The sequence below is a fragment of the Blastomyces gilchristii genome, assembly GCF_000003855.2.
Source record: "Blastomyces gilchristii SLH14081 genomic scaffold supercont1.5, whole genome shotgun sequence".
In the NCBI taxonomy this organism is placed as follows: Eukaryota; Fungi; Ascomycota; class Eurotiomycetes; order Onygenales; family Ajellomycetaceae; genus Blastomyces; species Blastomyces gilchristii.
This window is the reverse complement of record NW_003101678.1, coordinates 3158484-3282554: the sequence shown is the minus strand read 5'-3', so window position 1 is coordinate 3282554 and position 124071 is coordinate 3158484. Positions and strand designations below refer to the sequence as shown.

The window sequence follows — 124071 nt, the reverse complement described above, 5'->3', positions numbered from 1 at the left end:
AGAATATATAGTAGTGTATATCCTAGCAGTTTCTATCTCATTCTTCTGCAGCAGTTAATGCAAAAAAAAGATTTTAGAAATAGTTTTTTACTTCTCTTGAAAAAGTAAGGTATTTTTCTCTGAGTTTTATATAATATTCTTACAAAGAATTAAAAACAGAGTTGTTTTCTATCATAATTTCATATTCTTTTAAGTAAGAATTACTTTTTCAGTGACTGAAGAGCTTTTATTAATACTTAATTCTTTTTTACACTCTTTATTAACTGATTTGAGTTGCACACTTGTTGTGTGAGAAGAATTGAATAATTTAGAATAAAATTGAATAGTTTTAATCAATTTCTCTGCAAAAAATTGATTTATTTTTTGTCAGTTTTTCTCTTAAAAACTGTCATATCATCTGATTTACTATTAATTAATATCATACTTTTTCTCACTGTATCTCAAGAAAGAGATTATAAAGATTTTATTGATTTATCTTAAAAATCAATTTTAGTTTATTAGATTCTCTTCAAAAATCTAATCTAGTTACTGAACTAGTGTGAAAAAAATCAGGTGTTTTATATACAAAAGTCTGTTATTCTTCTTTTGAAATAGTCTGATCAACTTTTCAATTGAAAACAGATTTAGAAATCTTTTAATTGAAACAGTCTGATCAACTTTTCAATTTAAAAGAGTTCAATAAATATCTCAATTGAATTAGTCTGATCAACTTTTCATTGAGTAAGAATAATGAGTTCAAAAGTACACTCAGTTGACATGAAAAAGAATGCTTTCTCAAATACTATTCCTGAGATTGAAATTCTGAAGAGAAGAAAGAAAGAAGAAATAGAGAAATAACAAGTTCTTGAAATACAGGAACTTGAAAAAGCAAGTAAAATTCTTGAAAAGCAGTGTCTGAGTGAGATGAATGAAGAAGTTCTGTTAATTCTTCATACTCAGGCTAGACAACTACAGAAAGTGATCAAGTTCAAACTTGGAATTTCAAACACAGTTCAAAAAACTTTGAAAATTCCTAATATAATCACTGACTCTTCAGTTTACTCTTCTTTCTTTTCTACTTCTTCTTCTTCTTCTTCTTTAAATCAGAAGAAAATATATACTCAAGCAGCTGAATCTGCTATCTCTAAACCTGCTGTCTCTAAATCTGCTATCTCAAAACCTGCTCAAAATTCTGAGAAAACTGAGAAGAATACTGCTCATACTTCTAGTGATAGAAGAGTGAAGAAAAAAATGTAAAAAGAGAAAAATCTTCAAATCTCCAGAAATAGAAGACTTATTCTCAAAGTCTCAAATCAGGACATATTGCAGAGAAATAAGCTAAACTCAAACCTCATTTTCAGAATTAGAAATGAAATCAATCAGCAGTTCTTTTCTCAGTTAATGACTGATATTGAAGTTCAAAAACCAGTTATAGCTTCAATTGAGTTATTCTTCTTTGAAAACTTCATCATTCTGATCACAATGCCTGAATTCAGTGCAGAATTCCTTATTCAGAATGAGAATCTCTGAAAATCAGTAGTAGAATCTTTGTTAAACACAATAATTCTATCTGAGAGAGATGAAAAGTAAGACAAATTCATTCTTCATGACATTCCAGTTGAAATTTTTGACTGTGAAGAAGAAATACTACTTCTCAAAAATGAATTAGAAGAATACAACTTCATTCAACTGAGAAAAGAGCCTGTATGACTAAATTCAATTGAGTTCAGACAAAGCAGAAGAAATGCCTCTGTTCTAGTATATACAAAGATAATTGAACAGTCAAAGATCTCTGAAGTAAGAGTAGCAGATTTGAAAATAAGAGTTTATGAATACAAAGACTCAAGAATGAATCTCAAAGCTCAAACACAGTGTTCAAACTGTCAAAGATATGAACACTTTACAATCTCCTGTTTCAGAGACTTAAAATGTGCATTCTATGCCAGAGATCACAAAACTAGTGAGCATAAATATGAAACATGCTTAAAAAGAGATGAAATATGTCAACACACTCTACTTAAATGCTCTAATTGCAAAGAAAAACATACATCTAGCTCAAAAGAATGTATGTTTGCTTCAAGAACTCAAAAGAACTGAAGAAAAGATGAAGCTCAAAGTAAATCTAGAACTGAAGAGAATAGTCAAGTCAGTAAACTCACAACTGCAAGCTCAAAAAGAAGAAACTCTCAATTATCTAAATCTTCAAACTCTAATTCTTCAGCTAAATGTAAACAGAATTTGAATCCTCAAACTTCTGTTAAGATTAGAGAATTGAGAAATGACTCTGATAATAAACTAGATATAATGCAAGCAGTTGAGATTTCTACTTTTCAGAACAGTTATAATCTACTATCTAATAATAGTGATTAGATTCTACTCTACTCTCTTTTAGTATGAATATATAACAAAAACAACAAAAAAAGTTTAAAAACTCTTCAAAAATCACATTTATTCAAAATAATGTGAATAGAAACTTAAATTGTACTTATTCTTGTCTTCAAATTGTATTTGAATAAAAAGTTGATTTTATACTGCTTCAGAAGCCGAATTTTGATACTGAGCAAAAATATGTCATTTCTCATTCAAGCTACTACTACTTTTTATCTCAAAAGTCTGAGATAAAGTCAAGAGTAGTGATCTATGAAAGAAAGAGATTAAGATATCAATTTAATCTAAGATTTGATATCATGTCTGACCCTGATATTCTGGTGAGTGATATTATAGATAAAGAGAATGAGTTTGACACTATACAGCTCATAAATATCTATAATGAAAAGTCATTGAAGAAAAATAATAATATCTGAATAATTAATAGAGGATTTCTGAACATAACTTCATCAAGAAACTCTATAATTGTAGAAGATTTCAATGCATATCATCTCTGATGAAATTCAGAATGTAAAAGAGCAGTAAGAGCTGATAACCTGATTGAATGAACCTTTGAGCATTCAATAGATTTAGTTAACAAGTCTGATCAACAAACATTCTTTAGAAAAGATATAAAACAGAAATCTATTATAGATCTAATCTTCATGTCATAAAATCTAATAGAAAAAAGACTTATAAACTGATTTATTAATTCAAATGAGACATCAGAATCAGGTCATGAGATTATTCAATTTGATATTGAACTGAGTGAGGAATAAATGAGTGAAAATCCTCTTCTCTCTAATCAGTTTAACTTTGAAAAAGCTGACTGAAAGGCAGTTGAAGAAAGTATAAAACTGTTAAAATCTGAAAGACAGAGTGAGCTGTATTGAAACCCTGGTCAAGATATCTCAAATGAAATGCTTGAGAATAGAGTGAAGCTCATTACATCTATTATTCTAGTAAGTGTTAAAGATAATATTTCAAAGAGAAAGTCTTCTGAGTATTCAAAATCTTGATGAAATGAGAATATCACATCTAAAAGGAAACAATTGGCTACTGCTAGAAGAGATTGAAAGAATGATATAATTTCTGATAAAGAGTTTAAAGCTGTCAGAAATGAATATTTTTCAGATATTAAAAAAGCTAAAACAGACTGCTGGAATAAATTTCTTGAAGAAGCACAAGAAAAAGAAGTTTTTAAAGCTTTTAACTATACTAAAACAAGAAGTGTAGCAAAACTTCCAACCTTAGAATATAAGTTTCAGAATGAATCATATACAGCAAACTCTTTTGAGAAAAAATGTCAAGCTTTTATAAGAACTCTCTTTCAAAACTCATCAGATTCAGATTCAGAGGAAGAGAATATGTCATGTCTCAACTATATTGATGAAAATGACTGGGAATGGCCTGATCTTACTCAAGATGAACTAGAGTCAGCTATCTTCTCAAGTTCAGTTAAGACTGCTGCAGGGCCTGATTCAATTAATCACTTGATTATTCAAAATATATACTCCTACTTAAAGAATGAATATTTTGAGCTCTTTTTCAATCTCTTGAAAAATGAATATCATTCTGAATACTGGAGAGAAGTCACTGAAGTGATTCTTGCAAAACCTAATAGAAAAACTTCAATTCCTAAGTCATATAGAGTAATATCTCTATTGAACTGTCTAGGAAAGGTTTTAGAAAAGATAATAGCTACTCAACTATCTTTTATAAGCTCTATAAGTGATTCTCTTTTATTCAGTGAATAAATGAGAGATAGAAAACAGTGTTCTACAATTGACACTGTTCTCTCAGTTGTTCATGATATTCAAATAGCAAAGCATGAGAGTCTGGTCTCAACTGCAGTTTTTATTGATATAAAAGAAGCATTTGATCATGTTTCAAAGTCAAAGTTAATTCAGACATTGAAGATATTAAAACTGTCACTTTCTCTAATAAAATGAGTTAACTGTTTTATATCTAAAAGAATTATATAACTCTTCTTTGATAGAATGAAACAAGACAAGACTGAGATAAAAATAGAAGTATCACAGAGATCTTCAATCTCACTCATTTTATTTGCAATATACACTGCATATCTATTCAAAAATAGAAATATGAGAATAGTGTGATCTCTGAGTTATATGAATGATATTGATCTAATCTACAGCTCAAAAACTATCAAAGAGAATTTGAAAGTGATTGAAGAAGCTGCAAAGAAAATCTTTGTTAGAGCAGATATCAATCAAATTCAATTTAATATGAATAAAACTGAGTTAATTCATTTCTTTTCTAGATTCAATGAGAAAGAACTATCTCTAACTCTTTTAAATAGAGAGATTAAACCCAGTGTAAATGTCAAATGATTAGAAGTATGGTTAAACTCCAAGTTGAATTTTAAATATCATATTTAACAAAGAACTGTCAAGACAGAAAGACTATTGAATAACATAATCAGACTATCAAATACAGAGAGAGGTTTATCCTTCCAGGCTATGAGACAGTTATATATAGCCTGTATTACATCAGTAGCTGATTATGAAGTTCAAGTTTGATGAAATAATCAAGGGAATTTCACTGAACTCTTTCAAAGTCTGCAAAACAGAGTCTTGAGAAGAATTCTGAGAGCATTCAAATCATCTTCTATTAAAGCAATGGAAATTGAAGCTTCAATTCCTTCTTCTGCTATTAGATTTGAAAAGGCCTGTATGAACTATGCTCTGAGAGTTGTAAAGATGAGCTCAAATCATATAATCAGAGAAAGAGTCTCTTCTTCATTTCCATCAATTAACTCTGGAAATGAACTGGATTGAAATAGATTTCTTGATTGAAATGAAAATAATTCTTCAAAGAAAATGCCTTCTCAACTGTACAGACTATGCTCTCTGATTAAAAATCAATTCTCTTCTTTAAATGTTGAAAAAGTTGATCATGAGAAGTTATCTCTCTGAAGAGAAAAGCTTGAATCTCTTATAGACTTATAAATAAGTGAACTATCAAAAGAGAAAGAATATGAACAGCATTTGAAGAGAATCTCTACAATCAATATAAAAGACTCTATTCTGATTTATTCAGATGACTCAAAAAATGAGAATTTGAATAGATTAGGCGCAGGCATTGCTTATACTGAAGATAATATCAATTTTATCTCAGATTTCTGAAATCTAGGCTGTGAATCTGAAGTCTTTGATGCTGAACTATTTGCAATAGTGAAAGCTTTCAAACTCATTGAAATAAAATCTCATAAAAGAGGAAATTGTTTGAAAGAGACATGGATATTCTCTGATAGTCAAGCTGCTTTAAAAAGACTTAGAAATAGTCAGATTCATAATGATCAAATGAATCTTGAACTGATCTTAAACTCTGTTTTAAAAATTCAAAAGAGAAGAACATCAAAGCTGATAATTCATCTGCACTGGGTTCCTGCTCATATGAATATTCATGGCAATGAATTGGCTGATTCAGCTGTAAAAAAGGGTGCAGAATTAAGCAGATCTATTCAAAAAATTATATCCTGGTCTTTTATAAAGAGAAAAATAAAAGAATCTTGTTTAGACAAGTAGAATGAAAGCTGGCAGAAACAAAAGAAGAGTATACATTATTCAAGATTTGAAACAAAACCCAAGTGGAAATCTTGTTCAATTAAATGTAAAAAGAAAATATTCTCATCTATAATACAGCTGAAACTAGGACATGGCTATTTCAAATCTTATATACAAAGATTTGATGATAGATTTGACTCAATAGAATGCTCATTCTGCAATACAAATGAGAATCCTGAGTATATTGTAATACACTGTGCATTATACAATAGTCTCAGAGCCAGATTGAAAGAGAAGTATGATCTAAATCAATTAAATATGAGATTCTTATTCTCAACTGAGACAGGAATTAAATACTTAATAGACTTTCTATCAGAAACTCAAGCAGCTACAAGAAAATGGCTAAATTCAGAATTATCTGAATATGAAGAGGAGGAAATCAACCAGATATAGTCTGTTAAAACAGCTATATACTATCTTTTAATAATTTGTTTTGTTACAGTCTTTCTTTACTTTATCTTTTCCTTTCAATTCCTTTTTATCTATCTATTTAATGTGTCTATCTTTAAGACTGTGTTCTCTTTTCCTTTGTCATGATATTGTCAAATGGTTTCAAAGTATCAGAAGATGTTAAAACACTGCAATTTGTAAATGGTTTTTGTATTCTGAGCTGGAATTTTCTGATTTTGCATATCTGAAATTGATGAATGTATAATAGTTAACTTTACAGATATAGGAAAAACCCTAAGAACTAAAAATTCTCAGATAGATATTATAGTCTCTAACTGCATACATCTATAATTGAAGAATAATAATAATAATAATAATAAGACAGGAATTAAATACTTAATAAACTTTCTATCAGAAACTCAAGCAGCTACAAGAAAATGACTAAATTCAGAAATATCTGAATATGAAGAGAAGGAAATCAATCAGATATAGTCTATTAAAACAGCTATATAGTATCTTTTAATAATTTATTTTGTTACAGTCTCTCTTTACTTTATCTTTTTCTTTCAATTTCTTTCTATCTATCTATTTAATGTGTCTATCTTTAAGACTGTGTTCTCTTTTCTTTTGTCATAATATTGTCAAATGATTTCAAAGTATCAGAAGATGTTAAAATACTGCAATTTGTAAACAGTTTTTGTATTCTGAGCTTGAATTTTCTGATTTTGCATATCTGAAATTGGTGAATGTATAATAGTTAACTTTACAGATATAGGAAAAACCCTAAGAACTAAAAATTCTCAGATAGATATTATAGTCTCTAACTGCATTCATCTATAATTGAAGAATAATAATAATAATAATAACAATAACTGAGAATGATCTGAACTTATATAAGATGAATTAGAGTCAGCTATCTTCTCAAATTCAATTAAAACTGCTGCAGAGCCTGATTCAATCAATTACTTAATTATTTAAAACATATATTTCTACTTGAAGAATGAATATTTTGAGCTCTTTTTTAATCTCTTAAAAAATGATTATTATTCTGAATACTGAAGAGAAGCTACTGAAGTAATCCTTGTAAAATCTAATAAAAAAGCTTTAATTTCTAAGTTATATAGACTAATATCTCTGTTAAACTGTTTAAGAAAGATTCTAGAAAAGATAATAGCTACTAGATTCTCTTTTATAAGCTCTATTAGTGATTCTCTTCTATTTAATGAATAAATAGAAGATAGAAAACAATGTTCTGCGATTGACACTGTTCTTTTAATTATTCATGATATTCAAGTAGCAAAGCATTAAGATCTGATCTTAACTGTAGTTTTTATTAATATAAAAGATGCATTTGATCATGTTTCAAAGTCAAAGATCATTCAGACTTTGAAGATATTAAAACTATCACTTTCTCTAATAAAATGAGTTAATTATTTTATGTTTAAAAGAATCATACAACTATTTTTTGATGAAATACAATAAGATAAGACTGAGATAAAAATAGAAGTACTGTAAGAATCTTCAATCTCACTTATTTTATTTGTAATATACACTGCATATCTATTCAAGAATAGAGATATGAAAATAGTGAGATTTTCAACTTATATGAATAATATTGTTCTAGTCTACAGTTCAAAAACAATTAAAGAGAATTTAGAAGTAATTGAAAAAGCAGTAAAGAAAATCTTTGTTAGAGCTAGACTGACCGTGTGACCGTGTCTGAGACCAGAACCAGATTTTTTGATAGTCTCATTATCAATTTGACTGATTTCATTACATGGTTTTAACATTAGATAGTAGTCTCATACTGTCTCAGTGAGACTTACTGTCTACTCTTATCACATTTTTCAAATAAGATCATGATTTTCACTTCTCAATTGAAATTATTTTTATTGCTTTAAATGACTATAAATCTCATTTGAGTGTTATCAAAAAGTGCTACTTTTTAAAAAATTAAAAATAGTCTAAAAAAAACCTTAAAATGTCTAAAAATAGTAACTTTATGTCAAGAATGAGACTAAATGAAATCAAATAAGATAACTTTCTTATTTTTTTCAAGTCATAATGTAAGAAATCCCGCTTCTTACAGATTCTTTATCTCTATTCCTATCTCTCATGTAATCAATAGAGTTAGCAGCCCTTGACTACACATAACTATATAGACTGAAGTTCACAAATACTATTCATAACTCAGCTTAAATACTATTTTACATTTAACTTCTATATTTTATCTTTCTATCATGAATACTTCTAGTAGTTAACAGTATATATCATATCAAGCTGTAAACATCCAGATTATTATCTGTGAGCACTTATTCTTACATTTCAAGCTCTGTCAGTCAGCAGCTGTCTGTTATAACTAAAAGAACTAGAAACTTACATGCTCTAATCTCTGTAAACTCTACTGCAGACACTCAGAAGCAGTCATCTGAATCATGAATAATCTTTATAAAAGAAGTTTCAGAGAATTCATCAATCACTTACAGAACATCATTCTCTGCATCTGTGACAGAGAAACTCTTCAAATTCACAAATGAATTAATCTCAGTGAAGAATATTCTTGAGCATCTTTCACAGAATTAAGCTATTTTTCTATAAGAAATACTTACTATCTATAAACACTCTTAAACTGAGTCTCTAGACATGATCTTCAGAGACATCTATAAATCAAAAAGAAACTTTCTTAAGCTGTAACTACTTAAGGTCACTTACTGAATCACAATTTATAAAAGCTTTTATAAGTTTGTATTTGAAATTGACTCACAAGCTCAGCTGTGTAATATAAAGAATGAAGAAGCTGTTATCTATGTAATGACAGATCTCTACTACACTGAAGTCAAGAACTGGCTAAATTATCTAGAGAATAATTACAAGAGATTCTACTGATCTATTCTCAAGATCTATCTAAAGAATAAGTTGAGAGACTCTGTAAGCTGAACAGAGAACATCTGAGCTACAATCACTAATATTAGAAAAAGAGATGAGAAATCTGACAAAGATTACTCACAGTACTTTATAAAATTATGATATAAATTGAAATCTGTGAAAACAGAGCTCTGAAACAAGACCTGAATAATAATATTTATAAAGAGACTGAATAAAGACATGCAGAACAAGCTTATTGAGTAAGACTCTAAGCTCTTAACTCTGAAGAAACTGATAACTCTCATTCATTACTTATAGATCACTGTGAGAGTTACAGACTTATAAAGAGTGAATCACTGACCAGCTCTGCAAGAGTCAGAACAACAGAGAACAGATTTATTAAGAAAAGATGATAAGATATAGAGAGATTTATATCTGACTACTGAGCAGAGAGAGAGAGCTTCACAAGCTCTTATAAACAGAGTATATAATAGAAATATTAAGAAAAAGAGTCTCTGCTTTATCTATTCTAAATCAGAACATCTTCATGCAAACTGTTCAGACAAATCAAAATAGAAATTTGAGAAGTGATGAACAGAGTCAGTAACAGTCTTCTTGAGAGTCTTGAAGCTAACACCTGAATCTGTTACTCTCTCAATGAAAATACATGCTCATGAGAAGAGACTGCACTGCAGTGCTGCTGTCTCACCAGTATAAGAAGCATTGAGAAACTCAGAATCTCAGGTCACTGTAGTGTCTCTAAAGCTCACAGAGTGAATGAGCTGAATAATGAAAACTGAAAACCTGCTCTTGCAATAAGCAGGATGCGAGAACTCAGACCTGAGAACTGAGAGACTTATGAGAGTTATTTTTGAATTGCAACATCTCTTCAGAATCTGCAGAAGATTTGTGAAAACTATGATTATCACTAGACTGATCATGTGACCGTGTCTGAAACCAGGACTAGATTTTTTGATAGTCTCATTACCAATTCGACTGATTCTATTACATGGTTTTAACATTAGATAGTAGTCTTATACTGTCTCAGTGAGACTTACTGTCTACTCTTATCACATTTTTCAAATGAGATCATGATTTTCACTTCTTAATTTAAATTATTTTTATTGCTTTAAATGACTTTAAATCTTATTTGAGTATTATCAAAAAGTGTTACTTTTTAAAAAATTAAAAATAGTTTAAAAAAAACCTTAAAATGTCTAAAAATAGTAACTTTATGCCAAGAATGAGACTAAATGAGATCAAATGAAATCACTTTCTCATTTTTTTCAAGTCATGGCTTCATTTTAAGATCTGATATATAGTCACTTTGCATGTTTTTTTAATGACTAGTCCAGCGGGATTCACGCTAAGAAATGTATGAGACCAGACCAAATGAAATCAAATGTGAAATTCATGGTCCCGGCGGCCAGTCTAATTATCACAGATATTACAGATGACATTTACTTGAGACTTGCATGACTTCAAAGACACAATTCACACATGACTGTTTATAAGTCAGGTTTATACTTTCAATCAGTGTTGACAGACTCACTTACAGAGATAGAATCAGTTAATGCTGCAGAGTTGATTAGAGAAGACCAGCTTATCTATACAATAACTTTGTAAATGTCTGAGAACTTTGCAGTCATGAAAACTGAGCTTTAGATATCAGAGAAATACTGAGACCTTGCAGAGATGTTCAGCTCAGTAAAGGCAGCTGAGCTCTCATCTCATTATAAGAAGAATCTGATAATAGATTTAATAGAAGAACAGAAACTCTTCTGAGAATCAATCTATAAGCTCTCTCATCATAAGACAGAGGTCTTGCAGACTTATATAAAGAAGAATCTGAAGAATGACTTTATTCAATCTTCACAGGTCTTCACAGAAGCCTCTGTGATATTTATGAAAAAGAAGAATAAAAATCTCAGATTGTATGTAAACTATTTCAATCTGAACTTCAAGACTACAAAGAGTCACTATTCTCTGTCTCTAATTGAGAATGTGATCAACTATCTCACAGAAGCTGTTATATTCACACAACTGAATATAATTAATACATATACATGACTGTGAATATGATCTGGAGATGAATGAAAGACTGTCTTTAGAACTGTACTGAGATTATTTAAATATCTAGTAATGTCTTTTGATTTGACTAATGCCTCTACAGCATTTCAGTCTTTCATTAATAAAACACTTTATACATATCTAAATATCTTCATAGTAATATATCTAAATGATGTGATAATATACTCTATGAAGAAGAAAGAACACACTGAGCATGTGTGAACTATGTTGAAAATCTTAGATGAGACAGAACTGTATATTAAGCTTATAAAGTATAACTTCAGTGTCTGTCAGATTAATTTCCTAGAATATGTAATCACTGTAAATAATATTCAGATGAAATCTTTGCAGATTGAGACTATTCTATCATGATCAGAGTTAACTAGTATTTATAAGATTCAGATCTTTCTGAGCTTTGTGAATTTCTATAGACAGTTTATCTTTGCATTTATGAGAATCTTCTTGACTCTTACAGACATGCTGAAGAGTGAAAACAAGAAGAAGTTATTCTATGAATGAAGAATGAAAAGATTATTGAGAAGAAAGAGCTGTAAGAACTTTCTTATCTCAGAAGCTTATAAGATCTTTCTAAGATTAAAACAGACATTCATAGATATAGTGATACTATTTCACTTTGATCTCTTACTCTTAATCAGATTGAAGACAGATGTCTTCTTCTTTATAATTTCAGAAATAGTCTTATAACTACAGTTAAATGAGAACTGAGTTTCAGTGATCTTTTTCTTATAGAAGATGCAACTGACAGAGATCAACTATAATATTCATCATCAGAAGCTTCTTATAATAGTGAAATTCTTCTATCACTGATATCACTACTTTGAGAACCTTGTGACAGTGATTACTACTAGAACTGATTATAATAGCTTATAACAGTTTACTTTAATCAAGATACTCTCACAATAGCAAATCTGCTGAGCTCAGAGACTGAGTGAATTCTGATTCAAGATAGAGTATATTAAGAAAACTAAGAACTCAGCAGATGAACTCTCTTACAGGCCTGACTAAATCAAGACCAGAATGACAGACACAGAGAAGATAGAGAAGATAGAAAAGCTTTATAAAATACTTGAACTGAGTATTATAAAGAGATTGACTGAAGAGTCTCTCAATTCTCTATAAGAGAAGAAGAGAAAGAGAGAGAAGAAGTCTATATAACTACTCTCTATAATACTGAATGTCAACACTCTGAGAATCTTTATAAGAATTCTTGAAGAGAGTATCTATAATCTGAAGAATTTATGAACTTTAAGAAGCACTGTGAAAGATCTGATGTAAGAAGAAACAGAGTATAAGTCTTTATAAGATCTTCTATTCAGATTATCTGAACTATAACTGAAGAATGAATATACTCAGTATATTTAGAAACTGCTCATAACAGAGATCAATCCTGCAGAAATAAAGAATTGAAAAGACTTAAATAGTCTCTTATAAAGAGAGAACTGAATTTATGTACTTATAAATGAGTTTCTATATATAGAACTTATTAAAAGATATTATGACTCTTCTCTAGTGAGTTATTTTACAGATACTAGAACTCATGAGTTACTTATAAGAAAATAATTCTGACTGAAGATGTAAGAACTTGTGAAGAAGATAGTGAATTCTTATGCTATTTATCAGAATTCGCGGGTAGTGTGATTCAGATTATATAAAGAACTCACTTCTCTACTCATTCTATAGAAATCTTGAGAATAGCTAGAAATAAATACTCTTATAAGTCTCTCTGAAAGCAAGAATATATATAATACCTGTTTTAACAGTGTACTGATAATAGTAAATCACTTTATCAAGATAACACACTTTATATTCATCTGTAAGAACTTAAAGTTAAAGAATTTAACTCATATCTTTATCTGCAATGTGATTCAGTTGTATAAATTATCTATGAATATTATCTTAGATAGAGAATTAATCTTTATAGAAGAGTTATGATCTAATCTGATAATTATACTGAAGATCTTATAAGATCTAAGCATGACTTTTCATCAATAGATAGATGATCAGATAGAATATCTGATGAGTATATTAAAACAGTATCTGCAGTGCTTTGTTAATTACAATCAGAATAACTAAGTGTATTGATTATCACTTATAGAGTTTATATATAATAACTTAAAGTATGTTAGCATAGATAAAACTCTCTTTAAGATGCTCACTGAGACTTATCTGTAAATAATCTTAATGAATCTGTGAGAGTATACTATAGAGTGTGATAATATCTGTGAACAGGCTGAGAGAATTCAGAATATTTAGAAGAAAGTCTGTGAATTCTTGAGAAAGACTCAAGAGTATCAGAAGAGATACTATAACTTTAAGTATATTATAAAGAGTATTAAGAAAGATGATAGAGTCTGACTGAGTCTAGAAAATATCATTATATAGAGATCTAGTAAGAAGCTGAATCTCTTATAGACAGAGTCTTATAAGATTACAAAGAAAGTTAGTTTACAGTTCTATAGATTGAAACTGTTATCTGAGTTGTAGATATACAATATTTTTCATATCTCTTTACTTTATGAATATAAGAAATTCTCAGAAGAGAACTCTGTAACTCATCACTCTATTCACAAAGCACTAGAGAGTGAAAGAGAATATTAAATTAAAGAAATTATTAACTCAGAGAAGTGAGATTGTAAGCTCTGATTCAAGATTCAGTGATAAGAGTATTCTAATAAGATGAATAAGTTCACTTGAAAATTATCTGAGTAGATAAGATATCTGTGAAAGCTGAGATATAACTTTCATACTGTGAATTCTGATAAGTTAAAATAATACAGTCTTCACTAAGAATCTGATTATAATAAAGATATTAACACTTTCATTTACAAACTTTAGTCATAAGATAAGAATTTTCTACTGAGATGAACAGTCTGCAGTGTATGCAAAGAGAAGAAGAAATCATATTCTTATTAAAGCTAAAAAATAAAGAAAACAAAAACAGAGCTGTGAATACAATTTAGAGACTAATAAAGAAAAAACAAAGAAAACTCACATTTATATTCTTAATATCTGTAATATTTAATTCTTATGTAACTATTAATTCTCTTCTTCAAAGAAGTAGAGAGTATTATATCTATAATATAGATAATTGTTATATTTGATATAAAGACTGTCAGAAATGCACAGACTTCAGAGAAGTCAGATATCAGAGTGTGTACAGTTGTGACAGAACCTTGAGAGCTGATTATCTGTGTATGTAATCAGATACTTCTTATAAAGCTGTGTTCACTCTCTCAGTTATGCTGAAGTATTCAGCCTGAAAATAATTGAGATGTGAAGAGAAGACTCATCTGTCTTGATCAACTCTTATCACAAATTTATGACATTTACATTGCCTTGATTATCTGAATTTTACAGGTACTCAGAGACTCATCTCTTATTGACAATGAGATTGTGAAAATGCACTGCAGTATCAGAACAATTGATAGAGAATCTAGACATATTTACATATATCTGATCAGAGATCATGTAAGTAGAAAGAGAATAATCATAGATCTGTAAGACTGCAGAAGACACTGGCAGTATCAGAAGCTTTGTAGAAACTGTTAGCTGAAGTCTATAAGAAATTACTTACAGAGAGATTTACAGCAAAGAGTGAGACTACACTGCTTGAAGTCAGAAACTGATCTGAAAGAGATATGAGATTGACTGCTGATCTGAAGATCAGATGCAGTGATAAGACTGAGAGAAATGAAGACACTGTTATATGCAGTAATATCTCTACTTCATCAGCTGATAAAAAGTGATTAGAGAAGTTACAGAAATACTCACAAGAAGCTTAGCAGCAATCAGACATTATTTATAAAGATATTAAAATTAAAAAAAATTTTATTCTTGAGATGTTCTTGAATAAATATATGAATATTATTAGAAATACTCTCTCTCTGTTATCTGAGTGAAAACACTTGACAGATGAATAAGAATACTCACAGTTTATAAAAATAAGAGCTATTATAGAAAAAGAGAAAAGAAGATGAGATTTCACAGATAGATCTGAAATATTTATACTACTTTAGAGAGATTTATTTACACTGTGAATGATTCTGTGAAACAGTTAGATTACTCTGATAAATAAAGAGTGATTATGAATTACAGGCCTGAATCTTTCTATATAACTATAAAGAGTGATTACAGACTGTAAATATCTTAATTCTACAATTCTACAGAGTTGATGAAAGAATGAAAAATTCCTCATAATTCTACAGTATCAAAGAATGATAATTCATGAGAATGAGTGAAAGATTAACTTATGAATACTTCTCTTTGATAAGAGTGATCTCATAGAAAGTGATTTATCTGCAGAATGAATCTGTGTGATGATCACACAAGAACCTTGTAGAAAAATGATTGAAGATCAACTGAAATTCGCCCCGGTGGCCGAATAGTTAATGCAGCCACCTGGTAGCGCCTTGGCATGGGAAACCAAGACGCGTGGGTTCGAAACCCGCAGGGGATACATTAAATCTGAAACTCAAGCACCTCAGATTTCTAATAAATACAGAGATGTACAAATCACTTCAATGAATCACTCTATGTTTCTGAACTGAGAAGTTATTATTGCATGTATCTAATTGTCACTTCTTTGTATTTTTCTATGTTCTTGTTATCTTGATGTGATCTTAATATCTGTATTTCCTTCTATATAATCAACACTTGACCTGTATTTAACATCACGCAAGAACTCATCATAAGCTCCGCTTGTATATGAGTATAATGAAAGAATAATAATAATAATAATAATAATCAACTGAAATTCTTCAGATTGAAAGATGTGAAATAAATCTGTGTGATAATCACATAAGAATCTTATAGAAATAATTAAGAGTCAATCAGAACTCTTCTATATAAAAGATGTGAGATAAATCTGTATAATAGTCAGAGAAAGATCTGCAGATTACAAAGAATCTCATAGAATAAGAAACTAAATGACAGACTCTTTTCTCTTTATAATAACAAGAGATTTTTTCTCACTGAGGTTTTTTTTATATAGATGTGAAGAATTTTTAGTGAGTATCAATACAGTGCTGAGCCTGATTCTATGAAATCACTCAGTGAAAGACTTTGTGAATGAAGTCTTAGAGAGAAAAGAGTATGTAAGAAATTCTGCTTCTCACAGATTCTTTATCTCTATTTTTATCTCTTATGTAATTAATAGAGTTAGCAGCTCTTGACTACACACAACTATATAGACTAAAGTTCATGAATACTATTCATAACTCAGCTTAAATACTATTATACATTAAATCTCTATATTTTATCTTTCTACTGTAAATACTTCTAGTAGTTAACAGTACATATCACGCCAAGCTGCAAACACCTGAATAATCGCCTGCGAGTACTTATTCTTACACATGATTTCATTTTAAGATCTGATATATAGTCACTTTGCATGTTTTTTTAATGACTAGTCTCAGCGGGATTCACATCAAGAAATGTATGAGACCAGATTAGATAAAATCAAATGTGAAATTCATGGTCTCAGCGGCCAGTCTAGTTAGAGCAGATATCAATCAAATTCAATTTAATATGAATAAAACTGAGTTAATTCATTTCTTTTCTAAATTCAATGAGAAAAAACTATGTGTAACTCTTTTGAATAAAGAGATTAAACCTAGTTTGAATATTACATAATTAGAAGTATGATTAAACTTCAAGTTGAATTTTAAATATTATATTCAACAAAGAACTATCAAGACAGAAAGACTATTAAATAGCATAATCAGACTATCAAATACAGAGAGAGATCTATTCTTTCAGACTAGAAGACAGTTATATATAGTCTGTATCATCTCAGTAGCTGATTATGAAGTTCAAGTTTAATACAATAATTAAGAAAATTTCACTGAACTCTTTTAAAGTCTGTAAAACAGAGTTTTGAGACAAATTCTGAAAGTATTTAAATCATCTTCTATTAAAGTAATGAAAATTGAAGCTTCAATCTCTCTCTCTACTATTAGATTTGAAAAGACCTGTATAAACTATACTCTGAGAGTTATAAAAATAAGCTTAAATTATATAATTAGACAAAGAGTCTCTTCTTTATTTTCATTAATTAACTCAGAAAACAAACTGAATTGAAATAGATTTCTTGATTGAAATGAAAATCTTATTTAATTAAATGTAAAAAGAAAATATTCTTATCTATAATTCAGCTGAAACTAGAACATAATTATTTCAAATTTTATATACAAAGATTTAATAATAGATTTGATTTAATAGAATACTCATTCTGCAATATAAATGAAAATTCTGAGTATATTATAATACACTGTATATTATACAATAGTCTCAGAGCACAATTAAAAGAGAAGTATAATCTAAATGAATTAAATATAAGATTCTTATTCTCAACTGAGACAGAAATTAAATACTTAATAGACTTTCTATCAGAAACTCAAGCAGCTATGAGACAATGACTGAATTCAGAAATATATGAATATGAAGAGAAGAATATTAATCAGGTATAGTCTGTTAAAACAGCTATATACTATCTTTTAATAATATTATTTTATTATAGTCTCTCTTTACTTTACTTTTTCTTTTCTATTCTTTTCTATCTACTTATTTAATATGTCTATCTTTAAGGCTTTATTCTTTTTTCCTTTATCATGATATTTTTAAATGATTTTAAAGTATCAGAAGGTGTTAAAATACTGTAATTTATAAAGAGTTTTTATATTCTGAGCTGGAATTTTCTGATTTTATATATCTGAAATTGATAAATGTATAATAGTTAACTCTATAGATATTAGAAAAACTCTGAGAACTAAAAGTTCTCAGATAAATATCATAGTCTCTGACTGTATACATCTATATTTGAAGAAGAATAATAATAATAATAATAATAATTCTCATCTGTCTTACTAGTAAATTAATTACATGAAAATTCATTAAGTAAATGATTATAACACTGAGTATTATAGAAACAGAGTATATATCTATCTCTGAGAGTCTCAAAGCTATAATCTGACTGTGTGAACTACTTATGAAGCGTGAATTTCTATTTCTCAATTTTATAGTTTCTCTATACATTGATAATAACAGAGTAATTACTGTGATAAACAGTGAAAAAAATTATCTGTAATGTATATTATTTTAATATCAAATATCATCACATCTGTGATACTGCAGCTGCAGATGTTATTAAAATCATATAAATAGATATTATTAGCATAGCTGTGAACACTCTAATAAAAGCTCTAATAGTTGAAGTTTATGAAGATACTCTGAATAATATAGAGATTCAAATATCTATAGTTAGAAAAGGTTTGAAGATGTTCTAATAAATACAGAGTCTTATCAGCTTACTATCTCTACAGTAGTTTATTCATTCATTTTACTGTTTGTTTATTTTCTTATTCTTCAAATTCTTATTAGTTCTTCACAAAATCTCTGATGAAAAACACTACTATTTTTATATAAAATATTTCTTCTCTAGTTATAGAATCACTTTACTGAGTTGTAAATGTCTACTTAGTGAAGCAGTGATCAAGAGAGATGTCAGATTCTCTTTACAGACTGACTACTTTTATCTAAGAAAGATATTTACTAATTACTTGATAAATACCTATCATATATAAAAAGCCGTATAATAGATAGATCTTGATAATTAACTAACTACTACATTATATCATCTTCATTAATACTGAAATTATTCTTGAATTTAATAATAAAGTAAGTATTTATATAATTTATACTGAATTGATTATTAACTGATTTTCAATCAATTATTAATTGCTTAAATATACAGATTGAATTTATTTTTATTACTATAATTAATTAATAATTAATTTAACATCAATTCAAAATTAATTTAAAATTAATTTAAAATTAATTATTAAATATTTTTATCTTAATATATTTTAAAATTCTGTAAAACATCTCTTTATATTTTATATAAATTTATCTGTTCATTTAATCAATTATATATCAGCTATACATACTTTGATTAATTGATGAGCTAAGTGAATGAAAGATTGAAAGTCAATTATCAACTGATTATTACTGTATTATCTTGAAGAATAATGTTGTTATGTTATATATGTAATCTATCTACGCGAGTTACACTAAATGAATAGGTTGAGATGACACGTGACTAGAGTAGATGTAGTAATCGCCCCGGTGGCTGAATGGTTAATGCGGCCACCCGGTAGCGCCTTGGCGTGGGAAACCAAGGCACGTGGGTTCGAAACCCACAGGGGATACATTAAATCCGGAACTCAAGCACCTCAGGTTTCTAATAAATACAGAGGTGTACAAATTGCTTCAATGAATCACTCTATGTTCCTGGGCTGGGAAGTTATTATCACATGTATCTAATTGTCACTTCTTTGTATTTTTCTATGTTGTTGTTATCTTGGCGTGATCTCAACATCTGTATTTCCTCCTGTATAATCAACACTTAACCTGTATTTAACATCATACAAGGACTCATCATAAGCTCCGCTTGTATATAAGTATAATGAAAGAATAATAATAATAATAATAAGATATAGTAATCATCAACACTCTTTCTTACTATACTGTGATCTATAAGCTATTATCTGAGACGTCTCTCATTCTCAAATCTTTTAAAAACATAATAATAATTAATTATATCACTCAGATTCTGATTTTCTTATTAGAAAAGACATTTATACACTAATAACTGTAAAAATCAAGAAATATATATAAAATTCATTGATTTACTGTATTATTATTATCATTCAATTCTTTCTTCTTCTTAATTTTCTGAATGTCAATTCTTTTGATAAAATCTTCAAATGCAGGCTTCATCAGTAACTTGATGAGATTATCAGCTATATTCACTGTAGAATCAACATTATTATTATTATTCTTCAATTATAAATGTATGCAGTCAGAGACTATAACATCTATCTAAGAACTTTTAGTTCTCAGAGTTTTTCCTATATCTGTAAAATTAACTATTATATATTCACCAATTTCAGATATGTAAAATCAGAAAATTTCAGCTCAGAGTATAAAAACTGTTTATAAATTGCAGTATTTTAACATCTTCTAATGCTTTGAAATGATTTGACAATATCATGACAAAAGAAAAGAGAACACAGTCTTAAAGATAGACATATTAAATAGATAAATACAAAGAAATTAAAAGAAAAAGATAAAGTAAAGAGAGACTGTAACAAAATAAATTATTAAAAGATACTATATAGCTATTTTAATAGACTATATCTGATTGATTTTCTTCTCTTCATATTCAGATATTTCTGAATTTAGTCATTTTCTTATAGCTGCTTAAGTTTCTGATAGAAAGTTTATTAAGTATTTAATTCCTGTCTCAGTTGAGAATAAGAATCTCATATTTAATTGATTTAGATTATACTTCTCTTTCAATCTGACTCTGAGACTATTGTATAATACACAGTGCATTACAATATACTCAGAATTCTTATTTATATTGCAGAATGAGCATTCTATTGAATTAAATCTATCATCAAATCTTTGTATATAAGATTTGAAATAGTCATATTTCAGTTTTAGCTGTATTATAGATGAGAATATTTTCTTTTTACATTTAATTAAACAAGATTTTTACTTGAGTTTTGTTTTAAATCTTGAATAATGTATACTCTTCTTTTATTTCTATCAGCTTTCATTTCACTTATCTAAACAAGATTCTTTTATTTTTCTCTTTATAAAAGATCAGAATATAATTTTTTAAATAGATCTGCTTAATTCTGAATTCTTTTTTACAGCTGAATCAGTTAATTCATTATCATGAATATTCATATGAGTAGAAACTTAGTGCAGATGAATTATCAGCTTTAATATTCTTCTCTTTTAAATTTTCAAAACAGAGTTTAAGATCAGTTCAAGATTCATTTGATCATTATGAATCTGACTATTTCTAAGTCTTTTTAAAGCAGATTAACTATCAGAGAATATTCATGTCTCTTTTAAACTATTTCCTCTTTTATAAGATTTTATTTCAATGAGTTTGAAAGCTTTCACTATTATAAATAGTTCAGCATCAAAGACTTCAGATTCACAGTCTAAATTTCAGAAATCTGAGATAAAATTGATATTATCTTCAGTATAAGCAATGTCTGTGTCTAATCTATTTAAATTCTCATTTTTAAAGTCATCTGAATAAATCAAAATACAATCTTTTATATTGATTGTAGAAATTCTCTTCAAATGCTGTTCATATTCTTTCTTCTTAAATAGTTCACTTATTTATAAGTCTATAAGAGATTCAAGCTGTTCTCTTCAGAGAGATATCTTCTCATGATCAACTTTTTCAATATTTAAAAAAGAAAATTGATTTTTAATCAGTGAGTATAGTCTGTACAGTTGAGAAGATATTTTCTTTAAAGAATTATTTTCATTTCAATCAAGAAATCTGTTTCAATTCAGTTCATTTTCAGAGTTAATTAATAAAAATGAAGAAGAGACTCTTTCTCTGATTATATAATTTAAGCTCATCTTTATAACTCTCAGAGTATTGTTCATACAGGTCTTTTCAAATCTAATAGCAGAAGAAAGAATTGAAGCTTCAATTTTCATTGCTTTAATAGTAGATGATTTAAATGCTCTCAGAATTCTTCTCAAAACTCTGTTTTACTCACTTTGAAAGAGTTCAGTGAAATTCTCTTGATTATTTCATCAAACTTGAACTTCATAATGAGCTACTGAGATAATACAGACTATATATAACTATCTCATAGTCTGGAAGAATAGACCTCTCTCTGTATTTGATAGTCTGATTATATTATTTAATAGTCTTTCTGCCTTGACAGTTCTTTATTGAATATGATATTTGAAATTCAACTTAGAGTTTAATCATACTTCTAATTATTTGATATTTACACTGAGTTTAATCTCTCTATTTAAAAGAGTTAGAGATAGTTATTTCTTATTGAATCTAGAAAAGAAATGAATTAACTCAGTTTTATTCATATTAAATTGAATTTGATTAATATCTGCTCTAACAAAGATTTTCTTTACAGATTTTTCAATCACTTTCAAATTCTCTTTGATAGTTTTTGAGCTGTAGACTAGACTAATATCATTTACATAACTCAGAGATTATACTATTCTTATATTTCTATTTTTGAATAGATATACAGTGTATATTGCAAATGAAATGAGTGAGATTGAAGATTCTTACAGTACTTCTATTTTTATCTCAGTCTTGTCTTATTTCATTTTATCAAAGAAAAGTTATATGATTCTTTTAGATATAAAACAGCTAACTCATTTTATTAGAGAAAGTGACAGTTTTAATATCTTCAAAGTCTGAATTATCTTTGACTTTGAAACATGATCAAATGCTTCTTTTATATTAATAAAAACTGCACTTGAGACCAGATCTTCATGCTTTGCTATTTGAATATTATGAATAACTGAGAGAACAGTGTCAATTGCAGAACACTGTTTTCTATCTCTCATTTATTCACTGAATAAAAGAGAATTACTGATAGAGCTTATAAAAGATAGTTAAGTAGCTATTATCATTTCTAAAACCTTTTCTAGACAGTTCAATAGAGATATTACTCTATATGACTTAAGAATTGAAGTTTTTCTATTAGATTTTATAAGAATCACTTCAGTGGTTCCTCTCCAGCATTCAGAATGATATTCATTTTTCAAGAGATTGAAAAAGAGCTCAAAATATTCATTCTTCAAGTAGAAGTATGTATTTTAAATAATTAAGTGATTAATTGAATCAGGCTCTGCAGCAGTTTTAACTGAACTTGAGAAGATAGCTGACTCTAATTCATCTTATGTAAGATCAGGCCATTCTCAGTCATTTTCATCAATATAGTTGAGAAGTGATATATTCTCTTTCTCTGAATCTGAATCTGATAAGTTTTGAAAGAGAGTTCTTATAAAAAGCTTAATATTTTTTCTTAAAAGAGTTTGCTGTATATAATTCATTCTGAAACTTATATTCTAAGACTGGAAGTTTTACTACACTTCTTGTTTTAGTATAGTTAAAAGCTTTAAAAACTTTCTTTTCTTATACTTCTTTAAGAAATTTATTTCAGCAGTCTGTTTTAACTCTTTTAATATCTGAAAAATATTCATTTCTGATAGTTTTGAACTCTTTATTAGAAATTATATTATTCTTTTAATCTCTTCTAACAGTAGCTAATTATTTTCTTTTAAATATGATATTCTTATTCTATCAAGATTTTAAATACTTAGAAGACTTTCTCTTTGAAATATTATCTTTAACACTTATTAGAATAATAGATGTAATGAGCTTCACTCTATTCTCAAATATTTCATTTGAGATATCTTGATCAGAATTTCAATATAGCTCACTCTGTCTTTCAGATTTTAACAGTTTTATACTTTCTTCAACTGCCTTTCAATCAGCTTTTTCAAAGTTAAACTGATTAGAGAGAAGAGAGTTTTCACTCATTTATTCTTCACTCAGTTTAATATTAAATTGAATAATCTCATGATCTGATTCTGATGTCTTATTTAAATCAATAAATCAGTTTACAAGTCTTTTTTTCATTAGATTTTATGATATGAAGATTAGATCTATAATAGATTTCTGTTTCATGTCTTTTCTAAAGAATGTTTGTTAATCAGACTTATTAACTCAATCTATTGAATACTCAAAGATGTATTTAATTACATTATCAGCTCTTACTACTCTTTTGCATTCTGAATTTAATCAGAGATGATATGTATTGAAATCTTCTACAATTATAGAGTTTCTTAATAAAGTTATGTTCAGAAACTCACTATTAATTATTCAGATATTGTTATTTTTCTTCAATGACTTTTTATTATAGATATTTATAAGCTGTATAGTATCAAACTTATTCTCTTTATCTATAATATTACTCACCAAAATATCAGAGTCAGATATAATATCAAATCTTAGATTAAATTGATATCTTGATCTCTTTCTTTCATAGATCACTACTCTTGACTTTATCTCAGACTTTTGAAATAGAAAGTAGTAGTAGCTTGAATGAGAAATGATATATTTTTACTCAGTATTAAAATTCAGTTTCTGAAGCAGTATAAAATCAACTTTTTATTCAAATATAATTTGAAGATAAGAATAAATGCAAGTTGAGTTTCTATTCATATTATTTTAAATAAATGTGATTTTTGCAGAGTTTTTAAACTTTTTTTATTATTTTTATTGTATATTCATACTAAAAGAGAGTAGAGTAGAATCTAATCACTATCATCAGATAGTAGATTATAACTATTCTGAAAAGTAAAAATCTCAACTGCTTGTATTATATCTAGTTTATTATCAGAGTTATTTCTCAATTCTCTAATCTTAACAGAAGTTTGAGAGTTCAAATTCTATTTACATTTAGCTGAAGAATTGAAGTTTGAAGATTTAAATAGTTAAGAGTTTCTTCTTTTTAAGCTTGCAGTTGTGAGTTTACTGACTTGATTATTCTCTTCAGTTCTAGATTTGCTTTGTGCTTCATCTTTTCTTCAGTTCTTTTAAGTTCTTGAAGTAAATATACATTCTTTTGAGCTAGATGCATATTTTTCTTTACAATTAGAGTATTTAAGCAGAGTGTGTTGACATATTTCATCTCTTTTTGAGTATATTTCATATTTATACTCATCAGTTTTGTGATCTCTGGCACAGAATGCACATTTTGAGTCTCTAAAATAAGAGATTACAAAGTGTTCATATCTTTGATAGTTTGAATACTGTGTTTAAGCTTTGAGATTCATTCTTGAGTCTTTGTATTTATAAACTCTTATTTTCAAATCTGCTACTCTTACTTCAGAGATCTTTGACTGTTCAAGTGTCTTTGTATATACTAGAATAGAGGCATTTCTTCTGCTTTATCTGAACTCAATTGAATTTAGTTATATAGTCTCTTTTCTCAGTTGAATAGTATTATATTCTTCTAATTTATTTTTAAGAAGTAGCATTTCTTCTTCACAGTCAAAAATATCAACTGAAATATCATGAAGAATGAATTTATCTTACTTTTCATTTCTCTCAGATAGAATTATTGTATTTAATACAGATTCTACTGCTTATTTTCAGAGATTCTCATTCTGAATAAGAAATTCTGCACTGAATTCAGGCATTGTAGTCAGAATAATAAAGTTTTCAAAGAAGAATGACTCAATTAAAGCTATAACTGATTTTTGAACTTTAATATCAGTCATTAACTGAGAAAAGAACTGCTGATTAATTTCATTTCTAATTCTTAAAATGAGATTTGAGTTTAGCTTGTTTCTTTGTAAGATATTCTGATTTAAGACTTTGAGAATAAGTCTTCTATTTCTGGAGATTTGAAAGGTTTTCTCTTTTTATATTTCTTTCTCTACTTTTCTATAAATAGAAGTATGAGCAGCAATCTTCTCAGTTTTCTCAGAATTTTGAGCAGATTTTGAGATAGCAGGTTTAGAGATAGTAGATTCAGCTGCTTGAGCATATGTTTTCTTCTGATTTAAAGAAGAAGAAGAAGTAGAAAAAGAAGAAGAGCAAAATAAAGAGTCAGTAATTATACTAGGAATTTTCAATGTGTTTTGAACTGTGTTTGAAATTTCAAGTTTGAACTTGATCATCTTCTGTAGTTGTCTAGTCTGAGTATGAAGAATTAACAGAACTTCTTCATTCATCTCACTCAGACACTGCTTTTCAAGAATCTTACTTACTTTTTCAAGTTTCTGTATTTCAAGAACTTGTTATTTCTTTATTTCTTCTTTCTTTCTTCTCTTTAGAATTTCAATCTCAGGAATAGCATTTGAGAAAGCATCTTTTTTCACATTAACTGAGAATATTTTTGAACTCATTGTTCTCACTCACTGAAAAGTTGATCAGACTGTTTCAATTGAGATATTTATTGAACTCTTTTAAAAAATTGATCAGACTATTTCAATTAAGAGATTTCTAAGTCTATTTTCAATTGAAAAGTTGATCAGACTATTTCAAAAGAAGAATAAAAGACTTTTATATATAAAACATCTGATTTTTTTCACACTAGTTCAGTAACTAGGTTTGATTTTTGAAGAGAATCTAATAAACTAAAATCAATTTTTAAGATAACTCAATGAAATCTTTACAATCTCTTTCTTAAGATATAGTGAGAAAAAGTATGATATCAATTAATAATAAATCAGATGATATGACAGTTTTTGAGATAAAAACTGATAAAAAATAAATTAATTTTTTGCAGAGAAATTGATTAAAACTATTTAATTTTATTCTAAATCATTCAATTCTTCTCACACAATAAGTGAGCAACTCAAATCAGTTAATAAAGAGTGTATAAAAGAATTAAGTATTAATAAAAGCTCTTCAGTCACTGAAAAAGTAATTCTTACTTAAAAGAATATGAAATTATGACAGAAAATAACTTTGTTTTTAATTCTTTGTAAGAATATTATATAAAACTCAGAGAAAAACATCTTACTTTTTCAAGAGAAGTAAAAAACTATTTCTAAGATCTTTTTTTTTTGCATTAGCTGCTGCAGAAGAATGAGATAGAAACTGCTAAAATATATACTACTGTATATTCTCTATCAAGACTTTCTCTCTTCAGAGTCTTGATATTATAGAGAATATAAGTCTGTTTCTATATAATAATATAAATATTGTCAGTGAAATGTAGAGAAACTGGTTATTTATATCTCAAAATAGAAGACTTTGTCAATGATTATATTAATATAGAATTAATTCTTAAATTCAATAGAAATCTAGTATTTCTGTTCTTAATTTCTTACAGAATCTATTGAATATTGAGATATTAAAACTAGATTTAATATATCTCACTGTGCAGAGATCAAAGACTCAGTCAGATCTTGAAGTATACTGAATTTATAGTTGTTGATGTGCTGTTGACTTGTTCTGTTAACTTGTTATTCACTGATTATGTATTAAATACTGTTACTGAGGTATCTTTTTGTATTATTCTGCCAGAGATGAGCCAGATTGAGAGGAGTGATATGAGAGTAAGACTTGGTGTTGATGTCTAGATACACTGACAACAGACAGAGTATTCACAGAGATTGCACTTCAGAAGTGTTCATTGATTATGTGTGTGACGGGCTGCGCCTGATTAATTATATAGACTATTCTGTTACACTTCACAGATTTCTACCGCTCCGATTCTCAGTTGCTGATCCTCAGCTGAAAACCTACAGAGTTTCTATTCTTCCACTCTAAAGCTCTATCATGTATGAAAACCCCTATTCTTTCACCCCGAAGTTCCACTGCATACATCACCATGTATGTGTATAAATATTCACTTCAATTACTGATTCTCACACTTTCTCTTTCTTTCCTTCTCTAATGTTTTTCTCTTTGTTATATAAGATCTATATATTATATCAATCTATTCAGTGTAGGCCTCTTACACTAGAAAAACATTCATTGTCTTCTTATTAGAACTGATTATTTATCAAGAAGATATCTAAATGTGTAATGATATATAAGAAATAGAGAAACAGTCAATCAGTTAAGCAGACACTGAGTTCTCAGATAGAAGCTTACTTGTCAGTTGCTCTGACTCTGTAACAAGATTGTATGAAGAGAACAAGATCTTATAAAGAGAATATCAGTGAAAGACCTGAGAGTTCTGATACTACAGATATATAAGATATTCATATAATTACACTTCTTTCAATTTCACAGATATCACACATTCAATAATTAATATAATCATGTCTAACAATAGTATGAAAGAACTCTTAAACATGAGTATAGATGCAGTGTCACAGTGACTCTGAGTAATATTGAAATTACAATAATAATAAATAGCTGATATGCATGCAACTCAATAACATTAATATAATGAAATTTAATAATTATCTTAACAAGAACTCTCTGCACAGACAATTTTAATACTGACAGAATCAAATATAAAAGCACTGAAAGAATGCTTAGATACTTTCATATATTTCAATACTTTCAATCTCACTCTCTACTCATCATGAAGGATAGAAATGCTTATGAAACTGAGTGTAGATAAAGATGCTATCAGTTCACTAAATAATCAAGATTGATATATCAATAAATGATTGAAGAATCATACAAAACAGAAGTTTCATTCATGAATAAAAGTATATGAATCAGCATTATGAATATCTGATAATATCATCAAATATCTTGATATTCTGTTCTAAGACACTGTTATACAATAGAAAGCATTAGATTGATTACAGAGTGTCTGACAGAGAAACACTTCTCTCACAACATTCATTTCTAACTTCAATATTAAAATCTTGAAAGTGAGTGATCAATCTTGAGAGAATTGAGTGAAGATTAGTATACTTAAGAAGATACTAACTTTTAAACTCTTATAGACTCTTATAAGTATAAACAAAGACTCAACTTATGAAGACTTCTGCACACAGCTCTGAACATTGAATAATCATCTTATCAAGCTCAAGAGTATATAGAACAGTGATAGAAGATATTACACTTATACACCTGCACTGAGAAATAACTCAGTCACTCACACATCTGTATTAAGAAATAACAATAATAATGCAGATGCTATGAACTGAGTAGACTTAAATATCTATATATAAACAAGAGTCTCTGTTATTTGAACAGGCTTTCAAGTCTCTGAGATCACTTCTGAAGAAGTCACTGATTAATATCAATAAGAAGTGTATATCAACTGTAATTAATCAGAGTACATTGCTTTCTACTGTCAATTAATCTACATATCTTCTCATTCAAAGAATGGATCAGTGCCTGTCTGCATCAATCATGTTACATTAGAGAAGAATTCAGCTGATAACTATGAGAATATCTCAATGAAACAGGGAAAAGATTAGCTTCTGTTCAAATTTGCAAGCAGAAGCTTGAAGAGATCAGACAATGATAATTTAAAGAGAAAGTGACAATGAATGTGATTCTTGTATCTACTGTGATAGATAACATGTATAATATAAAAGCTATGATAGACAGTGATCTATGCTATTACACAATGATTAAATCTTCAATTATAAGATATTATAATCTTCAGTATATCTTCTTATCAAGACTCTGACTTCTCATAGAATTTAATGATTTAAAAGATATTCATACTCATTACATAATGAAACTAAACATAGATGTTGAAGAATATCAATATGAAGATGTCTATGTATACAAAGTTGAGAATCTTGACTATGATCTCATGCTAGAACTTGTCTGACTATCTGAATAAGACATCTTGTTAAATACTTAAAACAGGAGCTTAATATTCTCTAATAATAATAGGATTTACAAAGATAATATTCACAAGACTATGAATCTTACACAGATCTCTGTCAACACTTATGAAATACTCTGAAAAAGAAGTCATTATCAAAACTACTGACAGAGTCACTGACAAAGTCACTGATAGTAGAACTATGTATTAATCTATTCTGTCAGTCTAATCAATATTAAGAAAGCTCTAGAAAAGTTATTCTATACTACAATAACAGATTCTCATATAAAACTCTCTTAATAATATTATGAATATCTAGATGTCTTCTGATAAGATAATATTATAAATCTACTTCTCTTATCAGACTCAGATGTGAATCATAGTATCAAGTTAGAAAAGAAGAATAATAAGAATATTAAATCACTATGAGACTCTCTTTATAATATATTCTGAGATGAACTTCTTCTTCTTCAGAAGACATTTAATAATCTGTTGAATAAGAAATTCATATATATTAGTAACTCTTTCACTGCAGCTTCTATTCTCTTTGCAAAGAAATCAGATGAAAAACTCTGATTCTATGTAAACTATCAAGAACTGAACAGATTGATAAAGAAAGATCATTATCTTTTATCTGTTATCAATGAAATTCTAGCATGTATCAGATAAGCTCAATAGTTTACAAAGTTAGATATCATTACTGTGTTTTATAAGATTCATATCACTGAAGAAGATGAATAACTTACAGTATTCTGAACATATTATAATCTCTTTAAATGAGTAGTTACACTCTTTGAACTGATTAATACTCTCAGTATATTTCAGAAGTATATTAACTAGATACTCTGAGATTTTCTTGATAAGTTTGTATCTGTATATCTAGATGACATTCTCATCTTCACTGATGAATTTAGAAAAGAATATCAAGAATATATGTAGAAGATATTATAATAATTATCAGAGATAGAACTATCAATAGATATTAACAAGTGTGATTTCAAAGTCAAGAGTACAAAATATCTAGACTTTATCATAGAAGCTGATAAGAGAATTCAAATGAATTCTGAGAAGGTCTCTGCTATTGTTAAGTGAGAGACTTCATGTACTGTGAAAGATGTATAAAGCTTCATTGAATTCACTAACTTCTATCAGTGATTTATATAAAACTTCTCAGATATTATAAGAATACTTACAGAACTCATTAAGAAAGACTCAGTATTTCAATGATCAGTAGACACTGAAGCTGTATTTATATAAATAAAGAAGATATTTATTAATATCTCTCTGCTGATAATATTCAATTCTGATTATAAGATAGTTATTAAAGCTGATTTCTCTGACTATATCACAGAAGAAGCTATATTGTAATATAATAATAAAGATGTCTTATAATCATGCATCTTCATATCTAAGAAACTGAGTTCTGTTGAATACAACTATGAGATCTATGATAAGAAACTTCTCACAATCATACACTGTCTAGAAGAATGAGACTTCAAACTCTAAAGTATCTCTGAATTTAAGATAATCACAGATTATAAGAATCTCAAGTACTTTATAACTATCTGTAAACTCACTGAATGACAGATATAATAAACTAAGTTCTTAAGTCACTTTCATTTTACAATACACTACTGTTCTGACAGTCAGAACTTGATGACAGATGATCTCTCACAATAAGAGCAAGATATGTCATTAATGTAACAGATACTCACTGAATAAATCAAGAGTACTAACTCTTAAATCTGAAGATACTAGTTAATTAAGATGAAACAGCTTATGACACTATACATACTTCTCTGATTAGAACTGTCACTGATATCTCAACTTCTTCTGAACTTATATTAGATGAACTATGACATACAGCAGCTTAAACTGATGAACTTCTTCAAGCACTCACTGAAGCAGTATGATAAGAAGTATCTTAATTTCTTTCAGAACTATGTATAAGAACTAACATCTTAGAATATTCAATTGATCATAATAACACTCTATAATTTCATGAATAATGCTGAGTTCTTCACTCTGAACTCTTATACATCTGAATAATACAAGAGATGCATGACTTTTATATGACTGATTATTCAGGTTATAAATAACTATATTAAATGATCTCTTGAGAGTTCTACTGATCTGAGATATTAAACAGCATCTGATGTTTCATCTGAAACTGTAATCATTATTTCTTCATCATCTCATAAAAGAACTGTAGAAAAAACCTGCTGAAACTGCTCAAAGTTTCTGATAGAATCTGATAAGATGTGATAATTGACTTTACTGTTGATCTCTCTGAGAGTAAGAATTATAGAAACATTCTGATCATTATAAACTGATTGAGTTAGAATGTAATATTAAAATCTTGTAATAAGATAAATACTGAATAAGTCACTGAAGCTTTTCTAAGAAGCTCATTCTATTGAATGTATAGATTATCAAGATCTATAGTATTAGATCAGAGCTGTTAATTCATAAGTACTCTCTAAATAAGAATCTATCAAGTTCTTAAGATTATATACTATTTATTAACTATCTATCACTCTGAGATCAATGATACATCAGAATGAATAATTCAGACTGTAAAGAATTATCTTTATAAGTTCTGTAATTATTTATAAGATAATTGATATGATCTTCTTCTACATGTCAAAGTTGTTATTAATAACTGAGATACTGTTTTAACAGATATAAGCTCATTCTTTCTTATATATAGATATCACATGAAAGTACTGAATCTTCTAGAGATTATACATTTCATATCAAATCTCTGCAGTCTGATTCAGATCACTGATAATATAGTAATAAAACTCTGAGATATCTGTGATTAAGCAGAAGTCTTCATAACAAGTATTAAACAGAATTAAGAAGATTAAATTAATATTCACTGAGATCTCACTGAGTAATATAAGATAGAAGATCTAGTATAATTGAATCTTAAGAATATATAAATTATATACTCATCTTACACACTGAATTACTGCTATACAAAGTATAAAGTGATAGAAGTTCTAGACAGTTATAACTACTGTCTTGATACATTATCAGAGATTTATAATATCTTTTATACAAGCTTGCTTTACTGCACTATCACTGATCTGTCTCTTCTCAACTGACTTCTAACTGACAGTTATCAGAGATCATAAAAGAAGATAACAAACTTGAATAAGAGATTGAAAATATTCTTAATAAGAGATTTCACAGCTGTAGCTGATAATATCTTGTGAAATAAGTCAGTTATAATCATCTGATCTGAACTCTGAGTTCTGTGTTATCTGAGACTGCAGCTCTTGACTGATGAAAGCTATATATAATTAAGAAAGAGAGAGAGATTAATGTGACAGACTGCATCTAATTAATTATATAAACTATTCTATTACACTTCACAGATTTCTATCACTCTGATTCTCAGTCAGTAATTCTCAGCTGAAAATCTACAGAATTTCTATTCTTTCACTCTGAAGCTTTACTATATATGAAAATCTCTATTCTTTCACTCTGAAGTTTCACTGCATACATCACTGCATATGCATATAAATATTCACTTCAATCATCAATTCTCACACTTTCTCTTTCTTTTCTTCTCTAACATTTTTCTCTTTATTATATAAGACCTATATATTATACCGATCTATTCGGCGTAGGCCTCTTACAATGTGCTTGATATTATTGCCAAGGTATTTTTTTGTATTTTTCTGCCGGGGATGGGCCAGATTGGGAAGGGCGGTACAAGGGTGGGACTTGGTATTGATGTTTTAAAACATCAAAGATGGACAGGGTTTTTGCAGAGATCACTTCTCAGATATCTCTACAATTACAGATTGAGAATCTTTCAAAATCAAGAAGATTGACACATATGACTAGGTCTCTTCACCTTACAATTTGTATGGCAATTTGGCCCGGGATTGTGGTGTGGTAGAGGAGAACAGGGGATAATCCCACACAGGAGTTTTGAACAATATCTGGTTCACATTTGGCTGGATAACTCCACCACCACACGGGGTATGCAGTCAGCGATAGGGTCAAAATGCTTGTATGATTGAGGGCTTTTCAATGAATCTATCAGCGGGTTCTTATTCGAAAAATCTAGCGAGTTCGTGGTGAAGCGGTGTGTTTGAGAAATCTATTTTAATTCAGTAGAATCAACATGTTTCATCATAATTTTCTCTTTTTTAATCAAATCACAGAGAATATGATATCTGATCTCAATGTGATGCAATCTTCATGTTAAGAATTCTCTCTTTGCTAGATTGATTGCTCTCTTATTATCAACTTATAGATGTAAGTATATTTTTACTTTTTCATCATTTATTAATTCAGTGTTATATAATATATCATTCAATCAGATTATCTCACAAGCTGTCTCACTAGCTTTAATATACTCAGCTTTCATAATTAATTTGATAATAGATATCTGTCTCTGCAACTGCTATAAGATCAGTGACCTGTTAATCAATATAACATAGTCAGTAGTCAATTTGTATTAAAGATTCACTCTCACTCAGTCTGAATTGCAGTATGTCACAGAACTCAGATCATCTTCTATCTTCTTCTTGTATAATATGCCATGATTCTTCATCTTCTTGACATAATATAGAACATGTCTCAACACTACTCAACATATCTTATACAGATATAAGTTAAAATATGAGAGATAGTTAATCACAAACACCAGATCTGACCAGCTGCTTAAGATCAAATATTGCAATAATTTCAATTCTTGATAATATCTCATAGCTGTAAAGTCATTATTCAATCTCTCTCTCTCATCAGATGAGAATTTCAGTTATATACCAGCTGCTATCAGAGTGTCAGCTAAATTTATCTTATTCATACTGAAATCTTCAAGAATCTTCTCAATATAACAGCTCTGTATAATCACTAGATCATCATTTCTCTAACATTTAATCTTTATTTCAAGATATGACTTAATCTCTTTAACATTCTTTATCTCAAATCTCTTTGTGATCTTTCTTAATACTCAGTCTAATTGCTGTTCTTGGCCCCGGTGGCCGAATGGTTAATGCGGCCACCTGGTAGCGCCTTGGCGTGGGAAACCAAGGCGTGTGGGTTCAAAACCCGCAGGGGATACATTAAATCCAGAACTCAAGCACCTCAGGTTTCTAATAAATACAGAGGTGTACAAATCGCTCCAATGAATCGCTCTATGTTCCTGGGATGAGAAGTTATTATCGCATGTATTTAATTGTCACTTCTTTGTATTTCCTATGTTCTTGTTATCTTGATGTGGTCTCAACACCTGTATTTCCTCCTGTATAATCAACACTTGGCCTGTATTTAACATCACGCAAGGACTCATCATAAGCTCCGCTTGCATATGAGTATAATAAAAGAATAATAATAATAATAATAATTACTGTTCTTGAGATTCTGTCATCTGATAATCATTAATATACAATGTCAGATAGATCTTATAAACAGAGTGATATAGAAATCTACTATCATAAGATAATATCTTAAATCTCAATGTAGTTAGATGCTTTATTATGAGAAAATACTATATTCTTACAGCTTGTTTCATTTTATATAGACTCTGACAGAGTAATCTTATCAAGCTCTCTCTACTGTGTTTAACATCTGTGAGTAGTTGCATATAGATTATCTTATTCTGAGATAATATATTATTTAAAAATATAAATATATAGTCAGTTAATTTAATCTTTCATTCTCTAGTAGTTAATATAGTAAATAGATTATATAATGTAGACTCTGATATCACTGCAGTATACAATCTTATATAATGAATATTCTGCTATTATAAGAACTCTCTAATCACTCAGTGAACTCTAAAATAAATGATTTCTCTCTTATTATTGAATTTCTGATTATATACTCATTTATCTGTAAGAATATTCATTTTCAGAGTCTTTTTAATAATAATATATATCTTCTTCTATTCAAATATCTTAATCTTCTTTTTCATTATCTTATGTTAATAGTCTCAGTCTGAGCTTCTCTTGACTTCTACTAGTGTAGTTAATCAGTCTGTTAGAATACTTAGAACAGAATTATTCTTATTAACAGAATCTTCAGACTCTTCATTCATAACAAGCTGTGTCTCATTATTTAGAAGATAGATTGAATTAATTACATTCTCTAAGTTCTTATTAATAATTATCTTTAAAACATCTGATTTATTCTTTATAAGTCTTCTTAGAAGACAGTGTTATCATCTCTCTCTGACATTCAGAATATTCAATTTATTAGATAATTCATTGAATTCTCTCACTGTATTTACAGATGTATTTACACTCATATTAAGAGCTTCATTAAATATGATATCTTATGCAATCTCAAGACAATGTACAATAGAATCTCATATATAATATTAATATAATTTTTAGTATTCAATCAGCTGTTATTTCTTACTATCAGTTCTATCTGTGAGTTTATTTAACACTTTTAAATCCTTCTTATAGATCTTACACTCTCATCTCTGTATTCAATGAATAGAAGATTGCATCTCAGTTCATGCTTTAAAATATGTAAATGATGTTTCTTTCTTACATTTAAATATCTTTATTAATATTGAGAATATATTAATCATTATAATCACAGCTTATACTACTTCATCTCAAAGTTCTCTTTCTAATTCACTATTAAATAGTAGGCTTTATATCTTTTCTATAATTATTCAATTCATGTGTTTCACTGAGTTATTTAATTATAATATATCAGATATAGTCATTTCATACATTATTTCTTTACTCTGATAGTAGGTCTTAAGTTCTTGACTTTTAAACTCTTCTTTATCATCTCAGTGTAGAATTTTAACTTGATATTATGTAATTATTTTAATATCTGTAATGAAGTTTATTAATCTTATAGTAGATTCTCTCTTTCTTATTATAAGAATTACTCATCTATAACAGATTGTATTATCTATTATATTTAATCAGTAGCTTACACTCTCTCTAGTGAGAGTGTTATTCTCATTGAAAAGTGTTTTTTCATTCTCTGTCAGATTGATGAAGAATCTCATTACTAGCTTAACAGCTTATGTCATAGATATAAAGATTGAATATATTATTTTTATCTGAACACAGACTTTGTAAAATGATAAAGCTTATTAACTAATAATTCTCATCTCTAGATATGAATCTGCTATTATTTTTACAATATTCACAGAATTTAAATGTTCTAGCTTTTAATATTATTATATCATTGTAAATTCTATAATCTTTGTATCATTTCTGTCAGATAGTATCAATATTGTATCCTCTTTTATCTATAATATATTCACAGATTTAAAGTTATTATTAAGTATAGTAAACTGAATCAAGTCTCTGTATATAATCAGTCTTTTCATCTCATAGATATTATTCTCATTTAATCTTGCTGTAAATGAGAATATGCAGTCAGAAGATATAATTAACATAGTATAATTATTCTTATATATCAACTGCTTATAGATATAACTCTGATATATATACTTACTTATACTCATAAGATTCACTTTTAACTTCAGAACATAGTAGACATTATTTAATAGTATATTTACTTCTTTCACTAAAATCTTTGTATCTTCTATAGCTGTAGCAGAGATTATCATTTCATCTGTTATTTTTAATATCACTTTCATCTTCTGAGATTTTATTATAACAAGATCTCTGTGAGATGTAACATGAGCACTCAATTCAGAGTCTAGAATTCAGATATCTTTTTCTATCTGATTACTTATATAGATCTTTTCTTTAATACAAAATACTTACTTTATAATATTATAAACAGAAGTAGTATCTATATTCTTCACATTCTTGTCTTTATTCTTATTTCTATTGATGTTGAAATTCAAATTTGAAGAATGTTTCTCAGAGTATTTCTTTCAACAGTTAGTCTGAATATGATTAACTTTTTAATAATAATAGTATATCTTCACATTATTATCTCTATATTCAGATTTAAATTCAATATTCTTATTCTTGTCTTTCTCTTTATTCTTGTCTTTCTTATTCTTGTCTTGTATGTTATTGATAGAATTTCTATATATATCAGTACTTATCTCATTGATAGCAGAGAGCTGTAAAAGAATATTACAGTACAGACTTATAAAATCATTCTCTAAGAATTAAGTATTATCTTTATCAATTTAATTCATTTAATTTCTTATAAATAAGACTCAATCTCTGTTAACTTCTATAAGCAGTCTGTTAAAAAACATGATATCTGAAATCTTATATTCTAGATGAATATAATCAGTTCTTGTAATAATCAGATATTTAATAAAAGTATAATCTAAGTCTTTTAACTTAGTAGTCATGCTAATTAGCTTCTTAAATAGATAGATTCTATAAATAATAGATCTCTCAGAAAAGTTATTCTCTATAATAGTTTATAGAGTATAAGTAAATAACTTGAATTTCTTAAGTATAGTGAAATAAGTCTTAATCTATAGAGTAATTACAGATTATATATAATTATATAATTAAAGATTATATTCTTTTCAAAAATATTATATATTTATAATAGTATTCTTATTAAGATTATTATCTTTAAGAATATTATTAATTTCAGACTACTTTATAATTAGAAGAATTTTCTCTCTTTATATTAAGTAGTTAATAAATCTAGTAAAAACTATTAATCTTTTAATAAGTCTTACTTAACTTCTAAATTCTTCAAGAACTTTTATTATAATAGATATCTTCTCTTTTCACTGAAAATATTCTGTCAGATTTATTTTTATTTTATCACTTATAAAAGTCTTATCTTTATTAATTTTCATTCACTTAATCTTATACTGAAGTCTTATAATTTCAAGTCTTATATAAGTTTTCTTACTTACTAAGCTATTGTTATTTCAGTTATTTAAGCTCTCTATATTATCTGATATCTCACTGATATCTTTAACTAAGTCTTTATATTTATTAAACTTATTAAACTATTTCTCTGTAATGATTTTATTCAGCTTAAATATCTCAGAAACTGTCTTCTGATTTATTATTAATATTAATAGTAATCTATGATTTTATGTTTACTACTCTGATATTTTCTCATTTCTTCATCTTAAAGATATATATTCTTTTATTAAGTCAGACATCTTCTCAGATCTTAGATTAATTATGAGTTCAATTAATTAATAAATTATCTAGACATGCTTATAATAACATATGAAGATATCAATTTAGCACATTATTGTAGTTATTCATTGTTTGTGAAGGGCTTTATAATCTCTTGAAGAATAATGTTGTTGTGTTATGTGTGTAATCTATCTACGCGAGTTACACTAAATGAATAGGTTGGGGTGGCACGTGACTAGGGTAGGTGTAGTAATCACCAACATATTGTGTGAGGTCGGGGTCATGATTATGTAATGAGGTCAAGTGGCGCACTTAGCGAGGTCAAGTTTTCTGTATACACGCCCTGTGCTGTCTCAACATCATCTTGATATTCAGCGACATGTGTTATGATTGGTGACACATGACACGGGTGGTGTAATCACTGTAAATTAACCCTACCTTCTTCCCGTAAGGTATATTCACAAGTCATGTGACTCCAAGTTGATGTGATAAACTCACTGACCGATCAGAATGGGTCTTAGGTATGCAATTGAAAATATGGCAAGCCACACTACATTTTAAGTTTTTTATGTATTAATTAACGGAAAAGCAATTCCCAAGCTATTTCATATACTCCGTATAAATCAGTTGGTTGGTGTGAGTAGTAATTCGGCGATGTGATGTATAAGGAATGTATTTCTGCCTACGCAGCGTAAAGAAATTCGCTGGCGTTGCCCTGAGAATTCTGGTCCACCCTTTCCATGAGGCCATGCCTGGATCTTTGTAGCCGCTGGGGATTCACCAAAGAGAAGAGGCAAAGACGACGGTGTTTCGGCTTAGTGGGGGGGCAATTGGGTTAATAATGGGGCTCACCGCGATCCAATTCTAATTTGCCTTCAACGAACTACGGACCAGTTTTGAAAAGTAGTGGTTGTTGCCCTGCGAGGCTGCGAGCCCTGGAAACTGGCGGGTGACATATACTTTAAATGTGCACATTTGTATACTGGTAGACATCAGTCGTTTCTGGTTCCTCGAGCTGTCATTACACATCTCATGGGTTGTGGGAGAAAGTTTACTCCGTAGACGGACGGGATTGGAATATTAGTATTTTTGCTTAGAAAAAAAAAAAAAGCCTCATCGAATCACCTGCTACGGAGTACAGAGTACGGAGTACAGGCCAGCATGGCTGGCTTATGATGACGACTAACTCAAGATAATAGTGATGTAACTACCTTCCAGGTGCCCACCCACCAGCGCCAGTCTTTGAGTATTTTTTATGGGAGTGAAAAAAAAGAGACTGGCTCTCGGGCCCGAAAGTATCGGACCCAAACTTTTCAAAAAAAAATAAAATAAAATAAAGAAAACAAAAGGGCAAGCAAGCGAGTCAAAAAGAAAGGGTGACGAAAAAAGAGAACAGAAGACTCGTCATTGCGTGTTCTTGCCGGCAACAATCACCAATCAATGAAATCATCCGCCCAGGACTGGGCTGGTGACGGGTGACTTGTGAGTAAGACAAACCGAGACGCCAAACAGGGGGCAACCCCAATTTTTCGCTAGCCGGCGCGGCCGCGGCAAGCCTTTCCAGGGAACTGCGAAGTCTGATTCGCCGAACGCCCGTCTCCGGCGCGCTCTGATCTTCAACCTTCCTTTGCATAACATAACTCCCGCTCCACTGTTCCAGCCATCGCAATTGATAATTAAATAATACGACCACAGTTCATGCATGACCACTGAACAACACGCGTTGGGCCAAGGAGCTAACAAGTAGTTGCAGGCTGGGTACGGAGTACCATTGCATTAACAGGGGTTCCAACTGGCAAGTTGGCAAAAAGACTCAAGGTTGGATCCGCTCTGCCTTGCCTCCCAGATTCGAATCCAGATCCAGGGTTGGCTGGCAAGCCTTCTGGTTCTTTGTGTTTCTGTGTCTGCGAACTAGCTAGGTTCCGTGTGACGGCAAGAAGGAAGAGGAGGAGAGGGAGGGGGGGTTAGGGTTATGGGGGGGGACGAGAGAAAGGAGCGTGGGCGGGCACAGCGCCCAACCTGCATGCCTATATATTCTCCTGGACCCTCCCCTCCCTCTCTTGTCCAAATTTTTCTTGACTCTTCCTTCTTCCAGATCATCTATCATACTTAATAATATTTGCTCATCTTTTCGAAGAATATTTCTTCTGCCTCTCGTTTTTCAAAGGTCGCTCTAATCCATTTATTTATTTGGCCATAATTCCGACAACACAAACACAAACACACAAAGAAACTTGATTTCAAAATTTCAAAAATGCATCTCTCCGTTGTCGCCATTGCCGTTTCGGCTCTCGTCGTCTCCGTCCAGGCTGGAGTTGTAAGTACTCTTTTTTTTTGAGATGCCACAACAGTGCAAAGGGGTTCCGTGAAAAGCAGCAAGAAAGCTAACAACTTCTCTCTACACTGTAGCCTGCCGGATATCCCTCTCAGGAGCTTTCGTATTCCGCTGGACCTTCTCACCCTTCGGAGTCCTACCCACCGGAGCCCTCTTACCCGGCTGAGACCAAATACCCCGAGCCTACCAGCTCCGAGTATCCTACTTTAAGCTACCCGGCTAAGACCAAATACCCCGAGCCTACCAAGTCCGAGTATCCTACTTCAAGCTACCCGGCTGAAACCAAACACCCCGAGCCTATCAAGTCCGAGTATCCTACTGGAAGCGATGTTCCCACTTACCCCACTGGCGCTCCCCCATCCAGCGCCCTACCCACTGGCACTGGTGGCTACCCTTCAGTCCCATCCTTCCCCCCGGTTGAGGGCGCTGGATTCTCTGTCAGCGTTCCCTTCGGACTCGGTCTTGCTGCAGCTCTCTTCGCTGCTCTTCTGTAAATGGAGAACCTAATAAATAATGAGGAGTCTGCGTGCACGAAATCCATACCTTAATATTTCTTGTTCCCAGTTAAGCCGGCCTATTTGACAACCGGGTGGAAAAACTGACAGTCCTGTCTTTTTGTATTGGGCTTAGTTGGCGAACCTACTTTTTTAATTTCTACTTTTACGTTTACGTCTGTATAGCAAACACTTGGGAAGGAGAACAGGCCAGGGAATCCGGAAAGGCAATTCCTTAGCCGGGACAAGGCAGCGCAACAAATCAATGACTGTTTTTCCTTTCCTTACCACACTACAGTGTTAATTTTTAATTACATCCTGGTATCCATCAGGCGTTCTGTTGAGTTGGCCATGGTATTCGTTTTCATTTGGTGATTTCCTAAGTACGACTGACGTTTTTTTTTTTTTTTTCCTGATAGACTTGGTTTGTTATTAGTGTAAAATCAGACATGTTCACGATTCAACTCCTTACAATAATAACTTCGCTCTCAGAATATTAGCAGCGGTAGCCTCTGTTCGGCAAGTGGTTTCTAGACTTGGTAAATTTCTGTGAACCAGAGAAAGCGGTCAAAAGTACCACAGCATGCAGGAACAACAACTCGTTCAACGCCACCTGGTTAGCAATACGGAGTACAATAATAGCTATCCACTCTCCTCACCCAATCCTTCTCACTGAACGCGGTCTCATCAATCTGCAGATACTTTCTGCCACTATCCCAATCAGGGCTTGCCAGGTCACGAGTTGTTTTACCTGCGCCATGCCATATCGGGCCTAGCGTATCTCTCTCCCTTCTCTCAGCCGCATCGCTCCTCTCTTTTATCAGCGTCAAAACATCGCAGACCAAGGCTAACAGCCATAGAGTTGGGATTGATTATTTATGCTTATATTTTTTATTTTTTTTATTTTGTAATTCCTGGACACTTCATTTCCATCTGCTCTCCTCACCCACCTTGTCACAGTATGGTGCCCGCGTTCCTCAACCCTTCTCATATGAACTCTGCTATCTATAGGTAGCTTTTCTACGTAGTCGTGTTTACACTGGATAAATATAGGCTTATATAGAGCGCATTCAGCATGGTGAGTTCGCTCAACCAACAAACCCAGCCCATTGCTATATCACTCATAATCCCACATCAAAACAACAAAGCACTCGAAAAATAACGCATCTACAGGCCTCCAGCTTTCGAAGGCTGGCATCAGACCATGCCTCTCTCCATAGAGGCGGCCTACCACCCCACTACCTCTTCCCGCCTTCGAGCACTTCTTCATCATTTTCAGACGACCTCACTCAGCTCACCGTCCTGCTTACGGGGCCGCAGGGGACTCCCTACTCTCAGGGTCTTTGGCAATTACATCTGCGCATCCCTGAGGATTATCCCAAGAACCCTCCCAAAGTGGCATTTAAGACGCGCATATGGCATCCAAATGTCGATGAGTCAACCGGCGCGGTCTGTGTAGATACTCTAAAGAGAGATTGGGAGGCGAAGCTGACGTTGAGGGATGTTTTGATTGTATGTTTTTTTAACCCTCCACCTGCCGTTTCCTTTTTTTATATTTTTGTAGAAAAACGCGTTTGGGGAAACACATACCTTCTTCTGCACCGATCTGCTCACTCACAATTTATACCCCCACCGCAGACGATATCCTGTCTCCTGATACACCCCAATCCGGATTCCGCATTGAATTCTGCAGCTGGCAGCCTCCTCAGAGACGATTATGAAGCTTTCGCGCGTCAGGCAAAGCTGATGACCTCCATCCATGCGCCAATACCCAAGGACATTAAAGATGCTGTCATGGAGGCTAAGAGGAGGGGAGATGAAAGTGGCATAGTTATTACGGAAGACGAAGATCGCCTAGCAGCAGCAATCGGTTCACGCAAAACGGCCAGCACCTCGTCCGTGTCGACCGTGATCATGAAGAAGCCTGTTACACAGCGGAAACAAAGCAGCCTGCGGACAGAAAAGCTAGATATCAGGGTTAAACAGACTTGTCAGCATGGTTTACTGTCGTCATTGCAGTCGTCATCGTCGCCCTTCATGCAAGATCAACAACAACAACCTCACGAAGATGAATCAGATAACGAAGATACCGGGAGCCCGTCCAAGGAAAATGACCCTTCGCTATCACTTTCACTGGTAGCCATAAGCCCTTGTAGTTCGCGGAAAGGTGTCCTGGGGAAACGTCCACTTGCCGTCCTCGCGAGCCCGAGTGAACCTGAGTTTGTTCTGGTAAATTCCGGCGCCGCCGCCGATGATGATGATGATGATGATATGAACAACGCCCATTCCCGTTCAAATTCCAACGACGACGGCTTGACCCCTTCAGAGCGGAATATCGCGGCAAACGCCCTTGCGAGGGAACAACAAGAACAGCAGCAGCAGCAGATTCGGACACAGCAGCTGGAACTGCCACCCCGGAAGTCTCTCAAACTCTCAGTACTGAGTAGAGGTGTCAACGCTTCCGGTCGGATACGGGAGGATTACCGGGACCCAGTTTCGACCCTTGCGCATAACAACAACAGCAACAAAGAATCTCGTGGCAACGGCGGCAAGCAGGTTGACAGGGCCGGTTCTAGTCAAAGCTCAATACTTAGCCTGTCACCACCATCACCAACACCAACACCGCAACCACTCCTACAACCGCCGAACGAGAAACCCAGCGACGACGGCAAGGAGAATGAAGCATCTACGGCATCCACTATTATCATTCCTACCGCTGCTAGTACAACAACAACAACTACTACTACTCCTACTACTACTACTACTACTACTACCACCGCAAATAACAAATCACAGCAGCAAAATCAGAAGCAAAAGTTCCCCCCACCGCCACCGCCATTTCCATCGTCGATATCCGTACCCAAATCGTCGAATACGAATGGCAACAACAAAAGCAATAATAATATTAATAATATTAATAATAATATAACGGCACGGAGGGTTTCCTCCGCGCCCGCCAAAGCGAAGCCGCGGGTCGGGTTGAGGCGGTTGTAAAGGAGTTGTCAACAGCTTGTAGGCTGCAATTAATATTGTACGTGTACATGTACACATTCCAGCTCTGCCCAGACATGCAACATATATATGCAAAGGGACCCCTCCCACTCCTACCACCTCTATCACCACCAGCAAGCATCACGAGGCACGCGCCGACTCATTGTATTCATTGTATTTGGCTTTATTCTCGTTTCTGTCGGATTCTTTGGTTTTTTTTTTTTTTTTTTTTTTTTTTGCTCTTTTTGGCGGGGCGTCTGTCTGTCTAGTCTACCTTTGGTATTTGTTCTTCAAGGGAAGAGTGCCTCTTCTTTTGGGGAGTAAGTGGGTTGGGTCTCTTTCTCTTCTCTTGTCTTTTTGAGGCCGAGGCTGATGATTCTACTTTTTTGCGGATTAAGTGGTTATGTACTGTAGTTATGATACACATGATTATGATAGAAAACATGAATTGAATGAATGAATGCCAGCTCAATCTTTCTTGCAACCTGATGAGCTCTAACAAGTGAGTGTTATTATCGGGAGTGTCTCAAACACGGTCCAGAGAGAGCTTTATATAAATATAATCTATCTTTGATTAGTAGCACAACTTGTGCAAAGAGAATAATTTTAAAAATTAGAAAATAAAAATGTAAATATAAAACCAGCTCCTAACCTAGAAAAAGGAAGCACAAACGCTAAACTAAAAATGCAAGACACTGAAAACAGATAAGAGCATAACTTATAAGTCCTTCTTTTCTCAACTCATCTCAATCTGATATCCCTTTCACTTCCATTCGTTTCCCTCTTCAAACAACAAACTGTTCCGTTGCCTTCAGAGAGCATATGCTGGAACCAATCAATACAATCTTGTAAAAAGCAACAACCTCTTTCCCCTGTTTCAATCAATCTAGAAAAAGGGGACGTGATCCGAAAATAAACAATTTTTCTTCCTTTCTTTCTTCCCTTCTCGCCTGTGCTTTCCATTCCATAGCCACAACAGGCTAGAACCGCTGACATGAATATTTTTTTTAAAGCTCGTTTCAATACGATAAAAAATGAAAATGACCAGTCCAATATGATGCCTAGTAGCGGGGTGGATATTGAGGCACAATGACAACATAGACAGGTGAGAGTCCCTGTAATAGTCTAACGATCGAGTCGGGTAGGGTCCGATGGAAATGAATGTATAATCAAATGCTGACTAGGAACTAGAAAGGGGCGCGGGCAAGGAGTAACCGAACTGATAAGTCGCTAGAATCAATATATATATATATATATTCTTTTCCTTCTTCAATAACTGTGCTTCGACAAAGGAGTGACACTTCGCCACAGCGATAGGAGAGTGTCGGAATAAATGCATGGGAAGAGATGCATAAAAAATAGACGCGCACGACACGAATAGATAATCGATTTCGGAAGTAACAATAACAATGAGCTAAATAAGGATAGAATAAGTGGATGAGCGGATTGTAAAAAAATATAGTTTTATCGAACGTATCCTTAATTGTGTTGCCAATTTAAAGAGCGTACGGGTTTACGGAGCGAATAGTGAGACACCTATGCATTCGAGTTAGCAAGACAAATTTTTTTTTTATTTTTATTTAAGGGCCTGTATTGAAAACTTACGGTGGACTCTTGGTCAGATCTGTCTTCAGAATGATTGGCACCCTAGTCATCTCAGTGACATCCTGAATATATTCACCATCCTCCTCCCGCAGCTTGAAAAGCTTGAGATACTTTTCTTTATTGGTCAATTTGGTTTCGGGAGCTTCAACAGTGCTACTTGCGATCTTCGGATCTGAACGAGTGCGATGAGGGGTCTGCTGGACGTGGCCATTCCTTGTAGGAGATGGAGGCATGCTTTGAGTAGACCGATCCACTGGGGAGTTAAGCGAGACGCCTGCAGCCATCTCCGTGGCCTCGGAAATATCGTCGTCTTCATCCTCATCGTCGTCAAAGAGAGCGTCAACATCATCAGTTGAGATTGTACCGGTGTCCGTTTGTTTCCGCTGAGCTTCCTCTCGCTCGCGAGCTCGTTCCCTTGCAGCCTCCGCTTCACGAGCGGCGGCGGCAGCATTGGCAGCACGTGTACTCTGGGCAGCTTTGGGGCGCTCATCCTCAGGAATGTAAGCGGATGACGGGACACCTTTCTCCCAGTATAGCTCGAGAACCCGCTCCCCCTTACGGAACTCGGCCTTCTTTAATGGCAACTGATCACAGTGGACACGTTTCTCAAAGCCATATTCTGGAATGAGGACATCGAAAGCAGATTCGTAAACGCAGAGGACAATACCCTCGCTGATCAGGTCACCTCCAATCTCACTTCGTTTCTTGTCCATAACGCGGCAGGATTCGATGTGAACACTTTGCTCCTGAGCAGTCTGAGCAGAATCCTTCTTATTATTACATTGTTCAGCGGTTTTGGTAAGAATTTCGACGTCATCCGTACATTCAACATTGGAGAGTACTGCTTCTAGTTGTCGATGGACGATAATATCTGCGTAGCGCCTAGAGGGGTTGGTGAAGTGAGTGTATACAGGCAAGTTAAGAACGTAGTGCTGTCGCTGATCCTCTGTCACATTTCCTGCAACGTAATACTTCGCACGCTGCATCGCCTTCAGAAGCAGTGTTTCCATTCCCTGCGGAGATAATAGTTGTTAGCAGCTGAGATTTTCCCTGAGAGGATATATATATAAATATATCTGGGTATGTATGCATTAGGCTAAGAATTTTCAGATCATACCTTGCGAATATCAACGTCTTCTATTTGGAAGAGACTGGTCTGGAGTGTACCGCTACTAGTAGGATCGATGTCATAACCCAGTCTCGTCATCCGGTCAACGAAAGTCTTCAGCCGTCGGAAGTTAGGTGGTGCCTGGCGGCGAAGGAATGCTTTGTCCGGAAGAGCAGACAGGAGTTTCTTTGCGACAAAGGAATTCGCCTTGTGGCTTAATTCCTCAATGAGTTCGTGGGCCGGTGTGGTGTCGAAAATGTTCTGTTCGACTGGGACATTTTCATCGTCAAGCTGGTAGAGGAGTCGCAGAGCTGGTATATTGGAGGACCGATTGCCAGATCTCGCTCTTCTAAATTTAATGGCAATATCCTGAATATTGTCCCGCATTAGTTAGTAAAGGAAGTTTTGTCAGTCGGGTAACCCATATTTAACACTCACGTGTAAAGTCTTGATATCCTCCACAGTAGCCCCGTGGAGTTCAACATCAAAATTTCCGCTAAGGACGGCATCCACCTCGTCGTACGTGAGTTTCCCTGAACTCTTGATTACCCCCTTTCCAATCCACGGTTCTCCTTCCACGGAGCCGGTGGCGGAATTCACTTGGAAGACGACACTGACGGTTAATCTTTCTTCGCCAGGCAAAAGCGAACATATTTCAGTCGCCAAGCGAGGCGGGATCATGTTAACCACACGATTCATAAGGTATACTCCAGTACCACGCTTCTTAGCCTCTCTATCAACGAGCGAGTTACTCTTGATAAAATGAGCGACGTCTGCCACATGGATGCCAACTTCCACCTTCCCATCAGAGAGTGATTTGACGTGGATGGCGTCGTCCAATTCCTTGTAGCCGTTGGGATCGATAGTGAAAGTGGTTTCATCCCGGAAGTCCCTCCTATTAGCCAGCAAGGCTTCGCCTTCGTCCTTTACGGACCATTTCTCGAAGCCAACATTCTTCAACACAGCTTCAGAGAACTCATCAGAGGCGAAGTTGTTGTCTCTGAGTAAGGCATCCGTCTCCACCTTTAAGTTGCCCATGGCACCAAGTTGTTCAACGAGTGTTCCAAATGGATGAAGAGATGTGATGGGCCACCTCTTAATGCACGCAACAAATATGTTATTGGCGTAGTCAGCATGCTTTTCAACAAAGTCGCGGGGAGCTTGTTCGGTTGGAATCGCGATTAAAGGAACACGTTTGTCAGTGGGTTTGAACCACACAATCTTCGGCTTCTCCTGTTGACGGTCATGGTGATGACGAGAATGACCGCCCTCTCTTGCCTGTCGCTCTGCTTCCTGTTTCTCTTTGGTAGCCTGGCTGGAGGGCCGAAGAAGGCCGAGAGAGCCGGCAAACATCTGGCCAGCAACACGTTCGATCACAGCGACAACATGACCAGCATAGAGTGGCTTATGTTCATCGCTAATTTCATCTTCCTCCACGAGAAGGAGGCTCTGACCTTCAACTTCGACGTCATCATTCTTTTTCTGAGTGGGCCTTTGGCGGAGGCTGCCTCGTCGTCGAATACTTCCATCGGGCGCAATTTGTCCAGCATCGCCATTGGTAATAGAGTCAGATCGAGCGTTCTTATCCATCCCGGCGGTGCTACCGCTCCTGGTTTCCGTGATATCCTTGCGTTTTTTCTTCTCCTCCTTCTCTCGCTTCTGGCTCCATACTTCATCAACATCCAGCAGCTCAACAGCAACAAGATCACCCTCAAGGGCACGGTTTCTATCCTTGCTTCCACAAATGAAAATATCTGCATCAAGGTCAGGCGTAGTAACGTAAGCGTCGGATCTATTTTTCTTGTTGACTCTCAAAACACCGGCCACCAGTTGACCGTCGTTCAACAGAGCAGGCAGTGATGCCTGGGGCAAGTATGGGGTAAAAAGTGTTTTACGCTGTTGCTGCTGTTGCTGCTGCTGTTGCTGAGCAGACAGCTGGGGGGCAACATGCTGAGGTGTGGCTTGCAGACCTAGATTTTGAACATTCAGCTGACCGCTTGCTTGCATCGCTTGAAGCTGGGCAATTTGAAGAGGATTTAGATGCTGACCAGCAAACATTTGCGGGGGTGCCATGACAACTTGTCCCTGAGGGAGCTGGATGAGCTGGGGTTGACCTGTATACTGGAAGGAACCAAGTGATCCGACCGACTGGTTCACGGACCCACGTGTGCGATGACCTGGTTGAAAGTTGGCTCCACCTTGCTGTTGGCCAAAGCTTCCCATGGGAGCTCGTTGCTGGTCCTGCCCTTGATTCTGGTTTGTATTCTGTTGACGCCAGTTGCTATCGAAGTTTCGGGAGCCTGATCGACCATGCGATGGCTGGCTGGAGCGTCGAGAAGAATCCGGTGCTGGAGATCCCTCACTTGATTGTGGGAACTGGAACCCGCCAGCACCTCTGCCACCCGAAGTTCCACCACTGCGGCCGCTGCCCATGGCCAAGGACTGACTACGCGTATGGGGACCAGATCGAATGTTTCCAGCCCGTTGAACACCTAATCCTTGGGGAGGTTGAGGGGAGGACGAGGCAGGCTGGGAAGGCTTTTCAGTGGGAGAACCTTCACCTTGGTTGGACGTGCTAGAAGCACCCGAGGCACCTGGAATTGGGAATTGGAATCCAGATGTAGTCCTTTTTTGCTGGGCGAGTTCAGCTGCTTTTCTCGCTTCGGGGAGAGCCAGTGAATGACGGCGCTGATGGCCACCTCCAGGAGGAGCACCCCCACGACCACGAGATGGCTGGCCATTCTCACGATTCTGATTAGACGAACCCTGGCCCTGGCCTTGGCCTTGACCTTGACCTTGACCAAGGTTATAATCGTAATTAGAACCGGCTGCACCCGAAGAAGGCGCAGGTGGGGGTCCCATGCCAACGTTTGGAAGTGCAGACTGGTTACGCCGGTGGGAGGGCTGATTTTGGGTATTTAAGGGTACGCCCATATGTTGTGGCTGCTGTTGTTGAGATTGGGGAAACTGAAAATTATTATGGGTAACACCAGGAAGCCCCTGAGTTTGCATGGTTGGCGAGTAGGCAGCCACATGTTGGAGAGACTGTTGCGGTTGCAAAAGCCCCATGTTGACGTATTGCTGATGGGTGGCAGCAATTTGCTGCTGCTGCTGTTGGAGTAGTTCAATCTGTTGTTGTAAAGCTAGTTGTTCCACTGTGTATACACATAAGCAAATGAACATAGGGTCACTATCAGGAGAGAGGAAAAGATAAAATAAATCACAAAAAACATCTGAGACGTACTCATTAGGGAGTAAGCTCTGAGGGCTTCTCCGATGGGCAATGTGCAGGCGTCTACCGGCAGGGCCGGGGATGGACTGGCCTTGCTGATCCATGGTTGAGATTGATAAAGCACAAGGGCTTTAGATTATGTCGTACAGAATATTATATAGGAGTTAACTTCCGCGAGCGTGGGTGCTACGATGCGTCGGCAAGAAAAAGAATCGATGTGGATAAAGGGAGGCTAAACCACGGCTAATGACCAGAACTTGGGCTGCTAGCCAATGCTTAACGAGGCTTGGTGTGCAGCTTTTGAGGCGACGTGGCTGATCCAAGCTCCAGACGCAAAAGCAAGTCAGTTGAGGACAGAGGAATAAGATTGGGCCAATATTTTATAGCAGAGGAATGAGGAGGGGAATGAGATGAGATGGGAGGAGGAGAGAACAAATGGAGCTACAGGAGAACGTTTAGGGGAGAGATTGTGGTGGGGCGGGGAGTTAGCGTATTTTTCCGCAAGTTCACTTACAGAGAATATCAACTCAAGCGATGGAACGAAGCTTTTTGAGCAATGAGTATTTCGAAGCTGGCCCACCTGTAGACCAAAGGTTCACTAGAGGGAAGAGACAGTCTCGAAAATATGATAAATGGATAGGAGCAGGGTGGGGTGGCAAAAAAGTATTGCAGTTGTAGAAGTGGAAGTATCTCGTCTCTGTGGATAAAAAGGAGAGGCTCGAGAACCCAGCAGCGTAGTTGGGGAAATGTTTTTTAAACCAAATTATTATTTGTTGCTCTTGTTATTGTTATTGTTGTTTCTTGTGATTGTTTGTGTTTCCAGATTATAATTTTGTTTTTATTTATCGATTTCCAATCAGCCGAGAGGAGGAAGGAGGGGACGAGCACCTGGTGGCTAGAAGGAGAGACCGAGGAGAAGGGCGAATGGAGGCGTCAAGAAGACGACGAGAATGACGGCCGGGGAGACGGCGAGATGGTGATTACGCCGGCAGACCTAGGAGAGGTTGCTGCAGACAAGCAACGATAGGCGGAGAGGTATAGTTGAAAAGTTGCTCGAAGTTGACTGGAATTCGATGTAGAGAGGAATAACCCAAGGCCAGGAGCTGCAGAAACGAATTGACAACGGGCTGAGATTAGCAGATGACGGCTGGATTTGGATGCTACACAAGAAGAAGACGAGGCCAAGAGAAGGTACCAGTGGCGTCTTAATGGAAGAGTGAGGCAGAGAAACAACGGAGCAGCAATACACCAGCTTAAGAGGTGTGTGGGGAGGGGATAGATTTGGAGGGAGAGTTGCTGCTGGAGTTTCACCAGACAAACAAACAGAAGGAGAGGAGGACTAGAAGCCACAGCCCGGATAGCGGGGGATGGAGGGAGCGAAGGGAGACGAGGAAACAGCAGAAAGGAGCGGTGATAAAAATTATCTAGAGGATGAGGGAGGGACAGAGGGGGGGGGAGACGAGAAGCAGGAATGGCAGAGGAGAAGGAGAGGTTGAGGATATAGACGAGCAGAAGTAGAAGCAGAAGCAGAAGTAGAAGCAGAAGAAGCAGAAGAAGCAGAAGACGCAGAAGACGCAGAAGACGCAGAAGACGCAGAGTGAGACGGGGTGAAATGATGGCGGAGACCAGACGATGGGGCGAACGGACAGGGAAGAAGCCAGCCAACAGGGAAGTGACAGCAGCAGCACGCAGCCAAATAATGGCCCAAATGGTTGGCACTAGCCGGCAGACTAGCCGCCTGCAGACACAAACCAGCGAGCAAAAAGGAGGGGGGATAAATGAAAGCAAAAAAGCAGCCACACAATCCACAGTCCCAGCGCTAATTGGAGTGCGGATGCTTTTCACCAATGGTTTGGCGGGGTCAAGGAGCTAGACTGGGTCTGTCTTCTCTCCGGGTGTAGACGAGTACTCTGTATATGCAGATATGCAGAGGAGAGCGGGCAATAGGTAGGAAGCTTAAGCCTCAACCTTCTCATATATAAAATTTCCCACGACTCACCTGCTCTGGTATCGCTTATGCAAATATCACCCTAGTAGTCTGAGATGGGCGTTGAGGTATTCGTTTGTAGATCTTCCGTTGCCTCGTCCTTGATCCTTACTATTACTTATTACTTCTCAAAAGGGAGGGAAGGAGGGAGGGGGATAGGATGTGTTTTCGGGGTCGTGGTTGTTTAGTGGAGGTTTCATATATTGCAGCACTGGTCCGTTTGGAGACACCTGGCTTTTTTTCGAACCCAGTTTAGGGGCGGAGGGTGAGATGAAGGTGTTGAGAGATCGACGGAAACAAAGAGAGAGAGAGAGAGAGAGAGAGCTAGTAACAGTTATTGAATCGACGATGTGTGTTTCTTTTCCAAATAGCTACGAGGTTTGATAGGTGTAGGTTGGTGCACATGCTGCGAGAGAGCTGACAGGGGAGGTGGCGACTTGCCAGGGCATAAAAGCGACAGCTATAGGCCGGCGGGCAAAATGGGCGTGGAGGAGATGAATGGACGTGGGTTGGAAGTGATGAAAAGAAAGAGATTTCTGCTTTCAAGACGGCGTGTATGAGGAGAAGAAAAGGGAAGAGAAAAAAAAGATACGTATAAGAGCGGAAGGGGAAAGACAAGGAGGAAAGGAAAGAGACGGAGCTTGCTGCTAACGGTAAGCTTTGGAGCTCTGGAGCTCTCTGAGCTCTATATTTAATCCAACATAGCACAAAAACATACAATATTGAAATAAGAAGCCCTAACCAACACCAGCAGCGGAAAGTTTGCCGCTCTTCTGGCTTGCCAACTGCCATACTGCCATATCACCATTACCAGCATCACCACCCTTGTCGAGCTACCTACCTGGGTATGATGCACGTTACTCCCAGAAAAATTGTAACCGTAGAACTACGAAAACCTTCTTTGCTAAAGTTACCTACTTCAGCCGTCACTCCACTCTGGACGCTCCATGTAGCCGTTATATACCTAGACAACCCTCCTCGCTCTCCATCTGTCAACCAAGGGTCAGAAAGCCCCCAAGCTTTCCAGACCTTCCTTCACATTCCTGTGCCCATCTGGCGGTCCCCATTGAGAGTTTGGTTCCCAGAGTCGAACCCAGAACCTTGCTTTTCCCCGTTCCTTTGACTTTTTCATTTATTGTATATTGTATTATCCCCAGCAGGTCTATTATGTTATTTTCGGAATAACAGAAGTAATTTTCTGTTCAGTTGAATCTCCACGAGTACGTACCCATTTACCCGCCGCTTAAAAAATGACTAGTCCATCCATCCCATCTCATTAGCCACTTTTAACGCGCGTCTAGTTAACAAATCCGGTTTTCAGCCTCAGCTTCAAAAACGATCGATGACGGCGAGCGCTTTCGACCAACCGCTAAATTATCACAACAGCCAACCCTTTTCCAGGAATCCCAGCATCTTTACGAATATAACTCCTGCGGTGAGTACATACATTCGCGTAATAATAGCCGTTATTGCCAATTTTACATAGCATTGCAATTATCAAGGAGCTGGAGTTCCAGCGCGATATGGCAACGGCAACATCCCCCCACTACCGTCCATACTATACCATATAATCAGGCTCCCCCGTCTGAATCCCTCGTGCCAAGTGCCTCCGCCAACTACCGAAATCCCGTCTCACGTCTCCGTAACCAGGAATCGGTTTCCCAATACCGATTGCAACCGCTTGACTCTGAAAGCAGACTTCGCCTGCTCCGTCTGCCCGCGTGTTTGCTGTGGGCAACAACTCCCCGCATAGTGGGAGAGGTCGAAATCTTCCTGTGGGTTAGTGAGACAGAGAGTGGGTGGTCATTAATTGGTGACGGGCTAGGTAGGGTAGGGAGGAAGTCGAGTTTTATTTAATTGACGGATTTACTTTTAAAACGTTGGTTTGAGAGCGGACGCCCTATCCGTTTGCATCACCACCACGATCCCAGGCGCCCATTGGAAGCGAGGAAAGAGGCTATTTTCCTGCAAAAACAGAAGAAAACGAGTTTGCTCCCTGGATGGGAATAGGTTCTCCCGAATCCTATTGTAGTTTGAGGAGGGGAGTAAAGGCTTTGTTCAATATTCGAGGGGTACAGCTCAATTGGCAGCGTTCGGTTTTTACGACGGACTTTCTTTGTTCTGGCAACGACTCTCGAACAACACACGGCAGCGACGCTTACTCTTGCAATTTGTAACTTACAGATTTGATCATCTGTAGTAATAGCTTGTGCGGCATCAGATAGGGAAACACAATCATTTCCTCTTCCCCCCCGGGGCGACCTCATCATCCGGATATTTGTTCGCGTATATAACAACGTCACACTACTACCACTCCCTGCTCCACTACTCCTGTCACCATGGGTAGACCACAGCTTTATTCTCCCCGCCAACCGGATAGCCCCTCGAGGCAGCTTATACGAGAGCTTGCAAAAGACCTAGAGCAGGTCCGTCTACACAACAACGAGCTCAAGAAAGTACGGGCCTACGAGCGCAAATCCTTCTATGAAAAGCTAGACCGTCTAGATCGGGAGAAGGAAGAGGTACACAATGCAGCTCTGACAGCTGCAGCTGCCAAGCGTGATGCTCTTAGGCTTGAGGCTGAGGAGACTTTGCAACTCCATCTACGTGCAGAGCAGGAGGAAAGAAGACGGAAAGAGGAGCTGGAAAAGCAGAGGAGGGAGAAAATTGAGCGGGAAAAGGCGGAGAGGGAACGGTGGGAACGGGAGGAGGCTGTGCGGGTGGAAGCTTTGAAGAGAGCTGAGGAAGAGGAGAAGAGGAGGAAGGCTGAGGAGGCTGAAAAGGCGCTGACGGCTGCGAAGGAAGCAAAGGCTCAACAGGAACGGGAACGCGTGGTGCAGGAACAGAAGAAAAAGGAGGAAGCTGCGCAGGAGCTGGCCAGAACCAAGGCAGCAGAGAACAAACAGATACAGCAGCAGCAGCAGCAGGAGGAGGCAGATCAAGCGTCAGCTGCAACAAAAGCCCTGGGAGCCGCACACCGTACTCCCCAACAAATCGCGGAGCATCAACGATACCTAGAGCTGCATCAGCATCTCAAGAAGTTTCGACAGTACATGGTCGGTGAAACGAAGAAGAATCCAATTCTGAAACAGCATATGGGTGACATGCGCCGGACGATAAAGAAATGCGTTGGCCAGCTCGTCGTGGATGACAAGGTCGCAAACCGCACTCCTGTATGTTTTTTCCCCCGAACCCCCTAACCCCATTCCCCCCATCCTGCTCGATCTAGCCCAAGACTCGTCGTACCACACCATACGCATCACGTTTCATCTACGAGATCTTCTTTTTCCCTTATATTCTTCAACTGACGAACCCGCCCGCGACCACCCCCTCGGCTAAAATTAAAATCGCCAGACCAACGAAATAACCACAGTCCTCAAGAAAGCCCTAATCCTCACCGAACCCTCTGTCGACATACGCCAATTCCTCGCATTCCCCCCGCAACAACTCAACGCCGGCACCAACGAAGCCGAAACCAAAGCCCCCGCCCTCCTCCTCTACCTCCTCAACATCTTCTCAAAGGCCATAATTGCCCAACTCATCGCCGAAGCCGGCATAACGCCCAAATACGCCGAGCCCCTAGGGGTCCTCACCGCCCAAATCTTCTCCATGGAAGCCTTCACCTACAACGGCATCTCAATGATCGACCTCCTACTTGCAAAATACCATGCCATCTGCCCCGTCCTGTGGGGGTTCTATGGCAACGAGGCCACGAGCGATGGCAAACTGGCCGTCGGATGGTGGCGAGAGCGTGACGGTGAATCGCCCGGACGCTTCGTATCGCCGCAGACACACGAGGAGCGCATGATCGGCCTCGGTGCCGGGTTTGCGGCGATATCGCTCCGGAATTTCTCAAAGACGACGCGCAAGAACCCCGTGCCGAACACGCACTTTTGGTCCGCGTGTGCTAATATCTTGAATGTCCCGGCTGGTGAAGTGCAGGATACGCATTTGCTTGTGCTGAGTGCGCTGCTGAGGCATTCTGCGGTGAGGATTGTGGGGTTTTGGGGGGATTTGGGGCTTGCGTTGTTGCGGAGGGCTGTTGTGGAGTTTCCGGCTGGGTTGGGGGAGAGGAAAAAGGGGGCGGCGAGGGCAGGGGTGGAGATTTTGAGAGATCTTTTTGTTAGGGAGAGGTGTATTTTGCTTTAAGAGGGGGGCTTGCCAGATGGTAGCTTTCTTTCTTCTTCTTCTTTTTTCTTTTTTGGATCATGTTTACGAACTAGGAGTGGAGATAGCGAATGTGGTGGTGTTTTAATGTCGTGTTTAGCGGACGGGTATTCCATCTATTTTATCTCCTTTCCCATAGAGCCAGAAGAAGCTCATCGGGATGTGATTTGTTACAGGACTACTGGATGATTTCCGCACCCCATATTTTTCCCTCATCATTATGTGTTAGATAGCTTAGCACAAACCTTGATAGTTAACGGAGGTCCGTAGGAGAGCAAGCGATATCACACCTGGACAACATCTACCTGTACATCCACGGAGTACTGTGCATGTACCAATGCTAATCGGATCCAGTGCCAGATAGCAGCGTTAACTGCTGTATCTAGACACCCGTATTGGGCATGTCCGTTACTTGGAAGCAACCGGTCTCATGGATACCATAGCCTATGTAGACTCTCAGTTCAAAGATAAAAACTATAAGATAAAAACAAAAAGGCAAAATTAAAATTAAAATTATATGGCAATAAAAGCTAAAAAGATCCAACCGGTTACTTTTAAGCTTTCTGACGATTTCCACCTACTAGTTAATCAAATTCAGCAATTGTTGGTGGGAATAGATGAAAGTTAAAGGCGTATCTTATAGTTTCTATCTCGAAAGGGAAAATGCTCGAAGAGCAGTAGTTTGAGAGAGATCAGATCTAGTAATGTGAGCAATAAGGGAAATATAAGAAAGATACTTGGTGTACGGAATCACTTCATATGCATGAAGAGAAGGGTATCATATCCTCTGCATTATGAAGTGTAGAAGACTAACTACTAGAAATTAGTAGTACATTCTCGTTGACAACACTCAAGAGAAAGAGGTCATCATGAAGTTATGCAGAGATTTAGGCTGTGCTGAACTCCCCTTACAATGTTTTCAATTGGTCACTTGTTTTTTCAAACATAACCAAGCTCATTCACAATATTTACATGAGGGACCATGAGCCGTAGAAGACTCAAGTATAACTACTATTGTTCTCAAGCATCAAGGAAGTCATGTCCAATAACCATTTGGCTGCTTTCTTTATCTAGCTACACCACACACATTCATGGGAGAGACCTGACCAAACATCCAGACGTTGTGCTTCAAATCGCAACCCACAGAGCTATGTGACACAGAGACTCAGCTTTCGATATGTGTTCTGAACCAATTGCTTCTCTGAGTAGGGAATCCCTTGAGCTGTCCACAACAGCGGTTATCTAAATGCGATTTTGCGGGTGAATGGAATCGACGCAAATCTAGCCCGAACTTCTTAGCTCGAAAAGATGTAACTATTGTATGTACTGTACATCGACAACACGAACATTTTCGACGAAACATTATGGCTTATCTGTCCAAAATGGCAGAATCAAGAAACAACGATCTCAGCGCCGCCACGAGAATTTTTACACCTGGTGGTATTTATCATGACCGCAGAAGTAAATACTAGAGTCCAGCAGGAAAAAATAACAAAGCACACCACTGGACCGAACTTCATTCGCCTAATTAAAGGAATTCCACGATGACAATGTGTTGCAATGACGATCCTTGCATCCCTCACACAGATCATTGTGGTGAGGACCGTTTTTTTCAAACGAATAAGGAGGAGGGGCACCCATAAAAATACCATCCCATTTCTTGATACGATACGCCACTCTTTCTGCATAGGACTCGTCAAGAACAGGTCTGCTGAGAGAATCGCAGCGCCGACAGCGTTGATGATATACCCTCGCATTGTATTTGTTCCCAGGGTACTTGCGTATGGTGATGGCTATTTGTCTACTTGACCACCCGTCCGTGCCGCACGAGTCATTGTGGCAGGTGAATCGGCCCATGATATTTGTGTCGTGCTCTCTGATGCAGCCTTCGGCGTTGTCATCGTTGTGGAAGTCGAAATGGAGGTACTCCTCTTCCAGCAAGCTTGATACATGCTCGTGGTGCGTTGGATACATGGACCATCTTTGTTGTACGAGTGAGCATCAGCTGGGGGGTTTTGGATACGCTGCTTTTGAGCTGCTTTATTTTTGAACGATTTGTTGTTGCCCTTCGGATTGTGAGCTGGGGCATCCCGAATATGCTGTGCCAGGGCGTTTTCGCTGTAGAATGATCGGTTGCAGCTGTTGCAATCATACTTCAGAGGATGACAGTCTTCGATGTGCTGTTCAAGGCCATTCTCAGTTTTGAATGCTCGGCTGCAGGTGTTGCAGGTGTATCTCAGAGGATGAGAGTCTCGGATGTGCTGTCCAAGGGCATTTTGACTGGAGAATGATCGGCTGCAGCTGCTACAGTCGTACTTCAGAGCATGGGCTGGGGAGTATTTAATATGCTTCTCGAGAGCCGTTTCATTCTTAAATCGCCGGTTGCACGGGATGCACTCCATGGCTGCCGGAATACGAATAACGGGACAGAATGAACATAAAAAGTCTCTGATAACCTCGAGCTTAGCCCTCCACTAATAAAATGTCTTCCTCCCTTGTTTGTGAGCTAGGGAACGGTCGGGTCTTGTTGTTGCACCTATATATGGCATGTCAAATGTTAACAAACTGCATGATCTGGATCGAAGAACGTGTTCTTCATATCTCCGCTGAACGTTGCCGAATATTACTGGAATGGCTTACCATGTAATGAACGCCACTGTTGCAATGCGTCTGGTCTTCGGTTAAGTCTCTGTTGATTCACAGTGACGTCTCCATGATGTGTCCTTCATAACCCTCACACCCTTCAAATTCCTGACCCAGGCAACGACGGGGGAACGAAATAAAAGAAAGAAAAAGAAAGGAAAAGAAATGGAAAAGAAATGGACGGACATGGAAAGGAAATGGAAAAAAATGTGTTACTCTCCTCCCCGTACCCTTCTAAACTAACCCAGAAGAAACCACCCCTCATCAAACACCGGACATTTCCATGTTGGTGTATGTACCATGCCCTGCCCGCTGCATGGCGTAGAAATAAGTGTAGAGCAATTTCTACGGATAAATTCCAACGCAAAGACGCGGCAAGCATCATGCGTCCAACAGATTCAGAAATTATCAGGCTACTTAGTGCTCTGGACCGAGCGTCTGTGCATGATGTGTGATTCCCTGATGGGTGCCGGGAAAGAGCCGTGCAGCAGAGGCGGGGATTTCAGCTGGGTGGCTGAATGTATGATAGCGATTTGCTCATAGCGAGGATGGGGATGTGGGAATTGAGGCCGAGAATGCCCTTCTATCTATATACATGGTTCCAATGAACTAACTTATCTTGCAATCATAAAAATCTGGATCTAGCATTTCACTACACTGAACCAATCATGGCTTTGCATGATTTCCTTGCTGTCTCCGGCTGGAAGACCTTAACGGTAAACAGGGAAGTTGATGAGTTGAAACACGCATAGAAAGATGCCGTCAGAGGCTGGAGCAACTTCAACCGCCGTCGAAGTCAGTGAAATCCTGGAAGCCAGGAGATGGAAGAGAAGAATGTTGAATGTTTTAGTTTAAGCATTTGATATCGGCGGCTATAACTAACTTAGCCGGCCACGACTAGCGCCGTTAGCCCTAATTAACCATGTGCCCTCCCACTTGTCTGTGGGAGGCCTCTTCAGATTAATCAGTTTCTGAACAGAGAAGGTAGAATAATAAAAATTATCACATAATTTACTGAGGCAATAAATTGAGCTTCAATTTTGCAATGATATTTCGTTGAACATCCTAATAATTTTTATTCTTGTTCTTGTGATTGCTGTGTACTCTTGAAATGTAAACTAAGGGCCACTGCACACTTGTTTGTTGCATGTCATTGTCATTTATGTTACCCTTTTCTAATCTTCGAGAAACTAGATCTATGTATCTTAGATACCTTTAATAATCAAATCTAATACATAATTCCGTGGTTCACACAACCCTCCATCCCTGGACATGAGAATTGCCAGAAATGGCCAACTCAAACCAGTGGAATGCACTGGAACTCAGCGTTCATAAACTATCCGTACATGAAAATGCACTCCCAAATTCCCCCTGCCGGTATTTAAGAATAACACTTTCAACAGAAGCGTAAAAATCTCAAAGGCATTAGCATCTTCCGTTCAATTTTAAATACCAAGAACAAGATCGAGAAGAGTTGCCTACTCACATAAGTTCCAGGACCTAGGAAATAAAATCCAATCCCAATGATAAAAAGGTTGAGGATAAAGCCTGCCTACCTGTGCTAGCCCCAGACAATGTCGCTTGATGCCGACGAGTAAGAGCCAGCCGCCCCAGCATATTTACTCACTCTCCGCCGTCGTTTTGAGGTCACAAAATGATCACAATCATTGCTATTGTCGTCATCATCGTCGCCGTCGAAATGTGTCAGGTTATCATTTTTGAGTAGGGGCGTGGTGACACCTGATTCTAGATCTGACGCGGTTTTGACGAGTAGATAGTCCCCTCAAGGCTGAGAGCCGAGGGGAGATGAAAAATATATCAATCGTAGAGATGGGCAGCATGAAAGATATCTTTCCTGCTGTTTGGGAAGACCGCAGCTAGAAACTGAATATTTGTAATATTGGTGACTCGTGAACGCAAAGGGGTACTTTGGTTCGCTTTGCCTGTTAGACGAAGGAGTTATCCGAGAGGTTTTCGGGTTAACTTTTGACGAGGGAGAGCAAAAGAAGATAGAAGGACAGTAATCGGAAATATCAAGCCTGTAGTTGGACTGGTGTGGTACAGTCGCACGGGATAATGAGGGTGTCTGAAATGGTATTGTTGTGTAGTACCCTCTGCTCTCTACACTTCGCCATGCGTAGTTCAACACCAAATTGTAAAACAGAGCTATGGACAAGCCGTCCATTGGCCCCTGGCAAAGGTTGATAGTGTCTAAAAGTGCCAAGTTTGAAGTAGATTGATCTGTGATTCTGTGAGTGTGTGACCCCGTAGGTAAGTGCTCTGTTGCGCTGCGAAGTTATGAAACTAGCGGATGATGGTTTAACTAATCGGTCCGGTTGCCATCGGTTTGGATTCATCATAATCTGTTGAGATCTGTAAAAAGAATAGTAATAATGTAGAAATTTTAGGTGTTCTATCTTGCCGCCGGTCTGCAGGAACAGATCTTATCATCTTTTTCGATGAGATCTCTATTAACCTCCCCGCAGAGTCGTTGCCAAGTTTCCTGCCGCCGGGGTAACTAGTGGATGGAGGGGAGGGTATTTTTCAACACCAACACGGTGAGCTGTTTTATTACAACGCACATTAGCTGAGTGGACAGCGCCTAGACTTTCCGACTGAGCTATAATATATCCGTGACAATGCTGATTTGATATAAATCAGAGAATCGAGTCAAAATCCGAATCCCTCCTCCCCATAATTCAGCCGCTAAACTTTCCAAAAAGAGGTCTAGCGCCTGGGCTGGTTGAAATAATCACCTTTCCTGTGAATTGTAAAGCTTGTTGCAATGAACACGGTTCATTTGAATACCTGGTTTCTTGTTTGATGCCCATATGGCCAGAACAGCCCGCGGGATGGAATGACGCATATGTGAGGCATTTTGCCGTCACTCATTGAGTAGTTAAGTTACAACGAATGACGTCACCGCAACAACTTCCCCAAGAACATCAGTATAATGGCTGAATAGATTTTTAATTAAACATCAATCTCAGCTTAAAGTCGTTCATCATGGCCCCTCAATATTATGAAAATCAGCTTGATCTTATCACCTTAGATGATGAGGTACTGCACCAAGTGCTTCGTGAACTGCAAGGGGCTGTGAAGCGCGCCACAGACATTATCAAGATAAACGTCCCTGAACCGCTTCCCGACGACAAGAATGCGTTTGGTTCTATCTACAATGGGACTCTTGGTATGCGCCCACCTGATTTTACCCATGTAAAAGAAGGAGCTGGAATTGAACATTCCAAATAGGGGTTGCTCTTATGTTTCTCCGTCTCCAGCAACAAGCGAGTTATGTTGAGGACGGCGAGGAAGCCCCGCGCCTAGCATCAGGATTTTATGAACGGGCCTATTCAAGAATTAGCTACAGTGTTTCAGAGACCAGTCACTTGAGGCCTGGGCGATTATCACCGCTTGGGTCATCTACTCTGGGCGCTTGCGTCCTCCGAGTCTCCGCAGCCCTTGCCGGACCTACTTTGCAGAAAGCGTCTGACCTTGACATCGACATACTTAAAACCGCCACAGAGTTCGCTATTAAACAGGGAACAGTCCTAGGCGGTGATGAAGCATTATACGGACGTGCTGGGTTGTTACTGGCGCTTTTGCAGATCCGACAACAGTGCAAAGACGAGGAAAACACTGCAGCGTTAACCCCTGTCTTCACAATGATCCCGAGGCTTGTAACTATTATCCTGGAGTCTGGAAGGGTAGGTGCTACTGATTACGAGGATGCATACGGAGATCAGGATGTCTTGCCACTCATGTGGCCATGGCATAACAAATATTATCTCGGAGCGTGAGTTTCTTCCTATCATCTCACCCCCCTCCCAATATGATATACACCCACCCAGTCTTAATTTCTTTTCTTTTCTTTTTTTTTTTTTAACGAAAACGCAGAATCCATGGGATAGGTAAGCAACCTCCCGAGTTTGGTTGGAGAAAAATGTAATTTAATATCAACTTAGCTGGTATTTTGTCCGTTCTTCTCGCCTGCAAGCCTGACGAGCTTGACGACGGCACCATTAACCACTTACCGATTATTGCTGAAACTATAAGTGGGCTATGCAAGCTTACTATTGAGAATGGCGGCGATCTCCCTTCTTCGCTTCCCATCCGTTCATCCTCCCGTTATGCCTCTTACGTGCAGATCTGCCATGGCTCCCCGGGAATGCTTATCCTCCTTGCCCAGGCGCGAAACAGCACCCAGCTAATGCGCTCATTCTGGGAGCCAGACTGGGACAAAGCCATCCGGATTGGAAGTAGGCAAGTGTGGGAACGAGGATTACTGTTCAAAGGGGGCGGAATATGCCACGGCATTGCGGGAAATGCGTGGCCCTTGTTATTACTGCACGATAGCTTTGAATACGGGAACGAACGCACGGAGCTAGCGAAACTCTCGTTCAAGGATAGAACTGGCTCTGATGCTTCGGCAGAGGAGGAACTCACGCCAGATTATTTCCTCTCTAGGGCCTTGACATTATTGCTCTACGCACGAAAAACTCCACCGTTCCATCACCGTGAATTCCGTGACGAACGCGAATTTCGCTTGCCAGATACCCCTTATAGCCTTTTTGAAGGGTTGGCGGGCACCTGCGCTACATGGGGGGAAGCGTGTGTGGTCATTAAAGCCCGATTGAGGAAACAGGAGTTGGTCGATAAAAGCAGTGGTATTTCGTCTGAAGAGATAGAAAGGGATGAATTACTTTCTATTCATTTGCAGCATGAGTTGGGGTTTCCTGGCCTTACGCTGGGAGGATTGCGTTGATAAATCGTGGAAAGTAATTCTCCTTTTCTGGTTTCATTCGACATTTTATGATTGATATGTGATGAATATTATTCTAGGAGGCGCTACTGCAAGTTTATTACTATTCCCGCCTTGTTCAAAACATGTTGTTGGGTGGTTCGATCACAAAGAATGGGGCTTGATACCTCAAAACGGGAAATTCGAAATTAGGGTGTCAAATCTCCGTCGCTGATAGTATATGTACGTTTCTGCAAAAATTGGACTACGTAGCTACGAATATATTAAAAGTAATGCAAATCATAAAAATAGCTTCAAATTTCGAGGCTCTATCAAAAATATGCCAACCACCGAACATGCATACCTCACCCAAGGATAACGATCACATGCCATCGTCTAGGCCATCATCCGCCAACAATGCAGCATAATCATCCGCAGACGCGAAAAGGGGCAAGTGTTTGAGTTTCCTCCTTTTCTGTCTACTCGTAGATTTGCCTCCTTTGGGCGAGGCTTCAGCGAGTAGCTCTTCAACCCCATTGTCCAGGTCAGAAGGCACATCGTCATCACTGTCCCGGAATGCATCTTCGTCTGAGACATCCATATCGAATGCATCCTCATCCCCAAAGCCCTCGAAACCGTCGATTTCCTCCGCTGCATGCCCTTTATCTTGCTCTACCCCAACCCCTGACTCATCACTCTCATCATTGAAAATTACCCCTTCCTCATCCTCGTCATCATCGCCACTTTCCATATCATCCATATCAAGATCATCAAGCTCATCTTCATCATCACCCATGGCGGATGCCAAATCATCGACGTCGATATCATCGTCACTCTCACCATCGCCCTCAAGCTCGGGTCGAGACTGAACAAGAGCCTTCCAAATCTCTGATTCATCATAACTCTCAGCCCCATCCTTATCCCGGGCACCAGTCTTCTTCTTCGACTTCAGTTTGCGCACATTATCCTTATCCATGCGATTGAAGTACTCGTGGAAGAATACATCTTCAGCAGCAACTTTGTCACTTTCCCTTTTCCAGAACTCTTCCCTATTAACTGGTTCCTGCGCCTTGCCCATTCCTCCAGATGTGACTAGTAAGCCTCTATTGTCGCCTCCAGCGAGCGGCTGCATAATGGAAGCCCCACGCATACTGGGAGCCGCCTTGGGATTACGGTAGACAAATCGGTCCAAGAAGTGTGTAAGAGTGTGAATAGAAAGATCAGGCTTGCCAGACATAGGTTCGTGGTGCAGTAGATGAGAAGCGTTAACGGAAACGGAGGGATGAAAGTGAGAAACGTAGGGAAGCTATATTTGATTATTAATGACAATCGTCAAGGAGCTCGAGGCAGGGAAGGGAGGGATACTTACCAGTTCCCAGAGACAACTTCTATCAGCATTGCTATGTTCGGGGTCTCTTTTACGAGGGTCATATCGATTTTCATTTTTCTTCTCGGTCTGCTCCGGCGCTTGCTCCGCGGTCTGCTCTCCATCCTCCGGAACATCTCTAAAAATCTCCTCGTCGTCGTCTTCGATGTTTTCTTGTTCGTCCATGAGCGTGGAGAGATTTATAAAAACCTTCTCCAGCTCCCTTATCAAATAGAACACGCCACAAATGAAAGATGGGTGATGTAGTGATAGGATTTGAACCAGTCGTTTTACGAAAGCCTTAACTCTCCTGACATTCAAGTCAGTCTTTAGAGATTTATATAAGAGATTTAGGTACAACGACTGCTTTGACGAGGAGGATATTCGGGGGTCGAGTAGGGACTCATAGAGGGTTCGATAAAATCGGTCCAACGACACTTGGTGAGAAGACGATAGCTGCTGGATAAGCATCAACGCTTGGATGCTAGTGTTGAAGTTCGAGGAATGGGTGATACGGAATAAAGTATCAATATGCTTCGAAAGCCTGCCAGTAAAAAAAAAAGAATGGTTAGCATCATTGATCAAAGATAACAGGCTGGCGGATATCCTTACTTTTCGACATCAGAGCTGGTGAACGGATAAGCTCGATTGACGCCAGTCAAAACGCCCGCAATCAACTTCTCGCGCAACTCAGTTTCCTGAGCCTGTCCTTTTGGAACTGCGGCGCCTCCACGTCGCTTTTTAGATTTTGCATCGTGTCTCCCATGTTTATGTTCCGAGTTGCCTGCGGAATCCTTGGTCGGCTTCAGCAGAGCAACGAAAAGACCAAAATATATATCGAGGAGCTTTGACGCAACATCCTCTTCGCCACTTCTCAAGACTGTCTGGTTGAGGGTGATTATTGCATAATACTTTGCATGCTGGCTTTGGCCTGGTCGGAAAAGAATGTCTGATTCGACCGCTGAGATTATGATTGGTTTCATCAAAGGGTGGGACTGTTCAAGCTGTAGTAGAAGATAAGACGCCCGCGAAGCGATCTTTTTGTTTGGATCACCAAGTTTATTGACCAGGAGGCGCAACAAATTGGACTCCTGTTCTGGCTTTTCTTTTAAGAGCTCGTAAACATAGCTTACTGCTTTGGATCGCGAAAATTCGATTTCATCATTACACCAAATTTCGAGGATTTTCAGTACCTCGAAGTATTGCTCCTTCAGAAAGTCCTCGAAGGCCCACACAATGAGGTGGCTCCGGTCCAAACCCTTGGGCAAGGGATTTGAAGCAGTCCAGTTACCAGGAACATCTTCGAACGCAGCGAGCAACGCCGAGTGATTGGCCAGTGATTTTAGTCTGCGATCACTCGGGAGAAGGGTGCCTTGGGCAAATAGATCTTTGAGGGATCTGAGAACCTCAACAGCTTGCGCTCGACTTCTCTTTTTAGCAAGCGCAATAAGATTCTCCAATGCTTTTACATTGTGGAGAGGTGACTCTTGCACCGCCAGTGTTAACGCTGAGATTTTATCACTCAAAGTTCCGGAAGAAACGATAGTGGAATAAAACTTGTAGGATGAGGACGACTGCTGCGATGTTGCAAAGGCTTGGTTTTCCGAGTTAAGTAGCGTTGTAGCATATTCTTGGACACGATCTAAGATGTGTCGGGCGACACCGCTACTCTTCGGTGATTCTAGAGATATTTCAGGCAGTGGTATGGAATACCAATCGGGACGAGGGTCGATAACCTATGGTCAGATTAGTTCTGAGCCAGATTGGAGACGTATGCGCAGTAAAACTAACCAAATTGGATGATCGTGCACTATGCTGCTGTGTTAGCTTTTTCGAACCGGAGACCTCCTCCTGGTTCGGATTCGATTTCTTCTTCAGAGTATTTTGCGTTGGGGTTTCTATTGAAGGCTGGATATCCTTTGGTGGCTTGGTTTCCTTTGCCGGCTTGGGAGCAAGGTGAATAGGATCCGCAACGTTAGCCTTTTTAGCTGTAGGTTTTGGCGCTGGGGATGGATTATCTGCGCCCAGCATTTTTTCTAGATCCTTGCGTAGAGTGTTCTCATTAACTGATTTCCCATTTTGTTTGTTTGGCGTATCCTCAAAGACTTCCATTTCCGAATCTGAATCGATGCTAGCAAGGAGATCGTAGTCCTCCTTAGTTCCGCCGATCGAGTATATTTCATTTTCTAATGCGCTTCCGTGGGCCCCTCCTTCGTCAAGTTTGGACCCAGGTTTTCCCTTCGCGCTTACTCGAGGGGCTATAACTTCCCCGTTCCTGTCCCGCTTTTTCCCCTTTTTGTTGTCGGGTTTACGTTCGAATTGCGGACGAGCATCTTTCTTCTTTTTCAATTCACTCGCGGTCGCCTTTGGCTCCTTTCGCGGCTGGGATTTCTGGTCTTGTAAACCTTGTTCAATGCGTTTCGTTAGGTTGGCTAGGACGCCCGTAGACAAGTCTGGAAGTGAATCCGTATTGGTAGTAGAGGAGTTAGCAGGCTTTTCCGCAGCTGCGATCGGTACCTCATTTGCAGAGAATCGTCTGCCTTTTGTCTTTGGCTTCCCCATTGTGAATGCTGTGGCTGAATAGCGCACAGAATTACTATGGTATCTCCTTCTCTTCTGTATATTTTCCAAAGACTAAATTTTTTTTTTTTGATAGTTACCGGCCTCCGGAAAAACTCTTTCCGAAACCCGACAGCAAAGCACGGGCCATTCAATTTTTCTGCGAGACATAATCGGGAGAGCTTCAAGAAGCCTTGGACGAACGATAAAAATTGGCTTCTATCTCGATCGGTTTCCTTTTCGGTTCTTTTTCTATACATGCTCATGTCATGAATTTGTAATATTGAGACGTTCGTTAAATCCAGTCCTATGAACAAGATATTTTTTTCAAGAGTCGGACCTCACTCTCGGCGCGTTTCCACATCATGCTTGCAATTTCACAAACGTAGATTTTATGTATGTCGAATAAGAATCGTTCAGTGTCTTTGAACCTCCCTGTCAAGCTAATTAGCTATAGAGTGATGGGAGAAGTAGGCTTTCGGCCTTCTGGACCCCAACGGGAGGAATAGCCAAAAAACCCGGCAGTCATGGTATGTTTATGACTCCCGTTGACTTTTTGGTGACATAGACTAAACATTTCTCTCGTAGATGCAAACTATTTATTGATTCAGGGTGGCTTTCTCCGCCAGGTGAGATTTGGCATCATTGAGGTTGCGAATTTCTCTCATTTACCCCTTTGACAGGCCTATTCAGGGGTATTTCATATGCTCCCTCTCGGGCTTCGGGTGCAGGAGAAACTCGAACGTCTGGTGGATAAACACATGCGCACGCTTGGTGAGATCTCTAACTTGTCCAATGATTGACAGTTCATTTGCTGACAACTTTAAATAGGGGCATCGAAGCTATCTCTATCTTCTATATCGTCACAAGCCTTGTGGGAAAAATCCGGTCGGCTGAAAAAAGATTCAGAGGTATTGTGCAATACCAAAAACCGACCCTTGATACCTGACTGATAAATTTGAGCGTTAGTTCTTTAAATTCCAAGATAGAAAAGAGGCCCGGTTTCTTCTTGCTCCAACCCATGAGGAAGAAATTACTTCGCTTGTAGCAGGTGCCGTGAACTCTTATAGGGACCTTCCATTACGAGTGTACCAGATCAGTAGGTGTTTCCCAATGTTAAATCATCACCTACTGCTAATATATGTTTATTCAATTTATAGGTAGGAAGTATCGAGATGAGCCAAGGCCGCGGCAGGGGTTACTTCGAGGTAGAGAGTTTATCATGAAGGATCTTTATACTTTTGACTACAGTCCCGAGACAGCAATAAAAACTTATAGTGCTGTCAAAAAGGCCTACATACGACTTTTTGATGAGCTTAGGATACCTTACATGATCGCTACTGCAGACTCCGGCAACATGGGAGGAAGTTTAAGTCATGAGTTTCATCTCCCAAATCCCAAAGGCGAGGACACGATTATTAGCTGTTCTAGCTGTGGCAATGTATACAACGAAGAGCTTTCCGATGGGAAAGCATACGAAGACCTTACACCGCCTGCAAATCCCAATCTAGATAAATTATCTGCTGGACTAGAGGAACAGCAAGCCCCAGCGATCTCAACCGACATGTGGATGGGCATCTCAAAGGATGGAAATACTCTCATAAGGGTATTCTATCCGAAGTATCTAATAAAGGGCGGGGGCTCCGAGCCAGTGGAGCGACATATCAATTCCCATGCTGTGAGAACAATTGCTCGCTCAGCAGGGGTAGATCTCGACACAAGCGTCACCAGTCCAATGACAAAATGGCAAGCTATCACCAAAGAAGGCAAACAAGCGTCTACAGCTCAATTAAATGAGCCTACCATTTTGGATATTTATGACCACCGTGTGCGTGTTTACGATCGCCCTCCACTCCCCGCTGGGCACAGCAAGGAGGTTTTAGAACAACTGAAGGTACGATTCTCATCGTTGCACCATCACCCTGGTACCGATAAAAAACTCGACTGCATTAGCGCTGTGGCTGGAGACCGATGTTCCAAGTGCGGTGAACATACGGTCCAAACCCACACTGCCATTGAACTGGCACATACCTTCCATCTGGGGACCCGATATAGCAAAGTGTTGAACGCTTCCGTGGCTGTACCTTTAACGTTGTTGAAGGATGGCTCGAAAACGGACGATACCAGTACTCTTTCGGTTCCGCTTGAAATGGGATGTCACGGAATTGGTGTTTCACGGATGATATCTGCGGTTGCAGACACTCTGGCCGATTCCAAAGGGCTTAACTGGCCGAGAGCAATTGCTCCTTTCGAGGTCATAATCATCCCGGATAAAGGACTGGAAGGGGAAGCTGAAAGGGTTTACGACGATATAAATGGAAGGCAAATCGGTGCCGTTGATGCGATAGTTGATGATAGAGATAGGAATATTCCGTGGAAGCTTAGAGACGCTGATTTAATAGGATATCCTGTAATAATCGTCATCGGGAAATCGTGGAAGACCGAGAACAAACTGGAAGTCCAGTGCCGACGCCTAAACAATCTCCGGGAGACGGTATCGCTGCAAGATTTGCATCCGTTTACTAAATCACTGCTTGATAGACTCTAGAGGGGGATTAATTTTCTCTTTTCTAGTAATATTTATCTAGAATGTATTATATAGCGGGTGTTAATTTAGGGGCGCAGTGGAACTTCGTTATGTATTTATAGCTCCATTTTATCATCGCTTTTTTCGCGACTAGTTAATTTGCTCCCATGATGTCAACATCTCTCCACAGCCCCAAACCACATCAACAAAATAATAACTTCTTCCACCCACCCATGCATTCCAAGCACCCTATACCGCCAAAATCAATTAATCGACCGTCTCTTTCCCGTTAATCTCTCGCTCCTCCTCTAGCCCTCTACAAAAGCAGGCGAAGGACAATGTCCTCACAACCTTCCGCAAAACAAGAGTCGGGCGAAGCTCCTCCGGGGACAAGTTCGTCATCCCACCACCCAACACCCCGCCCAAAAAAATCTACCCCAATCCAAAAGAAAAGGCAATCCCTTAATTTCCCTCTCAAATTCCAACCAAACTAACTTAAATACCAAACCTCCCTTAGTCGACCTCGCGACCCTCTCCGCCCCGCAACTCCGCTCCCTCCAATCTCGTCTCAGCTCAGAGCTAGAACACCTCACAAGTTCGCACACAAAGCTACGAAACGCACAGTTGAAGTTCCGCGATTGTATCCGCTCGATAAATGACGGAGTAGCAGGCCCTAGCGGCGCGGGCGCCAGCGGGGACAATAAAAGCGGTGGTACCGCGGGGAAGAGTGATGAGATTCTGGTTCCGTTGACGAACTCGCTGTATGTCAAGGGGACATTAGCGGATAGGAAAAATGTGATTGTAGATGTCGGGACGGGGTTTTATGTCGAGAAGGTTTGTTTTGTGTTTTTCCCTCTCATATATCTTTTATTACTTTCCTAGGAGTTTTACGCTGCTTGGTGAGTGTGGTGCGGTGTACCCGGCGGGCAGAAAGACCACTTTACGTATGAGCCAACAATAAAGCTAACTGTTTGGTTCCAAAATGTAGACGACATCAAAGGCAATTGCATTTTACAATGCCAAGGTCGAGGAGCTAGGTACGAACCTACGAGAGTTGGAAAAGGTCGTTCAAGGGAAGAGCCAAAATCTACGAGTTATCGAGGACGGTGCGTCTCCATTTACCCTTCTTCTTTAGAGAACCACGATGTTTCCATCTGACCCGTGTCTAACACCGTCTCGAACAGTCCTCCGTCAGAAACTCCTTAGTGAAGCCACAGCAGGGCCCTCTGGCGTAGGAAGCGGTGGTGATGCGTAATTCGGCATAGTATACCGTTCCAATGTTGATGCCAACGTGAGCTCCACCCTGTGACTATCATATACCAGGATGTGGTTGATGAGTATATTTGGCAAATAGAATTCTTACATCACTGTGGTTTCAATTTCCACTTTGCCCTTGGCAAGAGTGTCAAAGCTAGGTCGTGTCGTTTTCCTCACCTACGATAGGATAGGATGAGAAGCAGCTGGGAGGGAAATTTCTTTTCCAAGTGGGAACTAAAGTTTTGGCAAGACACGCTACGATGAAGGCAGGACGATCATACCATTTGTTAACTTAACCGGGTGTTCTATTCTCATAAATGAATAAAACCCACTCATGAAAAGTAAAAACAATCTTGATAACTAAAACGCACTCCAGACCCTATCTCCATACTCATTAATGCAGACATGGTGAAGCCAAAAACCCGGTTTGATTCTACTAGGCAACAATTTATGAATTCGTAAGGGGAAGGGGGGAAAAGAAAGTAAAACCTGTGAAGGAGGAACCAAGTATCATCCACCAAAGTAAAAATATCTGTTTTGATGTTTATTAGAAGCAACTATTACCATCAACAACCTGTGGATTGCGCTCCTTCATCCATTTCATTAGGTCAGTGACGGGCAATCAAATTGCTTCACGAACTAGCAACTTGGGCCTAGAACTTCTTCGGCGCATTCTACATGATAACTGGTTTGATGTTTCCGCAAGGAGTGGTTTCAGCCCGCTCAACAACTTCGCTCTTTCTCTCAGGGGTCAAAAGCTTCGCAACCTTGTTCACCAAGTCGATAAACTGATGAAATCCAGTGTTGACATCCGTTGAATCCTCGTCAGACAGACAAGGGAAAAAAGTATTGAGACTTGCACTCCAGTCGGCGGTTTGCCCAACTCGGAAACTCCCATTCTGTCCCAACATGTTATCCCATTCTTGGCGGAAAATGGAGGCACCCCATGTTGTTTCGGCTGTTTGGTTCATTTTGTTGCCATCACCGATGGACGGCGGACCTGGGCGGATGGCACGATGATATGTATCGTACCGTGCAAGCTCGAAGATGTATTTAGTACCCTTGAGACGATATCTAAGTGCTGACTTTTCCGTGATTTTGGAAACAGTCGCAATGTTGGAGAACGTCACACGCTGCACTGCGGTACCACGAAGTCCATCGGTGGGACCTCTCTTGAATTGGATAGAGTGATCAAAGCTTTTTAGAGACTGCTCAATGTTAGATTGTTCCTGGAAATCCAAAGCTTTGATTTCCAGCTGCCAGTCGGACCTGTTCGTAGGGCATTAGGATAACATTCTATATCTGACTAATTGTTTCAAGAGACACAGACCTTTCAAAGTCGATAACCCCAATCTGAAGCGGCGGTCGCTTTTCTCCAAGCCCATCATCACTTTGAGGCTTTAGCCAACGTCGATGCGATATCTCAAAAAGGTTTGGTCGATAACGAGATGATTCGAATTCAACCTCCAAACGAAGCAGTGCATTATTAGCGCCTTCAAATTCAATATTTACCGCATAGTGCGGTTTATTGTTTTCTAGAGACTCTATCTGTGGGTCGAACGGCGCAAGAAGGTCTGAAGCTTGTGAGCATCGAGTCATTAGGTCACCGTCAGCGCTTTTGAAACCGAGCCTTAAAGATGCATGATGCGAGATTAGCATAAGCTTCCTCAAACATTCATTCCCCAGGATACATACCCAGGAATTAGGCGACCTTTTGTTCCAGCATAAAAAAGCATACTTCGAAATTCCTCAAAAGAATACAGCTCTTTCGAATTCGGGGGAACTCTGTAATTCTCGAGTACAAATTTCCCGAAATTTATACGCATCCGGACATGACCCGCAAGAAACCGCAAACCGTCAAGGGACTGGTCCACCGCATTACGCAGACGTTGCTCGTTCTTTTTACGAAGCTGATGGCACTGTTCAAGCTCAGCGTCGTCCCATTTGGCTCCATAAAGAAAAGGAGTCGCCTGGATGTTCTGACTACCAGGCTGGCGACATTTCATTAAGCCTACTTCTGCTTTAAAGATGTCAACTGTAGGTGCTTGAACAAGATATAGTTTAGTCTTAACGCTTGTTTCAGCGAGAAGATTAGCCCACTTCGCGCGAAGCCGCTGGACAATCTCGATAATTTTCCCGTGGTCACCGCCGTCGACCCGGATGTATTTCTGGCCGTCTGGAGATTCATCATACAGATAGATATAATAGCCAAATTCCGCACGGATTGGATCCAGAGCTTCCAAGTCTTTGCCAAGGGCCATCTCCAGTGGAAGCTCATCATCTGGCCAAAGGAATAACATCTACGGGAGACATCAACCTATTAGCCCTCTGCCAATATAGGACGAAATAAAAAACATAGAAAACTATACCGTCTCTGGAATTTTGATTGAGGGATCGGGCTTCTGTCTATATTGTTCAATCATCAACTGGCGTTTTTCGTTAATATCATTGCGTATCTCCTTAGCTTTGACGTAACGCGAGATTTTGGCAAAATGGTCCTCCTTCTTTCTGGCTTTATGTATGACGACGAGCAATCAGTAAAATGTACCATGTATCTGTTCTCGCACAATGGATGACAGCCTACCATTGGGTTGGAGGCTATCGCTATTATCAACCGGCCGAGCGCTTGGGTACTGCCTGTGATTTGAACCTCTGGCGTGATCAAAATTGGCTCGAGATGGACGATAGGCGCCGCGGCCTCGAACCCAGACAGGAGTACCCCTACCTCCATGCATCCCACCCCTTGCACCTCTATGCCCTGGCGCTGAGGAATCACCACGGTGATTCAATGGTCCTATATCAACTAATCAGTCTTTGGCTTCTAAAAAAAACCTGGTCATTTTACCGTTGTTTGGTATTCCTTGTTGATGGGGAGCCGTTCCGATATTTTGATGTCTCACAGGGTTGGTTGACCGGGGCGTTGCCAGTTGGTCCTCCAGATTCAACCTCCCTATACGAGAAAGTCAGACAGAGTCCAACGAACCCAGTAGATATAGCTGCGGTAAAGTCAAATTCTAACGGTATGAATGAATTCGCCTACCTCTTGCGGCACGCAGTTCGTATCTTGCTTTACATTAGTACATATGAAATATCCATTGGACGGGAGTTGATATCTCACTGCGCCATTTTATCTTGTTCGAAGTGTAGAAAACGCTCCATTGACGAGTCCAAGTGACAGCAACACTGTCATGAATCGAGGCCAAAAGGTATAACAGAGTGAAAGAGTAGGTCGAGTGGAATAAAATATTCCGTTAAATATTCTTCCAGCATCTATGGTCTGACTTGTGGGAAAGTCCCCAACAGGAAAAGGAACGGAAGCCCCTTGACCCAGGATGTCTTGATGTTGGGAGAAGGTGTCTTCTCTATCACCCCTTAGTGAATATATATTCTAGCAGTCTAGATGCGTAACAGTTTAAAGTGACAGGACAAATGACCACCGGTGAAAGGAAGAGAATAACGAAAGAGGTTGCCAGGGTAGAAACTCTGTCAACAACGCGTGGAGGATAGCCGCAGCTACCCCTGATTAACATGTTCCTTTGAAAGGTTGTAACTGCGAACCAAACATGAAGCAGCAATCTATTCAATTCAATTTCCCACTTCCGTGGGGCATATATATATATACAAGACACAGCCAAATATAGCGATTTGGCAATAATTAGTTACGATGCATCTACTACAAAATATAGATGTTTTATATCTATCAGGATGGTCGATGGATTAACTTATAACACAGTACCTCGGGGTCGGGATATCAATAACCCGACCGACAAACAGCCGCTTAGCTCCAGCCGCCAAAAGCATCGCAGCATCCCCAATGCTCAACTCCGCCGATTCAAACCTCCAATTCCTCCCCGCACTCCCGCATCCATTCTCAAAAGCCCCAATCGTGCACGGCACATAGTCTGCCACCATGTCTGGGAGCCGCGGAGCTCAGTACGTCTCTCAATTGCGGCTTTACCCGGGCGCCCGCCAGAAGTACTCCCTCAGTGTTCCCGAATATAGCAGGGCTAACCATTTCATTCGCTTCCTTTCTTTATAAATATAGGTTCAACCAACATGTGCTCATCGACACAACCCCCATGCCCGATGACATCCCCAAGGTCAAAGAGATCGGGGCCACGTCTGCCCCATTGATGAGCGCGGCGTACTTCATCGGCGACCGCTGCAAGGCATACAATGACGATTACATGAAGTGCAAGACGGAGTCCAACGGGAAGGGCGAGCTGGACTGTCTGAGGGAAGGTCGGAAGGTTACCCGTTGCGCGGCTAGTGTGTACGTATTTGCGTGGACATGAGGGAGGATTTTTGTTGTATGTTGACTAATTTGCTCTCTTGATTTTGTCGTCTAGCATCAAGGATATCAACGAAAACTGCCTCGAGCAATTCAAGACGCATTTTGAATGTCTAGAACAGAATAACCATCACCTATGGCAATGTCGGAGGGCTGAGAACGCACTAAATACTTGCGTGTTTGAGAAGCTTGTATGTGTTGCATTCCTGCCCCAAACAGAGAGGCAAAGAGGATAGAGCACAAACCGGGATATCGATTGCTGACATTTACTCGCGCTTATAGGGTCTAAAGAAAGAAATCCCCGATACCCCCAAGGGCCAGACACCTGTCCATCTGCGAAAGTCCCAAATCTACGCCAATTACTCTGGTCCGCAATATTAGATTTTCTTTTTACTTTTTGTCTTAAGAATAATGAAAAATTGAAACAAAAAAACAACAAAAGGGATCTCGTCTGCTCTGTACATATATACATATATTATTGGTTCGGAATGATCGCATGGTTGCATTCTTGTGAAATACGAGTTCATTCATCACATCAATTCTCGTTTGCGAGCTCGTGGCTTGGTTTAGCCTTTTAGCATGCATACTCTGATTTATATAGAGTGAAGAAACCAGAAAATCGGGCCCTCTACTCGTCTACCTGCAAAGTTATACCTGGAGCTCAAAAGAAAGAGCCAAGTGCAGAGAAAAAGAAAGGTTAAATATATGAACACCCCTGTTACTGCATATCCAGAACCCTCCCCGTCCACTACCACTATACCTCAAAACTTAGATTTCTCCTTCCTCTGCAACCACTCCCTGAGCCTCTGCGAATATTCAGGTAGAGCCGGAGTATGCACCTTATGATGCTCCGCCGTGGCATATATTATCTTCCCATCCTTGGACTCCATCGTGGCGCCTATTAGGGCCATTGTTCGTCCGTGCTGGATGACGTTGGTGCGGATGTAGACTATCGAACCTATATTTGTAAAAAAACAAAAAGGCAGTTGTGTTAAATAACTTGATCAAAAAGAGGGGCTCTCTTTCCTTGCTTGGTGGTTTGCCTGTTTTATGTGTTCACATAGATAGACTCTAGTACATGATACATAATACACGTACTGCAACGTTGACATACCTATAGGCACAGCTTTCAGATAGGAGATGTTGAGTGAGCGCGTGACACCAGCCAGGAACCTAAACGACGTGGGAAACAGGAGCGGTTAGAATAAAAGGTATCCTACGCCGGCCGAATTATTCTGTTTCAGAGAGGGAATGGGACTTATGTAGGTACTTACTCCCAATATCCCTCCTTCGAAATCGGGCTCATGGAGATGGCAGTGCACATGTCTAGATGGGTTTTATTCTTCCGTTAGGTGACTACTAACAAACCTTCGGCAGGAGAATGCCTGATATACGATACTACATATAGATATATGTATAGAGGAAAGGCAGAATAACTTACCAAATATAACACCGTAAGCGCCGCCATGCATCACCCCTATAAACTCCAGTTTGTTTTACTTTCCTTCAGCACATCCCTTCTATATACTCGTATCCTACATGCGGTAGGTTGGGCAGAGGAAAGAGAATAGGGAGATGCAAAATCATTCATGTTCTCCTAACCATTTATATTGGCCCAGAAGTCCGTAATGGGGAGTTCCCAGAGGGCTCTGCCGTCGGGATACGCTTCGATGACCCGCAGGGAATCCATCAGCTGTCTATCGTAGCCCTATATACTCCGTGACAGGAAAGAAAAAGGGGAAATGGTCAGTTAGTTGGTTTTGATGAGGTATAGCATTTTGCTAGGGAGTATTTTCGATAGTGTATGCATCGCTGGGCTGTTTAGAGACAACGAACGGTATCGTCACGGGATAATTATTAAGGGGAAATGGTATGAGGAGAGTATATAAAAGTGTACATGAGGGATTCATTCTCTCTTTTTTTTTTTTTTTTTTTTTTTTTTTTTTGTTGGACTGGGCAAGAAAACTGACTCTAAAATTCTTCTCCTGCATGATTCCGTGATATCTAAACAAAAGATGTCAGTCAGCTGAAATATTGCAAAGGTCATGTAGGGTATCATGACCCCCGGATTCCCCTTTTTCTCTCCTAACACCCCCATTCTCATAGACCGTGGCCAAAATTGTAAATAGAGAGACTGTATCAACTTACATCTCAACCAAGCCTTCAACAGCCTTTTTTGCCTCCTTTCGTGCAGCATCGTCGTTTGCCATTCTTATATATCTTCTCTCACGCGCCGGTTTCCTTTTCCCCTCCTCCCGAGGTCGATATGGTATAGGCAGGCGATATGTGTAGTTGTTTAAAATATAAGAAACAACAAAAGGCTTAAAAAAACCCAACACCCAACCAGAGAAAGGTTGGTTATAGCACACAATATGGTTGCTTGCTGGGGGTAAACAAGATTATATCTTAAGATATATATCTTCCACCCTCGGCGTGGAGGGGTCGAACTAAGCGCGGCCCCGAGGTTCGGTTTCAAAGCAGAAAATCGACTCCTATTTGTCCAAATGATTCAAAACTGGGTGTGCAGAGGAGGTATCATTCATTCATTCATTCATTCACTTATCTATCAATTCAAAATCTCTAACCAAGCCAACAGAAAGAAACCAGTTGCGGCAGGCCGAGCAAAGAAATGTTTTGATATCCATTAATAGCACCGGGTCCCTGCGAAACGGATAGGCAAAACTAGAGAAACCAAGGGTCTTCATAGAATGATTAAGAAAAGATGCCATTCTTGATATGGACTAGCTAGGGCTGGGTTAGCCGTGAAGGCAGATTTCTTGCCCAGTGGAAGGGTTAACTTAATGACATTGCCAGCATTTACCTCGGATTCGTGAGTGTCAGTCACTGGAGATAACTAATCAAGCTTGGAGAGTGGAAATAAATGAAGACGATAGAGCTACTACAATGCAAGGTAGAGGAAAAGAAGAGACAGATGATCGAATGGTGGCAGCATCGAGATAAGCCATTTATATAATACAATGGCTTGCCAGTTCGTCTGTCTCGTCTGATCAGCTGCTTCCATCCATTCAACTAAATAGATTTCTTTCCTCCCTCTCCTATCATGGCTTCTTCTCGTGTTTGGCTCATCACCGGTGCAACTTCCGGGTTCTTGAGAAACATGCGGCCGGCTGCGGCCAGCGAGTGATTGCTGCTTCCCGCAACCCCGAGAAGTTGAGGCTTGATGATGGTGCCGGGCTACTAAGCTCGATCCTAACCAGACCCTCGAGGAAATCAAGGCGGCCATGAAAGACATCGTCACGATATACGACTCTATAGACATAGTGGTTAACAACGCTGGTTATGTTCAGACAGGAATCCTTGAAGAGGTTACCCCCGAAGCCACTTTCCGCCAATTTCAAGTCAATACCTTCGGCCCTCTAAATGGATACTGTGCGGTGCTCCCGTATCTATGTGAAAGAAATCCGGCACCCTGGTTACTATCGGCTCGATGGCGACCTCGCATCCTGTGGTCAGCTGCAACCTATATAATATAATGCTTCCAAAGCCGCGCTGGCTGGCGATTGGCCTTGCCGATGAAGTTGCCTCCTTTGGCATCCGCCACTGTCTCAACTGATGAACCCCAATGCAAAAATCACATCAACTGGTTCTACTGAATGGATTCCTGACTACACTGAAATCAATGCACCGGCTGATAGCAGCTTTGCTAAGTTCCATGCCGCAGAGTTGGGTAACCCTGTTGGGGGTGTGGAGGTTATCTATGATGTTGTTACTTCCTCGGGACATGCTGCTGGGAGAGATCTACTCGCCTTGGGCAGTGATGCTATGGCTGAAATTTCAAAGCCTGCTTCTCAGACTCTCGCCGATCTCAAGGCGTGGCAGGAGATTAGTGTGATAAGCGATTTCCCTGATGGGCAGTAAATATTTAGTTGGGTTATGACTGCTATGTAGAAGACTTTAGAGTCTTTTCTTTTTGAGGCATGTGGGGGGATGTCAATAACAGCAACTATTTCCCAGGGGTGTAAACCTGAAAGTTGGGAACGCGGTATATGCACGCTGACGAGAGAACCTAGCAAAGTACTGTACATTTACAATATATTGTTAGTTATTCCTATATTCCTCGTGAGCTCTGGTATCTTAAGGCAGAGAGTAAGTAAATACTGCAATAAAAACAGCGCTCTATATATGGAGTAAACTCTCTATGCTTCAGTTCCCTCGGTGCATCCATATTCTAATCCACGTAGAATGGAGCTTAGTATTAGACATGCAGATTCGAGGCATTGAAAAAAATAAAAGCTGACATAGGTAGATATATAAATATCTTAACTAGCCTGTGGATAGTATCTATAGAACAAACGAAGGATTTCGTTGCTCTGTTTATATCCTTCGAATTCAGGATGTCCTGTATGTCATCTTCAAATGCCAGTGGGAACCTTCCTGCGTAGAGTTAAATATGCAAGCAATGCAAAGGTAAGAACCCGAGACTCGAATGATTTATTCAGTTTGAAGTCTCCTCTCATGGCTATATGTTGGGCAACAGGATCTCAGGCCTAGCAGCTATAATGCCCCCTCCATCACACTGTGGACGTGTCTAGATACCTCGCGGTATCTCGTCAGCTAACATTTCTTTCATTTTATGTTTTCACGTTTAACAGGGCGAGGATAACACGCCGAACCCCCAACAAGAGAGACACGAGTGATGCTCTTATGAGAAATTCCGAGGCTGAAATCATATATCAGTACTGGATTCAATGGAAGATTTCAACGGCGGATTCGATGGAAGATTCAACAGCAGATTTGATGGAGGATTCAACAGCAGATCTGGATGTGGATGATAATGAGATTGTGAATTCAGTTCTTCTATTCTTTCCATCATATATTTCATCATCATCATCATCATCACATTGATTATCTCACTTGGGAATGTTATATGAATGAAGTTGAAGCTGTCAGAGCTGAAGGAGAGAATATAATCACTGACATTTGAGAGATCTGTATAGAAGAATTGATTGTAGAAGTTGTAGACTCATTCTTCTGATTCTTCTTCTTCTTTCTACACATTAATCATTTTGTCATCTCTCTTGTTCTTTATCTCATTGATAATCACCTGTTCATACAATCTGTATGAGATGTCAGGTTCAGGGGTAGGGATTCACAGATATAGAATCCCCAGACTGAGTCTCTATATCCTTCTCATCCACCTGCTCCTTCATCTCATCATTGACCAGATCCTCTCCATTATCTAGAACTTCTGGAACAGGTCGTTTGGAGAGACTGAGGCACAGGGTAGGAGTCTTTGTACAGGCTTGTGAAGCAGCAGGACAGCGGGCGTTGCGAGGCATATTGAAAAATGGGTTGATTGATATATGTGGATTTGATGATAAAGGTAAGAAAGACATGTATTTGGATGATAATTGATTGAAAAAGACGCGTATTGGATGATAATTGAATGATTCTAGAGAAACATGGATATTTTGATTTTTTTGTGGTGTTTTGCTACTAATTTTCAGGGGGTGCTGGGAAAATTCTGTTTTCGCAAGCAATATGTCCGCCACAATATAAATATACAGTAGCTCCAAAGCCGCCTTCGCCATCCATAACAGAAGCTCTGCAATAAATGAAGCTGCGGCATTTCAGAACTCAATTCCTGCAACCCGGCCACCGTACTAAGTAGAGGAACCTTAGTTATTTCGGATGACAACAGAGCAAAAGGGCATTCGAATGGTTTAACGGCAAATCAACAAAGTAAGCCCGCAAAAGATCTGTAGGCGTTGTTGTGGACGTTTTAACAAATAGCAAAGGCATGGTTCATTCTCTTTCTGCCCGTGGGATCAAATGTGCTGAAAGTTGAACTTCAGACATATGCTGCATGACTTGAGAAGATGCTGGGGATGACATATTATTATATACTGCCATCAGAGGCATGAGCAAGAGTAGCTCTGAGCATTCACACTCCGTAGAGAACAAGACATGTTTTCGTAGAGTCATGGCATGTCAGACAGATGGGCAGAGTAAGACGGTGAGGATACTGTTAGAGAAATCTTTTCCCCTCTTTCGTGGAAAAGATCATTTCTGAGATTGATGGCCACGGATATATGTTATGTATCTACTAATACAGTTAATTGGAAGAGAATGTGTATGCACGTATTGTAAATAAATGTATAGATGAATATCATGACAATAGATCAAGCAGAACGCCGCGGGAGCAAAGCATGTATATGTGTATTCTGCATGGAGAGTGGGCGTATACACCCACCTCAAAAAAAAAAAAAAAAGAAAAGAAACGCTGAAACAGAGGAGAGAAAGAACAAAAGAAAAAGAAGGGATACCTTCTCCCAACCTACCCCTTGCGAAGTAGCAGGAGATAAACCACATCCCCAACCCACAACAAAAAAAAATTAAAAAAAATTAAAAAAAATAAGGAACGACCCCACCTACGGAAACCCTCCCAATCTAAACCCCAACCCCCTTCTCTCCCCCCTCCCAATAACAAGCGCAACTCTCCTCCTCACCTCCTTCCAAATCTCCACCCCGCTCACCTTCTCCTCCAACCGCCTATCCCCCCTCACAACCCGCATCCACACAAGCAAACACCCAAACAGCACAAGATCCCAGCAAACCTGCCGCACCACAACCCACACAAGCCATTTGATCCACGCCCACAGGCTCGAGCGGCGCCGGCTGTTGATCGCCCGCGTCTCCATCTGCTCTCTCATCGCCGCGAGTTCGGCTGTCATTTTCGTCATGGCCTGCTCGACTCGCCGGCGCCAGCGGCGGTTATAAGTGGTGGCTTTGGGTTTCGGGGTATCTTTATCTCGGTCTCGGTTTCTTCCTCTGGGCTGTTGTTGGGTAACGTTATTATGATTATGATTATTATTATTATCCGACCGCACATCTTCGTCGTCATCGTCATTCTCATTGTCGTCGTCGTCTTCAAAAGGGCTATCCCGCGCTTCTTGAAACTCCTCTTCATCCTCGTCATCCTCCTCGTCTTCGTCTTCTTTTTCCTCCAGCCTGTCCCCATCCGGTCCAGCGCCGTGTTCGTCGCCTGCTTTATAATTCCGCCGGCCGCTCCCTGGCACTTCATCATCCGGCTGACTAACAGGGCTAAGAACTCTCAATCTCGAATCCCGCCCAGCATATATCGGCCGTTCCATCCCTTCCTCTGCCGCCGCCGCTTCGCCACGCGATATCCGGCCACCAATGCTTCCATATTGCGAGCCGTAGTTTGATCGGGAGGGCGGGGTGGGGGATGCTACACGGGATGGTTGACGTTGTGGCTGTGAGACGTTGGAGGTGTGGATGGGGCTACCGGATGAGTGGGAGGAGGACGAGTTTGACTTTATCTGATCCCAGACAAACTCAAGCTCGGAGATGAGCTCGCGGGCTTCTGGCGTTGAGGAGGCGTATTTGTTCATTGTGTCGAGTAAAGCAGTGATGTATTGGCGTTTTGCCTCGGTGCGTGATAGATGGCGCTGCGCGTACCAGGCATCCCTAATGGAAGCCGTTTTTGATATGTTAGCTTTCCCACACTTTTGATTGCGCTGATAATACTGTGTTCATTGAAGAGATAGTCATTATTGCAAAAAATAAAGCCTCCCGTAGGGAAGTGAAAAGAAAAACCAAGGGAGGACAGTTAATTTATGCTCATCTCATACCATTTCTCTCTCTCGGCATGTAAATCCGTTTCATCATCGACAGGCCGATCCATGACCCCTTCCACATCGCCCTCTAAAATCACGACCACCCAAAATCAGCACTTTCATATGTCACCATCATTAAGCTTTCGCCGCAACTTTTTTATATTTACTTTTCCGAACTCTGAACAATATAGGGGACAGGAGCGAGGGAGATAAGTACCCATGCTCTGCTTGTATAAGCCATATAACCTCAATCGTTCGGGGAGGGGTGGCCTGGCCGACCCCGATCGGGGGATTCTCTTGACGGTATTGAGAGCATGGACGAATACTCGGTCTAGTGAGGGGCCAGGAAAAGACATAGTTAGCATTGATCAGCGAGTTTGACATCGTTATTCTGCTGGACGGGTGTAATTGCATATAAATATACAGAGGCAGGACGACTCTCGCGTGCGTTTAGCTTCGTCGTGAACATTTGTCGATGTTCGACCTGCTTGAACTTCAAATTTTGCCGCAAGGTTTTTGATGGGAAATAGGGATTTTTGACTTACCGACGGAGTCTGACATGGTGTATTCTCAAAATAAAAAGGGTAGAGGAGACGAAGAAGAATAATTAAGAATGCAATTGGGGTGAGAGGGATATAGAAAGGAAGGGAAGTCGAAAGGAGAGGATGGATAAGTTAGGTTTATATATCAACGGTAGGAATGAGAGAGCGATCAAAAAGAGAGAGAGAAGAGACGAGAAGAGAAAATGACAGTAGAGCTACAGATATCACCCGCGTCTAAAAATCCTCTCTCATTCCTCTTTTTCTCCCCTGTGTGCCCTAGGTTGGTATAGTATGAAGCACACCCCTCCGGTATATCTACCTACGTCGACCAGATAATCAATCCGCAACCCGCCGCTGGAAGATTCAACAAGAGATAACAACTGACAGCAGCCGCAACATCTGGCATCTGGCAGGCTGCTGGTAGCTGATGCGCAACGACACAGCAGGGCTGATGGGGCGGTGTTGAGTGTGAAAGGAGCGCATGATTATGATGCTGGGTTGATTATCAGAAAGTTAACCGCGTTCGTCTCCAAACTTTCCAGCTCCGAACCGCGGCTTCAATAATAGCAGACTTGCGGCCCGCGGCTTAGTCATCCATTCCGGCAAGAAACTTCTTCACATGTTGCAATATCGTGACTCTGTTCTTCGTTCTTTTGCTATTTCTACCAAGATGGATAGTATGTGTATAAATACGTATGGCATTCAAGCAGGAGAGAGTAAGATACTAGTACTCATCTATTTATGAAAAAAACGACTTGCTGAAGGCGGCTATAGAGTGGTGTATTTCTTCTGTTCGATTGCCAGGAGTTTGTACCCCTGGCTGCTCGCGTGCATGTGAAACAGAGCTTCCCACACAACACTTCAAGCAACACCGTAACTTGGCATAACTATACAGCGTAGAGGACACATTCAAAAGCGGGTCTTAATACCCAGCTAGATATTTCTCTTAAAGTACAACAAAAATACATAGGAGGAAGAATCAAAGATCCTTTCATGTCGAAGTCGAATAGCACACCCCTATTACAATGGCCACTTTTATGATTATTATATTTCGTTTAGGCTCATAAGCTCATATATAATCTGAATTATCGACTCCGCATTTTTCGTTTTTCTTCGAATTTCCAATGGGGGGAGGGGGTGTTGTGGTGTCCGTGTTCGTGACTGTGTCTGTGTATAAATTACATATTTTTAACATGCACCAAGACAACAAAATAGTGTAGTGAGTGAAAAACAGCCCCAATTCACTTCCTCTGAAAGAAAGGATGGAGAGAGAATTTATACCAGACCACACAATGTATCATGGCCTCCTGAATGCATAGACACATCCCATATCAATGAACAAACATATAGCGGAAAAGGGGGGTGGATGAGAACAAAGAGTACGAAAATCAAGCACGACAAATGCGGAAAACGAAAAGGATGATTGTAGGACGCAAATAAATGCAACGGGGGAGGATAAAAAAGAAAGAAAAAACAAACTAGCGAATGGGAGTATAAAATAATAAACACGAACAAGAATCGAAAAATATCACAGGTAGTTCGTGGCTAGAATCAGAGGCAAAAAGGGAAAAAAAGGATCACATGAAATGGAGATAAAATAGCAAGTAGGTAATACATCCCATGATAATAGTTAATTAAAGAAGAATGTCCTTCCCTCTTCTTCCCTCTTCTTCCCTCGCAACAAAAAAAAAAAAAAAAAAAAAAAAAAACTTTCGTCAATTTCGCAGATCGCTAAAACCTCCCCGCTCCCATAGCACGCCATAAGAAGTAAGTTAAAGGACAAAGTACATAGCCCACAATTTACGTGCGAATATGCCGTTTTTGAAGAGCACAAACGAACAAAAGAAAACCCACCCAGGGAAATGGGAAATGGGTTGGAAATGGCCCAACGCCAGAAAAACTTTCGCATGTAAGACGGAGCCCAAAGACAACAGGACATTAAAGGTACACCACCAAGAAAAAATAAAAAATGAAGGGACACAAGAAAGGGGGAAAGGAATAATACAGTTCTCAATGTCAGCGGGGGAGATCACAGGCGAAAAAAGGAAGGCGAGAACCCTGAGGTTCCAAAATTTCAAATCATCACTAGGAAAGAAACGCTATTCGTCAAGTATTGAAAAAATTTGTTCTCCCTAGCATTGTAGCAAACGTTGTTCAAGAGGGGAATACCGATTTGATAAAGCATTGAGAAACCGGGATCATCCATTGGCGGGAGGGAGAACAATGTCGAAAGTGAGACGGTAGGGACTATGACGAAGTTGGAACTCCGGTGGCCTGCGATGCACCTCTCCCCCCACGGAACCCTCCTCGTCCACGTCCACCAGTGTAGCCTCGAGTGTAGGCGCCTCTACCACCACGAAGTCCACCATAGCCCCGACCTCTTCCGCGTCCTCGATATCCGCCACGGTAGCCACCATCGATACTTCCTTGGCCAAACGTCTCAATATTCTTCTTCTCCTCCTCACCGCGCCACTCTCTACCACTCGTCTTGCCACGCGCACCTTCTTCACGATCACGGCTTTCGCTCGAGATGTTATCAAAAAATGAAGACGCTTTATTATAGGCTACGTGAGCTCCAGTCCCATTAATTTTGTCTGCACCTTCAGTAGGGTTCGCCCCGTTCACTGCGTGATGTTCGGATTCCCCAAGTGGAGAGCCAGAAGCAATTGCTTCCTTCACGAGGTCTTGTTTGTTAAATTTGGCATTTGCTGACTCGAAATCGTAATCAGTGGTGGGAACTTCAACTTTCTTAGGCTGGGGATGGTGATGGCCTCCACGATGACCACCTCGACCGCCGCGAGTGTTTTGATGTGCACCACGAGGAGCCCGATCCCCGTCAAACGGCTTCATCTCATTCACCTTCTTGGTTACTGTCTCAACCGCTGGATCGCCCGGTTGTGAGCCCTGGGTGGGAGGCTGAGGAAGTTTGGCCATCGCAGCGGCCACAGCAGCGGTAGCCGCCCGGGTTGCGTCCTGCATCGCTGTGGACGTAGCTCGGGTATTTTGCACAGGCGACTGGGTAGTAGCGCTACCTGAGGTACCAGTAACAGTTGCAGCGGTTATACTGGGAACAGCTGGTTTTGAAATAGGTATAGCAGGCACAACCCTTCCAACTTTTGGCCCAACAAGTGGGGTTTTGGAAGGGGTGCTAGATGCCGGTGTAGCTGCAACTGCAGCTGGCAAAATGGGCGCTACACTGGCTACTGGAGCTGCTGCAGCTTGTTTCTGCGCTATCGTTGGGAGAGTGGTAGGAGCAGTGGATTTAGGGGTGGAGGGCTTTGGTTCTGTTGGGGGAGGGGGTTTGGTGGAGGCTGGAGTTACGGGTTTGCCAGGCACCTTGTCACCAACAGGGAGCTCTGAGGTCGGCTTTGGTGCACTTGGCGGCTGGGGAGGTTGGGGACCGCCAGCACGTTGCTGCTGCTGTCCTTGCTGGGGCTGTTGAGGAGGGCCAATGGGCATTTGTGGCTGTGGGAATTGACCAGGTGGCTGTGGAAAGCCTTGGCCAGGAGGAGGATACCATCCTTGCGGAGCACCGTAAGGAGCATTAGGAAAACCAGGACCAGGAGGAAAACCGGGAGGGCCAAACCGCTGCCCATACGGATTATAATATCCGGGGAACGGAGGTTGTTGAGGATAGCCAGGGGGTGGTTGACGCGCACCAGGGGGTGGAGGGGGAAACTGATTTGATTGGCCACGAGGAGGCCCTTGGGCAGGTGCTGGTCGCGTTCCACTCTGTCAATCCTTTTGGTTAATCATGGATCAATGACTTCAAAGCAGTAGTAAGAGGGAGATAAATAACATAAGATCTTGATCAGAAGGAAGGCAACGGAAAGAATCCACATGGGGTTTTGCGCTTTCAGAACAGGTCTGTGATTTACATCCGGAATGTTTCATCATAAGATCAACGGCTAGGTGGGTTTTCGACGACGAATCACCATTATAAGGGAAGTAAAAGTACGGTTTAACTTACACCAAGGATAGCAGGATCATTCGGCACTTGAGGAGGTTCGGGTTGCTGGTTTTCTTTCTGCTCCTCTGCAACACTAATATCCTTTACGTCACTTCCACGGAAGACAATATATTCGTACACGCTAGTAGACGGTGCAATTTCCTCTGCAGGATTGCCACGTCTACCTTCAGTGCCGTGTGAAATGACATTTTCCAGGGCAATGGTAGAGTCCTCTGGGTTTATTTCATGGAGAGTGCCAACGTAGCTGTGACACCAGTCAGCTCCAGAGCCTACGGATCAGCAACGGGATCAAGGAGCCGCTCGAACCGAATATCACTCTTCGATATCAAGTTAAATCGCTGTCTATCGGCCTCGTGTTAGTTTCAAGACCCGAACCTTTAGCTGCGTGATTAAAAAGGGAATCGGGGAATGACGGACCCTATGAAATGGTTCATATCCATGATGAATGAAGGTTCTGCGCGTAGTCGCGCAACTCAGCGGAAAGAGAACAGTACTTCGAACGCCAGAGGAGCGACGAGGCGAACAACGGAAGAAGACAACAGGTAATGAAAACAGGAGGGGATTGTGTGAGAGAGGCGAATTTGAGAGCTGAATTAAGGGGGGTGGAGGGAGATGGGGGTAGGTTGTGTGGATAGAGGAAGCGAAGGAGAAGAGGAAGATGGAAGATGGAAGATGGAAGATGGAAGATGGGAAGATGAAGTGAAAATCCAGCAGAGCTCGTTTTGGTTGTGGAAAAAGGCTCGCTACGGGAAGGCGGAAGCGCCGCTTGAGCAGCTGGAGATCTAGCCTAGTCAGGACTAGCGCTGTTTGTACTGTTTGTCTCTCCATATATAGCGGGGTCCTGGCGGGAGGAAGATTGCTCAATTCACAGTGTAAAGAGGGATACACAATTCGACTGGAATTTTAACAATCTGGATATCCCAGGTGGCTTTGTGAGCCTCTAGGTGAAGGGTTATTTTGCAACGATGGCTCAGTCTTCACATCGGGATGACTTCTTTCAGACAGAGTTGGTCTTCCCTTCTACCCCCCATACCGCAGCTGAAGTTGGCCAGGATGCTGACTTCCCCCGAGCACTTCTCTGGAGGAAATCCGTCGCAAGGCTGAGAAATCAGAAAATTCGAATGGAGACCCTATCAAACTTCAAAGCAAACTACTAGCAATTGTCGCTGATCCCTCCAGCAACTCCTCTATCTACGTTGCTGAGAGTGCAGGGCTTCTCAGAAAAGTGGTGCTTGAAGTAGGTGAGCACAATCCGTGTTGGTCATGGTATGGGTAGAGATGTGTTTTTATTTTTTACTTTTATTGTCTTCAAACCTCCTTCGAAGCTGATTGTTATCTGGGTTAAAAGACAGGTAAAACTACAGCACTTTATCGGGGGCCGACTGCCCCATTAACGAGTATTTGCTTCTCCCCCGACGGCACAACTATCTTTGCTGGGTGCTGGGATAAGACGATATGGAGCTGGGACGTTGCTTCGCGAACGCTAAGACAGAGATACAAGGGCCACGCCGACTTCGTAAAGACCGTCGTATCCCAGAGGCTTGATGGTGAGGATTTACTCCTATCCGGCGGCGCCGATGGTGAAATCATAATCTGGAGCATCCGCACGGGTGAAAGATTACATGTCTTTAGAGATTATAGCCGTGGAGTGCTACACCTCGCCATCGACCCTCTTGTTTCCGATGAAGACCCGACCCGAATTACTGTCTTCAGTTCAGGAAGTGATCGTAGCATTCGACATTTCCCACTTTCCGCCCCATTCAAGGAACAGTCCCTTTCAGAACCAATCCTGGAACATGAGACAAGCGTTTATAAGCTTTTCTTCGATGCAGATGGCGACCTATGGACAGCTTCGGCGGATAAAACTGCCAAATGCATCTCTAGGGAGTCGAAATGGAAAACAGATATGACGTTAGAACATCCAGACTTTGTCAGGGATGTTGTTGTGCATGAACGGGGCGGCTGGGTGGTAACGGGATGTCGGGATGAGGAAGTGCGCGTGTGGAATCGTGCGGTGAGTTAGCAGCTTTTTTCCTCTCGTCTTCCTTTCAGGTATATTTCGTTTGCTAACTGGCTGAAGACTGGAAAATTGCACCATACATACTCTGGCCATTTTGAAGAAGTTAGTGGGCTCCTACTAGTTGGGTCAACTGTTGTTAGTATCAGCATTGATGCCACGATACGACAGTGGTCGCTTGACCCAACTCAGCTTGAAGCGGCCAAAGCAAAGGCTGAAAGTACAGCTCAGGAGGACGAAGAGGTGAATGATATCCCTACATCACTATTAACGGAGGAAGAGGAGAGAGAACTTGCGGAATTGATGGGCCACGACTAGATTTCGGTAAATACTTGTGAAGAAATATGAAAGATATTCATGAATGGAAAGATAAAATCTAATGTCTCCCTGTTGAATCCCTGCGCCAGATGCTTGTTATGTGGACTACGCACTAAATCCTCTTCTACAGCTATGTTCTGATCAGACACAGCAATTCGTTGTAAATGGTGGGTGGGGAAGCCTTCCAGTACAAGCCCGCAAGGGTATCATCAAACGGTCTTCATCCATGCTGCATTGTGTAGAAATGAATAAAATACAAATACTCATTCTGTTTAATATGGTATCGTATCCTGTGCAGTTCGGGCGCAACCCGAAGCTCTCCAGTGGGGTGAGAATTTATATCACGTGCTAGGGTCCCCGGGTTGATCGGCCCTTCTACCAGCAGTGCGCTGGTGGTGACTGAGCTCTTTTGCCCCAGTAGCCTACAGTTGGGCAGTTCCCGTCATTGGATTTCCTCAGCCCGATGTTGCCGTTATCTAAACTGAAGTACTCCGTACGAGTCCCTGCAAAAAGTTTTGTCTCCACACTAAGAATTTATACTGAAATATGCTTACTAGTGTAATAAATCTCCAGGCCACACCACCTAGGATTTAGGCAGTGAGCTAGGCAAGCTAGGCGCATTGGCCTCTATAAGCCCCTAGAGACTCCCTACCCTCTTAATTAAGGGATGGAACGGCAATACTTAATGCCGGTATTAGCATTTCAGCTTAAATTCTTAGCGCAAGTCATCACTTTTCGCTGGAGCCATCCAACCGTCCTCAAGGCATAGGATTGGCATGAGGGCCGGAATATCCTCACCTTATCATTTTTTTTATATCTTGCACTTCTACGTTGCTGGAGAGTACAGCTAAAACAAAGAATAAGCACAAACGAGTTTCCCCTCAGTTCCACTGAGGCACCTTGCCAACTCCCTACACTTGAAGCCCTGTCTGCATTGTACTGTACTATTATTTATTATTATTATTCTTCCATTATACTCATATGCAAGCGGAGCTTATGATGGGTCCTTGCGTGATGTTAAATACAGGCCAAGTGTTGGTTATACAGGAGGAAATACAGGTGTTGAGACCACGCCAAGATAACAAGAACATAGGAAATACAAAGGAGTGACAATTAAATACATGCGATAATAACTTCCCATCCCAGGAACATAGAGCGATTTGTTGGAGCGATTTGTACACCTCTGTATTTATTAGGAACCTGAGGTGCTTGAGTTCCGGATTTAATGTATCCCCTGCGGGTTTCGAACCCACTCGCCTTGGTTTCCCACGCCAAGGCGCTACCAGGTGGCCGCATTAACCATTGTACTGTACTAAACAATCGTCACTCAGATCAAACGCATATATACTGACACGGGAACGTATCCGTTCTATGAACATTATATCTTCGGCTGCAAGGATAAATTTTTATAAAATTGGAAGACGGTCCTCTGTACGAAACTTCAGGGCAACCGTCGGCATGGCTTCCTTATCGCAGAGACGAGCATCAGAGGCGGGGGCGGGAACTGGACTGGCGCATGAGCTTGTCAATCGCCTCAGTCAGAGCAAATCGCCTTATGTGAATACACCCACCAATCTATGAGAAAGGGTGGAATAGCTATTACGCAAATAGAAAAAGTGTGTTAATTTCTTCGTCTAGGTTCGCGGCCACATGAATAACCCAGTCGCCTGGCAAATGTGGGATTCAGAAGCAATTACCTTAGCTAAAAAACTCAACCGCATGGTCTTCCTGAGTATTGGATATTCTGCATGTCACTGTCGGTAACTCGATCCTGTTATTGTACCCTGGAAGCAGCGACGTAACTGACACATTCGGACTTAGGGTGTCATGTTATGGAGAAAGAGTCTTTTATGTCTCCTGAAGTTGCGGCAATACTGAACAAGTCATTTATCCCTATAAAACTGGACCGAGAAGAACGCCCAGATATCGATGAAGTATACATGAACTATGTGCAGGCCACCACTGGTTCTGGCGGGTGGCCGTTAAACGTTTTCCTCACGCCGGATCTAGAACCGGTCTTTGGAGGCACATACTGGCCGGGTCCACATTCCAGTACGTTGCCCGCACTCGGCGGAGAGGGGCATGTTACCTTCATCGACATCTTAGAAAAGCTGCGAGATGTGTGGCAGACACAACAATTGAGGTGTCGTGAAAGTGCAAAAGATATTACGAAGCAGCTCCGTGAATTTGCAGAAGAGGGTACCCACTCTAAGCAGAAGGCTGCGGATGCGGATGAGGATCTTGAGGTTGAGCTGCTGGAGGAATCGTATCAGCATTTTGCGTCGCGGTTTGATCCTGTCAATGGGGGATTCTCCAGAGCACCTAAATTCGCCACTCCGGCCAATTTGAGCTTCCTGATTAATCTTTCTAGATATCCCAGTGCCGTCTCCGACATTGTTGGGTATGATGAATGCGCCCGTGCTCTTGAAATGGCTACCAAAACCCTTATTTACATGTCCCGGGGAGGTATCCATGACCAGATCGGACATGGATTTGCACGATATAGCGTAACGGCAGACTGGAGTCTACCCCATTTTGAGAAAATGCTCTACGACCAAGCCCAGCTGCTGAATGTTTACGTTGACGCTTTTGACTCTGCTCACAACCCAGAGTTACTGGGTGCCATATATGATATCGCAACATATATCACAAGTCCGCCAATATTGTCACCGACAGGTGGCTTTTATTCATCAGAAGACGCGGACAGCCTACCCACCCCGAGCGACACGGACAAGAGAGAAGGGGCATTTTACGTCTGGACACATAAGGAATTCAAACAGATTCTTGGCCAGCGAGATGCGGACGTATGTGCTCGTCACTGGGGGGTGTTACCAGATGGAAACGTCGCGCGAGGAAATGATCCACATGATGAGTTCATAAACCAAAACGTTCTCAGCATCAAAGTTACCCCCGCAAAACTTGCGAAGGAGTTCGGATTAAGCGAGGAGGAGGTTGTTAAGATTATCAAGGCCTCTAGAGAGAAATTGCGTGAATATCGCGAGAGCAAGCGGGTGCGTCCAGGGCTAGATGATAAGATTATCGTCTCGTGGAACGGGCTTGCCATCGGCGCGCTGGCCAAATGTAGTGTTGTACTTGAGAATGTGGATAGAGCCAAGGCACAGGAATTCAGGCTGGCCGCGGAGAACGCAGCGAAGTTTATCAGGCAGAACCTCTTTGACCCTGCATCCGGTCAACTCTGGCGCATCTACCGCGACGGTGAGAGGGGGGATACTCCCGGCTTCGCTGACGACTATTCATATCTCGCCTCTGGACTTATTGATCTCTACGAAGCGACGTTTGATGATGGCTATCTGCAATTTGCAGAGCAGCTACAACGTAAGTTCACAAAAATCACCCACCCTCGATATAAATAATGTGGTCCTATCAAAACTGATCAATCTAACAACCACTCCCCCCTTATCAGAATACCTAAACACATACTTCCTCGCCCAAGGCCCTACCCCTACCCCCTCCCCAAGAACCAGCACAACCACCGAATCCACCCCAGCCCCATCCTCTTCTACAGGCTACTACACCACCCCTTCAACCATCCATCAAGCCTCCGCACACCCCGCCCCGCTCTTCCGTCTCAAAACCGGCACAGACGCCTCAACCCCCTCACCCAACGGCGTCATAGCGCAAAACCTCCTCCGCCTCTCCACCCTCCTCGAAGACGACACCTACAAGCGCCTGGCGCGGGAGACCGTCAACGCCTTCGCAGTGGAGATCATGCAGCACCCATTCCTCTTCGTCGGGCTGCTGGATGTCATTGTCGGGCTAGAGGTGGGCGTGAAGGGGATTGTGGGCGTGATTGGGCAGAGTGATCAGGGCGAAGCCGCTGAAGCTAAAGGCGAGGATGCGGGCGATGTCGAGATGAAGATGGAGGAGAATGCCGCGGGCGAGGCGGCGCCGGTGCCCGTGCCGGTAGTAGCGGCCTCTCCTCTCTTAGCGCGTGAGGTGGTTATTCGCAGGGCACGCGCGGAGGCCGGGGCGGCTGCGTCCACGTCCACTGCGGCCGTTTCTATCATCGATGTACGCACCGCCGGCGATAGTGATGCTGCTGTGTCAGATAGCGTGCGGAAATCCAGCTGGTTGCGGAGACGCAATATTTTACTGAGGGATGTACGGCCTGGGAAGAATTACTTGCTTGTCTGCGAGGCGGGGTCGTGCCGGGTTGTTGATATCTAAAAGGGGGTTTGTATATGCTTTAAACGGACTTTTAATGTTTTAAATGTTTAACAGTTGGAGGTTTTTTTTTTATTTTATTTATTTTTTTATTTTTTTTTGGGTCTCATTTCAACCCCTCTTCTTTTTCTTTTCTTTCTTTTTTCCTTTTTGGGTTGATAAAATAACTGCAACCAGCAGGCTGAGGGGAGAGAGAAAATATCGAGACTTGAGATTTGAGATGCAAGTGAGACGCAAGAGAACAAAAAGCGCTGACCCTAACCAACAAGTTTGAACCTGGTATTATTTTTATTTTTTATTTTATTTAGTTTTCGGTTTTGTGTTTGGATTATTTCGGTTCGCTATGTCATGATGATGCAACCACTCCAATATGTATTCATACTCCTACCTATCTATCTAATCCGTACGTATGTATGTACTGTACAATAATTTCTCAACTCGCATGTTGTTGTGTAGAATCACTGTCTAACTACCTAATCATCTCCCATGGGTTTGCTCAAACAAGTACTGTAACTTGCTTAATCCTTGTCAAAAACGCATGCATTATTGGGTTCTCTGGGCGCTGTCTCAAATGTAAAAAATTCGCTGCATCCTGCTGCTGGTAAGTATAGATCCGAAGCTGCAGTAGTGATAAGGGAGTTTGATCAAAAAACTAGGTCTTTTAAAAAAAGATGATCTGTGGGCAGGCTGCTTGGCTCAAAATCCTCCCCCTCTCCTGTTTATATACGGTCTCAGATGTGGTCAGAGAGCAAGCAGGCAAGCAGGCAAGCAGGCAGGCAAGCAGGCAAGAAAGAAGAAGAACCAGAAGTATTTCGTTCTTCCATTAATTCATTCTCTTCATCCTGCTTTTCTACACCGGTCAATGACTACTTTTCAACTCCATCAGGCAAATCTAGTCTAGCCTGGTCAGTCGACGAGCTTTGGCTTTTTTTATCTTGCTCAATTAGCACATCATCATCGCCGCCATCATGATCACCATCAATCTCCCGTCTCACATTTGTTGGGATGAGGTGAAGACAGATGACATACGCTATATCTATTGTGATAATGGATGAGATGATGTCTGGTGTGTATATATACATACATACTCCGTAGAGAGTAGATAATCCTAGGCAAGATCAGAACCAGGTTATTTGAAACGGCGAGGGGAATGGCAGGAGCAACAATTTCATACCCCATGATACAGTATATTCGCGGGCCCAGACACCGGAAAGGCAAAAAAGAGGAAAAAGGACAAGGAATTTGACGGGGCAAGATTTCGGCCAATTCCTCGATCCATCTAACTACAATTAATCTCTCTCTTGTGGATAAACGAGATTGATGATGGCGATCAGTCGGGGCTCCAAAGGCCCGTAGGCCCTAACTACCTAGTAGTAGTTACCCGGTCGGGCCGGGTAGGGTAGGTAGCACATGTACTGTACGTGTACTCCGTACGCTATATGTGCATTCATTAACTTGTTAAAGGATAACTACTGACGGCTCATGGAAGGTTCAGCTTCTTCTTTTTTATCTCCCTTCTTCTATGTTTCCTCGGTGCTTGACAGGTTGTACTTCACATGTACAGTACATACATCACTCCATTATTATTCATGCAAGTTAGCTAGCTACTAAAAACTCGTTTTTGAAGTATTTCCCCAGGATATGGATATGGATGGTTTTGTGGGATTGTTTCATCCTTGATCTTAATTCTTGGTGGTGGGGGCAAGTAAGGTCCACCACTAACTAGTTACAAGGAAAAAAAAAAAAAAAAAAAAAAAAAGAGAGAGAGAGAAGAAAAAAAAGAAAAAATCCCATGAACGTGGACAGGTTTTGTTGGTCTGAAACGGACAGGAGCTGTAGGGCGGTTGGACAAACGAATGCCGTTTCGGCTTTTTTCCCTTCTTCTCTTGCATGACAATGGTATTGATAAAAAGTTGTACGTACGGAGTAGGAGGGAATTGTTTCGCATTGTTGGGAAAAATTATTTATCGTCCTCTTTGAAGATATGATGGAAGGAGTCAGTTATTAGTAGATGGGTTGTACTGGATAAAAAATCTCTTACAAAACAGCAGGCCAAAACTAACAGACCTTCCAAATCCCAAATACAAATCTCAAATCCCACCAACTTGCGTGAGATGCAAGACATTCATTATTCATCAAATGAGACGAGAGAAAACGGACAGGCTAACTTGATTGGTCGGGATCGGTGTTGACTGGACTGTACACGTGCGCTGCGTACAGCGTAACTACTCCGTAACTTAACTGGCTGGCAGAGAAACACATCACCGTCATCACATCACAGCAAGGGTCCAGCGCATACTCTGTACTCCGTACTGTGACAACTAGTTGGAGTTGTAAAATAAACTGCGTAAACGGAATACAGGTTTGTCAGAAACCAAAACCAAGAAACAAAAAAAGAAAATAAAAAACGACCAGCACATTTCTCATTTAACGAGGCCAGCCAATAATAGGGAGGGGCGGCAGTGGGTGCAAACGGGCCAGCAGCCAGGGCGTGGTTGGCAGGGACTTGGTCCTGGAAAGCTGGGTAAGACAGGCCCCTGACTGCAGCGACTGGGAGGGAGGGGCAGGCCAGGCATGTATCAGTCTGACAGGTGATTGTGAACACACCTAGATCCTGTATACGTACACAGTACATGTACATGTAGATGTAATGAGCATATGTCTGTTAATAGCGAGGATATCAAGCTGTAGGCATATATATATATACACATATGTATTCGACTTCCACACACCACAGGACTTGATCTGTCTGAGGTCTCCAATCCCTATCTGATATCCACGGAAGCGTGAGCGGGCGTGCAGCTGCTAATCTTCCGTGTCGCTTGGCAGCTGCACGCACGAACGTAGCCTGTCTTATTAGGCTCGGGGCGGTGGGGCGCCGGGGGCTGATTAGTGTGAGGCTAGGCCGCTTGGAAAACCCTGGTACAGACACAGTACCGTATATACAAGAAGGTTGCGGTACCTGGCTAAGACGGGCTGTTTCCATGGGCGGGCGCCGAGTCAATCTCAATCTCAGGAGCTAAGTTAATGTGGAGGAACATGCCATGCCGGCATCGAGTGGAATGTATGTATGTATTGTTCATTAATATGATAGTGTGCGTCAACTTTGATGTTTAATAAAGAGAAAACGATGTATACTTTGATGAGAGTGAAACAATCCCTCGTGTTTCCGTTCCCATCGTGTTGGTACGTATGGATGTATGGACGTATCTAGTATTATTTATTGCTGGACGGGGGGTTTCCAGGTTTCCAGGGCTGCTCCTGGCTTGTTTCACGCTGCCAGGAACCAGGAACCCGCCTGTCATGGCAGCCTATAGCAGCCGATAGCAGCCTATCACAGCCTAAGAACACCCTAAGAACAGCCCGGTTGCAGCCCGGTTGCAGCCCATCGCAGCCCAGCCCAGCCCGCGGGCTTGGCTCATTTCACATCCCTCGTTCACTTTTATGCTGGGAGACGACGACGGACATCAGCCAGTCCTCCTGACACAGTTATGTCTTTCTTTCTCTTCTTCTCTTCTCTCTTCTATTATTCTCTCTTACTCTCTCCTCTCCTTTAGTTACATATATACCGCCGCCTCTCCTTTCGGCTTCTTCCCTGCCCGCTCTCCCGCGTTCTTGTTCTTCTTCTTCTTCGCTTTCCATCCTTTTGTTGCTGTGCACTTTTCGCTCCTTCAAAGTGCGCCTGCCAACCTGCTTGCCTCCTTGCTGTTCTCGTCACTCCTTTTCGCGTGTGTCAGAATCTTGCCTCCTCCAGGAAAACCTGTATACACTCTCTTCCGTCTGCCTTGGTCAGATTCTGCTCTCCGCCCGTCCAACTCCCCCTCTCTGTCTTCCCCTCCCCCACCTCCCCCCTCTCATCGCTCACAGTTGATCTGTGTGTGTGAAATTACAAAAGAGAAAGACAATCATCAAAGAACGTCGCCAATTATCGCGTCCTTCGTTTCTCTAAATCTTCCTTCGTGACCCCCTATATTGTCCTGGCTGATATTCCCAACACCCGACGACGACGACTTGACGACGACGTCCCCTACGACCCCGACAATTTTTTTTTATATTCTATTGATATCTCTCCTACTTGGGTAGAAGGGAAACAATTGAAGAAGAAAAAGAAAAGGAAAAGAGCAAGACAATTTCAAATATCAGAAACTAGAAACCATGCGATCCTCCCTCCTCCTCTCTGCCTTCTTGGCCGCCGGTGCGCTCTCCTCCCCGCTCCTGCCCAGAGCCTACGAGACCGATCTCACCATCGTCACCGTCACCGAATACGTAACTGCCGGCGCTGCCACTCCCACTCCCACTCCTCCCCCGGCGCCTGCTCCTGATGCTCCCCCCAAGGATGAGGGCTCTGCCCCCCCTCCTGCCCCCGAGCCCAAGCCCGAGCCCGAGCCCAAGCCCCAGCCCAAACCTCAACCACCACCAAAGGAGCCAGTGAACAAGCCTCCTCCTCCCCCCCCAACCTACGGCAATGACTACCAATCCAAGGTGCTCTACCACCACAACATCCATCGCTCCAACCACTCCGCGCCCGCCCTCACCTGGGCCAACAACCTGGCCAGCTACGCCCACACCGTTGCCTCCAAATGCGTCTTCGAACATGATACGTGAGTAGACAATTTATTCCCTAATGAGGAAAAAAATGAAATGAAAAAGAAAAGGAAGCCAAATGTGAACTGACACCTCTCCCAGCTCCGTCGGCGGCGAGTCCTACGGCCAAAACATCGGCTACGGCATCCCACCCCAGGACATCGGCAAGATGATTACAAACATGATGTACAACGACGAGGCTGGCCTGTTCGCTGGCATGTACGGCCAAGCCAACCCAGACATGAGCAACTTCTCGAAATGGGGTCACTTCACCCAGATCGTGTGGAAGGGCACTACCGTTGTCGGCTGCGCTACTGTCAAGTGCTCAAACCATCTGCGCTGGAATACCGTTTGCAACTATGGGCCTCCTGGTATGTTTTTTTAATTATCCTTTCTACATTTTTGTCTACTTTTCCATTGGGGGATTGTATGCTAACGAATACCTTTTTTTTTTTCCCTTCCCCAGGTAACTTCGGCGGCAGATATGCTCAGAACGTCCTCCGGCCAAACGGTGCTCAGATGGCTGTTGCTTAGATTTGCTACTGATGCCTCTGCTGATGCTACTACTGCTGTTGATTCTATTCTTTCTTTCTCTGCAAAAAATTGTAGTAGTGGTTTTAACTCGGGAGGGGGCTAGCTTCCTTCCCTCATCGCATCCGTCGTCAATCCAATTTACATCGTTCATCGTCAACTTTTCGGCTTTTTACTTTTACTTTTCTTTCTGCTCTCTCTCTTTTACCATTACCGCCGTTTCTTGCCTCTCACTCGCTTTGTTTTCTCCTGTTCATTATCCTTTTTCTTCCGTCTCCCTTGGTTTCCATTCTCTTTGTCACCTTTTTGCCGGTCTTCATTTCCAAAAAATTTCTTCCTTCCCTTCTTTTTTTTTTCCGTTCTGGCTTCCTTGAACAGAACAAAACGTAACCTCACCACTTTTCTTTTATCACTGTTTGATTTCATGGAATGAGCTATGCCCATGGGACGAACAAGAGAAGAAGAGAGTTAACTTGATTCTGGTCCCATCGTTGTTTTGTTTCCCCTCGCGACAAAGCACGAAAGAAATGTCAATACCCCGGCAAGAGGCCAGGCTCCAGGAAGGGATCACGAGGCGGATGGGATGGATGAGATTGGAAATGACGGGAGTAAACGGGAGTAAACGGGGAAAAGAAAAGAAAGGAAAGGAGGGTTGAGAGAGTAAGGGAACAGAAAGGAAGAAAGAAAGAAAGAAAGAAAGAAAAAAGGTCCAAAGTGGCGTTGAGCTTTTGGTTGAATTTGGGTTGATTGCGACTGATTGATTGATGATTTGTTATTTTTATTTTTTTACTCTTTTCTTATTCTTTTGTTTTATTTTTTTATATTCCCGCCGCGGACATATATAGTTAGTTACATATATATATATATTTATATTATTATTCTGTCCTTTTCCTTTTTCCTTTTTCCTCCTCTCGAGCGTGGTTGGAGGGTTTATACTGGAGAAAGAAAAGGGGCGGCGAATTTTCATCATCATCGTTGAAACGAAACAGAAACAAAGCAAAACAGGGCAGAACAATAAGAGGAGATGGCTGTCATTGGTGGGTGCAACCAACCAATCAAACCACATGGTATGGTATGGTATGGGCCGGGTGTTGCTTTTGTTTCGTTGCGGGGGAGGGAGGTAGGTAGGGTTGAGGCGAGAGGGGGTAAGAGCTGTAACTGTAAGATGGACGGGAACAAAGGCATTGATTGAGTGAGTGAGTTTCAGATGTTAGTTTCTACTGATGCATTATTGTTCTGTGGTGTTTCTTCTAGAAATACAACAGACATGTAATATATGCAAGATTAGTAAATTAACACACTGATCAAGATATCCTTACAATTTTCTGACATTTTGTTTGATGTCTCACTCTGCAAAAGAGAGAAAGAAGAGAAGAGAGGGAGGGAGAGAAGAGATATCTGATAGCTAAATAAATGTTTGCTGTGACTGTGATTTGATTGATTGATTGATTGATGAAGATTGATCTGCTGTGACTTATTCCAGGTTCTCAATTTGTTAATGATGTGAAGTGAAGCTTATCTCAGTAAACTCAGCCACTTCACTTCAAGCTAACTCAATATGAACTACTGCTACTTTCTGCCAAGTCCTGCTAACATCTGAGTCAATCAACTGTCACAGAGCTTTTACTAAATCTAAATAAGACATTCTCAGTAAACTCTTTATAAAGTATCTAATAAAAAACAGTTCTTATTTATTAGTAACATAGAAATAATTTACTTTAATTATAATATTTAAGATAGAATCACTGTATAATATTACTTATAGATTATTTCTTTATTATTTTAAAGAATTAATTTTTCAATTTTCTATTGATTAATGTAATTTTTATCTGAAAATATATATATTCTAAGTATAAAGTATTACATTGAAAACTACTACTATGATTTTAAATATGAAAATGATTTACTAATTTTTCAATTATAATTATATCTAGTTATTCATAGACTGACCGCCGGGACCATGAATTTCACATTTGATTTCATTTGATCTGGTCTCATACATTTCTTGGCGTGAATCCCGCTGGGACTGGCTATTAAAAAAACATGTAAAGTGACTATATATCAGATCTTAAAATGGAACCATGACTTGAAAAAAATGAGAAAGTGGTCTCATTTGGTCTCATTTAGTTCTATTATTGACATAAAGTTACTATTTTTAGACATTTTAAGGTTTTTTTTAGACTATTTTTAATTTTTTAAAAAGTAACACTTTTTGATAACACTCAAATGAGATTTAAAGTCATTTAAAGCAATAAAAATAATTTAAATTGAGAAGTGAAAATCATGGTCTCATTTGGAAAATGTGACAAGAGTAGACAGTAAGTCTCACTGAGACAGTATAGAACTACTATCTAATGTTAAAACCATGTAATGAGATCAGTCAAATTGATAATGAGACTATCAAAAAATCTGATCCTGGTCTCAGACACGGTCACACGGTCAGTCTAGTTATTCAATATCTTAATCTTATTATTAAAATATCTATTCAGTTATCAGAGACTATAGTTAAAGTACTGAGTATATTTTTTAATAACTTTTAATAACTTCTAGTAACTTCTGAACTCTTGATAATTTTATATAGTATATTAACTTCTAATAACTTCTGAAATCTTTTAACAACTTCTGAATTAATTATATAATACTTCTTTTTAACAGCTGAGTTGAACAATATCTCATTAACTGTATTAAATATAGTTAAGAGAGATTGAAGAAAATGTATAAGTCAGTTACAATAGCAGCTTTAAAAGTCATTATTAAAGTAAATACTTTTAATAAATATTAAAAATATATTATAACTTATTATAAGCTATATTAGATCAGATAGTATTAATAAGTAATAGAATATTATTCAGTATTATCTTTAATAAATATGTGATTTAGAAGAATGTATGATCATCCGATAATAACACAGCTGCTTTCAAACATGCTTATAAATATAAAGAGATTATAGCAGCCACTAATTAATTTAGTATAATATATATAAGAAGCTAGTGTATATCTGTAATTATACACTGACTCAAGCAATCTTTGAATCACATCTGATAACATGTTTAAAAATCAGTGAGAAGTGCAGACTTCTTCAGAGTATAATAATTTCATCTATGAAGTGATTTATAGTTATCATATCAGAGTGATTTTAAACATCTTAAAAGATAGTATATGAAGAAGTAATGAGAAGAAGAGTATTTAATTAATACTACTCTGCTTATTAAGAAAAAACTTCACGCTCAGATAAATGTCATATATGTAAATAAATAAGATATGAGAAAGAGAATGTAAGCAGTGAATCAGATTCAAAAAAGATCACTCTCTATTAAGAAGAATAAAAGAGAGATAATTATCACTGAAGTTATATAATAATAACAGAAAACAGAAATCAGAAATTATATAATAATATAAGAATATAATAATATAATAATAGATATCATACAATTAATAAGAAATCACTGAAATGAATATCTTTTTTAGTTAATAGAAATAACATTCTTCTCTGCTATCTGAACTGAAAGATATGCAGAATCTCTTAGAGAATTTACTTAAAGTAGTAAGAAAAGCAGCTAAGACTGCTGAACTGAAAGTAAAACTCTGTACATGTATAAGAATTCTAAACAAGATTAAGATCTTGTGTATATAGTAGCAGACTAAGATAAAAGCTAAGTAATAAATGATATTCACTGCAGATCAAGCATTCACTATAAAGAGCTTCATCAATACAATTACTATTAATAAGAATAGAGAAAATCAGATTATAGATCTGTAGTAAGAGATTTATAAGAGATCTACACTGAATAGATTGATATGATATTGATAGATCTTATATAACAAAGAGAAAAACATTAGAGAAGAAAAAGAAAGAGAAAGTGTGAGAATCAGTAATTGAAGTGAATATTTATACATGTATGTAGTAATGTACATAGTGAAGCTTTGAGACAGAAGAATCTATACATGTTAGTAACAGCTGAGAATCAGTGATTGAGAATAGCTGAGAATTGACGTGTATGTGTTTAAGAATGAAGCAGTTGAAATCTGTGAAGTGTAATAAAATAGTCTATATAATTGATCAGGTGCAGCCTGTCACATTAGCTCTCTCTTTTCAGAAGCAGTTCTTATCAGTCAAGAACTACTGTTTCAGATAATGCAGAACTCAGAGTTCAGATTGAGTAATTATATCTGACTTATTTTATAAGATATTATTAACTGTGACTGTGAGGTCTCTCATTGAGAATATTCTCAATCTCTTACTCAAGCTCATTATCTTCTTCTATAATGCCTGGCAGCTGTCAGTTGAAAGTCAGTTGAGAAGAGAATGAGTCAGTGACAGCATGACAGAGCAAGCTTATGTAAAAGACATTATGAATTTCTGATGATATGTCAAGACAGTAGTTGTGACTATCTAGAACTTCTATCACTTTATACCTGACATAGCAGTAATCTAGTGTATGAGATGAACATGTGATTCATATATTCTTGAGATTCAATCACACAAGATCTTCTATCTTATATTACTCTGTGAAATCTTATCAGATATTGATTTAATCTTCTTAGTCTTGTTTCACAGTTATCATGAAGACCTCTGCTCAGTTATGAGTGTCTCGGAGCTTTATTACTATATTATCAGTGATCTGAATTGAACTATGAGAATTCAGTGTGAACTGTGTAATCTCTAGAAGATTCAACACTTTCATGTAGTATCTGTGTGTAAGAAAGAACAGGCTTATATATGTTAAAACAGCATCTCAACTGTTAATAGTGACCTCTGCATGTAGAAGAAGATTATGTCAATCATCTTATAAGTGATTATAGAACTTATAAAGATAATTCTCTACAGTCTGAATTATATGTTCTGATGTATTATCAGTCTCAGAGTGATAGATAGTTGACAAATAATATGTAATCTTGAGAACTTGACAGATTCTTGTTCAGAGAGTGTTTATAAATTAATAATCTCAGTCTGATATAATAGATCTTAACAACTTATGTATCTAATAGAACGAACTCTGTAAGAAGACTTTAGTAACTTTTTTAATATTTATCTTGTTATAAGGTTTTAATATTATATCTTTACTTAGTTAATTAATAATGATCAGAATGTTCTTATAACTCTTACTCTTAGATAGATTAACAGTGAAGTCAATCACTATATCTCATCAGATTCTATCAGAGATATTGAGTGATTTCAGTAGATCTTTTCTACAGTTCTTTTATAAGATAATGAAAGATCAGTGATTGCAGTTTCAGACAAAGTGTCTGATACTGTTTAATATCTCAGATCAGTAGAACTCTTGAGAGATCATTCTATACAGTTATTTATAATCTGAGTGATCAGTTATATATGAATCATGCATCTCTTACATTATCTAAGTATGTAAGAGTTTGAAGTGAGAGACTCAATATTGTTCACAGAATCATAGAGTGTTATTATCATTGATTGAGTATTCTGAGATATCAGTTCTTGTACATAGTTCTGAGAGAAATCAGAGTGCTTCTTGATATACTGCTTCAGTGAGTGCTTGAAGAAGTTCATCAGTTTGAGCTGTTACATGTCATAATTCATTCAGTATAGATTTGAGAGAAGTTGAGATATCAGTGTCAGTGTCAGTGTCAGTGTCAGTAGCAGTTCTAATGGAAGAAGTGTGTATAGTGTCATGAGTTGTTCTACCTTGATTAATTAATATCTTCAGATTCAAGAGTTGATGTTCTCAATTCATTCAGCATGTATCTGTTACATTGAACAGCATATCTTGTTCTTGTTATGAGAGAGCATCTGTCATTGAGTTCTGACTGCTGAGATGATAGTGTATTATAAAATAAAAGCAGCTTAGAAACTCAGATTATTGTATTTGTTATTCTGTAAGTTTATAGATTATTATAAAGTATTTGAGATTCTTATAATCTGTGATTATCTCAAATTCAGAGACACTTTGAAGTTTGAAGTCTCATTCTTCTAGACAGTATATGATTGTGAGAAGTTTCTTATCATAGATCTTATAATTGCATTCAACAGGACTCAGTTTCTTAGACATGAAAGTGTATGATTATAGAATATCTTCATTATTATATTATAATATAACTTCTTCTGTGATATAGTCAGAGAAATCAGCTTTGATAACTATCTCACAATCAGAATTGAATATTATCAGCAGAGAGATGTTAATAAATATCTTCTTCATCTGTGTAAATGCAGCTTCAGTATTCACTGATCATTGAAATACTGAGTTCTTTTTAATGAGCTCTGTAAGTGATCTCACAATATCTGAGAAGTTTCATATAAATCACTGATAGAAGTTAGTAAATTCAATAAAGCTTTATACATCTTTCACAGTGTATGAAGCTTCTCATTCAAGAATGACAGAGATCTTCTCAGAATTCATTCAATTTCTCTTATCAGCTTCTATGATGAAATCTAAGTATTTAGTACTCTTAACTTCAAAGTCATACTTGTCAATATCAATTAATAATTCTGCTTCTCATAGTCATTGTAATACTCTTTGCACATACTCTTGATATTTCCTTCTAGATTCATTGATGAAGATGAGAATGTTATCTAGATAAGTGAATACAAATTCATCAAGAAAGTCTCAGAGTGCTCAGTTAATATACTTCTGAAATATACTGAGAGCATTGATCAGTTCAAAGAGTGTGACTACTCATTCAAAGAGACTATAATATGTTTGAAATATAATAAGTCATTCATCTTCTTCAGCAACACAAATCTTATGAAACACAGTGATAATATCTAACTTTGTAAATCATTGAGCTCATCTGATACATGCTAAGATTTCATTGATAAGAGATAAGAAATAATAATCTTTCTTAATCAATCTGTTCAGATCTCAATAGTTCACACAGAATCAGAGTTCTTCATCTGATTTCTTTGCAAAAAGAATAGAAGCTGCAGTAGAAGAGTTGTTAACATGTATGAATCTCTTATTCAACAGGTTATTGAGTGTCTTCTGAAGAAGAAGGAGTTTATCTTAAGACATATTATAGAGAGAGTCTCATGATAATTCAGAGTTCTTACTCTTCTACTTCTCTAACTCAATACTGTGATCTATTTCTGAATCTCATAAGAGAGATAAATTTGTAATGTTGTCTTGTTGAAAGACATCTAGATATTCATGATATTATTAAGAGAGTTTTGTATGAGAATCTGTTGTTATAGTACAGAATAACTTCTCTAGAGCTTTCTTAATATCAGTCAGACTGACAGAATAGATTAATATATAATTTTACTGTTGATAATTTTATCAGTAATTTTAATAACTTCTTTTTCAGAGTATTTCATAAGCATTGACAGAGATCTGTGTAAGATTCATAGTCTTGTGAATATTATCTTCATGAATTCTATCATTGTTAGAGAATATCAAGCTTCTGTTTCAAGTATTCAGTAAGATATCTTGTTCAGATAGTCAGATAAGTTCTAACATAAGATTATAATCAAGATTATTAACTTTATAAGTATAGACATCTTCATATTGATATTCTTTAACATCTATGTTTAGTTTCATCATGTAATGAATGCAAACATTCTTTAAATCATTAAATTCTGCAAGAAGTCAGAGTTTTAATAAGAGAATATACTGAAGATTATGATATCTTATAACTGAAGATTTTATTATTGTATAATAACATAGATCACTGTCTATCATGACTTTTATATTATACATGTTATCAATCACAGTAGATACAAGAATCACATTCATTGTCATTTTCTCTTTAAATTATTATTATCTGACCTCTTCAAGCTTCTGTTTGTAAATTTGAACAAAAGCTAATCTTTTCTCTGTTTTATTGAGACATTCTCATAGTTATCTTCTGAATCTTTCTTCACTGCAATGTAGTTGACATGGACAGGCACTGATTCATTCTTTGAATGAGAAGACACTGATCTTTCTCTTGAGTGTGAAGACACATAGATTAATCAGCAGTTAAAAGTAATATGTTCTAATCAGTTACAGTTAATACATACTTCACATTGACATCAATCAGTGACTTTCTCAGAAGTGATTTCAGAAACTCAGAAGCCTGTTCAAACAGTGAAGACTCTTGCTTATGTATAGACATTTGAATCTATTCAGTTCATGATATCTGCATCATTGTTATTCTTCAGTGCAGGTGTATGAGTGACTGAGGTGTAATGTCTTCTATCACTGCTCTGTATACTCTTGAGCTTGATAAGACAGTCATTCAATGTTCAGAGCTGTGTGCAGAAGTCTTCATAAGTTAAGTCTTTGTTTACACTTATGAGAGTCTGTAAGAGTTTGAAAGTTAATGTCTTCTTGAGCATGTTAATCTTCATTCAATTCTCTCAAGATTGATTATCTGCTTCTAAGATCTTAGTGTTGAAGTCAGAGATAAATGTTGTAAGAGAAGTATTTCTCTGTCAGATACTCTGTAATCAATCTAACATCTTCTATTGCATGACAGTGTCTCAGAACAGAATATCAAGATGTTTGATAATATTATCAGATGTTCACAACACTGGTTCACATGCTTTCATTCATGAATAAAACTTCTGTTTCATATGATTCTTCAATCATTCATTGATATATCAATCTTGATTGATTAGTGAACTGATGATATCTTTATTCACACTCAGTTTCACAAGCATTTTCATTCTTCATGATGAGTAGAGAGTGAGATCAGAAGTATTGAAATATGCAGAGACATCTAAGCATTCTTTCAGTGCTTTTGTAGATGCTGAAGTTGCATGAATTAATTATTGAATTTCTTCATATTGAAGCTGTTGAGTGACATGCATGTCAGTCTTCTATTATTATTATAGTTTTAATATTGCTTAGAGTCACTGTGATATCACATCTATACTCATACTTGAGAGTTCTCTCATATTATTATTAGACATGATTATATTATTTATCAGATATGTGATATCTGTGAAATCTGAAGAAGTGTAATTATATGAATATCTTATATATCTGAGTGTCAGAACTCTCAGATCTTTCACTGACATTCTCTTGTAAAATCTTATTATAAGGTCAGAATGACTGATGAGCAAGCTTCTATCTGAGAACTCAGTATCTGTTTAACTGTTTCTCTTTCTTATATATTGTTACATGTTCAGATATCTCTCAATGAATAATTGTTTCTAATGAGAAGATAATGTGTGAATAATCATTTCTAATAAGAAGATGATGCACATTTTTCTAGTATAAGAGGCCTACACTGAATAGATCAGTATAATATTGATAGATTCTATAGAACAAAGAGAAAAACATTAGAGAAGAAAAAGAGAGTGAAAGTGTGAGAATCAGTGATTGAAGTGAATATTTATACATGTATGTGATAGTGTACACAGTGGAGCTTCGGGGCGGAAGAACCTATACGCGTTAGTGGTGGCTGAGAATCGGTGATCAAGAATGACTGAGAATCGGAGCATACATATTCAAGAATGAAGTGGTTGAAATCTGTGAAGTGTAATGAAATAGTCTATATGATTGATCGGGCGCAGCCCGTCACAAGATTAAATACTTATACAGATAGATAACTATACTGAATTTGAAGATTTTATTATAATTATTCATAATCTCTTCAGAAGTATACACATTATCTGAGACTACTGCATAGAATGAGAATCTGAATATGAAATATATTAAGTCAGAAGATCTATTAAAGTTATTAAGCTTTAATAGTAACTGAAAAAATAATACTGTAATCAGCTGACTAAGTCAGATGCAATTATATTATCAGATTGAATATGAACTTACAGATAGATAGTTAATAAAATTTTAACAAGTCTTAAAATCTGTCACATTTCTATAAGAAAAAGTGAAGTTATTATAAATAACTGATAAAAAGATGAATCTTACAGACTTAAAGTAATATTTATTCTTATGAATATGAAATGAGTTTTTCAAATGAATCTTACACAACTTTGAGAAAGTGAATATATAAGACAAGTATTGTAAATACTTCACTGAGTGTTGATAAGTGAGTGATCTTATATTATACTTCACACACTTCAGCTTATACTATCTCATATTGAATGAAGAGCTCTTAATATCTTTCTATTTACAGATCTTTATTCATAATCTTATATCTGAGTTGAGAGTAAAATGAAAATGCTTAACCTTATAATCAGACATGCTAAAAGAAGTATACAATATTCTTATTATACAGAAATAAGTGAGTTAACTATAACAGAAAATACTGCAATTGAGTATATCTCAGTGAAGAACAGATAATCAGACTTCTATAATACAAGTTACATATCTGAATGCAATGAATTTAAATTTGAATATCATTGCTAAAGTACTGAATTCTCTGAAAAAGAGATTCTCTGAGTGAAAATCTTGATATTATGAGCATCAAGCTTACTTCAACTGTAGACATTAAAATCATGATACAAAAAATTGCACACAGTATGCACAGTCAAGAGAGTTAAAAAACTAGCAGAATCAGTGAGCTCAGAGACACTCACTGATATTCTATAAAAAGTCTTCAAAGTGAAAGAGATGTCTGTGTTAGATAACTATCTGAATTCAGTAAATATTAAGAGAAAGCAGGCTTTTGAATGAAGTGTAGATGAGAATGAAGAAGCAGATATTCATCTTAATATCTTAAGATCTGAAATATTAATGCTAGAGAATACTTGAGTAAGAATTAAGAGATAACTGTAAAAGTATTAGTAGACATAGAAGCTTCTATATAATATATTAATAATTATATAATCTGAAGACTAAAAGAGATTCACTGAGTGAAGAATTTCTAATATATAAGATTGTCTGATAACTAATATTTAGTATCATCTGCAAGAGTAAGAGTTCTTCTATACTTCAGAGAATGATCTTACTATATCTGAATATAAGAGCTGCAGAATGTGAAATACAATCTTATTCTCAGACTCAATTAATTTCAAAGATTCAATCTGCAGATTCAATAATATATATGTTATATATAGTTAACTGATAGAAAGAAACCAGTTTATACAATTCTATTAACTGATATGAGAAGAACATTTCACACTTCTGATATAGAAGAATTAAATCTGCTTACACATCAATAAGCAAAGAGAATAATTTACAAAACCTTATTCAAAAGCATTCTGTATGTCATACAGAACTTAGAAGCAGAGAAAACCAAGATAAAGAATATATAGAAGAATAAGTGTATAAAGAAACTTCTGAAGAAGTATAAGAAGATCTTCTAAACAGATCTTTCACTGAAATTGCTGTCAGAACAAGGATTTGTATATTATTATTATTATTATTCTTTAATTATAGATGTATGCAGTCAGAGACTATGACATCTACCTGAGAACTAAAAGTTCTCAGGGTTTTTCCTATATCTATAAAGTTAACTATTATACATTCACCAATTTCAGATATGCAAAATCAGAAAATTCCAGCTCAGAATACAAAAACTGTTTACAATTTGCAGTATTTTAACATCTTCTGATACTTTGAAACTATTTGACAATATCATGACAAAAGAAAAGAGAACACAGTCTTAAAGATAGACACATTAAATAGATAGATAGAAAAGAATAGAAAGGAAAAAATAAAGTAAAATAAAGAGAGACTGTAATGAAACAAATTATCAAAAGATAGTATATAGCTGTTTTAACAGACTATATCTGATCAATTTCCTCCTCTTCATATTCAGATATTTCTGAATTCGGTCATTTTCTTATAGCTGCTTGAGTTTCTGATAGAAAGTCTATTAAGTATTTAATTCCTGTCTCAGTTGAGAATAAGAATCTCATATTTAATTGATTTAGATCATACTTCTCTTTCAATCTGACTCTGAGACTATTGAATAATGTACAGTGTATTATAATATACTCAGAATTCTCATTTGCATTGCAGAATGAGCATTCTATTGAATCAAATCTATCATCAAATCTTTGTATATAAGATTTGAAATAGCCATGTCCTAGTTTCAGCTGTATTATAGATGAGAATATTTCCTTTTTATATTCAATTGAACAAGATTTTCACTTGGGTTTTGTTTCAAATCTTGAATAATGTATACTCTTCTTTTATTTCTACCAGCTTTCATTTCACTTATCTAAATAAGATTCTTTTATTTTTCTCTTTATAAAAGACTAGAACATAATTTTTTGAATAGATCTGCTTAGTTCTGAACCTTTTTTTACAGCTGAATCAGTCAATTCATTGTCATGAATATTCATATGAGCAGGAACTCAGTGCAGATGAATTATCAGCTTTGATATTCTTCTCTTTTGAATTTTTAAAACAGAGTTTAAGATCAGTTCAAGATTCATTTAATTATTATGAATCTGACTATTTCTAAGTCTTTTTAAAGCAGCTTGACTATCAGAGAATATTCATATCTCTTTCAAACTATTTTCTCTTTTATAAGATTTTATTTCAATAAGCTTGAAAGCTTTCACTATTGCAAATAGTTCAATGTCAAAGACTTCAGATTCACAGCCTAAATTTCAGAAATCTGAGATAAAATTAATATTATCTTCAGTATAAGCAATGTCTGTATTTAATCTATTCAAATTCTTGTTTTTTGAGCCATCTGAATAGATCAGAATAGAGTCTTTTATATTAATTATAGAAATTCTCTTCAAATACTGTTCATATTCTCTCTCTTTAGATAGTTCACTTATTTGTAAGTCTATGAGAGATTCAAGCTTTTCTCTTCAGAGAGATATCTTCTCATGATTAACTTTTTCAATATTTAAAGAAGAAAATTGATTTTTAATCAGTGAGTATAGTCTGTATAGTTGAGAGAGCATTTTCTTTGAAGAATTATTTTCATTTCAATTAAGAAATCTATTTCAATTCAGTTCATTTCCAGAGTTAATTAATGAAAATGAAGAAGAGACTCTTTCTCTGATTATATAATTTAAGCTTATCTTTATAACTCTCAGAGCATAGTTTATACAGGCCTTTTTAAATCTAATAGCAGAAGAAGGAATTAAAGCTTCAATTTTCATTGCTTTAATAGAGATGTTTTAAATACTCTCAGAATTCTTCTCAAAGCTCTGTTTTACAGACTTTGAAAGAGTTCAGTGAAATTTCCTTAATTATTTCACTAAACTTGAACTTCATAATCAGCTACTGAGATAATACAGGCTATATATAACTTTCTTACAGCCTGGAAGAATAGACCTCTCTCTGTATTTGATAGTCTGATTATGCTATTTAATAGTCTTTCTGCCTTGATAGTTCTTTGTTGAATATAATATTTAAAATTCAACTTGAAGTTTAACTATACTTCTAATCATTTGACATTTAAACTAGGTTTAATCTCTCTATTTAAAAGAGTTAGACATAGTTTTTTCTCATTGAATCTAGAAAAGAAATGAATTAACTCAGTTTTATTCATATTAAATTGAATTTAATTGATATCTGCTCTAATAAAGATTTTCTTTACTGCTTTTTCAATCACTTCTAAATTCTCTTTGATTGTTTTTGAGCTGTAGACTAGATCAATATCATTCATATAACTTGAAGATTGCACTATTTTCATATCTCTATTCTTGAATAGATATGCAGTGTATATTACAAATAAAATGAGTGAGATTGAGAATTCTTGCAGTACTTCTATTTTTATCTCAGTCTTGTCTTGTTTCATTTCATCAAAGAATAGTTGTATGATTCTTTTAGACATAAAACAGTTAACTCATTTTATTAGAGAAAGTGGCACTTTTAACATCTTCAAAGTCTGAATTAACTTTGACTTTGAAACATGATCAAATGCTTCTTTTATATCAATTAAAACTGCAGTTGAGACCAGACCTTCACGCTTTGCTATTTAAATGTCATGAACAACTGAGAGAACAGTGTCAATTGCAGAGCATTGTTTTCTATCTTTTATTTATTCACTGAATAGAAGAGAATTATTAATAGAGCTTATAAAAGATAGTCGAGAAATCACATTTAATACACAATGAGAAAAGTTTAAATTTCTGATAATATCATTCAGTCTGATAAATGCATCTGTTATCTTTCAAACAGTGATGAATACAATTCTTTATAAATGAAATGAAATCTTATACTTTATATATCTGAATAATATTCTAGTTCTCTTAAACTTATATAATGAATATCTACAGTATCTCAATGAAGTGTTTACAACTCTGACAGAGTATAAGCTCTACATCAAATTAACAAAGTATGTATTTGAAATGAAAGAGTTGAAGTTTATAAAATATGTAGTGAGTGATGACTGTATACATCTCATTTCAAAGAAATTGAATGTCATAGTAAATTGACTGCAGCTGAGAAATGTATATCATGTATAACAGTTTCTTAAGTTAGTCTCATATTACTGCAGATTCATCAAGAATTTCATATAAATAGCTATATTACTCTCAGATCTCTTAAGGGAAATGAATACTAATCTGCAGAAGAAGAAGTTTCATTCAATCATGTGAAATACTGTATATGAAGAGGCCTTTCTCACACTGAGAGAATATATAATAACATTCTCAGTGCCTATTCAATGAGATTATGATAAATCTTTCTACATTAAGACAGATGCATCTGAATGAGCTATCAAAAACACTCTTCTGCAGATGAGTAAGAACAGCAAGCTGCACTCAGTGATATATGATGATAGAAAACTATCAGACACTGAGCTTAATTACTCTGTGTATGAAAAGAAATTACTAGCAATCAAGCACATACTGATGTTATGAGATAGATATATTAACAATAGATATATGACAATAGTAATCACAGATCACAAAAGCCTCATCTATCTATAATTAACAATGAAACTCTTCAAATACTTAGCATATTGAATCTCAGAGTTTTAAGTGTACAATCTTCACATTAAATACTGAAAGAAATCAAATACTGTGATATCTAATGCAATCAGTTACAGATCTGATTTCATGAGTGAGAATTCTGCAAATCAGACATAAGAGAAGTTTGTGTTAAACACACTAAGAGAATGCAAGAAATCAGAATAAGTGAATACAATGATCTCTCACTTGAAGAATAATAAGATGTTGAATAATAAGCATCTTATAAAAGTAGTAGAAGAGATGCTTCTGAACTTCAAGCTGAGAAAATTGAAAAACAATATTATGCTTTACTGTGATCTAGAATATGTAGAAGCTCTCTATCTGAAACATTTATTTAGATGCAACTTAATAACTTATATGTATAAGAAATTCAGTCACTTAGAAAGCTCTGAACTTATAAACATACTTAAATCAAAAGTGTACTGATCAAGCATGACTGAGAACATTCAGATATACACTTACAAGTGCCTGAATTATCAGGTTATGAAAGAATCTAAGAAAGAGTTAGAATATGAGAAAGTGTAACATCAGATGAAATGTACAATACAATCATTTAAACAATGAGAGATGAATCTCATAGACATATTACTATAAACATCAAATGAAAATCATTGAATAATCACTACTATTGATTACACTACTGACTGACCAGTTATGAAAGCAGTTTCAGAGATAACAGAGAAGATGATAATGAAGTTTCTACATAATGAGATCTATATCAACTATGAAATGCTGTGTGAGATTCTAACTGATAATGATATGAATCTCATAGAAGAAGCAGTGAGGCATTTTATGAGTTAGTTACAGATAAGATATCATAGAACAATATTATATTATTCACAGATAAACAGAAAGATAAAACACTTGAATGAAATTTTAAACAACATGCTAATAAAATATCTAGTGAGTAAGTCTATAAGACTATGAAATGAATATCTCAGACAAATGCTATTAGTTATATGAATTTGACAGTATACAGTCTTTAAGCATTTATCATTCTATCTGTTGTATGAATTGCATTCACACATCTCAGAGAATGCTTCAGAAAAGATGAAGAAGAAAACAACAGTTACAGATGTAACTGTCACAGACACAGTACTTATAAATGCAGAATCAAGATTGAAAGAGATCAGTCATACACATACAAAAGTTAATAAGTTACTTCTGAACTGAGCAATTTAATCAAAAAGAATACAAGACTTACTAGTTAAGAAATTGAGTCTCAAGATAAGAATATAAGTTCTTGTATACAATAAGAGTTCTGAGAAGTTTCAATCTAGATAATTTAAGCTATATAAAATACTCAAATTACATTCTCTGAGAATATATGCATTGAAAGAATCAGAGAAACAGATCTTACACAACTTAATAAATAATTCATATCTTATGAAGATAAAGATGCAAGATCTGAGTAGATTATAATTATTCACAGCACTATCATCAGCATTGAAAAAGAAGAGACTTATAATTGAAAAGTCTTACAAAGTAAGAGAAATCATAGACACTTATGAATCAGATAATCTTACTTATTTCAATCTTTTCATAATTATAAAGAAAGAATGAAAAGTAATAAAGAAATCAGATAAATATCACACTTTAATAAGAGATGAGACTATAGCCAGTCATACAATAACACATCATAGATAGCAGATACAATGCAGTAAAGAGCAGTCTCAGAGTAGCAGACTTATATGTAAGTTAGATCATAGAAGAAAAAGAGATTCAGAGTTGAATTTAACTGTTTACATCAGTTTAATCACAGAGATAATAGAGAATGAAGCATCTGAAACATCTGCAGATATATAAGACTAACTTATCTCAATCTCTGAGAATGCTCAGAGATCAGATAAGATTAGTTTCAATAAGTCATTTACTGTAGTGATCTGAGTGAGTGAAAAGAGACAGTATAATACATAAGACAGAATCACAAGATGAAAGCTGTCAAATCTAGTCACTGAATGCTGTATTATATAGAGGTTATATAAGAGTAGTAGCTAGCAGACAAAGAAAAAGTGTAAGAAAAGAAAAGAGAATAACTCAAGAGATAATGAATTAATTATTAACTGTAAGAGTCAGCTGTAAAAAGATAAATATTATTATATATACTTCATTCATTTTCATACATCATATATTTAATCTATTTTCAACATCACATCATCTGAAAAACATTAAAAACAAAGAAAATCTCAAACTTGAGATTCATAAGAGATTCAAGAGTCACAAGTCACTCTTATAATAATATTATATACATCTTCAATTTCTCTACTGCTCTGCATACAATATTAATATCATTTATTACAAGATTGACTGAAATGTCAATATAGAAATGTGTATATATGTGTATAGAAAAATTAAAGAAGAGTATAGAACTTATAGAATCAGAAGTCAGAGCAGAGAGAGTAGAGACAGAAAAAATAGAAGAGAAAGAGAGTACAGAATCAGATAAATAACAGTGAAAGTCACTTAGAGTCAAACACTTATAACTCAGTGTGCACACAACCTTTCTCACAGAGAAGGAAGAGAAAAAGACAGAAGATGCTTGAGAATAGAAGAGAGTAGTTTCAATGATATTATCATCTTCAATTAAAATGATCTCTGATGTCAGAGCAACTAAGAATCATTATAAGTATATGAAAACTGTAAAATCAGAGATGAGAACAGTTACTGAATAAACACTCACTGATCTTAAACTTGTATATGTAATTATAACACATATAATACTTCTCAGAAAGAGAGAGAGAGACACAGAGAAATGCAGAAAGCAGAATACAGTGTATAAACAGCTCATTTTCATGATAACATCTCAGATAAGATATATAAGTCTCACACTTACAGGTGTAAAAGAGTATAACATTCACATTCTTATTTCTGAAAACATGAACATCTTTTACCTGTATCATGAAGTTGAATAACAGATATTAGAGAATAGACTAATACAGATCTATTATTTCAAAGAAATTTATCAGAGTAAATGTATCTGTAATATTGAACTTTACAGTTGTAAAAAGTTTCTTGATATCTATAAACATTATAACTTCATGTATAATAAAACTCATAATAATTTTCTCTGAGAACAGAAAAATCAGTGTTAGAAAGAAAAGATAAAAGAAGAAAACTTACAATTTTAGCACTGTTAAAGAGAGAGATAATTCTTCAGTATAAATAAATAATTATCTCATTATGAATATTTAAAATGAATATAATAATCAGTGTTTATAACTGAGCTTTAAATAGTCATGTTATACACAGTTTTCATGTAATAAATTATTCTAGAGATCAGTAAGAAGAGCAGAAGTGTATGTACTGAGAAATATAATTTATCAAGTCTATATAACATCTTCTTGAAACAGAGAGAGCTGATAATAAAAACTGTAAGAAATTCCGCTCCTCGCGGATTCTTTACCTCTATTTCTATCTCTTGTGTAATCAATAGGGTTAGCGGCCCTTGGCTACATACAACTATATAGACTGAAGTTCACAAATACTATTCACAACTCAGCTTGAATACTATTATATATTTAATCTCTACATTTTATCTTTTTACTACAAATACTTCTAGTAGTTAACAGTACATATTATATCAAGCTGTAAACACCTGAATAATCATCTGTAAACACTTATTCTTACATTTCAAGCTCTGTCAGTCAGCAATTATCTGTTATAACTAAAAGAATTAGAAAGTTATATACTTTAATTTCTGTGAACTCTACTGCAGACACTCAGAAGCAGTCATCTGAATTATGAATAATTCTTATAGAAGAAGTTTCAGAGAACTTATTAATTACTTATAAGATATTATTCTCTATATCTGTGACAGAGAAACTCTCTGAACTTATAAATAAATTAATCTCAGTGAAGAATATTCTTGAGTATCTTCTATAAGATCAAGCTATTTTTCTATAAGAAATACTTACTATTTATAAACACTCTTGAGTTAAGTCTTTAGACATAATCTTCAGAGATATCTACAAACTGAAAAGAAACTTTCTTAAGTTATAATCACTTAAGATTAACTATTGAATTATAATTTATAAAAGCTTTTACAAGTTTATATTTGAAATTGACTTACAAGCTCAGCTGTGTGATATAAAAGATGAAGAAGCTGTTATCTATATAATAACAGATCTCTACTACACTGAAGCTAAGAACTGACTGAATTATCTAGAGAATAATTATAAGAGATTCTGCTGATCTGTTCTTAAAATATATCTAGAGAATAAGTTAAGAAACTCTGTAAGCTGAACAGAGAACATCTGAATTATAATTATTAATATTAGAAAAAGAGATAAGAACTCTGATGAAGACTACTCACAGTACTTCATAAAATTATAACATGAATTGAGATCTGTGAAAACAGGTCTCTGAAACAAGACCTGAATGATAATATTTGTAAAGAGACTGAATAAAAATATATAGAATAAGCTCATTGAGTAAGACTCTAAGTTCTTGACTCTGAAGAAACTGATAACTCTTATTTATTACTTATAGATCACTGTGAGAGTCACAGATCTGTAGAGAGTAAATCATCAATCAGCTCTGTAAGAGCTAGAATAACAGAGAACAGATTTGCTGAAAAAAGATAATAAGATATAAAGAGATTCATATCTGACTGCTAAGTAAAGAGAGACAGCTTTACAAGCTTCTGTGAATAAAGTATATAATAGAGAGACTAAGAAAAAGAGTCTCTACTTTATCTATTCTAAATTAGAACATCTTCATACAAACTGTTCAGACAAATTAAAATAGAATTTTGAGAAGTTACAGACAGAGTTAGTAACAGTCTTCTTAAGAGTCTTAAAGCTGATACCTGAATCTGTTACTCTCTCAATGAAAATGCATGCTTATAAGAAGAGACTGTATCACAGTACTGCTGCTCTGTAAGTATGAAAAGTATTAATAAACTCAGAATCTCAGATTACTGTAGTGTCTCTAAAGCTCACAGAGTAAATAAGCTGAGTAATAAAAACTGAGAATCTGCTCTTATAATAAGCAGAATGTGAGAACTCAGATCTAAGAACTGAAAGACTTATAAGAGTTATCTTTGAATTATAAGATCTCTCTGAAATCTGAAGAAGATTTATGAAAACTGTGATTATTACAGATATCACAGATGACATGTACTTAAGACTTGTATAACTTCAAAGACATAATTTATATATAGCTGTTTATAAGTTAGGTTTATACTTCTGATCAGTGTTAACAGACTTACTTATAAAGATAGAATCAGTTAATACTGCAGAGTTAATTAGAGAAGATAAGTCTATCTATATAATAACTTTATAAATGTCTGAGAACTTCACAGTCATGAAAACTGAGCTTTAAATATCAGAGAAATACTGAGATCTTACAGAGATATTTAGCTCAGTAAAGACAGCTGAGCTTTTATCTTATTATAAGAAGAATCTGATAATAGATTTAATAGAAGAGTAGAAATTCTTCTGAGAATCAATCTATAAGCTCTTTCATTATAAAACAGAGATCTTATAAGCTTATGTAAAGAAGAATCTAAAGAATGACTTCATTCAATCTTCACAGATCTTTATAAGAGCCTCTGTGATATTTATAAAGAAGAAGAATGAAGATCTTAGATTATATATAGACTACTGTGATCTGAACTTCAAGATAATAAAGAGTGTAAGAGGTCTACGCCGAATAGATCGGTATAATATATAGGTCTTATATAACAAAGTGAAAAACATTAGAGAAGGAAAGAAAGAGAAAGTACGGGAATCAGTGATTAAAGTGAATATTTATATGCATACACAGTGGAGCTTCAGGACAGAAGAATAGGAATTTCATGAGTTTTTCAGCCAAGAATCAGTGACTGAGAATTGAAGCTTTCAGTGAAATCTGTGAAGTGTAATGAAATAGTCTATATAATTGATCAGGTGCAGCCTGCCACATTAACCCCTTCTTTTCAAAAGTGATATAGAGTTGTGAACATGTAGTTCTCATCAGTCAAGAGCTGCTATCTCAGATAACACAGAGCTCAGAGTTCAGATCAGACAATCATAGCTGACTCATTTCACAAGATATTATCAGCTGCAGTCACAGAGTCTCTCATCAAGAATATCTTCAATCTCTCATTCAAGTTTGTTATCTTCTTCTATGATTCCTGGCGACTGTCAGTCAGAAGTCAGTTGAGAAGAGTATGAATCAGTGACAGTACAGCAGAGCAAGCTCATATAAAAGATATCATGAATTTCTGATAATGTGTTAAGATGATAGTTATAACTGTCTAGAACTTCTATCACTTTATACTTTGTATAACAGTAATTCAGTGTGTGAGATGAGTGTGTAGTCTGTATATTCTTAAGATTCAATTATATCAGATCTTCTATCTTATATTACTCAGTGAGATCTCAGTGAATATTAATTCAGTTCTCTTGATCTTGTTTAATACTTATCATGAAGGCTTCTGCTTAGTTGCAGATGTCTTAAAGCTTCATTACTATATTATCAGTGATCTGAATTGAACTGTAGAGATTCAGTGTGAACTGTGTGATCTCTAGAAGATTCAACACTTTCATGTGATAATCATGTGTAAGAAAGAATGAGCTTATATCTATTGAGACAGTATCTTGATCATTCATAGTGATCTCTGTATGTAGAAGAAGATCATATCAATCATCTTATAAGTAGTTACAGAACTTATAAAGATAATTCTTTACAGTCTGAATTATCTGTTCTGATACATTATCAGTCTCAGAGTGATAGACAGTTGATAAATGATGTATAATCTTAAGAACTTGACAGATTCTTGTTCAGAGAGTGCTCATGAATTGATGATTTTAATCTGATACTATGAATCTCAGCAATTCATACATCTGATAGAACAGACTCTGTAGAAAAGCTTTAATAACTTGTTCAGTATTCATCTTATCACAAGGTTTCAATATTACACTCTTATTTAATTAGTTTACAATGATCAGGATATTTCTATAATTCTTACTCTCAGAGAGATCAATAGTGAAGTTAATTATCACATCTCATCAGATTCTATCAGAGATATCAAGCAGTTTCAGCAGGTCTTTTCTATGATTCTTTCATAAGATGATGAAGAAATAATGATTACAGTTTCAGATGAAATGTCTGATGCTGTTTAATATCTCAGGTCAGTAGAACTCTTGAGAGATCATTTAATACAGTTATTCATAATCTGAATGACTGATTATATGAGAATTATATATCTCTTACATTATCTGAGTGTGTAAAAGTTTGAAATGAGAAACTCAACATCATTCATGAAATTACAGAGTATTATTGTCATTGATTAAGCATTCTGAGATGTCAGTTCTTATATGTAGTTCTGAAGAAAATCAGAGTGCTTCTTGATATACTGCTTCAGTGAGTACTTAGAAAAGTTCATCAGTTTGAGCTGTTATATATCACAATTCATTCAGTGTAGAAGAAGTGAAGATATCAGTGTCAGTATCAGTTCAGAGAGAGAGTGTTCTAATTGAAGAAGTGTGTATAGTGTTATAAGTTGTTTCATCTAGATTAATCAATATCTTCAGATCTAAGAGCTGATATTCTTAGTTCATTCAACAGATGTCTGTTATATTAAAAGGCATATCTTAGTCTTGTTATAAGAGAGCATCTATCATCAAGTTCTGACTGTCAGAACAGTAGTGTATTGTAAAATGAAAGCAGCTTAAGAACTCAGATTATTGCATCTGTTATTCAGTGAGTTTACAGATAGTGATGAAGTACTTGAGATTCTTGTAATCTGTGATTATCTCAAATTCAGAAATACTTTGAAGTTCAGAGTCTCATTCTTCTAGACAGTGTATAATTATGAGAAGTTTCTTATCATAGATCTTATAATTGCATTCAGCAGAACTCAGTTTCTTAGATATAAAGATGCATAATTGTAAGATATCTTTATTATTATATTGCAATATAGCTTCTTCTGAGACATTGTCAGGGAAATCAGCTTTAATAACTGTCTCATGATCAGAATTGAATATTATCAGCAGAGAGATATTAATGAATATCTTCTTTATTTATATAAATACAGCTTCAGTGTCTGCTGATTATTGAAATACTGAGTCTTTTTTAGTGAGTTCTGTAAGTAATCTTATAATATCTGAGAAGTTCTGTATAAATCACTGATAGAAGTTAGTAAATCTGATGAAGCTTTATACATCTTTCACAGTGCACAGAGCCTCTCATTCAAGAATAGCAGAGATCTTCTCAGAATTTATTCAAATTCTCTTATCAGCTTCTATGATAAAGTCTAGATATTTTGTACTTTTAATCTCAAAATCACACTTATCTATGTCTATTAGTAGTTCTGCTTTCTGTAGTTATTGTAATATCTTTCATACATGTTCTTGATATTCTTTCTTGAACTCATTAGTGAAGATGAGAATGTTATCAAGATACACAGATATGAATTCATCAAGAAAATCTTAAAGTGCTCAGTTAATATACTTCTGAAATATACTGAGAGTGTTAGCTAGTCTGAAGAGTGTGACTACTTATTCAAAGAGATTATATTATGTTCAGAATACTGTAAGTCACTCATCTTCTTCAGTAATACAGATCTTATGAAACACAGTGATGACATCTAATTTTATAAATTATTGAGCTTGTTTAATGTAAGCTAGAGTTTCATTGATAAGAGATAAAGAATAATGATTCTTCTTTATCAATCTATTCAGTTCTCAATAGTTCACATAGAATCAGAGTTCTTCATCTGATTTCTTTGCAAAGAGAATAGAGGCTGCAGTGAAAGAGTTACTAATATATATAAATTCTTTATTCAACAGATCATTGAGTGTCTTTTAAAGAAGAAGAAGTTCATCTCAGAATATGTTATAAAGAAGGCCTCATAATAATTCAGAGTTTTTATTATTCTTGTTTTCTCACTTGATACTGTGGTTCACTTCTGAGTCTTGTAAGAAGAGTATATTTGTAATATTATCTCATTGAAAGATATCTAGATATTTGTGATATTATTGAGAGAGTTTCATATGAGAATCTGTTATTATAACACAGAATAACTTTTCTAGAGTCTTTTTAATATTGATCAGACTAACAGAGTAAATTGTTACATAATTCTGCTATCAGTGATCTTGTCAGTGATTCTGTCAGTGACTTCTTTTTCAGAGTATTTCATATGCATTGACAGAGATCTGTGTCAGATTCATGATTTTATAAATATCATCTTTGTGAATTCTATCATTGTTAGAGAATATTAAGCTTCTATTTCAAGTGTTCAGTAAGATGTCTTGTTCAGATAGTCAGACAAGTTCTAACATAAGATTATAATCAAGATTATCAACTTCATATATATAGACATCTTCACATTGATATTCTCTGACATCTATGTTTAGTTTCATTATATAACAGATGTAAATGTCTTTTGAATCATTAAATTCTGTAAGAAGTCAGGATTTTGATAAGAGAATATACTGAAGATTATAATATCTTATAACTGAAGATTTAATCATTGTATAATAATATAGACTGCTGTCTATCATGACTTTTATATTATACATATTATCTATCATAGTAGATACAAGAATCACATTCATTGTTATTTTCTCTTCAAATTGTTATTATCTGATCTCTTTAAGCTTCTGTTTATAAATTTAAACAGAAGCTAATCTTTTCTCTGTTTTATTGAGATATTCTTATAGTTATCTTCTGAATCTTCTTTCAATGCAATGTGATTGACACAGACAGACACTGATTTATTCTTTGAGTGAGAAGACATCAATCTTTCTCTTAAGTGAGAAGATACATAGATTAATCAGCAGTTGAAAGCAATGTGTTCTGATCAGTTACAGTTAATGTACACTTCTTATTAACATTGATCAGTGACTTCTTT

General features: G+C 37.6%; 20 protein-coding genes and 2 pseudogenes across 25 annotated transcripts; 14 read left to right on the top strand and 8 right to left on the bottom strand.

Moving 5' to 3' along the window:
- Positions 1 to 19397: 19397 nt before the first annotated feature.
- On the top strand, positions 19398 to 19486 carry BDBG_16850 (annotated as a pseudogene). Its single transcript has one exon. The product of its transcript is annotated as a tRNA-OTHER (tRNA).
- A 14911-nt stretch (positions 19487 to 34397) lies between these two features.
- BDBG_16849 lies at positions 34398 to 34486 on the top strand (annotated as a pseudogene). The gene has a single exon. The product of its transcript is annotated as a tRNA-OTHER (tRNA).
- A 5497-nt stretch (positions 34487 to 39983) lies between these two features.
- On the top strand, positions 39984 to 41805 carry BDBG_03593 (uncharacterized protein). Its single transcript, XM_002626383.2, has 2 exons — positions 39984 to 40753; positions 40846 to 41805. The coding sequence occupies exons 1-2, from the start codon at positions 40691 to 40693 to the stop codon at positions 41263 to 41265; spliced, it is 483 nt and encodes a 160-aa protein (XP_002626429.1). The 5' UTR covers positions 39984 to 40690; the 3' UTR covers positions 41266 to 41805.
- Positions 41806 to 41932: 127 nt separating this feature from the next.
- Positions 41933 to 44475, top strand: BDBG_03592 (ubiquitin conjugating enzyme E2). Its single transcript, XM_031721315.1, has 3 exons — positions 41933 to 42343; positions 42439 to 42777; positions 42904 to 44475. Exons 1-3 carry the CDS (start codon positions 42341 to 42343, stop codon positions 44257 to 44259), a joined length of 1698 nt encoding a protein of 565 aa, XP_031577826.1. The 5' UTR covers positions 41933 to 42340; the 3' UTR covers positions 44260 to 44475.
- On the bottom strand, positions 44367 to 53344 carry BDBG_03591. 2 transcript variants are annotated; one of them, XM_031721313.1, is made up of 7 exons: positions 52201 to 53344; positions 50716 to 51304; positions 50214 to 50525; positions 47408 to 50124; positions 46979 to 47338; positions 45862 to 46874; positions 44367 to 45792 (listed from the first exon to the last, which is right to left on the bottom strand). In XM_031721313.1, exons 3-7 carry the CDS (start codon positions 50215 to 50217, stop codon positions 45753 to 45755), a joined length of 4134 nt encoding a protein of 1377 aa, XP_031577824.1. In that variant the 5' UTR covers positions 50218 to 50525; positions 50716 to 51304; positions 52201 to 53344; the 3' UTR covers positions 44367 to 45752. The 2 variants fall into 2 exon arrangements, with proteins under 2 accessions (XP_031577824.1, XP_031577825.1); XM_031721314.1 differs by lacking the exon at positions 52201 to 53344 and having other exon boundaries at positions 44644 to 45792; positions 50214 to 50515; positions 50716 to 51790.
- On the top strand, positions 52156 to 57215 carry BDBG_03589 (RNA export mediator Gle1). The gene is made up of 3 exons (XM_002626379.2): positions 52156 to 53408; positions 53510 to 55361; positions 55543 to 57215. Exons 2-3 carry the CDS (start codon positions 54528 to 54530, stop codon positions 56335 to 56337), a joined length of 1629 nt encoding a protein of 542 aa, XP_002626425.1. The 5' UTR covers positions 52156 to 53408; positions 53510 to 54527; the 3' UTR covers positions 56338 to 57215.
- BDBG_03588 (uncharacterized protein) lies at positions 56927 to 59826 on the bottom strand. Its single transcript, XM_002626378.2, has 2 exons — positions 58996 to 59826; positions 56927 to 58891 (listed from the first exon to the last, which is right to left on the bottom strand). Exon 2 carries the CDS (start codon positions 58755 to 58757, stop codon positions 58149 to 58151), a length of 609 nt encoding a protein of 202 aa, XP_002626424.1. The 5' UTR covers positions 58758 to 58891; positions 58996 to 59826; the 3' UTR covers positions 56927 to 58148.
- Positions 59827 to 61639: 1813 nt separating this feature from the next.
- Positions 61640 to 66281, top strand: BDBG_03586 (lanthionine synthetase C family protein). The gene is made up of 4 exons (XM_002626376.2): positions 61640 to 62188; positions 62251 to 62794; positions 62896 to 62909; positions 62964 to 66281. Exons 1-4 carry the CDS (start codon positions 62005 to 62007, stop codon positions 63761 to 63763), a joined length of 1542 nt encoding a protein of 513 aa, XP_002626422.1. The 5' UTR covers positions 61640 to 62004; the 3' UTR covers positions 63764 to 66281.
- BDBG_03585 (CCAAT-box-binding transcription factor) lies at positions 63752 to 67714 on the bottom strand. Its single transcript, XM_002626375.2, has 4 exons — positions 66897 to 67714; positions 65718 to 66841; positions 65109 to 65649; positions 63752 to 65045 (listed from the first exon to the last, which is right to left on the bottom strand). The coding sequence occupies exons 1-4, from the start codon at positions 67665 to 67667 to the stop codon at positions 64122 to 64124; spliced, it is 3360 nt and encodes a 1119-aa protein (XP_002626421.1). The 5' UTR covers positions 67668 to 67714; the 3' UTR covers positions 63752 to 64121.
- Positions 67715 to 67973: 259 nt separating this feature from the next.
- Positions 67974 to 70212, top strand: BDBG_03584 (prolyl-tRNA synthetase; the record flags this gene model as incomplete). Its single annotated transcript, XM_002626374.2, has 7 exons — positions 67974 to 68060; positions 68122 to 68194; positions 68253 to 68293; positions 68348 to 68438; positions 68496 to 68575; positions 68634 to 68763; positions 68825 to 70212. 7 exons carry the CDS (start codon positions 67974 to 67976, stop codon positions 70210 to 70212), a joined length of 1890 nt encoding a protein of 629 aa, XP_002626420.2.
- Positions 70213 to 70529: 317 nt separating this feature from the next.
- BDBG_03583 (prefoldin alpha subunit) lies at positions 70530 to 71446 on the top strand (the record flags this gene model as incomplete). The annotated part of the gene is made up of 4 exons (XM_002626373.1): positions 70530 to 70584; positions 70709 to 71025; positions 71180 to 71297; positions 71376 to 71446. The coding sequence occupies 4 exons, from the start codon at positions 70530 to 70532 to the stop codon at positions 71444 to 71446; spliced, it is 561 nt and encodes a 186-aa protein (XP_002626419.1).
- A 79-nt stretch (positions 71447 to 71525) lies between these two features.
- Positions 71526 to 75106, bottom strand: BDBG_03582 (uncharacterized protein). Its single transcript, XM_002626372.2, has 8 exons — positions 74567 to 75106; positions 74489 to 74511; positions 74294 to 74398; positions 74033 to 74242; positions 73818 to 73960; positions 73144 to 73748; positions 72779 to 73078; positions 71526 to 72717 (listed from the first exon to the last, which is right to left on the bottom strand). The coding sequence occupies exons 1-8, from the start codon at positions 74605 to 74607 to the stop codon at positions 72123 to 72125; spliced, it is 2022 nt and encodes a 673-aa protein (XP_002626418.2). The 5' UTR covers positions 74608 to 75106; the 3' UTR covers positions 71526 to 72122.
- Positions 75107 to 75177: 71 nt separating this feature from the next.
- BDBG_03581 (NADH-ubiquinone oxidoreductase 20.8 kDa subunit) lies at positions 75178 to 77628 on the top strand. Its single transcript, XM_002626371.2, has 4 exons — positions 75178 to 75381; positions 75494 to 75721; positions 75798 to 75930; positions 76022 to 77628. The coding sequence occupies exons 1-4, from the start codon at positions 75359 to 75361 to the stop codon at positions 76118 to 76120; spliced, it is 483 nt and encodes a 160-aa protein (XP_002626417.1). The 5' UTR covers positions 75178 to 75358; the 3' UTR covers positions 76121 to 77628.
- BDBG_03580 (uncharacterized protein) lies at positions 76123 to 79402 on the bottom strand. The gene is made up of 8 exons (XM_002626370.2): positions 79071 to 79402; positions 77888 to 79009; positions 77710 to 77743; positions 77342 to 77447; positions 77181 to 77216; positions 77014 to 77065; positions 76854 to 76912; positions 76123 to 76697 (listed from the first exon to the last, which is right to left on the bottom strand). Exons 2-8 carry the CDS (start codon positions 77947 to 77949, stop codon positions 76501 to 76503), a joined length of 546 nt encoding a protein of 181 aa, XP_002626416.1. The 5' UTR covers positions 77950 to 79009; positions 79071 to 79402; the 3' UTR covers positions 76123 to 76500.
- BDBG_16848 (uncharacterized protein) lies at positions 78581 to 79927 on the top strand. Its single transcript, XM_031724719.1, has one exon. It carries the CDS (start codon positions 79313 to 79315, stop codon positions 79616 to 79618), a length of 306 nt encoding a protein of 101 aa, XP_031577823.1. The 5' UTR covers positions 78581 to 79312; the 3' UTR covers positions 79619 to 79927.
- Positions 79928 to 80150: 223 nt separating this feature from the next.
- BDBG_16847 (uncharacterized protein) lies at positions 80151 to 80652 on the top strand (the record flags this gene model as incomplete). Its single annotated transcript, XM_031724718.1, has 2 exons — positions 80151 to 80167; positions 80353 to 80652. 2 exons carry the CDS (start codon positions 80151 to 80153, stop codon positions 80603 to 80605), a joined length of 270 nt encoding a protein of 89 aa, XP_031577822.1. The 3' UTR covers positions 80606 to 80652.
- A 183-nt stretch (positions 80653 to 80835) lies between these two features.
- Positions 80836 to 81072, bottom strand: BDBG_16846 (uncharacterized protein; the record flags this gene model as incomplete). Its single annotated transcript, XM_031724717.1, has 1 exon — positions 80836 to 81072. The coding sequence occupies exon 1, from the start codon at positions 81037 to 81039 to the stop codon at positions 80836 to 80838; it is 204 nt and encodes a 67-aa protein (XP_031577821.1). The 5' UTR covers positions 81040 to 81072.
- Positions 81073 to 81738: 666 nt separating this feature from the next.
- BDBG_03578 lies at positions 81739 to 84402 on the bottom strand. Of its 2 annotated transcripts, none has more exons than XM_031721312.1 (4): positions 83886 to 84402; positions 83508 to 83671; positions 83356 to 83428; positions 81739 to 83191 (listed from the first exon to the last, which is right to left on the bottom strand). In XM_031721312.1, the coding sequence occupies exons 3-4, from the start codon at positions 83406 to 83408 to the stop codon at positions 82132 to 82134; spliced, it is 1113 nt and encodes a 370-aa protein (XP_031577820.1). In that variant the 5' UTR covers positions 83409 to 83428; positions 83508 to 83671; positions 83886 to 84402; the 3' UTR covers positions 81739 to 82131. The 2 variants fall into 2 exon arrangements, with proteins under 2 accessions (XP_031577820.1, XP_031577819.1); XM_031721311.1 differs by having other exon boundaries at positions 83558 to 83671.
- A 52-nt stretch (positions 84403 to 84454) lies between these two features.
- Positions 84455 to 88564, bottom strand: BDBG_03577 (G2/M transition checkpoint protein Sum2). Its single transcript, XM_031721310.1, has 4 exons — positions 88270 to 88564; positions 88159 to 88194; positions 87853 to 88096; positions 84455 to 87614 (listed from the first exon to the last, which is right to left on the bottom strand). The coding sequence occupies exons 1-4, from the start codon at positions 88290 to 88292 to the stop codon at positions 86130 to 86132; spliced, it is 1788 nt and encodes a 595-aa protein (XP_031577818.1). The 5' UTR covers positions 88293 to 88564; the 3' UTR covers positions 84455 to 86129.
- Positions 88565 to 88685: 121 nt separating this feature from the next.
- BDBG_03576 lies at positions 88686 to 90759 on the top strand. Of its 2 annotated transcripts, none has more exons than XM_031721308.1 (4): positions 88686 to 88858; positions 88924 to 89089; positions 89201 to 89866; positions 89933 to 90759. In XM_031721308.1, the coding sequence occupies exons 1-4, from the start codon at positions 88818 to 88820 to the stop codon at positions 90185 to 90187; spliced, it is 1128 nt and encodes a 375-aa protein (XP_031577816.1). In that variant the 5' UTR covers positions 88686 to 88817; the 3' UTR covers positions 90188 to 90759. The 2 variants fall into 2 exon arrangements, with proteins under 2 accessions (XP_031577816.1, XP_031577817.1); XM_031721309.1 differs by having other exon boundaries at positions 88924 to 89118; positions 89933 to 90470.
- A 7-nt stretch (positions 90760 to 90766) lies between these two features.
- On the top strand, positions 90767 to 94440 carry BDBG_03575 (DUF255 domain-containing protein). The gene is made up of 4 exons (XM_031721307.1): positions 90767 to 91744; positions 91826 to 91943; positions 92009 to 93523; positions 93612 to 94440. Exons 1-4 carry the CDS (start codon positions 91559 to 91561, stop codon positions 94373 to 94375), a joined length of 2583 nt encoding a protein of 860 aa, XP_031577815.1. The 5' UTR covers positions 90767 to 91558; the 3' UTR covers positions 94376 to 94440.
- Positions 94441 to 97332: 2892 nt separating this feature from the next.
- On the top strand, positions 97333 to 100370 carry BDBG_03573 (uncharacterized protein). Its single transcript, XM_002626363.2, has 3 exons — positions 97333 to 98973; positions 99059 to 99327; positions 99423 to 100370. The coding sequence occupies exons 1-3, from the start codon at positions 98528 to 98530 to the stop codon at positions 99488 to 99490; spliced, it is 783 nt and encodes a 260-aa protein (XP_002626409.1). The 5' UTR covers positions 97333 to 98527; the 3' UTR covers positions 99491 to 100370.
- The last annotated feature ends 23701 nt before the right edge of the window (positions 100371 to 124071 follow it).

Bases quoted from the DNA above. Each gene is read 5' to 3' on its own strand.
- BDBG_03578 (XM_031721311.1), bottom strand. The intron at 83,429-83,557 runs GTACTTATCTCC...TCGTGATTTTAG, and splicing joins CTTATACAAGCAGAGCATGG to AGGGCGATGTGGAAGGGGTC. The intron at 83,192-83,355 runs GTATGAGATGAG...GGCTTCCATTAG, and splicing joins CATGCCGAGAGAGAGAAATG to GGATGCCTGGTACGCGCAGC.
- BDBG_03591 (XM_031721313.1), bottom strand. The intron at 47,339-47,407 runs GTGAGTGTTAAA...GACAATATTCAG, and splicing joins AGGATATCAAGACTTTACAC to GATATTGCCATTAAATTTAG. The intron at 45,793-45,861 runs GTAAGTTTTCAA...TCGAATGCATAG, and splicing joins GATCTGACCAAGAGTCCACC to GTGTCTCACTATTCGCTCCG.
- BDBG_03582 (XM_002626372.2), bottom strand. From the start codon at position 74,607: ATGGAGCGTTTTCTACACTTCGAACAAGATAAAATGGCGCA. The intron at 73,961-74,032 runs GTAGGCTGTCAT...TCATACATAAAG, and splicing joins CGATAGCCTCCAACCCAATG to CCAGAAAGAAGGAGGACCAT. The intron at 73,749-73,817 runs GTATAGTTTTCT...TGTCTCCCGTAG, and splicing joins CAATCAAAATTCCAGAGACG to ATGTTATTCCTTTGGCCAGA.
- BDBG_03575 (XM_031721307.1), top strand. From the start codon at position 91,559: ATGAACATTATATCTTCGGCTGCAAGGATAAATTTTTATAAAATTGGA. The intron at 91,944-92,008 runs GTCGGTAACTCG...ATTCGGACTTAG, and splicing joins TGGATATTCTGCATGTCACT to GGTGTCATGTTATGGAGAAA. The intron at 93,524-93,611 runs GTAAGTTCACAA...CCCCCTTATCAG, and splicing joins ATTTGCAGAGCAGCTACAAC to AATACCTAAACACATACTTC.
- BDBG_03592 (XM_031721315.1), top strand. The intron at 42,778-42,903 runs GTATGTTTTTTT...CCCCCACCGCAG, and splicing joins CGTTGAGGGATGTTTTGATT to ACGATATCCTGTCTCCTGAT.
- BDBG_03589 (XM_002626379.2), top strand. From the start codon at position 54,528: ATGGGTAGACCACAGCTTTATTCTCCCCGCCAACCGGATAGCCCCTCG. The intron at 55,362-55,542 runs GTATGTTTTTTC...TAAAATCGCCAG, and splicing joins AGGTCGCAAACCGCACTCCT to ACCAACGAAATAACCACAGT.
- BDBG_03580 (XM_002626370.2), bottom strand. From the start codon at position 77,949: ATGGCAAACGACGATGCTGCACGAAAGGAGGCAAAAAAGGCTGTTGAA. The intron at 76,913-77,013 runs GTAAGTACCTAC...CACGTCGTTTAG, and splicing joins TCGAAGGAGGGATATTGGGA to GTTCCTGGCTGGTGTCACGC. The intron at 76,698-76,853 runs GTATGTCAACGT...TTACAAATATAG, and splicing joins TCTGAAAGCTGTGCCTATAG to GTTCGATAGTCTACATCCGC.
- BDBG_03593 (XM_002626383.2), top strand. From the start codon at position 40,691: ATGCATCTCTCCGTTGTCGCCATTGCCGTTTCGGCTCTCGTCGTCTCC. The intron at 40,754-40,845 runs GTAAGTACTCTT...TCTACACTGTAG, and splicing joins TCTCCGTCCAGGCTGGAGTT to CCTGCCGGATATCCCTCTCA.
- BDBG_03577 (XM_031721310.1), bottom strand. From the start codon at position 88,292: ATGGATATGAACCATTTCATAGG. The intron at 88,097-88,158 runs GTTCGAGCGGCT...CTGGTGTCACAG, and splicing joins ATATCGAAGAGTGATATTCG to CTACGTTGGCACTCTCCATG. The intron at 87,615-87,852 runs GTAAGTTAAACC...AAGGATTGACAG, and splicing joins ATGATCCTGCTATCCTTGGT to AGTGGAACGCGACCAGCACC.
- BDBG_03585 (XM_002626375.2), bottom strand. From the start codon at position 67,667: ATGGGGAAGCCAAAGACAAAAGGCAGACGATTCTCTGCAAATGAGGTA. The intron at 66,842-66,896 runs GTTAGTTTTACT...ATCTGACCATAG, and splicing joins GTGCACGATCATCCAATTTG to GTTATCGACCCTCGTCCCGA. The intron at 65,046-65,108 runs GTAAGTATCCCT...AATCAAATATAG, and splicing joins GAAGTTGTCTCTGGGAACTG to CTTCCCTACGTTTCTCACTT.
- BDBG_16848 (XM_031724719.1), top strand. From the start codon at position 79,313: ATGAACCCCAATGCAAAAATCACATCAACTGGTTCTACTGAATGGATT.
- BDBG_03581 (XM_002626371.2), top strand. From the start codon at position 75,359: ATGTCTGGGAGCCGCGGAGCTCA. The intron at 75,382-75,493 runs GTACGTCTCTCA...TTATAAATATAG, and splicing joins TCTGGGAGCCGCGGAGCTCA to GTTCAACCAACATGTGCTCA. The intron at 75,722-75,797 runs GTACGTATTTGC...TTTGTCGTCTAG, and splicing joins ACCCGTTGCGCGGCTAGTGT to CATCAAGGATATCAACGAAA.
- BDBG_03586 (XM_002626376.2), top strand. From the start codon at position 62,005: ATGGCCCCTCAATATTATGAAAATCAGCTTGATCTTATCACCTTAGAT. The intron at 62,189-62,250 runs GTATGCGCCCAC...CATTCCAAATAG, and splicing joins TATCTACAATGGGACTCTTG to GGGTTGCTCTTATGTTTCTC.
- BDBG_03576 (XM_031721308.1), top strand. From the start codon at position 88,818: ATGGCTCAGTCTTCACATCGGGATGACTTCTTTCAGACAGA. The intron at 88,859-88,923 runs GTTGGTCTTCCC...ACTTCCCCCGAG, and splicing joins GATGACTTCTTTCAGACAGA to CACTTCTCTGGAGGAAATCC. The intron at 89,090-89,200 runs GTAGGTGAGCAC...CTGGGTTAAAAG, and splicing joins TCAGAAAAGTGGTGCTTGAA to ACAGGTAAAACTACAGCACT.
- BDBG_03573 (XM_002626363.2), top strand. From the start codon at position 98,528: ATGCGATCCTCCCTCCTCCTCTCTGCCTTCTTGGCCGCCGGTGCGCTC. The intron at 98,974-99,058 runs GTGAGTAGACAA...CACCTCTCCCAG, and splicing joins TGCGTCTTCGAACATGATAC to CTCCGTCGGCGGCGAGTCCT. The intron at 99,328-99,422 runs GTATGTTTTTTT...TCCCTTCCCCAG, and splicing joins TTGCAACTATGGGCCTCCTG to GTAACTTCGGCGGCAGATAT.
- BDBG_03588 (XM_002626378.2), bottom strand. From the start codon at position 58,757: ATGGAGTGCATCCCGTGCAACCGGCGATTTAAGAATGAAACGGCTCTC.